The sequence below is a fragment of the Phalacrocorax aristotelis genome, chromosome 3 (genome assembly GCF_949628215.1).
Source record: "Phalacrocorax aristotelis chromosome 3, bGulAri2.1, whole genome shotgun sequence".
NCBI classification, from domain to species: domain Eukaryota; kingdom Metazoa; phylum Chordata; class Aves; order Suliformes; family Phalacrocoracidae; genus Phalacrocorax; species Phalacrocorax aristotelis.
In genome coordinates, this window is record NC_134278.1 from 62,381,221 (window position 1) to 62,523,699 (window position 142,479).

General features: G+C 41.8%; 6 protein-coding genes, 1 long non-coding RNA gene, 4 other non-coding genes and 1 pseudogene across 17 annotated transcripts; 5 read left to right on the plus strand and 7 right to left on the minus strand.

Moving 5' to 3' along the window:
* Nucleotides 1-249: 249 nt before the first annotated feature.
* LOC142055611 (trace amine-associated receptor 2-like) lies at nt 250-830 on the minus strand. Its single transcript, XM_075089732.1, is given in 2 exon segments — nt 250-698; nt 701-830. Coding segments are annotated over 2 exon segments (579 nt in total).
* A 10,494-nt stretch (nt 831-11,324) lies between these two features.
* On the minus strand, nt 11,325-13,927 carry TAAR1 (trace amine associated receptor 1). Its single transcript, XM_075089864.1, has one exon. The coding sequence runs from the start codon at nt 13,895-13,897 to the stop codon at nt 12,827-12,829; it is 1,071 nt and encodes a 356-aa protein (XP_074945965.1). The 5' UTR covers nt 13,898-13,927; the 3' UTR covers nt 11,325-12,826.
* Nucleotides 13,928-29,035: 15,108 nt separating this feature from the next.
* On the minus strand, nt 29,036-35,105 carry LOC142054734 (pantetheine hydrolase VNN2-like). Its single transcript, XM_075087657.1, has 7 exons — nt 34,854-35,105; nt 34,613-34,743; nt 33,342-33,534; nt 32,447-32,738; nt 31,172-31,545; nt 30,834-31,004; nt 29,036-29,542 (listed from the first exon to the last, which is right to left on the minus strand). The coding sequence occupies exons 1-7, from the start codon at nt 35,064-35,066 to the stop codon at nt 29,423-29,425; spliced, it is 1,494 nt and encodes a 497-aa protein (XP_074943758.1). The 5' UTR covers nt 35,067-35,105; the 3' UTR covers nt 29,036-29,422.
* A 2,999-nt stretch (nt 35,106-38,104) lies between these two features.
* LOC142054733 (pantetheinase-like) lies at nt 38,105-47,997 on the minus strand. Of its 2 annotated transcripts, XM_075087655.1 has the most exons (9): nt 47,832-47,978; nt 47,665-47,694; nt 45,639-45,880; nt 45,398-45,528; nt 44,127-44,319; nt 42,392-42,683; nt 40,816-41,189; nt 38,875-39,045; nt 38,105-38,616 (listed from the first exon to the last, which is right to left on the minus strand). In XM_075087655.1, the coding sequence occupies exons 3-9, from the start codon at nt 45,849-45,851 to the stop codon at nt 38,488-38,490; spliced, it is 1,503 nt and encodes a 500-aa protein (XP_074943756.1). In that variant the 5' UTR covers nt 45,852-45,880; nt 47,665-47,694; nt 47,832-47,978; the 3' UTR covers nt 38,105-38,487. The 2 variants fall into 2 exon arrangements, with proteins under 2 accessions (XP_074943756.1, XP_074943757.1); XM_075087656.1 differs by lacking the exon at nt 47,665-47,694 and having other exon boundaries at nt 47,832-47,997.
* A 1,075-nt stretch (nt 47,998-49,072) lies between these two features.
* Nucleotides 49,073-57,942, minus strand: LOC142055767 (pantetheinase-like; annotated as a pseudogene).
* Nucleotides 57,943-59,311: 1,369 nt separating this feature from the next.
* On the minus strand, nt 59,312-77,456 carry SLC18B1 (solute carrier family 18 member B1). 4 transcript variants are annotated; one of them, XM_075087659.1, is made up of 14 exons: nt 77,273-77,456; nt 76,496-76,635; nt 75,294-75,389; nt 73,494-73,567; nt 72,466-72,613; nt 69,356-69,512; nt 67,732-67,868; nt 65,932-66,033; nt 64,874-64,965; nt 63,937-64,032; nt 63,063-63,137; nt 61,531-61,624; nt 61,359-61,405; nt 59,312-59,851 (listed from the first exon to the last, which is right to left on the minus strand). In XM_075087659.1, the coding sequence occupies exons 1-14, from the start codon at nt 77,445-77,447 to the stop codon at nt 59,779-59,781; spliced, it is 1,506 nt and encodes a 501-aa protein (XP_074943760.1). In that variant the 5' UTR covers nt 77,448-77,456; the 3' UTR covers nt 59,312-59,778. The 4 variants fall into 4 exon arrangements, with proteins under 4 accessions (XP_074943760.1, XP_074943759.1, XP_074943761.1 ...); XM_075087658.1 differs by having other exon boundaries at nt 77,209-77,438; XM_075087660.1 differs by lacking the exon at nt 77,273-77,456 and adding an exon at nt 76,925-77,083.
* A 2,160-nt stretch (nt 77,457-79,616) lies between these two features.
* Nucleotides 79,617-80,643, minus strand: LOC142054737 (uncharacterized). The gene is made up of 3 exons (XR_012659655.1): nt 80,564-80,643; nt 79,903-79,956; nt 79,617-79,700 (listed from the first exon to the last, which is right to left on the minus strand). It is a non-coding gene; the product is annotated as an uncharacterized LOC142054737 (long non-coding RNA).
* A 1,820-nt stretch (nt 80,644-82,463) lies between these two features.
* Nucleotides 82,464-86,615, plus strand: RPS12 (ribosomal protein S12). Of its 3 annotated transcripts, none has more exons than XM_075087662.1 (6): nt 82,464-82,658; nt 82,797-82,848; nt 83,252-83,368; nt 85,072-85,174; nt 85,678-85,779; nt 86,529-86,615. In XM_075087662.1, exons 2-6 carry the CDS (start codon nt 82,835-82,837, stop codon nt 86,589-86,591), a joined length of 399 nt encoding a protein of 132 aa, XP_074943763.1. In that variant the 5' UTR covers nt 82,464-82,658; nt 82,797-82,834; the 3' UTR covers nt 86,592-86,615. The 3 variants fall into 3 exon arrangements, with proteins under 3 accessions (XP_074943763.1, XP_074943764.1, XP_074943766.1); XM_075087663.1 differs by having other exon boundaries at nt 82,625-82,658; nt 82,800-82,848; XM_075087665.1 differs by lacking the exon at nt 82,797-82,848 and having other exon boundaries at nt 82,634-82,658.
* On the plus strand, nt 84,103-84,177 carry LOC142055856 (small nucleolar RNA SNORD101). The gene has a single exon (XR_012660101.1). It is a non-coding gene; the product is annotated as a small nucleolar RNA SNORD101 (small nucleolar RNA).
* Nucleotides 85,525-85,610, plus strand: LOC142055868 (small nucleolar RNA SNORD100). Its single transcript, XR_012660112.1, has one exon. It is a non-coding gene; the product is annotated as a small nucleolar RNA SNORD100 (small nucleolar RNA).
* On the plus strand, nt 86,060-86,194 carry LOC142055867 (small nucleolar RNA SNORA33). Its single transcript, XR_012660111.1, has one exon. It is a non-coding gene; the product is annotated as a small nucleolar RNA SNORA33 (small nucleolar RNA).
* Nucleotides 86,616-86,955: 340 nt separating the features above from the next.
* LOC142055869 (small nucleolar RNA SNORD100) lies at nt 86,956-87,040 on the plus strand. Its single transcript, XR_012660113.1, has one exon. It is a non-coding gene; the product is annotated as a small nucleolar RNA SNORD100 (small nucleolar RNA).
* Nucleotides 87,041-142,479: the final 55,439 nt, after the last annotated feature.

The window sequence follows — 142,479 nt, forward strand, 5'->3', positions numbered from 1 at the left end:
TTGTTTGGGAATAACAGCAGACTCTATACACCTGCTATTGCCCCCATCACGGAAGGGTCACCATATTAGCCTGGGATGTATTCATTTTAGGAGATTAGGAGATTATTGATGGTGAACCTCAAGAAAGATTAGCTTAATGCATACAAGATTAGGTGAAATAATGTGTTTATGGACTGTATGTAAATATTTCTGAAATTAAAAAAGAAATCGTTAAGAGATTATAGAAAGACTTAAACATATGAAACACTATCAAGGCATTAAGAGTGAACACAAGTATAAATAAATATCATATAAAATGAGTTTGATTTTATTGAAGAAACAATAGCCCTCAATCCCAGAAGCATAAGCTTCCGAGAACACCACACCAAAAAAAGTAGCTGGCATTGACCAGCACACAGCTACGATGGCTGTGGCAGTCATGGTGCTGGCATAGTGCAGAGGGTGGCAGATGGCATAAAACCAACCCACAGCCATGGAACAAAGACGGAAAATGGAAACTAAGCAGAGCATCAGGTTGAAACTGCGACGAACTCTGCAGATTGTCATCCCAAGATACCAGCAGTTCTCCACAGAGCTCATCGTGCTGCTGGGCGTAATGGCAAAGCGCAGAAGGAAATCCGTGGATGGGATGAGGAAACTGGTTGGAGAATGAAGCTGCTTGAAATATGACATGGAAATGATTATGGCCAGGTTTCCCTGAGAATGAAGGCTTCTGTTATGAATAGATACATTACCCCTCCTACTTCTGGTGACCTAATGCTCTCAGGACAGGATATATTTCCAAACTCAGAGCAATCGGTCAAATCCCTCAAGATATCTGGAGAAAGCATAATCAATGCTTTATTCAGTTTTTCTATTGGAGATGCAGTTCCACAGGCAGATTTAATTTTCACAATTTTTCAAAAGATTCCAAATTTTAACATGACAATACCAGATAAAGTAAGTCAGAAACATTAATTAAATTACTGGGTGAAATGCAGTAATTCAAAGCTAAACTTTCTCTTGTCTTAACAAGGGACCAAATGCAACCCATTATTTTTCTGAAATGGTACATGAAATCTGATAACTTGAAGCTATTATAAAATTCATTGCAAATAATATTTAAAACAAAGAAGTTGAAAATAAACTTAATTACCGCTTAAATTAACTAAATTACATGATACCATCAATTTTGTTCATTCTATTGTACCTGGAGCATTTTGTAAAATATGGTTCTTGTGTTTTATATACACCATAATATTAGTAATTTTAAAGTTGTGGAAGAAAAAGATGCATAAAGAAAGAAATCCCTTAAGTTCCTTTTGGTCTGAAAATAATGTATAGGATTTATTTATCTCTTCAACCTTAGAGTGTTGATCTTTTTTCTATAGCAGAAATGTTATACAAGCTCACATACCTCAGTTTCTTCGTGATTTCTGTTAATGGCTATTCACATAAACTCTCATCTTAAAAGTCACAAATCAGCTGCCAAAATCCCCTTTTCCGTATTATTTATGATGCTAAACTCACCTGCTGTGGATTATGAAGTACTAGCAATGATCACATCTGATGGCAATCAGTTGTAAAATTGGTATGATAAGAAACATTCTTTTCTTTCCCTACCAATACATTTTTTTTCTATTATTATAATTCCACTAATTGCAAGGAAGTAGGGATAGATTGAGTATTGCCTCCTGTAATAGACTGTGGTCCAGCTGCTGTAGTTATAAATTAATACACCTGTGAATATTTCCAAGGGTCAGAAAATTCCATTCATTTATCTGGGGCGGACCAGACCCATTTCTGCCATCTCTTTTCCTGGTAGATTGTTTGGGGCTAAAAGAGTACTTAGAAATAGAAACAGAAGGAGATACTCTTCTTCACAGCAATTTAACCCACTTAAAAGGAACTTGGGAAGCAGCTTGGTCTGCTGACTTTTTCCAATAGGTATCACCCTGAAATGAAGAAAATACAGAAACAGAGCATCAAAAGATTAAAAATAATGCTTGGAAGCCAGTTTTATAGGCTAACCCTATCTGCATCTGTTTTAGTAATGCCACCAACAGATTCTTTAAGTAGACATTTTCCTGTTTTGTTATTGTCCTGCATAAGTGTGATGTCTGTAAAACGCAGACCCCCTTTGTAACTTGGCTCAGATTAACAAAACATGGGAATTTATTTTTCTTTTATGGCATTACATTTAAGTCCCAGAAGACTTTGAGTTAAAAATATATATATAATTTAGGGGTTCACATCAACAGGAGATAAACAAATGAAGTGTTTGTATTCCCAAGACTATTATTTTTGTTTGCTCTATTAATTCATTTGCCCTCATGTATAGGTGAGCTATTTTGGTGACTTAAGGTAGATAAAAGTCATATGAAAAAGAGTCTTTGACAGGAGAGGCTAAAGGTAAAGGTGAAGAAAAGGTGTTCTGTTTTTTATCTATTTTAGTGGCCAATGCATTCTATCTTTCACATTTTAAAATAATTAACATTTCTAATGAAATTTAGAAATGAAATATTTAATAGCCTTGAAGAAGATTAACATCTTGTAATTAAATGGGCTGAAACAGCACTTTCTGTCATGCTGGTTGTATATGCAGCTTTCATGTAATATACAGAAAATCTTCCCCATACATTACAGTCAATGATAAAAAGAAGTGTTAATTTAGGTCAATCTATCATTGTTATCAGAAAAACTATTATTTATAAAATAATAAAAAATAGGAAAGGTAGTATTTATTTTCTTACAGGAAAAGACAGAATTAATTCACGATTAATGTGAAAAAATGGAGTTCTCTGAGGTCAGAGACTTAACACGGACCCTTATATAGGTACGTTGAAGACGCATTACAAGTCCAAATGACTGCTGTTCAGCAGAGACTGGATTTTTATTGAATGTGATATAGAGTATGTCATAAGAACAGGGCAGAAAATAAACATGGGATTTAAAATTAATTAAGGGAAAAGTAAGAACATTCAAATAAGCCTACCTTTATGACAGCTGCTTTAAAGACAAACAAGGAAATTTTCTGTTGGAAATAAAATGCAAATCTCTGGGATTGTCTCCAGCAGAATCATTTAGAGACTCCAAAACCAGTAAAATTTTGTTATTGTGTATAGCAGAAATATATTATCTTTGAGATGTCAGTATTTTTGAGACAGGCATATCTATTAACTTTATTTTTAAGTAATCAAGTGAGAGATATGCAAGCTTAACACAGATGATCCTTTATTAAAAAGAAGTTACTAGAACAGAAATCTGTGCAGACACAATTATATTAGATTTAAAAAATAAATAAGTCTCTGGATAGAGGCTACACTTCAGAAAGCATCACCTTCAGAAAGCAGTGTCCCGTGCCTCACCATTGGTCCTCCTTCAGCATGGGGCAGAAGACAATGATGGGGGAACAGTTTGACACATCTTCTCTCAGAAATGAAATGTGTAAAACCTGCTAACAAATATAAAATTGAAACTTTTGTAAAATGAACTCTTTAACTGGGTTAAAGCAAGACCACAGAAACAACCTTAGAAGAGGCAGGTGGCAGTCCAGTGAAGTTCCCATTGACTGGAAAAGCGGAAATATATAACCCCCATTTTTAAAAAGAAAAAAAAAGAGGTCCTGGGGAACTACAGGCCAGCCAGTCTCACCTCTGCGCCCAGGAAGATCGTGGAGCAGATCCTCCTGGAAACTATACTAAGGCACATGGAAAATAAGGAGGTGATTGGTGACAGCCAACGTGGCTTCACTAAGGGCAAATCATGTCTGACAAATTTGGTGGCCTTCTACGATGGGGATACAGAACGGGTGGATAAGTGAAGAGCAACTGACGTCATTTATCGGGACTTGCGCAAAGCATTTGACACTGTCCCATATGACATCCTGTCCTGGTTTCAGCTGGGATACAGTTAAATTTCTTCGTAGTAGCTAGTATGCGACTATGTTTTGGATTTTTGCTGGAAACAGCGGTGATAATGTGGCAATATTTTAGTTGTTGCTAAGTAGCACTTACACTGGTCAAGGACTTTTTCAGCTCCCCATGCTCTGCAGGGTGCACAAAAAGCTGGGAGGGGGCACAGCCAGGACAGCTGACACAAACTGACCAATGGGGTATTCCATACCATATGACGTCATGCTCAGTCTATAAAGCTGGGGAAGAAGAAGGAAGGGGGGGACATTGGGAGTGATGGCATTTGTCTTCCCAAGTAACTGCTACATGTGATGGAGCCCAGCTTTCCTGGAGACGGCTGAACACCTGCCTGCCCATGGGCAGTAGTGAATGAATTCCTTGTTTTGCTTTGCTTCCATGCACAGTTTTTGCTTTACCTATTAAACTGCCTTTATCTCAACCCATGAGTTGCCTCTACTTTTACTCTTCCAATTCTCTCCCCCATCCCACCAGGGGGGAGTGAACGAGCGGCTGCGTGGTGCTCGGTTGCTGACTGGGGCTAAACCACAACACATCCTTGTCTCTAAATTGGAGAGACTGGGATCTGACAGATGGACCACTCTCTGGATGAGGAATTGGCTGAATGGTCACACTCAAAGGGCTGCAGTCAATGTCTCAATGTCCAAGTGGAGACCAGTGATGAGCAGTGTTCCTCAGGGGTTGGTATTGGGACTGGGGTGATTTAACATCTTTGTCAGCAACGTGGACAGTGGGATTGAGTGCACCCTCAGTAAGTTTGCCATCAGCACCAAGCTGTGTGATGCAGTTGACAGGCTGGAGGGAAGGGATGCCTTGACAGGCTTGAGAGGTGGGCCCATGCAAACCTCATGAAGTTCAACAAGGCCAAGTGCAAGGTCCTGCACTTGGGTCAGCACAATCCCAAGCACAATACAGGCTGGGCAGAGAATGGATTGAGAGCAACCCTGAGGAGAAGGGCTTGTGGGTATTGGCTGATGAGAAGCGTAACGTGACCCAGCAATGTGTGCTCTCAGCCCAGAAAGCCAACTATATCCTGGGCTGCATCAAGGGAAGCATGACCAGCAGGTTGAGGGAGGTGATTCTCCCTGTCTGCTTCGCTCTTGTGAGACCCCAGTTGCATTAGGGTGTTCAGCTCTGGGGCCCCCAACGTAAGAATGGCATAGACCTGTTGGATTGAGTCCAGAGGAGGGCCATGAAGATGGTCAGAGGGCTGGAGCACCTGTCCTATGAAGACAAGCTGAGAGAGTTGGGGTTGTTTAGCCTGGAGAAGAGAAGGCTGCGGGGACACCTTACAGCATCCTTCCAGTACCTGAAGGGGGCCTGCAAGAAAGCTGGAGAGGGACTTTTTACAAGAGCATGAACTGATAGGACAAGGGGTAATGGCTTTAAACTGAAAGAGGGTAGATTTAGATTAATTTGAGGAATACAGGGATATAAGGAAGAAATTCTTCACTCTGAGGGTGGTGATGCACGGGAACAGCTTGCCCAGAGAAGTTGCGGATGCCCCATCCCTGAAAGTGTTCACAGCCAGGTTGGATGGGGCTTTGAGCAACCTGGTCTAGTGGAAGGTGTCCCTGCCCATGGCAGAGGTGTTGGAACTAGATAATCTTTAAAGGTCCCTTCCAACCCCAACCATTCTATGATTCTGTGATAAATTGCCTCTGAGAATTAATCATATGAGGCACTGCTGTACTACAAAGGCAATGTGGAGAGAAAATTGTTGCATTTTCTCTCCATAATGATTTTCACTGGTAAAATAGTTTAGTTTTATTACAGTCTATGAGTCTCCTTCCTGTTGTACCTCATCATTTCCATGTTGTTCTTAACTATTGATTGGAGAGAACTATTTTGTTACCTATTATTAACCACTCTTATTCCTCTGGGCTGGTTTCAGACGAGGAACCTGCTTGGCCTTTACAGACTCAGATACCATCATGGCATTTGACAGATATGGAGTGATGCTCACTTTTGTGGGTTCATCTTTGCTGGACTGTGGAGCAAATGATCATGTGACAGTACAACTCTCTCTCTCCCCACACACTTGAAAGACACCAGAACTGCTGTAAACATAATTTCAGAATGGTATCTCACCTGCTAATGCATCTCTCCTAGCCCAGTGTACCTAGACTGATACTGATTTTAGTAAATTTCTTAAATCCTGCCTATAATCTGGAATGGATTTGTGATGGGGCCTTGCATGTACCACTTAAATGACATGACTGCAGCTGTGCATTCCCCTTTCTCCTTCCAACTCCCAGGCCAGGTCAAGATCTAGGCAGTGTCTGTTTATTCTTTGTAAAAGAAATACATTAGCCACCCTCCAAAGCAGGGTCTTCAATATGCTAGGCACTGTTGGAATATATAATTAGAGCATACCTGCCAAAGAACTTGCCTATTAAAAATACAGCACTGAGCAAAGTCAGCAACTGTATTAATGGAGTTAGCTACACTAAAAGGAAGGTATGTTAAAGAAACCAACTTTCTACTGTGAGAATGGAAGCAAGTTTGTTTAATTATTAGTCATCGTTAAAAAAACAAGATATCAGCCATGACTAGAGGGAGAACAATATGGGGCCAACACTTGCATCATTTAAGGCAGCTTGTGCTCACAGACGTACATTAAACAACGGAGCATAAATACTCAAAACTATCTTAGTCTTCACATTTCCGAAGACATGTTCTTTCAAAGGAAATAGTCCAGTTGTTCAAAATTCACTGGATGAAAGACAGGAAAGCAACTAACATCCAGAGGAGGGCCACAAAAATTATCAGAGGGGTGGAATATGGAACACATCTCCTATGAAGAAAAGGCTGAAAGAGTTGGGGTTGTTCAACATGGAGAAGTGAAGGCTCAGGGGAGACATTATTGCAGTACTTAGAGGGGGCTTATAAGATGGGGACAGACTTTTTAGTAGGGCCTGTTGCAATAGGACAAGGGGTAATGGTTTTAAACTAAAAGAGGGTAGATTTCAACTGGATATAATGAAGAAATTTTTTTTACAGTGAAGGTGGTGAAACACTGGCACAGGTTGCCCAGAGAGGTGGTAGATACCCCATCCCTGGAAACATTCAAGGTCAGGCTGGACGGGGCTCTGAGCAACCTGATCTAGTTGAAAATGTCCCTGCTCACTACAGGGGGGCTGGACTAGATGACCTTTAAAGGCCCCTTCCAACCCAAACCATTCTATGATTCTATGATTCAGTAAAGCAGAAATCACAGCAATAAAGACCTAAAGACAAGCTCAAATTTTCTCAAAGAATTGTTTTCTCCTGTATGTAACTGAGAAAGTCCAAAGGATATAAGATGCACTCTGTTTTCAGTGGTGTCTCTTTTAGTCCGTATGCTATGAGTACTCGGTGTTTAAGGAAACTGACTTTTCCTATAGCTATGAGAAATAAGAAGTCCAGACATCTAGGAGTGGGTTGTGGAGTTCCCACTGCCTAAGTTAGCTCTGGATCTGATCTCTTAAGAAATGAATTTGTTTTACAAAGGCTACAGCGTAGTCATTACAAAGAAACATTTTCAATTACCCGTGCAGTTTGTTGTATTTAAAGTGGCAGCATGAAGGTGAAAAGATCTTATTAAAAAAACCTACAAAGAAGGAAATATTATAGGAACTAAATTTCATAGAATGGAATGGTTGAGGTTGGAAGGACCCTGACCCATCATCCAGATCATTAATGAAGATGTTAAACAGGATTGCTCCTGGTATTGACCACTGGCCTCCAACTAGACTTTGTGCCAATGATCACCACCCTCTGGGCCTGGCCATTCAGCCTGTTTTCAATCCATTTCACTGTTTGCTCTTCCAGCCCATACTTCATTACCTTCTCTATGAAGATCTTATGGGAGGCAGTGTCAAAAGCCCTGCTGAAGTCTAAGTAGACAATAGCCACTGCTCTCCCCTTGTCTACCAGGCCAGCCATTTCATCATAGAAGTTTATCAAATTCAGGCTATGTCTAATGACTAGTCAAAAAGTGCTTATAGATAGGCATAGTCTTTTTCTGAATTAGGTTTTTAGATGCAGTAGTGTAGAAGCAGTGTTGTAGATAGCTAAGATGATCAAAAAAACTACAGAAGTAAAAGTCTTTTGTAGAACACTAAGTATCTTATGTCTGACTGGATCTAGTATTTTCTTCCTTGTTGAACAGGTATTAATGCATTGTAGAGGACAGAGTGCACAGTGTGCACAACCTGTGTGAGTTAATGTTTTAAGGAAAGCAATACACTGCAATATTTACACAATTTGAGAGCTCAGTTTTTCTGTTTGAACACTGCACTAATGTATGATTTATCTAGCTGTTTAAAATACTCCATTTCGGAGTAAGGCTTTCCTTGTGAACCTTCTGGAAAGGTCCCGTCTGGACAGTCAGTGCTCCTCCTCTTCCCCTGTCCTGCTGCAGCTGGTGACTGAGGGGCAGAGCCTCAGGGTCTGCCACAGGTGGGACCACAGTGCAGGTGGCAGCCCACAGGCTGTAGCAGTGTTGCAACCACCAAAACACAAGCTACAGGCACTAACACAGAGGTGAGAGGCAGCAGTCCCTGACTCTGAGAATTACTGTCCATTTTGTACAAATCATGAGAGGAAGGTAACGCTGCAAACTGTGCTCACTGGTGGCAAAATGAACAGGCACAGGTTTACTGCTAAAACAGATCCTTTCATCATGCTGGAGTAATTGCTTTGCATAAGTTTTTAGGGAAGTTAAAACATATGAAATCACGCACTGGAGATTCATTTGTTTTGAAAAAGGTAGCTGTCTGGGAAGTATTTAATAAGGTCACTAATTAAATGTGTTGATAAAGAATTTAACAATACCATTTGCACTTCATTTACATGACAACACTTTGAGCTTGCAGTCGGGTACATTCTGCTTCACCGGACCTAACTCACAATCTGTTTGAACAATAGCATGAGGCATTTTTCTTGTGCTCCTAATTTATCAAAATCTTGCATCCAAATAGAGACCCTGTGGCCTCATTAACACATCTTATTTTTACATTCCCTTCACAGTGAGAAATAGCTTTGTGCTGCTTGTGATTCGAGCTGACAAGAGAAAATAACCTGGGACTTCATTAAAGTTGCTTTACCAGAGAAGGCACTCCATAAAGAGAAGGCAAGGAAAGTGCCACCTTTAGGTAACAGGACACCAGAGTAAACAGTTATTTCTGAAACTTTCTGAGCTGGGCTGTGCACAAAACTTACTTAGACTTTTAGGTTGTTAAGAACAAGGAGAAATGTCATCTAGGTGTGGATGAAAGTCACCAGCAGTCTGTCTGTGGAAGCCCCTTGTTACTTCTGCAGAGAATAAATACTGGTGGAATCATGCTAGACTAGCTTGCAAAAGAGTTGGTGGTCTATACACTGAAAATTGCTTCTTTTACTATTTCCATTTACACTAAATAGACTGTGGTGATCTTATACAGCCATGATGTCATGATGTCGTCTCTATTGGCTTTGGCTGGGACAGAGATAATTTTCTTCATAGTAGCTTGTGCAGTGCTCTGTTTCCAGTGTAGTGCTGATTTGTGGTGAAAATGGTGTTGATAACGTGCCCCTGTCTTAGCTACTGCCAAGCGGTGCTTACACAGCCCCAGAGCTTCTCTGTTTCTCACAACCCCACCAGCGAGCAGGGGGCAATTGCACAAGAATTTGAAAGGGGACATGGCTGGGACAGGTGACCCCAAGTGACTAAAGGGATATCCCACACCGTATGACTTCATGCTCAGCAATAAAACCTTGGGATAAGATGGAAGAAGGGGAACATTCATAGTTATGGTGTTCATCTTTCCAAGTAACCACTAGGTGTGATGGAGCCCTGCTCTCCTGAAAGTGGCAGAAGATCTGCCTGCCAATGGGAAGTAGGGAATGAATTCCTTATTTTGCTTTGCTCGCACGTGTGGCTTTTGCTTTACTTATTAAACTGTCTCTATGAGATAGAGTTTTCTCACTTTCACCCTTCTGATTATCTCCCCCATCCCCTGGGGAGAAGTGAGCAAGGGGCTATGTGGGATTGAGCTGCCTACTGGGGTTAAACTGTGACACCCTCCAAACTTCTGCACAGCATGCGTGGGATGGCTGAGACTCCCTTAGCCCAACGTCTCCCCTATCTTCCCTCCCTGGCAGGTCATCTCCTCAGGATGACCTACTGGCTACTGACAATGTTTGACCTACTTCCCTCCTTACGTGCCGTCAGGGAATTGTGTGTGTTCCTCTGGGACTCCATAATCCACCATTCCACCACACTCTCCCAGCTGCAGCTATTCAGGCAAACCTTCAGTAGTAGCTCCATGGATCACTGCCCAGATCCAAAATCTCATTTCAGGTCTCTTGCTAGTCAGACAAGTTAGAGGAGACAACTAACTGCTAGTTCCAGAAAACTAGCCTTTGACACAAGCATTTTTGGAGTCCCACAATCATCCAACTTTTCTATAGTGTGGGATTCACTTAGGCTGAGTAATCCTCATCTCAGCTACCTAAAAATATATATCTAAAATCTTCAGAAAATCTATACTAGTGACTGGCAGATCCCTCTTGGTAGTATGAGAAAGAGCACCTGCAGGGACGATTCATCTTAACTAAAAATGAACAAGCTGGTGAGGTAAAACACTCTGTGAAGATGGCTGCTTTTCTACAGTGACTATAAAGCAAGCTACCAATGACTAAAGCAGATGCAGTACCTAACTTTCAGACGTCTAAATTTAGGTTAGGTGGTTATCAGCCTTCAGGAGTGTGGGTCAGGTTTTTATGATTTTAAGTAGATTAGCTTTGCACTAGGGTCTAGGCGCAGCTTGCAGAGGTGTGTGCTCTATTTGAACTAGAGGCCATCTTGTAAGCAAGCTGGGATCATACTTATTCACAGACTACTCCTGCAATCAGAAAAAAATGCCAGAAAGATGCCAGAACACATTATGAAGAGAGACTGACCAGTTATGAACTCTGGTAGAGCTGATGTTCCCTGGAAAAACAGTGATATTTCCCGATTTTCAGGGAGAGAGATAGTGGATGAGGGGCAAAAAACCATCTCCACTGACTTCCTGAAGGGACTATATTAATACGTGCTGAGCTTACTAAATAGACTTTAAAACCCTCAGATGGGCAACATTCCTCGTAGGGAAGGATCACCACCCTTCATTCTATAACACCGCCAGAAGGAGGTATCACCTGGAAGCACTTCTGAAGCTGCTATTTCAAGAGTGATCAAGATGTCCAAGTGATCATGCAGTTCATTTCAGAAAGTAGCACTGAGCATGAGAAAATGACCTACATCAGGCCAGCCTCGCTGGCGATGAAGGAAGAAGAGAATTAACAATTCATTTATCAGAAAGAGATTTTTTTTATCTTTACTTACTTTATTGCTGTGAGATAAAGTATTGAAGTAGTCATATACTAGTTGCTAACAAGGATTAGTGCACATGTGGTGTATATTGCATTTTTCCTTTTTATGTCATTTTGGAGAGTGCAAACTTACAAGATGGCAATGAAACAGTAAAAGAGACAATCTCAGATCCTGATTTTGCTCTGTTGAAATAGAGCATTGTTCAACTTTTATGCTTTACAGCGTAGAGTGTTTCAGTGCTCTACAGGGCACAGAAAAGAAAGACAAGATACACATACGATGTGTGCTTATCCCAGCAACGTGAATGGAGGACATAATTTACTGCTGAGCATAGCTCTTACTTCAGTACAGTCATCAGTTTCTCTCCATAGTCTCTTATCAGGTACTAATCCTTTTCTGTCCATTCCCAGGACTAGTCCATAGTCCAACCAGATGTCGCAGGATCAGGCCAGAGGTATTATTTCCATCTGTATGGTAATACCTCAATTCTAGAAAAGCCAGGTCATAGATTTAAAAAATGACAGCCTATGGGTCTTCTTCAGCTGGTGACCATGTGCTAGTTTTTGACTTACTTGCCTGTCCTTCATGTCCCAATCTGGGTGTCATGAGAAGCCGCACACAGATGTAACCTTGACAGCCTGCTCACCCAGGCACAGTCACCCCAAGCCATTCCTATAGCCCTTCTTCTGCCACTCCTCCTGGTGCTTCCACATTCACCCTGCCCCATGCATTCTCTATTCAGGCCAACCATAGCTTTTCTATAACAATTCTCTGTATACTTTCCTCACCAGCTGTCACAGCATTGCATCAGACGAAATAACAATATGTCCAAGCTGAAAAAAGTTTCATAAGTTGCAAATGGGTGAATACTTTACATTCGTTGGAGAAGCATCACTTTCTGGCATCGTCAGGTTCGATGTAACTTTTCACTATTGCTTTTCATTCCATACATTGTATTTGTCCTTATCTTTGATCTTGTTAAACATGCTTTTGATCTCATTAAGCAGCAAAGCCATTAAGTGACAAACTCATAAGTGACAGGCACAGACACTAGTTGAAATGGAAGCAGAGCAGCATGACTTTCCTCTGTCCCATCTTCCCTCTGTGGAGTGTCCTGTTATGGCTGTATATGGGCTTGTTTGGCCTCTGTACACATACTGAAGGGGACGCACAAAACTTAAAAGCTTTGGGTTATTACTGAAAGATGTCTCTTTCTAGAGGACAATAAGGAAACACAAATATTGTAATATAAACACACCTTGTTCAAGAAATTAATCTGTTGTATTGGAATAATTTCTTAATGATTATGATCAGGGATATAAACTGCTGTAATTTTTTAAAAACTGAAGTCTTGCTCCCCTGTGCATTGCATATAAATAGCTATAACTAAAAAACCACATACAAAGCCCAGTCTGGAATGAAAGAGGACATGAAGCACAATGGTTGCTTATCTGTTCAAACCAGATTTGGTAAACAAGTAAACAAATAGGTCTTTCCTTCATTTTCAGCTCTCACATCCAGGAGTTCAGCCTCCAGACAAAAATTCAAAGCCATGAATACAACAATTTAAAACATGTTACTCTAAAAACAAATGAGTCCTGGAAGAGTCCTGCTGAAAAACTTTTCCAAACAGAATCAACTTTAATGCCCTGCGAAACCACATGTAAAAAAATGCATAAATAATTGGATTAAATGTAGAATTTAAATAACCAAACCAGACCAAAGCATCCAGGAGAACAGGAGGTATCACATAATTCATAAATGGATTGGTTGCTGTAAAGAAGAAGAATGGACACCAGCAAATGAGGAACACTCCTATTATTATGCCTAATGTCTTGGCAGCTTTGCTTTCTCTGCAGAATGAAATGTGGTGCTTCATTTCAAATTGCATCTTTTTTTGGCTAATTGCATCAATGGATCTTGCCTGCCTCTTGGCTATAGAGTATATTTTCCTATAGATGTACAGCATAACAAATCCAGGGATGTAAAAAGACACTACAGAAGCCACAACACCCGAAGTTTCACTAAAAATGACAAAGCATCCTCCAGTACAATGTATGTGATTATAAATCTCTTCTGCCCCTCGCAAGTTTAGTTCTAGAAAGATCATTCCAAAAGCAAAAGCAGCGGGGACCATCCAACTTACAAATATCATGACAAGGATAACAAAAGTATTTATCTTCGATTTGTATCTTAGAGGGTCACACACAGCATAGTAACGGTCGATGGATATGAAGGAAAGATGGAAGATGGACGCCGTGCTCAGCATAATGTCTGTGCTCGTGTGGATCTTGCAGAAGAGCTCCCCAAAATACCAGCAGCGCTCAACAGAGCGCACCATGCTGCAAGGCATGATGAGGAATCCCAGCAAAAAGTCTACTGTAGCCATAGAAAGTATCAGGAAATTGGTAGGTGTATGGAGTTGCTTAAAATGTGATATTGAGATGATAACTGTCAAATTTCCAACCACTGTGGCCAAAATAATGCAAACCATGAAGATATACATGGAAACACGGATACTGTTTGACCAGCTGCTCCTTATGCAAGAGCCATTTACGGATTCACAGCCCAGTTGCATCCTTACTGAGGTCTCAAATCCACATAGGTAGGTAGCACAGGTACTGTTTTTCCTAATGCTGAGATACATTTGCAACTGTTTTTTTCTTTTCCTTACAGGGAGAGCTGCAGGGAGGGAAAAAAAAAGACAATTGTAAACACCTTCATTTATTTGGATGTGTCGGAAATTCACGTCATATTTATGAAGGATGAAACTATTTTGTAATTATACTTTTAACAGAATGACACTTTATCATTACACTTCTCTTGAAATGGGAATCTCATCTGATGAAATAAACTGTATAATGGGGTGTCCTCACACCAGAATAACGGTGGCTCCCAGAGGCCTGCACTGGGCAATGTCTTGTATAGTGGGCAGATCAGAAGTCCTTTTTGTTATTTTCTGTTTAAACAGCCCTAGTCTTCATCAAACTTGGCTGGAGTCCTTTATCTCTCACTGTGCTCTTGAAAATCAGTAATTTGAGATTCTGAAGGTCCCTCAACTTATTTTGTGATACGTAAGCCTAAGATCTACAAGTCTAAGAGAAGGCTAAAGCTGAGGAACCCACGCTCAGCTTCTCCTCTGGCCCCGTCCTGATAGCGATAACTGAACCCCCTGTGCAGCCTGGGAAATCCAAGGAGTTTCCACGACCCCTCAGTTTTTAAGCAGATGACAGTGCCTGACCAGATCAAGTCTTACTGCATAACTCTTGTAGGCTCTTAATGTAAATAGAGATGTAAGAAAAAGATCTAAGAGGAGAAAAAAAGCTTTTCTGACCTTTTGCCTCCAGACTATGGTGGAAGAGCCTGACTAATCTGAAGCATTGGCTGCTGTAGAAGCAAGTATCATCCCTGTCGGGCTCTAGTTTATTTCAGTGCTAGTAGTTTAACATTGTTTTGTATATTTATTATGTTAATACTTGTCTTAGCCGAGGCACAAACATGGAAAGAAACACTTTCTGAATATTGGTTTAGTCCGCCACTGAGGACGCAAATATTGGCTGTCCTCTCATGTATGCAGTAATGCGTCCCTTTTGCGAGTCTCTTTACAAAAGCATCTCATGAAAGTACTTAAGCACTTAGCAAGCAATATTCATTGTCGAAAGATCTGGTTTTCCTTTAATTAAGAGAAAAAGAGTATTACTGTGAAAAATATAGAACATTAGCATATGCTGTTCAGTAGCATTATTGTTATGGTTAACGTGGTTGTTTAAGTCAGAAAAATACTGACGTGGCACTTCAGCCAGTACTAATTTAACCCATTTGCTTCAGGACATTGCTGCCTCTGGTTATTCTCGATGGAACACAACAGAATAATTGATTTTTTTCCCATATTGAAACAAATGTTATTACAAGCACACCATGCCATTAGAAGCTAAATGGAAGTTGAATATAGATGATAAACTATAGCTTGCAAAACCGCGACAGCTACAGGGTTATAACTAACAGCTCGTGTTTACAGGGGGATTTTCAAGTAGTGCTGTGCTGGCATGCGAGTGCAAGGGAGAAGGTGCACCCAGAGGCACTCTCAGGAGTACAAGGCACATTCTGAGTATATTTATTTACTGTTTGGGGTGCCTCTTGCTTCCCCCTTTTTCTGCCTACTAATGTTTAACACCGTCTCTACTCTTTTCCATCTCAATTTGACTATCACTTCATTTATTTCACTTTTGGTCGGTCTCTGCCCATCATGTTTCTTTTCCTGCTTGTCATTCCTTCTTTAGGTGTATTTACACCCAGATGGAGGTAGGACAGAGGGATCATTTTTAACTCAAATCTTCAATTTACACAGCAGAAAGAATTAAACAGCAATTTAACTCTATATCCTAGAAATAATTATAAAAGTTTTAAGCTCATTCATGTTATGTGTCACTGATTTCAGCCTTCATTTATTCTATATGCAAATAAATCAAACCAATGTGGTAAAACAGGCTATGAAGCCAATCAAAAAGAATTAAGGTGCTATGTCTCGTTTTCTGTTTAAAAGATGAACAACTTCCCTATTGTTCTCTGACAGAGAAACTGTTTAGCCTAAAGAAATATGATCTCCCCTGGAATCTGTTTTTCTTAAAAAAAAAAAAAATCTTATTTCCAGGAGATTTTGTTTTTTCATTAAACAGAAAGAAAAAACTCCAACCAAAATATTGAGCAAACTGAGATCAACTGTGTGGCTTTACATGAAATGGAAACAAAATAAGTCAAAACTTATATGGCAAACTACAAATGAGCTAAACACTGAAGAAGTTTTCAACAAGAAAGTAGAATATTTTCATAATTAATTACAAAGTTTTAAATTCAATGAAATGGAAATATGAAGAAGCATCCTTTTAAAAACCTATCCTCCTACCTTTCGCTCCTCATGCTGGGTAGAAGTCTGCTCTGGACACTAATTTGTTTTCTGCTCATTGAGTGGTACCCCTTCTCTTTGAAGACCATCTCAAAAGACAGCTGAGCCTCTTTACCATCATAACAGTTCTGGGTAATTTTGAGAGGAAAGGCACATAATCCACAGCTGGAGCAACCTCCAGAAGCCCCCGGCACATTGCTGGAGGATGTTTGGTGCAATGAATAGTGTTCTTGGCCCCGTGTCTCAGGAGCAGCTGTTAATGCGAATAGTAGCTCAAACTGTTTATTTTGTCACCTACTTAAGAACAAAATCATGGCTATAATGGTCATATTTGTTTAATGGGCTTTATTATAGGTAAAATGAACTCATTTGAAGTACCTTTGCTTGTTTGATTAAACGCTGCAATCACATTGGGAGCTGCCCAAGATTATCTAGGTGCAGAACAAAAACCGCCACGTAGTCTCCCTTCTGTAAGCTTCTAAAATATAGCAAAATACGTAAGTATAGGTAGGTTACAGCAGCATGTAAGATTTCCTTGAAAAGATATATTGTGTACAGAGTGACATGATGTGTGTTTACCAGCCTAGTTTTGATTACTCTACTGAACAAACAGGTTTAATCTAACAGCCTAATCAATTAACAGCTATTTGCAAGATACAGCTACTAAAAAGCTGTTTAAAGTAAACACCTATTATTGGTTGTACTGGAGTCACAGATGAAGAGCATCAATTTTTTTGCTCCACAAAGGACCATGCAGCCTTTTAAAAGTAATACAGCTGAACATAAAAGACCATCAGCTAAAGCCCAGTTAAAGATGGGTGCCTCAGGGACATGTGCAAGAAGGCAGATTAAGATACTACTTCTTACAAACTATGCTGCATGACCTGAGTTAGCTTCTTCATTAGATTATGTGCACAAAAATCAAAATCAATGCAAACAACTCAGTTCTTTCATTTTTCTTGAGGCTGCACTCGTAGAGGGACTGGGATGTTGTAATACAAGGTTCTCTTTGCTGTAAGAGAGTTTGCCAAGTAGAAAAAGTGCAGAAACAACCATCAAGCTGAGTGAGAAACCACTTGAGAGAGTCAAGAGGGTATGTTGAGAAGAGGAGTCAGGTCCAATTGCTCAGAGTTGGGAAAATGTCAAAAAGACGTTAGGCATGCATATACTGTTTCTGAGAGAGGCCTTCACCCTTTTGAGATTCACAGCTTTGGGCCTTTGATAAAGCCAGGCACTTCTCTTTGAGGAGTGAATGTTTAGGCCTTGGTAATTACCGTCTTGGCATACACATTTTATAGGAAAGTAAAACTTTGGGGATCAAATCCATGTTGCCTTGCTCTATACAAAACTCATAAAGAGGTCTGGCAGCCTTCGTTATGGGCAAGCCCCTGTTACGGGGACATAGTCAAAGGACATTTGCCCGTGTACACACACTGCCCTCCTGCCGTCCCCCTCCTTCAGTGGCCAAATCTCAGGGCAATGATCTGGAAGGGCAGCTCTGCTTGAAGTGTTTATTTCAGTAACAGGTGTGTGGCAGCAACCAGCTGAACCTCTGGGGGACCCCCTGGAGAGCCAGGGCTACCAAAATCATGGCAGAGAGGCTGGGGAACTTTCTCCTGCTGTGAACATTTCTGCTCTGCCGCAGGTGGGCAGGCAGCAGCCAGCTACGAATTCTGGGTTTTTGCTCTGCCTCCCTTCATGACCAGGTTTTGAGTCCAGTCAGGGAGTGTTTCCCTCCAGTTTCTGACTTGCAATAAATTGCAAGAACAGCTTGTCATTCTTCCTCTCACATGTGAGACTTCCCCAGGAGGCAAAGTGCTTCTTTTTAAGCCTTCTGAGGACTTTGGAAGGGTTAGGAGTCCTCAGGGACATGAAATAAAATGAAGAGGAAGGATCAAAATCCAATGATGCAAAACAATATGTTGTAGGCTTATTATATTTATCAGATGGCTTTATGACAGTTGTATCTTGTCTGCCTGCACTGTGCCTACACTCTGCACTTACCACTGGAATATGCTGGTGGAGGGGAAGTTCAAATACCACATCTGAGAGCAGCCAATTTGAGCGCAGGTCTCTGGGGCAGGCCATGTTTGCTCTCTAGCTGACTACCAGCAACACCTATATACTTTAAAATAATTAAATGTATTTTTAAAAGAAAAAATGCAGAGAAAGGGACCTGGTGAAGCTAAAGGTGAATTTTGTCCCTGATACCATCATGACTGAGCTTTCACCTTGACTTCATCTCTAAAGAAGAAAAGATTCATCTGTGGGGCTGGACAGCCTTCCTGCCCCTACCAAAATCCACTCCGGACCAAGGGCTGCAAAGTACCTTTGCAAAGGATAGAGGAGAGACTACGTGGGGGCTGGTTGGTGAGTGCAACTGACCATGGCAGGGACAACACCAGTGTGGGGTCCAGCAGGTGCCTTCAGCAGCCCCACGGCAGCAGGAGACTGCCGGTGGCCAGGGCCACTGGATGGCACAGCAGGATGTCTGTACAGAGTATTTTTGGAGATGCCCTTCACTCTTCTACCAAACAGCAATGCACAGGCATAGCACTTAGCCTTCATCATCTCTGAATGCACCAGCCTGTACTGTAGGACCCATCCACATTGGAAAGGAGTGAACCACAGACCTAGAGGAAGCTGTGAGCATGGGAAGGGTGGTATTTAATGGTATGTTTACTGAAATGAATGCAAAGTGGCAGTTTATAAGACATCAAGGTAACTAATAATAAATAAGCAGACCAAACTCTAAACTGATTTAGAGCAGCAAGGAACACTTCGGTAACAAGTTTTCATGCTGTTGGTGCAGGTGCTTCAAACAGGCATTTTCTTGTGGCTTAATGCTGATGTGGATCATGAAAGTATTCTCAAGCTTGTTATTTATAATATCAATGAGAAATACGTCAAGCTCTATTTTTGGGAGACCTCGGAGCATTTGTAGAAAGTCAACAGTCAAGTCAGTCAACAGTCAAGTGTTCAACAGTCTTTTGAGTCTGTAATATAGTAAAGCAGTTATACATCAATATTCAAAGTATAAGTTTGTCTACAGAATTGTTGATGTGGCTTTATTTTCTGCAAAATTTATATTTCTGCAATAATTAGTTTTCAGATTTTTTGAAAACCAAGAAAAAGAGATGTTGTCACACTGCCTAGCACACCTTAGGTCATCCACGCTTAACGTTTGTTTCTTTTTAAAACATAAAATAATTAAAATGGAAAACAAGGCAGAAGAGATTGGAAATAGCACTTTTGCCAGACAACAAACCCATTTGGACAATATGTTAAAAAATTATTCTGTCCTTCCTAGACAAGGCTGCGAAAGGGACACTGGAAATGAGAAGGAACAGAATGGGGCTCAGGAATGAGAACTGTTACCACAAAAAAATCCCCCAAAAGGCAGGACAGCATTGATTTCTACTGTGATTCTTATAGCTTGCATTTCTATGGGTACAGTTTGGTCATTTGGCAGAAAATATCATTTTACAGTATCCATTAGACAGAGAAAAGTTTCTCATTTTCATATGGTTCATTTTAAAAACTGGCTATCTGTGAGAGGAACCATGGATTTAGAGCTACTGGAGGCTCTAAGGTGGCCCCATGGTTGGAGAGGAATCTTGAAAGTATACAACTCCAGTCACCATTTAGGCAGCCCTCAGGAAAAAAAGCACAGCATTACAAAAAGTTATCTTCTTAAGTTTCCATTCATATGCGTGAAATCGGGGGGGAAATGCACAAATTCCCAATGAACTATTAGTTCAAAATAAATATTTCATTATACGGGTTAAATGAGAAGTTGTGCCAACTACTGCAAACCTGGTGCAATTCCACTGAAGACAATCTGAAATTAGCCCAGATCCATATCAGAGGAATTTAAAGAAGAACGGGTGAGATTGTTAACCTCTAGATCTTTTCCCATGGTTTATATTCTTACGTTTCAGTGGAAGCCATCACTTTTCCTTGCCAAGTGAAAATAGCTGTTTATACAGAGCAATTCGATGTTTGTGCTCTTTCTCAAAGTGTAGTGCTTAGGATCAGGACTATAAATCCAAACCCCAGGATAAGTACAAATCTCTGAAACACACAGAGGACTAAGACATTCCAGGAAAATAATATTTTTACAGCAAAGCAAAACATACCCATCCAAAGCCAAGAAACACTGGGGCGCGTGGGGGAGGTCCTACATATTTGATAGCCCTGCTAAGAAATGCCATAATGCGGTCCATTGCCGCCACTCAGTAGCAAAAGCTGTTCCCACAGACAGCAACACCAGGGCTCCCCGGCAGGCAGGAGCAGCCCCTTGCTTCTCTCTCTGGTGGGGCAAGCAAATCCCCCGAACTGTAGTGCGGGTGTGGAGGCACCTACTCAGCCAGGCAGGTCCCCCATGCGTCTCTAGTGCTCCCATGCACCCACCAATCCCACAGGAGTGAATTTAGGACTGTAGCTGGTTTGTAGATACCCGGTGGCCTCTGAACACCACCTCCAATATGAAGGCAAACACAGAGGAGGGAGGCAGTGAGCAGTAAGCAGGTACGATCCCAGCTTTGTCATTCTGAATCCTCATGGCCCTGGAATAACTTCACAGAAAGTAAAGAGCCTTACTCTGAATTCACAGCTCTGCCTGGAAAGAGTTTTGCACCCTAGCTATGCTTCTCTTTCAGCTGTTGAAAATTAATGGTTTTTAAATCAACCTCTCAGCCACCAACAAAACCCCATTGCTGTTGGTGCTATTGCTATTCACTACAGAAAGAACGCAACTATCTGTGCAGAATAACAACAATTATCTTCAGCACTAACCATAGAAGTTTCATCTTTGAAATAAAATAATATCCCACACTGAAATATTAGCAGCTCACCGTATTTCAGACTGCGTGACACGGAGACAGTACCTGCTCAGAAGCTTGCTTTATCACGAACCGGTGCAGCCTGTGGATACAGCGCGATAGTGACTCATCCCACATGAATCCCACAGCTGAGCAGCTGCACGCGTGGTCTGACTCTGATTTACAGCTTGCTGGAAAAATGTCATCAAGAGGATGACGTAAATATTAAATATTCAGAAAAGATAATCAGATAATAAATCTATTCTGACAGAAGCCACTAGCATATGCAAAGATGACTGCATTTGAATTAAGTTAAAGCCAGGCTCCTGGAAAGAAGCATACAAAATAAAAACAAACATTTATTATGGCCAAAGCACGGATGGAGCTAACAGCCCTGAACAGTTTTTAAGATAGCCTGATGTTTCTTGTCTTGCTTTCAATTTTGTGTAACATTGCCAAAATTTAGCAATTTCAGTTTTCTTTGAAAATTTGATTTGTCTATCCAGACCGGATATTTTGAAAAAAATCCAACTGCAATACTTCAACAGTATCTGAGAACAAGACTGATTCTCCTAATGAAAAAAATCTGCTTGTCTTTGATTTACTATGTTCTGGTGTTTATATGCTTTGTAGCAGGGACTTAAGAGGTGTTGATTGCCTATTTATATATCTTTTACCATACCAGAGGAACTATACCTAAATGTGGCCAAATTACAAATCAGCAGTGGCCAAACTGCAACTTGTTGCTTTTTAAAGCACAGCTCATTGTCCAGCATCTGCATCTTCAAACAGTAGGAGTTTTAGTATTGCTGTGGAGCCCCAGGAAGAGCATCCATCCAGAAAGAAATAACTCCAGGAGGAAGATGAACTGAACCACTTTGGGTCAGGTTGCATGCTTCAGCTGGTGGGCTGCACTGGTGGAGAGCCATGCCTTCCAGCTCCTGCTTCCCTGAGCTTTCTCCAAGCCCTGAGCTGTACCTTTGGGGCTCAGGTTGCAACTTCTCCCTTGGGACTGGGGTGGGCCTGGGAGATAGGAAAGCATGGTCCTGGCAAGGTGGCACAGGGGGCGTGAAGCTGAACAAGAGGGACAACTCTTGGTGAAATAAAGGTCTTGAAATATCAGATCCTGGTCTGGAAGTGTGGCTACTCTACTGGAAGACACTAAAACCTTAAATTGCCAATAAAGGCCTATACATCAGTAAGCAACCTCCTGGAGCCTCCATTCTCATGGACTGCTCTCCGTTGCATATCACAAATGCTGGATTTGACTACAGTAGACACATGCTGTTTTCCTAGAAATATTGAATGAGTTTGATTGTTCTTAATTGTCCCTTTGCAAGACCACAGATGCCAGTGCTGCTGCACTGTGGGCCCTTTTAAGGTGGGGGGGCATCTGCCAGTGCCATCCTTTGCTTCCAGAGTTTGTTGCTGCTGCAGCAATTGGGATTGCCGTGCATGAGCATTGCTGGTATTGTGGCACTGCAGGAACAGCAACTCAACTAGTGCAGAAACTACCAGTATCAGAGGCTGTGCCCTTTCATGTCTACCCTCCACTGCCCAGTCTCAGGAAGACATGCCTGGGCAGCCTGATTTTTCAGCAGCAGATCTTCATTTATCTTCTCAGTATCTGCTGTATGTCATTTAAATATGCATTTTGCGTCACTGAAGGGGAGGTAAGGGAGTACTGAAGTCAGTCTGAATTTGACTTTTTATTTATTATCAGGTTGCTGCTTGCTAGCCACCTCCTGCACAATACTTGTGTTAGCTGCCTAAATTAGTGTGTACCGTAAATATCAGTTTCTTTGGACTTCTCCTCATCTACATTAGAGGATAGAAATTACTCCTAGCTTCATGAAAGTGCTATGATTGCAAATGTTGGTGAGACATCAAGATATTATTTAATGATGAACCTTGGCAAATCAAGGAGGGGTATGGGTCGCATCCTTAGTGATAGAAGAGCAATGATCTGTAAGAAAAGACTTAGTAGAAAACAACTGGTGGTGTAAGACTCCCTTGGCAAAACACAAGACTGGTTACAAGTGTAGCATGCCCCTCAAACACAAGAGGTTTCATGCCTGTTTTTTGTTTAGTCTAATGCTGAACTTGGAAGAATCCCTGCAAACTGAGGAGAATTTTAACATGAATAAACAATCTAAAATGCCTAGTGTAGCATTAAAGATAGGATCAGAAAGACCTCAGAAAAAGGAATGTTTAAGCCTGTTGCTAGGTAATGATGACTGATCAAACTTAACCTTTTTTTTATATAGTTCTGGCCCTTATATGTACACACATCTGATACTCTTCAGGTATAGCTAAATTACATCTATTACGAAAGGCACCGCACATGTATCTTTACCCACACCTGCCAAAGCTTTCTGTCTTTCTGTCTAGCTACCAGGAAGTACACCACTGTCCCTAAACGGCCACATTTTTACAGTTTGCTCTTCCCTTTTATATCCCAGTGTTAGACATATTTGATTTCTACTTAGGCAAGCATAATTATTCTTTTGAACAATAAGTTTCCATGAATGAATTATAACAATTTGGTTAGGTCAACTACTGCAGCCTACTCAGTGTAAGAACACCTCTGAGAAAATTGGAGAAGACAACTACTAACCAAGTAGGGGATGGGAAAAAAACAAAGGTTCGTACATTTTTGATTAATTTTTGTACAGTTTGTTAGCTGGGTGAAAAACCAAGATACTAGGGATTTTACAAGGCCAGTGCACCTAACATCTGCTGAAGTAGGAGCTATATGGATATATAAATGCTATATAGAAAACTTGGAAAGGTCTCTCACAAGTATGGGGGAGTGTATCCTAAAGAGCTGTAAGTAACTTAGCAACGACTTAGGCCTAAAGTTCACTGTACTGAATTTGCTCAACGTAATGGAGTTGATGCTAAAGCATTAAACCTGCTTATCATTATTATATTTTGCCTCAGATTTTCGTAAGTGTTGCAGAATGAGATTTAGATTTTTCCAAAACCATTCATATATTTGACATGAATGACTAAGGAAGTTTTGCCTGAAAAAAACAATTTATTTTCCTTAAAGACCCCCCCAAAACTATAATTGAATAGTCCTCTTTCAATGCATAAGACTACATCTCAAATGGCTGGAAAACACAGCAAGGTGAGTTGCAGAACAGAAAAATACCATCCTATGAAAACTGATCTTAATGTTTCCATGTATTTGACTTTGACAAATTCAAATATGTCTCATACTCCTTACACTCATTTAGAAGTAAATGTTCAAAAATTTCTGTTACAAGAGTCATCACTTGATCTTGAAGACTACCTTTAAGGTACTTTTCTAAAAAAGTTTTTTATGTTTTATGTTATTATGTCTCGCAGTATGTGAGCTGGGCAACCAAGTGTATGTAAATACATATCCTCTTTTTCTGCAAAGGGCTTTCCTAAAGTTTTACTGTTTTTCCGACATTAAAAGATATTACTGCTTCCTACACACCTTGCTGCTCTTGCTTCCTACACACTTTGCTGCTTTTGCATCCTGACACCATCACAGCTACCAGTCTATGAGTTCATCAAAGTTAACTTTAACATTAGAAGCAGCAAATGAAGATCGATAGGCAAAGTTAAAATCATGTAGTTACAATGCATTTCTTATAGTATACATATCTGTAGTGGAAATTCACTGCTGCCATGAGAATATCTGAACAGACAATGGAGTACTTCACTTCTTTATAGTAATGAATAGCTACAAGAAACATTATAATACTTTCACAGAGGGAGGCTACAAGTGCTTCTGCTAACTCTTAATTCTTTTCTAAACTGAAGGAGTAATTAACATATTTTTGTCAATATGCTAAGTTTCTGTTTTGCCAAGACTGATCATTTCTAGCTGTGTCTGATCCACTGAGAGACAACACTGGGTAATGCTGTAATGCTCAGCCATGGCTTCAGAAGGAGGTGCTGTTTGTCTACGGTTTTGAGACATTAATTTTTAAAGGGTGTACTGGAATTATTTCTCTGTTGGCCTCCTTGGTATCTCATAGTCCATCACAAGCCACTGAGAAGTGTTCTGGTATTAGCTGTGATAAGCCTTTTAATAATTGCTGCTGTCCTTATTGACCTGTGCAAGTTATTATTCTTTTTCAGTTTTCCTGCCCTGATGGTGGACGATAACCATCTGGTTATTGTCTGGATGAGATGGGGTTATAAACTGGTTCTTGGTTAATTAGAAATGTAGGAATTCTTCAGTTCAAACTCAGGTCATGGTCATTCTCATTATATCTGCACTGGTTCTGTACCTAGGAACGGTGTCCCATACTGCCAGTAATTCACCTATGATAACACAAGTTGTCCATGGACATTTAGTATTGTATTACTGGATCTAACAGTTGCACAATCTCTGACTGACTGTACCTCTCTGTTTCATGTTATTTAATGGATAACTTAAGGTCACGATAACTAAAATATGCATACAAGGACATGGCTGTAGTGTCTTGCTCGCTTTGGGAAAAAAAACAGATTTATTAAAATACCTTTTGCTGAAAGTCTGCTTGCTTTAAATCAATATGTGCAGTAAAGTACATTAGATTTTACTCAGAGAGAAAGTTTCCCTAAAGTTGCTACCAGTCTTACTTAAGTCAGCCATAAGGTTTGGATCACACCTGTTTTAATGCAGTATTTCTCTACCTTAATCTGAAGCCTTGCATCAATAAAATATATTAAGGAGTTGTTTTTCTCTCCAGGTAATGAGAGGCACTGTGGACAGGTGGGTCTTGTTTGCTTTGGCCAGCATCAAGGTATAAGGAAGAAATATTGACATGTGAAGAGCAGGCTTTTCCAGCTCAGGAAAGGATGGGGCTCATTAGGATACCATCTGGAGAAGCTTTTGTGGTGGAGTCATCGATGTGCATTACATATAAATTAATTTTATTCTTCTCCTCTGGCATATCTGTCCCAGAGTCAGTAAACACTCCTGTTCTTTCAGAAACTCAAATTCTGTCGCATACGGAAAATGTAGGAGAGACCTTCCCCTCACCCCCCCCACCCCCCAAAGATGAGCTAACATCCTCTCTTTTCTAACTCCTACCTAGCAGGTAGGAAGGTAAGTGCATAGCTGGTTAACTTTCCGTGAATTCAACAGGAACTATTCTAGGTGAATGTGATTTGTTGCATCAGTCATTCATTATCTCTCTGCTTCTTTATTCTGAATGTTTCTGTAATTTGCATAGTTTGAAATTGGCCTTTATTGCAAAAACTCACATTTCCTAAAACTGAACTTCATCTAGTCACTGTGACCACCAGGTTTCTTAGCTGAAGATCTGGCTAGTTTTTGCACTCTTTCCAGGGAACCCTTATCCAAAAGCAGGGTTCACGGTTCTTGCGCATTAAAATGATGGAGCTATTCTGAGACTCCTGCAATGGTCCATGTAACTTCATCCTCTCCTTGGCTAAATTCTTGTTTTATCATCAGAAATGAGGAAGCAATTAATAAGCTCAGTGGTCCATTGTATGGCACCCTCATTGGCCTCTCAGGGAGAGGAAAGCTATGCAGCAGATCTTGAAAACTACATGTCAACCATTCTTCAAATTTGGTTTTGGAGTTATTTTCAAAGCATCTTGGACTTCTGCATCCCTAATGAATCAGGTTTAAGAGTCCTTTCCTGATATCCTATAAGCTACTTAATTAGCAATATCAGTTGTATCCTACCCATTTCCAGCTCTGACAGCCTAAGACAGTCAGCTCTGCATGTGTCTGGGAAGTACTCCATACTTCAGAAATGCCAGCAAGCAATTTGTGAGAGATTTTTATGTTCGGTTATCACAGCCTGAATAGTGACAAGGGAGCGGAATATGGCATAAAATCTGCCCTTGAATAAAAGAAAAATATTTCTTTAAAATTTAGTTATCTCCCCAGAGGCCCAGTTTCATTAACACCAATGGACTCTCGCTGACTCCACTGCTACAGATATTTTGGGGAATTTTAACCTGAGAAAGATAAACCTAGTAATAATAAACTGAATGTTTACAGCTCTGTTCAATCCCAAATTTATGCCTCTTCAGTTTCAAAAGATTTCTATAAATTCCATGTCCATTTGAAGTACATGAAATACTCAGGATTTAGAGTACCAGCAATCTGCAAAGTATTTGTTTGTTTCAAGAGTACCACTGATGCATGTGAGGTATTTCTCTCTAAAATGTCTTCCGGTTCTTCTTTTTTGGGGATTAGCATGTAAAGCTATTGAAGCCAACCAGTGGAAAAAGATTTTAATCAAGTGATTTGACTGAGACAACAAAAGCAAAAGTCAAATTGTATTCAAATGTCACTCCAGTAGCAGTTCCTCTTTTTTTTTTTTTTTTTTTCACATAAGCAATTCTAGGCCAAGTAATAAAAGCATATTTTGCCTGAAGGGCAGCCCAGGGGGAGATGGAGGTGAGCAGCAGGGAGTGTGAGAAGGGCAGCGCTGCCTGCACATCCGTTGCTGTGAGGTCAGAGGGCTGCAGGAGGCACCAGCCTTCCCACCAGCAGGGCTCCCTCTTTCTTCCAGCCCTACCCCGCTGGAGCTAAGGCCTGAGCTGTCTCAAGGAGCAACCAAGACTAGAAGAGAAAGGTATCAGAGGTACCTCCTCTGGGGTAGAAAGGGAAAAAGCAGGGTTCGGTGGGGAGAACGTTGAATTATGTTTTCAATTTTAAAAATATTTTAGGATCATTTTCAGTACTGGAGTTTACAAGTCAGGGTAGCTCTTGCCTTTCTCAGAGCATTTCCTTGAGCTCTCCTAGGGCAGACAGCTGAGTGAGCAACACTGAGGGTGGATGGGGAAGCACCACCATGGGGACCACCCACAGGACAAAGCTCCGAGCTGCTCTGCTGCAGAGACACTTTCCACTCTATGTGCCTGACTGTGCTGACCCCAGTGCAAACCAATGGCCCTGCGTGGTCAACAGGATGACGCCTCAGACCTTCATAACCAGCATGCTCAGAGTCTTGTTTGCCCTTCCCAAACTGTTGCCCATTATGGACAAGACAAGGGGCTCCTGGAATCTACCAGACTGGCTTGGGGAGTGGGGCCAGCTCCCACTCTTCAGTGAGGCTGTCCGCATCCTGAAATTCTGGACCCCATACACGCTACACACCCAACAGTCACGCGGGATTAGTACTGCCACATGTCAGTCATAATCTCTCTTGACCAAAACCTCCTCTGTTTGATGAAAGACTAGTCTGGGTTACAACCACACATCAGGTGAGAAAAGGGTGAGGTGCTGGTCAAGGCGCCAGCAAGCACAACCTTGAGGCCCTGCCTGCCTTGAATAACTGCTCCCAAGCAGTACAGCCCCTCCCCTGAGTACAAGCTGGGCTGTTTTATTTCCAGGATGAAACAAGACCTGGAAGGAGCCTCCAAAGTTGTGTACTGAGAAGCAGCAGAACATGGGAAAACAGAAATCATGCGATGTCGACTTATGTGAAGGGCAGTACACAAAAAACTATGGGATAAGCATTGAGGCAGGGACCACTCCAAGGTGTATGTGATGCGAATGAGGCCTGTTTGGTGCAGAACATGATAGACAGAAATCAGGCCCAGGACTGCCAAGTTTTATGTATCATTGCTAGAAGACTCCAATAATGCCCATTTCTCACACTACATGGCAAAATGTGTTTCAGGTACTAAAACATTGCCTATTTCCTATGTTTTCAGAGTTTTGAAGAAATTTGCCAAAACCCAGGAGAAGGTGTTGGCATACTATGTTTATATGGTAAGTCTGATCTGAAATGCATTGGACCCAGCACATGTCTGCCACGCACAACACGGTGCGGGCTCAGAGGGGTTGCAGAACTGAACATACTTTATGGAGCTCAGCCAGACTCAGTGCCTGTGTGGGTTGTGGGGGACTACTTTCTCGCTCTAAGGCTACACCTAAAACCATTTCAAATCTGGTTTGCTCTTCATTGTACGGTCCCTTGGTCAGAACAGGGCCAAGGCCCACTGAGTGTTAGGGAGACCCTGTTGATTGGTGTGTAAAGCTGAGAAACATAGACACTTAGTGCTTATACAGCCTAAAAATGGGAAGGGTAAAAAAGGACGAAAAGGCTTCCTTGTCGAAGGTTTGTTCTGCAGCAAATTGACAAACTTCATGTTTCACACATTTCGGTATCAGTCTTTTTTCTAGCGTTATCCTGGCAATCTACATGATATTTCTGGGAAAACAATCATTTCTAATGGAAGATTACAAGTGACAGAGCATTCATATTAAAAAATAGTTGCACTGGCTCAAGCACTATTAAAAAGCTATACCACTGAGATAGGTACACAACAGAGTGGTCACATTGCTTTCTTCTAAATAAACTCAAGTGCTGCAGCTGCTGAGCAAGACTGTGGAACAGGAATGACAGAGGATAACACCATGGCTCATGAGGAGGTGGATCACTGTAGGGAATTCCCCTCCTGTCTATGGTGACTGTTTAACAGCTGAGTTATGTTATGGGGAGGTTCGCAGAGGATGCGGCAGGTCCTTTTCATAAAGCCTTCCAAAAAGCGTTGCTGTTACAAGCGGTTTTGATGTGCCATGCTTACTTTTCAAACGTCCATCACGTAGCACCTAGTTGAAAAGAGAAAGAATTATACTAATAGTTCACTAATAGAGTAACAATACCGCACGGTACAGAAAGGATAGTCCTTAGAGGTTGAGTATTTTCATGCAGCACTTTTAAAAGACAATTGTGAGAGTGAAACAAACCAGAATTTGCTCTGGTTCTGCCCCGGCCTTCCCACACTTCCTTGGGCCTGAAGGTCTTTAAAACTTCCTCGAGCTCCATCTTTGGAAGAAAAGATTGTTTTCTCTGCCTCATAAGAAGGTGAGTGATTTGTCAGGTTCTTATTAGTTACTCATACATGGTGATGAAGGTTACATACATATCTAGAACAGTAATTTATCGTTTTGATTTGTAGTCCCCAAAACAGTGAAACAATTTCCAGATGGAAGTAGAGAATTTCAGGCTACTTGTCATATGTTGCTTTTCTTAGTTACTTTTTACAGATCAATTTGAAATCACTGTTGTTCATAGACGGTGAACAGCTGTAACTTTTTAAGAGCCTCTGCGACAAAAAATAAGCATGCATTTGTTAAGAAAATGTAAAATATTTTTTAAATTAGACCCTGATCATATTTTAGCATACCAATAAATCTTTTGACGTGTATATTTTTAAAGAAGTCCCATTCAAAAAAAATATGCGGGATGAGCAATGCTTTTCCATTTTCTAACTTGTAAAAGTATCACCCTTGTTTCCCCTAAAACACTTCAAGTCTTTTTCACTGTCTTCATTGTCTCATGTAAGCTATTAAATACCTCTTCCAAATCAACTAAGATTTCATCTAGCCTCTTACATAAAGGTAGTCTCCGGTTTATGAATGACAAGATTAATTTTGGCAAAAAATATATTATGAAGTTTCAAATAAATAAAAAAAAACCCTACAAACCCCACAAAAATCCCTTTTACCATTTTTAACTGCATAGCCTCTCTGCCTTTATGCATAATACTAATTAATATTTTTTCTTGCTTGGACAATTTCTCAGACTATTTGATTTCTTTGTCTCCTAAAATGCCCATCAGCAGAAACCTGTACAAATCAGCTCCTTGAAAGCTGCCATTTATAGATTTGGGACCTGAAGTGGGAAGGCAGATTTGCTAAAGAAAACACTGAAGAGCCTTTGCATTTATAAGTTCTCATCACTAAGGATTAATTCAATGACTCCATTTAAATGTCCTCTTGAGTTGCAGTCTGCAGAACCAAAGAAAGCTGTTCTTAGACGAGACTTTGCTGCTGTACCAGTTTCCAGCACCACAGCCTGGAAAACCTTGCGTGACATAGCTCCAGGGTGTCCCATTACCTCAAACTCCCCGGGGGCCAGCTGCACCCCACTGTACAAGACTTCTGGAAAGACGTAGTTGGTGCCAAAGGTGCCGCTGAGAGAGAACATCTCAAACTTGGTCTGTGCAGTCTCCACTGGCTGCCCGCACGTGTTCGGGTCTGTGCTCTTGCACTTGAGCAGTGTGCATATCTGCGGGGAGGACAGTACAGAAAGGCAAAATACTGCTAAGCTTTCAACAATCAAGAGCTGGATTTGACTGTAAGAAAAGTTCTCACAATGGAGGAACAGACAAGTTTTTTGGGAAGGCTGGGATGTAGGCATGTACAACCCACACTCACCCCTACAAAACCAATTACCTGCCAATGGTATTTTATGAGAGAACCGTGAAGCCCATCAAATGCACCCAGGACATAAACTTCATCTTTGCTCTTGCTTGCCATCCGATAGATCAAATGACAACAGAGGTCTCCTTGGCAAACTGTGTAATTTCCAGCTTGAGACCTGAGTTCACTGAAAGTGAATATATCCCGCCGGACAGCTCCAGAAAAAGTGTCTTTTCCTCCTGCAAATTTCTTGATGCTTGTGGCAAAGGAGCTCCAGTTGACAGCGGGGGGGTAGGTGGGAGAAAGACGGGGGTGTGCACTCAGCTCTGCTAACAGGAGACATCCCTCCTCAGTCTCACTGTTGTAATGGTAGACGGCAGGTCCCTCCGGCGTGAACAGCCCGCTGCCTGCCAAGGACACCCACCAGCTTTCCGTCAGCCAGCACACCAGAGCACAGCTCAGCAGGGGGGCCAGCCGCCCCCCGTGCCACACTGGCAGGCTTTTTTAGTAATGCTGATGCTATTTTCAGTCAATAGGTTATGGAGAATTGGGAAGAATTTTAGAACACAGAACCTCTAAAATACATATCACAATGTAAAAACGTGACCTAAACTTCACAGGTTAAACTTGACCTTCACAGGTTTTGTGCTTTGCTGGATCTTGAATCTGAGCCTTAAATGGCAATTTGACATATGATCATCCCTCTTTTTTAAGAACTTATGTTAAATTAAGTATAAATCAAAGCTCTAAGAGAGGCATATTTGCCAAAGAATGAAACAACGGGGGTAATTTCGCAGAAGGAAACCCAGGACTGTGGCCTAAATGCAGTTCAGTCTACTTAGGGCAGCAAAAATGTTCATTTGTGGCTTTGTCTTTGGCTTCAGGGGAAGACACAGATGCAGCTACAGCAATGTTTTCTCAGTTTACAGAAAAAAAAAATGGCAGTAAATATCTGTTCAGATCAAACCAAAACATAAATATCTCTAACTCTTCAGCAGCCACAAAAACCTGAAAATGTTTTATTCAATATACAACAGGAAAGGTTATTAGGTTATTAAGTTCTATTTAAAACATTTTTTCTCCATTGAACTGTTGACTGAATTTTAAACAAAAAAAATGTTGCTTCTAAATGAGAGAACATTCAACATTTTCTTGCCTGAAGCTGTTTACTACATTCAATACAAGATCAAGAATATTTTTAGTCTGATCGAAACACTTTTCCAGAGAATTCACTATTTGTAAAACTTTTTACCTGCTTCCGATTCCAGTACTCTGAAGGCAGTTTCTCTTTTCCCAAGTACAACTTACCTGTCATTGACAAGCTGATGTTGTGAGTATTTGCTGAAAGCAAATTGACACCCATGCCCATGGCCCAGGCAGAGTGAAACTCAACCGCAGTCAGAAACGGCAGGACGTTCATCCAAGCCGTCGGGAAGAGCACAGTGTCCACCTGCAACTCGCTCACCAAGACCACGGCAGGCTCCCGGAAAAGGATGTCGAAGCATGTGAAAATGCCAAACTTCCCAAAGGGGGTCTCAAAGGTGATGGCTTCTGGCTCTTTAGGGTAATTAAACTGACTTTCGCTTCTAAATAGGTGGTACTACAGGTGAAGAAAACAGCATATTAGAAGATAAATTAATGCAAGATTATGAACAGCTACTTTTCTATCTGAGATAGGTATTAAGGCAAAGCTGGGGTTTGAGATACATGAGCTGGCCACCACAGCAGGTTTGCATGCACCCAGCTGACCCTCTCCCCTTGCAGCAGGGTGGCTTCACCCCAGCTGCCTCCTGGAAGCAATGTCCAGTCAATTTTAACTGCTAAACTCTGCCAAGACGTCACCTGAAAAAGAGCTATATGGCTTGGCTAAACCTGTGTTGAGGACCAGATAACATTCACTGAGCATGGAAAACTCTGTCACTGCTTCTTTCCCATTTATCATCAATGTAGCCCTTATATGCTTGGATCTGGCATGCGCTCTGCAGCTGATGTGCAACTGGGAATAATGCCTCATAGATCAAGCACTTCCCTGCTTTTCCTTCTGGCCATAAGGTCTTTGCATTAGATCATCCTGCATTGGTTGTTGCTCTATAATTATATAAAATTATTTTAGAAGAATTGTATAAACTGCCTGAAATTGGTGCAGAGAGATGAAAAGTATACTGATAATCAATTACAGGGTGATGCTGAAGTGCCTTTTTACCTTGTGGTAACGAGCCACCAGTTTCCCCTCCGGGTCAAAGACAACATCGGTGTTGTACTGATAGCAACCATCGCTGGGACAGCCGGGATCACTGGAGTTACATGGCTTCTTGTCCCCAATGTTTGCAACCACATAGATGGAGTTATTCCTGGCCATGCAGCTGAGTCGTTCCTGCACTGGTGCTGGAGCAAATCTAATGCATTTTTGGTGAAAGAAAAAAAAACCAAAAAAGATTGTACAAGTTTAAGTTCAGATGTGGAAGAAATGCACTCAGAATTACTATTCCACTAACTGCATATCCCCAGGTGCAGAAAAAGGGGTAGATCAAATCATAGTTTCTGTTCATTTTCTTCTCTGTTCGTAACATCATTTTAAATTGCCGGTCTCTTTTAGCTTTCAAAAATGGTATCCCTGTGTTCTTCTTTCCTGTACTTTTAACAATGTTCTTTTCTGTGTGGATATAATTCTCAGTTAACACACACACAAAGATATGGGCAGCTTCAGAAAACAGAGAGGCTAAATCAATATGCAAACTTAAAATAACTTAAAAATTAATTTTCAGGCAGACATAAATCTTGATTTAAAAGACCATTCTAGCCTTTTTTAAGACTCTTCACTCTGTTTAAGGCAGCTTCCCGTAAGCTTTCAGTAAAAAGTAGTCACGGCATTAACAGAGCTGGGGACTCTTGAAATCTTGCTTCATAAAGCCCCAGAACAGAAGAATACAAAAGCTTAGCTTAGACACAGACCTGGTCCCTTTGGTGTCCCCTGCTGACACACATTTAGAGCAGCCCTCTATAATACAGCAGACCATGCAAGTGGTTGGATTCCTAAAAGGCACTTCCTTCAGATCTACAGAAATATTTTGTGCAATTTGATTTAGAAGTCACCCAGCCACATAAGCTGAGGATTGAATTACCTTGTCTAATCTATGCATCTGACATGATAATAAACTAGCTTATACTTACAGAAGATTTTCACAATTTATCTGAAATAATAGTTTACATGTTTTAAAAATAATTATTTTTCCTAAAATTTCCTCATTTTCTCCTTTTGCACTTTTAAAAAGTGAAACTCTCTCAGTGCCTTTCACCTTGCATATTCCCATTACCAGTTAAGTAAGAGTTCTTTCTGATGCATCTCATTTCTACAGTACCCGGGATTTTTAATAGATTAAAAAAATGAGCAGTCCTTAGGCATTTACTGGGAGCAGCTCACGACTCCATGAGACACTAGTTTGAAACCACACAAACCACTGCAAAAGAAATCACCTGGTGGGGTCGGTGCAGGGAATCCAGTTCACTGCTGGATCAGGGATATCCTCCAGGTAGGGGTAGATGGTTTCTCTTGTGAAACGCCAGCCGTAAATGCCATCTTCAGGGGTCACAATGATGTGGGCACCCTGACACAACAGGCTGCGTTAGGAATTCACCCACCAACAGATAACCAGGAGGGTCAGCAGGAGCAGAAAACACTAATTAACTAACGAACCCCCCCCAATACACCTAGTACCTGCTGGGCGGCTTCCTTGATGGCCCTTTCCAGGACATCCATGTTTTGGTTCATCAGGGCCAAAGCATCGTCGGGAGAAACGGGCTCGTCAGTGTCATCTGGCAGGATGACCGCATGCTCATAGACGGCTGCAATGAAGGTGTCAGAGGCGAGGGCCTGGAGGACTGTGAGTGCAAACACCGCAGTGTGCAGGACAGGCCGGGAAGGGAGCATGGCTGGTGCCTCACAGCTCTGGATCGGGCACGGGGAATATAAGCCAGATAGAAAGAGGAGGAGTAAAGGTTAATAAGTTCACCTAGGAAATAAGCTTCTATTGAGTAATCTGGGATGGTACAGTACAGTTCTGCCAACAGTCAAAGACAACAAGACATTTATTTATAGTAAGAAGTCAAAGAAACTTTTCTAGTAACTGGGTCTTGTTTCCAGTTCGTAACGTGAACCAAAGGCTAAGAGAGCATATCGGAAGCCATGCCGAACTACAAGAGTCTCCATGGAAAGAGCAGTTACACACTCCTTTTGTGCATCCCTCTCCAGGCTTCCAAATGCATCCTGCGGCGAGCCCAGACTTCCGTGGTTAGGGCACTCTACTCCATATAACCTCTCTGTGTGCGACTGCCATCAGTTAACAATTCAGCCAGAGCTGAAGGCAGACCACCTGTGTGAAGTACAGCCCTCATGCTTCAGAGTGTAGCTGATTTATCTATCCTTATGAGATACATGATCCTGCATGCATCTTGCCTTTGGCCAATGGCTTATTATAGTTGTAGCAGGTGCCCTGAGAGTGTCCTCACTCCCGGGTCATACTGCAATATAAACTAACCCTTGAACTGTGCTAATCTCTCTGCCTAGAGCTAACATACTTGCTTGTTTTGTGAGAAAGAATTGAACAGCACAGAATTTTTTTTTTAGTATTTTTGTTATGAAAGGCATATTTTGCATTATAAGCAATCTGCAATTGCTCATACAAAGCAGGCATTTTCTCACGGAAACAAATTTTTGCATAGGATTTTGGAAATAGAATATTACTACTATAGTTTAAGGTGGTACATAAAAGAACCTTTGTTAGAACCTGTGGTATGTCCGTGAGGGTAAAGGACCGTAATCTGACTGATCATTGACCGTTCAGCAATACACCAAGGAAAATATTTTTCATTCTGGCAATACTTCCTCTTCACTATGTAGTTTCACCCAGAAGTTTTATTTTGTCCATCAGCATCAAGGTCTCCTCAGGAGAAACTGTCACTTCAGTGCCTTGTGACAAGACCACCTCACACTCCTAGACAGCTGCGACGTAGCTGTCCAGGGCACAGGCCTCCAGAGCAGACAGCACCAAAAGCACGGCAGAGGCACAAGCTTGAGGAAGCCCCATGTCTGGAGTCGGGAAGTCGCCCAAGAGGGCGGCAGGGCCAAGCAAAGCCAGTGGGCTTTAAAAGGGGAAGTCTTGCACAAAACCTGGGAATTCCCCAGAGTGGCAGAAAGCTGACACCAGGAGATGCAATCACCCTGCCGGGAAAGTCTCACAGCATCAAAGGCAAGAGAGCTGCCAGCATTGAGCAATTCTGCCTTACACCGACAGAGAAGTCACCGCTGTGCGGCAGCTGAAGAAACAACGTCGCTTGCCAGATGTGTGTGTGATGCGGGTGTGGCATTGCCGTAGTAACGCAGCTCACGGCAAGCCTGGGTCACAGCAGGAAAACAAGCCAGAGTTTGGGAAATCTCAGCAAAGACCAGCACGGACACATTCCTGGCCAAACTCGAGGGCACGGAGCGCAGGCAGGGCTGCAGGAGGCAGGGCTGCAGGAGGCAGGCGGCCAGTCCCAAGCTCAGCGCTGCTGCACGGACACTGCCGGTACCGCCCCAGCTCAACACAGCACCCGCTCACAGTAGCAGGGCCTTTGGGGACTGCTCCACATATCAGGGGGCTGCCAGACAGGTTGTTTGTGTGATCAAACACATCAGCACATCACTCAGTAACTGAGCTGTGAAGACCTTTGGTCACCAAAGGTCTCTGTTGGAGGAGTATCATGAAAGGGAGCCACAATTTCTATATTTTGCTTATTGCAACCTGATTTCTTATGTCTACAGATCACTCCGCCAGAAATCTTGAAGCTAAAGCCACACATGTGCAAAAATCTCTTGTATCTGGTTGCCCAAGTTTCTTACCTTCTTTGGTTCTGATTCTGCTGCCAGGTAACATCAGTGTTCAGTGTCAGGTTACACACAGCCTTGTCTTTGTACAGACCGAGTCGGTACGTGGATGCATGGGTAGACTTTCCGTATGCTTGACTCACTTCACACAATAACACATTTCACAACAATAAATGTTATGCAATCTTTGCAGCAAAAAGTATTTAGTGCCATGACAGCTTATGCCAACTTCTCACCAGCCCCTTAACAGAAGTACATGGGACTGAGGACCTTGAGAGCACCATGCTGAGACCAGGAATGGTGCCAGTGTGGGGAAAAGGAAAGAGGAATTAGACTAATAGGGGTCTCTGACCACTCTTAAAGACACAGCCAGAGAACATGCACATCTTTATACACTGATACACTGAAGGAAGGTCACTAGGGGTCCAGCAGCAGCAACAAACCACAGGTTGCTGCGGGAGAAGAGGAAGAAAAGATGTGAACAGTGCCTTCTCACAGCAGTAGCTGGTCTTAAGTAGAAATCTAACCCCCCTAATCCTCAAGTAAATGGATTTGCAGGGCAGCAGCACCCAGCATTATCATGAAGGAGCAAAGGACAAAGCTTATTTCACGTATGTTGGTGTTATATGGCCAGAAAGATATAGAGGATATGGGAGAGCAGAGCTGCTATATGATACCAGGTCACTCAGTGACCTCTTTTCCTGGGTGCACAGTTCCAGCACTGAAGGGCATCCAGTGCAGCCAGCAAGTGCTGACAAGCTGTTGTTCAGAACTGGCAAGCAGAATATTCTGAGGTTTCAATTCCAAGTTTTGGTTCAACAGAGATTTCAAAGAAATGATGATTCATGTTGAGTTCTGACCAGGAAGTGGTGGCAGGTTTTGTTTCAGGAACGGCTCTTTGATTGAAGTTCTTGCTCAGCATCCATGATGCACTATTCTGTGCTGCCATGTGCCACATGGCATAAAGGCAACAAAGCCAAAGCAATACAAATAGGAAAAAATAAAAAAGTGAAGGAAAAGAGCAGACTCGCATAGGCCAGCATAAGTAGTTGTTTATCAGAGACAAAGCATTATTGAGCTTTTTTGCATAGAGCTGCCACGAATCACATCTTTCACTGTTTTATTTACTGGTCTACTAATAATCTGCAATTATAAAATATGCAATGCTATTTTAATAAGAATGTATCATCTGGCCCACAATACAGATTTTGTGAAGGCTAGAAAAATGAAAATCCAGGAAACAGAGAAGAAACACAGCTGCTGTTTTGCACTAATAAAAGATTAGTAATCTTATGATACAGAAAGAGATACTTCTCAATAACTTGTAGCAATAAAATAATATTTCTGCATTATTACTAAGTAAAGCACATTGACAAGAAGTTTATGCAATTGGAGATAAGATATATAATCGGGATTGTTGTAGTAGAGGATGCTGTGTCTCATTTGGACACGAGATTAATAGCAGACAGCTTCAGTTATGGTAACATCATGGGAAGGCTGGTGATTGTGAGTCTTGTTTCAGGTGATCCTTTTCATACCACCGTCCAAAAAGCGTCACAGTGACGACTGGTTTTGTTGGTCTTATCTTACTTATCAAGCGCCCATCTTTTAATACCTGATTGAAAAAGGGAAGAGAAGGACATAATTAGAGGAGTACCCATATGAACACGCTAAGAGCTCAGAAAGATGTGACAAAACAGGAAGAAGGTACGTCAGACCATATCTCTTACTGCAACTAGTGACTTCATTAAAAGGTATTTAATAATCTGATTGTTCACTATGAGCAAGGTCACTTTGGCTGTTTTGAGACAGTTTATGCTGTTACTACCCTGCAGAGAACCTTGCGTGACATAGCTCCAGGGTGTCCCATTACCTCAAACTCCCTGGGGGCCAGCTGCACCCCACTGTACAAGACTTCTGGAAAGACATAGTTGGTGCCAAAGGTGCCGCTGAGAGAGAACATCTCAAACTTGGTCTGTGCAGTCTCCACTGGCTGCCCGCATGTGTTCGGGTCTGTGCTCTTGCACTTGAGCAGTGTGCATATCTGCGGGGAGGAGAAGACAACAACGTATTTAGCAAGACGGAAACACTCTGGTAAGGAAGCCTTCTGTCATCAAAGCTAGTGTGTTTCAGAGCAAGTGACCATCACAGGATCTCTTTCATAACCTTTAAGCAACTCCTTCTTAGTTACAGCTTATTTTTTCAACCCTTATTTTTTTGATCTGACTGGGGGTATTCCAGAGCTGTACTGCCTTAGTAGTTAGAAATAACCTTAGTTTCTGAGGTAAGTGCTGACAGAGCACCTTATTTTATCCCTGAAGGTCAATTCGGTCACTTCTATAAAGCTTCCAATTTCCAGTTCTCTCATTTCAAGAATCCCTTCTCACATGTCTTAGTAAGATGAGTTTGTGAATGGAAATTTTAGGCAAATGAAACAAATGCCTCCTCATGGGTGCCTTGTGCAACTGTACACACAGATCCTGTTACTGGTATTTGTACATGTTGCTGATGACAATTCATTAGATGGTTTGGTAGTCCATGGGAAATCTGAATTTGATGTTCTAGGTCCAACACCTGGTGAATATATGTCAAGGTAATGAGGTCAGCATCCTTTGTTAAAGTTTTGTGTTAGCAGTTGTAGTACACAGAGGAAAGTAGGAGTGGCAATGTTTTCTTCTTAAAGTTAATTCTCCAGGTTACAGGTGGTAAATATTTATGGACACCATGAAGAAATATGAAATAGGGCTATCGCTCCCATGAAGGTTCAAAGGATTTTGGCTGGTTTTGCTGACAGGCGATGGAGGAGTTTGTCTATTTGTGTCAGATACTGGGGGATAGAATAAGATTATTCATCAGAAATATTATTCATCAGCAAATATGATTTCCTGTTGAAATGCAAATAAGCAGAAATAAAGAATCTAATTCTCTCAGTATATTCTGAGGAAATAAAAAAAATACTGAGGGGAAAAAGGATGAGTAGAAACTCCCGTCTTCTCTAGAAAATTCTGTACTGGTAGATACCATCTGGAAGCTTCCACAATCACTGAAATAAATTTTCTAAATGAGGTCACCAAGAACTGAATTTATTCAAGCTACCTTCATAAATATATTAGATGAGCTGTTTCCTGGCTAAGACGTCCCCCCGTATCCTGGAGTCTGTACCAGCTGATATGCAAAGGCCGTGTTGACAGACAGAAGTAAGGAACTAAAAAAACAATAACCTGCTGGCACAATAACTTAATTATGAAGGCAAAGAAGGTTTCTTATAAGGCTTTAAGCAAATTCAACCAGGGTGTAACTCACTCTCTTTCCAAACATTTGATTAAAAGAGAGGAAGAGTGGACATTCCCACTAAAAGTCATACACCATTTCAGTAAATTTCATTGCTACGATTTGAGTAATGGCAAAAAATTAACATCTCTCTGACTCTAAATTACCAGAGCATCTCATAAAGATAGATATGATCAAGTGATTTTTTAACAGAAACTGTCTGATGAAGGTTAGAGAGGAGATTCAGGACAGCTACTACAGATAGCCAGAAAAGAGGACCTAAATTTAGACAATATTGCATGGCTAACAAAATAGTGAGCGCACTCTGGGAACTTGAAAGAGGTTCAGAGACCTCTCCACTGCATTTGTTGGATTTAAAGGTAAGCAGGCTTGGACATTTTATCAACTACTTCCCATTGCTGACAAATAGGACAGCAGGACTCCGGCATACAAGAAAGTTGTCTTTCCCCCCTCCCAGAGCTGAAGGTTTCTCCCTGTAAAGAAGCTTCCTAAAATAAGTACTCCCCCTCCAAAGAATCATTACCTGCAGATAGTATTGTCCTTCAACGACATGAAGCCCATCAAAAGCACCTAGCACATAAACTTCATTTTCTCGTTTCCCTGCCATCTTGTAGCTCAAGTGACAGCAGAGGTCCTTCTGGCAAACAGTGAGATTCCCTTCAGGCTTAGTGAGCTCAGTGAAAGTGAACCAGTCATGGAAGATGAGTCCTTGAAAATCATGGTTATTTGGTGAGAATCTTTCGACACTCGAAGCATATGAGCTCCAGCTGACATCAGGCAGGAAGGCAGGAGAAAGGCGAGGGTGTGAATCTAGTTCAGCAATGAGGAGGTGACCATCTTCAGTTTTCATATTGTAGTAGTACGCTCTGGCTCCGTCTGGTGCATAAATACCACTCCCTGAGGATAGCGCAATAGTCAGACAAAAAATAATTTAAAAAAAGTATTGTCCTTTAATTGTCCCTACTGCTAGCTTATCCACTATTTTATAAATATTACACAAATTTTAGTCTCAGCAAAAGTGACCATTAGCAACTCACTACACAGAGATCATGCTTTGGCAATGAATAGCATTTCTTTCCCTGGGTGAGGTCTGCTCAGTGTAGACAAAGACAGAGGATGTTATGTTATGGTTGTATTTATGGCCTCCCCAGTTCTCTTTTCTGCTGTACGCAACAGAGTTGCTTGAGAACTCCTTTATTCTCGGCTAATTGATGTAAAAAGACCATCTACCAACTGAGACCATCCAAAACAACGCAGGCAAGTATCACAGGCCTGTCCTGGTGAATGCAGAAGGAGATAGCAGCTGTCTGCCCTGTTTACACTGACTGAGGATTCCTCCCTATGTCGGGAATTCAGACCTGTCCAGCGCCAAGTGACAGACAGAAATCAAAGAAGATCTGTCATACCCATTACTGCTGAAAAGCCACATAAAATGGACAACAAGCAGTAGCCTGTCAGGCATTTCAAATGAGAAGCCCCAAGCCAATACTATAGTTTCACGGCTCGGTGAAGACACTGGCCTAGCTGAAATATACTAACCCATAAGCTAAGGTCTAGAAAATCAGTGTTAAAAGAAAATGCGGACTTCTCAGCAGTGTTACTGCAATAGGTCTGAAAAGTTGTTTTTAACATTTTTCCAAACTGTGTTAAATACAGCTACAGATAATAAATAAATACAGATAATAAATACAGATAATAAATACAGCTTTCATTTGGCCAGAATAAATGGAGCCATGCATTGGGTTTACAGGTATATTTATCTCTGGGTATTCAATTGCAGACTTACAGGTGGAGAGGAAAAGAACCTAAGTTTCAGAAGTTTCTACTCAGATAGAAGGGGCAGTAACTTACTACTTCTTTAGAGGCATTAAAAGAAAGAAAGGAAAATCCTAAGAAGCCAGGGAGAAGAAAACACCGCAAGTTTTGCTGTGCTTTGTATGGCACCAGTAGGGACAATGGTTGTCAGGTTCAAAATTTGGTGACTAAACTTTTCACCTTCCAAATAAATGTATTATATTCCTCTGCAAAATCACCTTGCAGAACAGGGAATAAAGATTCATGGCTATAAAGATTTTTCAGGCAGAGTGAGCATTAATTACCTGTCATAGATATACTGGTACAGTGTGTATTGGCAGCTAGGAAGTTGACACCCATGCCCATGGCCCAGGCAGAGTGAAACTCAACCGCAGTCAGAAACGGCAGGACGTTCATCCAAGCCGTTGGGAAGAGCACAGTGTCCACCTGCAACTCGCTCACCAAGACCACGGCAGGCTCCCGGAAAAGGATGTCGAAGCATGTGAAAATGCCAAACTTCCCAAAGGGGGTCTCAAAGGTGATGGCTTCTGGCTCTTTAGGGTAATTAAACTGAGTTTCAACCATAAAGAGATTATACTGTAGGGGAAGGTAAAAAGAGAAACTGGTTAAAAGCACTTATTGCAATATCCTGGAGTCATTCCCTAAAACAGTTCAGAATGACTAGAGAAATTTTTTGACCTGTGTTTGAAGCTTTCACATGGACTAAAATTGTAGGATCACCATAGTGCCCAAAAGGTGGATATGGAGAGACACATGTTGCCCTAGCACCTAGCTAGGAAACCAACCGGCTATCTGCAGGTCTGTTGGTGTTGGCCACCTGCAACTCCCGTAAAAATAATCTCTCTGCTCTCCCCACCTAGTTTATAATTCCAGTGACCTGAAAGACACACAGAAGAGAATTAATAATGGAAAAGGAGCACGGAGAACCTGATGCCAAGAGATAGGATTAGTGACCTTGGTGTGGAGGAAGTGCAAGTCAATATAGGGAGAATGTAGAGCGCAGAAGAAAACAAGGGTGGTGGTGATGGGGGAACGGCAGATGAGCTCAGCCAATACGAAAATCCGAGTTTGTGACATTCTCAGCTTTCCAACATCTTCCTTCTTCCTTTGCATTCACATTTACTAAGAGAGTTCTTTAATCTCCAGGTGGCCTGGACAATAAGCCTGTGCCACCAAGACAGAAAAGATGTTCAAGTTTCCTGAACTTGTAACTCAGTGCCTGGGCTGTGCCAGGCTGGCACACGGGGGACCAGACTTGCAGTATCAGTGTCCCTGTCACCCAGTTTGCTCACAAAGAAATATGTTGGCATAGTCTCCGAAGAACCAGGTGAAATACTGGGCTCAAAGCGCATTAAATAAAAACTGACTTCAGTCTAGCACATTGGCATGATATCCGGCACACAACTCTCAGACAACCTTGATGAACCTTGCAGGTAGGCACACAAAACTGAAAGAATACACTTTCATTGGGTGCAAATGGTTCAATGTCCTCATCTCTTTTTACAGCCAACTTAGGTCCACGGTTTTGTCCAGATAGTTCCTGTTATGCAAAAACCATGGTGAAACATCATCAGAAAAAAAAAAAACCAAACAACAGAACAATAGGAAAGGGCCTGACTTTCTTAAATCATACTTCTCATCTAAGACGCGATGCAGATGAACATCTTAAAATCCTGGAACATGAAGATGCAATCTGGTGAACACCTGCACTGAAAACTAAAGCTGCTTAAGCAGCAGAATTTCCAGTAATATGGAGTTAACAAACTGAAGAAGTTAACCAAAACCCCATGCCACTGAATCGGTCCTGCGCAATCATTTTTCATTCTAGTCTGTTTTGAAAAACATGACAGCAAATGCAAATTTATAGTCAACACTGCACAGCAAGAGAGAGGTTCTTTTAAATCATAAATAGGAGCAAAAATCTGCCAGGGACAATGACTGGCATTAAATTCTCTTGCCAAACAGAGACATTTTGGAAGTAGTGGAGAAATAGCTCCTGACATTCCAAGGCCACTTTACCTTGTGGTAACGAGCCACCAGTTTCCCCTCCGGGTCAAAGACAACATCGGTGTTGTACTGATAGCGACCATCGCTGGGACAGCCGGGATCACTGGAGTTACATGGCTTCTTGTCCCCGATGTTTGCAACCACATAGATGGAGTTATTCCTGGCCATGCAGCTGAGTCGTTCCTGCACTGGTGCTGGAGCAAATCTAATGCATTTTTGGTGAAAGAAAAAAAACCCAAAAAAGATTGTACAAGTTTAAGTTCAGATGTGGAAGAAATGCACTCAGAATTACTATTCCACTAACTGCATATCCCCAGGTGCAGAAAAAGGGGTAGATCAAATCATAGTTTCTGTTCATTTTCTTCTCTGTTCGTAACATCATTTTAAATTGCCGGTCTCTTTTAGCTTTCAAAAATGGTATCCCTGTGTTCTTCTTTCCTGTACTTTTAACAATGTTCTTTTCTGTGTGGATATAATTCTCAGTTAACACACACACAAAGATATGGGCAGCTTCAGAAAACAGAGAGGCTAAATCAATATGCAAACTTAAAATAACTTAAAAATTAATTTTCAGGCAGACATAAATCTTGATTTAAAAGACCATTCTAGCCTTTTTTAAGACTCTTCACTCTGTTTAAGGCAGCTTCCCGTAAGCTTTCAGTAAAAAGTAGTCACGGCATTAACAGAGCTGGGGACTCTTGAAATCTTGCTTCATAAAGCCCCAGAACAGAAGAATACAAAAGCTTAGCTTAGACACAGACCTGGTCCCTTTGGTGTCCCCTGCTGACACACATTTAGAGCAGCCCTCTATAATACAGCAGACCATGCAAGTGGCTGGATTCCTAAAAGGCACTTCCTTCAGATCTACAGAAATATTTTGTGCAATTTGATTTAGAAGTCACCCAGCCACATAAGCTGAGGATTGAATTACCTTGTCTAATCTATGCATCTGACATGATAATAAACTAGCTTATACTTACAGAAGATTTTCACAATTTATCTGAAATAATAGTTTACATGTTTTAAAAATAATTATTTTTCCTAAAATTTCCTCATTTTCTCCTTTTGCACTTTTAAAAAGTGAAACTCTCTCAGTGCCTTTCACCTTGCATATTCCCATTACCAGTTAAGTAAGAGTTCTTTCTGATGCATCTCATTTCTACAGTACCCGGGATTTTTAATAGATTAAAAAAATGAGCAGTCCTTAGGCATTTACTGGGAGCAGCTCACGACTCCATGAGACACTAGTTTGAAACCACACAAACCACTGCAAAAGAAATCACCTGGTGGGGTCGGTGCAGGGAATCCAGTTCACTGCTGGATCAGGGATATCCTCCAGGTAGGGGTAGATGGTTTCTCTTGTGAAACGCCAGCCGTAAATGCCATCTTCAGGGGTCACAATGATGTGGGCACCCTGACACAACAGGCTGCGTTAGGAATTCACCCACCAACAGATAACCAGGAGGGTCAGCAGGAGCAGAAAACACTAATTAACTAACGAACCCCCCCCAATACACCTAGTACCTGCTGGGCGGCTTCCTTGATGGCCCTTTCCAGGACATCCATGTTTTGGTTCATCAGGGCCAAAGCATCGTCGGGAGAAACGGGCTCGTCAGTGTCATCTGGCAGGATGACCGCATGCTCATAGACGGCTGCAATGAAGGTGTCAGAGGCGAGGGCCTGGAGGACTGTGAGTGCAAACACCGCAGTGTGCAGGACAGGCCGGGAAGGGAGCATGGCTGGTGCCTCACAGCTCCTAGAATACTCTGAGTCACGGAAAAATGGTGCAAAAGGTGCATATATAGAAAAGAAAACAGGGACAAAGTTTAACTTTAAAGGAGGGACGAAGCGCTGGTTTGTTAAAGGTTAACTTTGGAATCAAGCACTGCTGGTGATGTATGGGAAAGTATGACAATATACAGTAAGGATGTTGCAATTCCACAAGACTAAAAAGCTGGGCAATGTGAAGAGTAATTGTGCTAATAGAAAAATAATTGTTAAACACGTGGCTGGGAAGAATGGTCCAGGTTTTGTTGTTACACTTTTTTATGTCATTGATTGCAGCAGACTTTTGCTATCTATGTTGGCTCAACTCTGATACCCACATGAAAGGTGGATGAGTCCCTCTTGAGCTAGTCTTATGTGAAGCCTGAGTGGCAAAATTGAGGGTTTTAAAAACTGTTGGCTTTATTCTAGCGTCTTCGTAGTTGCTGTTTCCTGTAATATGTGCCACAGCGCCAAGCCTGACTATATTCAACAAGCATTTGGACAAATCCCTCAGACACACAGTGTGAGTTTTGGGGTTGTCCTTTGCAGGGACAGGAGTTGGACTTGATGATCCTTGCAAGTTGCTTCTGACTCAGGACATTCTATGATTCTATGATTATGTACAGCTTGCTTATGTACAGAGTTTCTTTAGACCAAAGTCATTACAGAGCACCTCACTATACTTAGATGTAATATCCTTAGTGTGCCAGTGACAGAACTGCCCCTTGCATTTAAACCAGTGGCTCTCCCAGTCACTTATGCTTAGCTGTACATCACTTTCTATCAGCCTTCCACCAGAAAATTTGCATCCGGAGGGAATGTTTTCCTCTGAAATCAGGCAGGTGAGCCACCAACCAGGCCACTAATCTGGTACCTCATTGCCTGGCTGCCACTTGCCTGAAGCAGAAGGGCAGACAGTTCACGAGGCACAGTAGCACACCTGCTCCTCTGTCTTTCCTGTCTCCAGGAACATGCTGTTTATTGAGAGGCCTTAATTTTTAATCTTTTACTTCAATTCAGTCCAAATGCATTTTTTGCTATGGTATTTTCTATTTTTTGACCTTCTAGCAATTGCAGTATTCTCATTTGGAAAAGGTTTCCTAAACAGTGTGAAGCAGAACAGGCTGCCTGCCTTCAGCTACAGCAGACTGTCATGGTAGAGATGTCTCAGAAAAGACAGAAATGTAGGTGAATACAAGTACCAGAGAGTTCCCTGCAAGAGTAGTGCTGACCGAGGGTTTCAGCCAGTAGGAACATTGGCTTGCATCTGGTAATGTTCACCTCTAAGTACTTCTCTACATACATTACTAGATACAGCACACTCATTCAGGAGCCTTAAATATGAGCCATTGAAAGGCTGCAAGATAGATTTCAGTGTTAATTGAAGTAATATAGCTTGGAAGACTTTTTTCCTCCCATTTTTCTTACCAAATGCAATAGGCATTGAGTCACATTAACCACAATGAGCTCTAAGTCTGAAGGAGGAAGCAGTAAATGTTCCCTTGTTTAGCAACAGCTAGGACACCAAGTCAGCATAGAAAGGTGACTACCCTGGCAGAGCAGAGCAGAAAAATTTACAAGTGCAGGGGCTGAGGGCTGCCCTGCAAAGTTCAAGTCGCACTGCCTGGACGGGGGGGTTTCTGTAGTACAGTGAGATGGAGGCATCCCTGTCTGCCTCTGTAGCAGCAGGCACCACCACCTACTGCCTGCAGAGCTGGGTGCTCACCCAGGAGCAAGGAACTAACTGTGGTTAAAAAAACAAACACACTAAATAAAAACTTACCGAAACTACAGCGGTCCAGGCTATATGTGGCTGTGGGAAACGAAAGAAGAAATTTATCCTAGAGCTCCCTCTACTTTTCACAACTCCATCTTCCCAGTTCACACTCCTCACCCCTCTACTGCACTCTCCTCTGTCTCTGCACAGCGGTTATCTGAGGACTGACTTACTTTTGTGAAACAGGGTGCGATTTGATTATAAAGCAGCTCAGCTGTAGAGGTAGTCCATCTTCAGATTGTGGTCCTGCTCCTTTTCTTGTACTAAGAGAGACTGCGTGGAAGACTACTCCTTACTCAATGGGTTAATCTTGCTATGGTGCAATCACTGCAAAGCAGTGGGCAGAGGTGAGGAAATGAGAAGCCAATCATTTTTAGCAAGAGCACACAGTCATGTTGCGTAGCTGTAACAGGACGCCATGTCTTAGGTTGCAGATGAAGTGTAGAGATACAGCACTTTTTCTCCACAAACGAGTGTTTTCCAGTATTTCTGTTATTTGAGTTGTAGAGGGTTACAATTTAATACATTTAGAGACTAAAAATCTTGTTTTTACAATATTCACTTTGTTCAAAAACAATGTATTTTACATCCTGCAAGTCTGTTTTTCATTATATTGGTCAGATTAAATGTGAACAGTGTTTTTACTTCAAAACAAACCTGTGGAACAAAAAACAGAATTACCAGTACATAGACATCTTAGTAATGCCACCCAAAGTAATCCAGTCCACTTGCTTAGAAGGTACTGTCTGCAGATCCTGCACCCGCACACATTCCGATGCATTCAATCTATTTATTCAAGCTGTTCGTCAGCCTTTCCCAACACCTGCCTGCACAGTCTTGACCCTCCCTCACAGCAGCATGAGTAACTATTTCACAGGAAGACAGATACGCACCTGCAAAATTGCTCATTTTGAGAATTTTTGATATGGTCCCACCTGACTGCTTGAAAAAGGTGACACAGTTATCGATAGTTTCGTGGAAAATAATTTTTTCATACCCTAAAACTGTGGCCAGAAAGATTCAGGTAGACTCATCCAACTCTAAGTTAGGGCATGGCATAATAACATATTACACTGTGTACTCAGTTGAAGTTATTGAAGCAATGGTGTTTGCAGTCTTGTTTTCAAAGTAATTGGTAACTTAAACCTTCAACCATTGGCCTTCAAAGGTTCTGTTAATCTCCAGTTTAGAAAAGAGATGGGGCAGAACAGTGTTGTGGGAATGACTTCTAAAACCCCACCAAAAATTTCAAAGAATTAAAGATGAGTTGTTAATGGGCCACAACCCACTGCTGTATGCCTGAACCCTAACCACTGAGGTCAGAGGAATTTATTTTCTATTGTCTATAGTGAGATCAAGGACAAGCCTACGACAATCAAAAGCTATCATACAAAAATACATAAAGAACTGCCCGGCAGAGTAATTTATTTTTGCTGCAAAATCAAGTCAACAAATAAATGCATAATGACTATGCTGTTAGATAAGGCAAATTGAGAAATAGAATGCCGTTAAAATTATGGGTCTTAACATTAATTAACATTAAATAACATTATGATTAACTATGATTGATTAGCATTACAGAAAAAAAGCAGACGAGAGCTTAAAGGGCCTGCAGTGAAGTCATGGTGAAGCTTGCTCTGTGTGTGGAGGGTCCTTTTCATACAACCTCCCAAAGAATGGTAGTGGGAGTACTCAAAACTGGCTTCAACGTACTAGTCTGACTTATCAGACGTCCTTCATTTAGCACCTAGCTACGGAAAAGTAAAATAAACATCAGCAAAGCAATAGAATTGTATGACAGACACAAAATGATGTCTTCATTAATGTCGACCTAGTTGAGAGGCGTCTTGAAAAAAGAGAAAGCAAAGCATGTCTGCCTGTTAATCACTTGGACATACCACAAAGTCTGAGAAAAACTACAGTTCCTCTGTCTTAAGCAAGATGCTTTTCTAGGATATTTGGGGAAGAAGGGAGTCGGGGAAATGGACCTGCTGTATGAATGCAGCCAGGGAAATCAGGCAGAAATAAAGCTGCCTTGAACTCAAGCCAGTTACTGAAATAGAGGACACTGATAACTCCCAAGTTGCTCCTGTGTCTTGTGGTGGCTTTTTGACCATTTCTGTTAAAAGTCTGACAACTCACAATGGTGTCCCATTACCTCAAACTCCCCGGGGACCAGCTGCACCCCACTGTACAAGACTTCTGGAAAGACGTAGTTGGTGCCAAAGGTGCCGCTGAGAGAGAACATCTCAAACTTGGTCTGTGCAGTCTCCACTGGCTGCCCGCGCATGTTCGGGTCTGTGCTCTTGCACTTGAGCAGTGTGCATATCTGCGGGGAGGACGGTACAGAAAGGCAAAATACCGCTAAGCTTTCAACAATCAAGACTGTAAGATTGATTGTAAGGAAAGCTGTCATGATGAAGAAATTATCCAATATATCTACTCATTTATTTAGGCAAGAAGACCATGAATGCTCTTGGCACTTGAAACTTTGTAAAAAGACAATTCTTTGCCAGCACCACAGCAAAGCACTGTTGCTGTGTGTACACACGTGTGTTTATAAGTTAAGTGTGCATTCATGCATAACACATATGCATGTAGTCACAGGTATGGAATAGTTTATGACCTAGGTAAGTTACTTCAGCTCTGGCCGAGATTCCTAAAAAACTGAAGCCATACTTATTTGGCCACTCTAGTGGGAACACTCTAAAGATATAGCATATTTAAAAAAGCCTAACAGTGAAATTTAAAAGAACCAATACGCTGACAAGCCATGTGAATACAAAGGCTATATCCATATTGTTTCTTGATTTTGTGAGATGACTGCATGTTAGAGAATCATATCAGCATGATGGTGCAATCCACTGAGCAGAAAAGAGCTCTCTGTTGTGACAAGAGCATCCCTATGAAGATAGGGAGAACTCTGTTATCTTCTCTCCCTTTTGTACATGGAAACCTTCTTGAAGTGTTACAGCATGGGGTCATCTCAGGGTCTTCACTTTCATCATTTATAACATAGACAGAAGAGCAGGATCAACGCCCCTAATGAAGTCAAAATGCATCATGAAGAAAACAAATGTTTTCAGAGGGGCCTAAAGAATGCCTCCTCTTAAAAACCCTCAGTCAAAAATGAGACAAATGCAAATGGGCTGCAAGGAGAGTATTGCAGACTTCCCACCATCCAAATAAGAACAGGAAGCCTTTTCCTGCAAATATATCTCTCCTTCAAAAAAGTGTAGCCCATCAAAGGCACCCAGAACATAAATGTCATCTTTCTGCTTCTCTATCATCTTGTAACTCGGTAACAGAGGTCCTGCTGGCAAATGGCACAGGTTCCCTTGGGTTCACTGAGCTCCATGAAGAAGAAGAGATCATGGAAAACAACCCCACTGAAATAGTGATCATTTGATGGAAACTGTTCAGTACTGCTGGCATACAATTTCCAGTTAACAGCAGCAGGATAGTCAGGAGACAGACATGGGCGTGAATGCAGTTCTGTCACCAAAAAACAAAAAGTGAGCATTTTCCATTTCTGTATTATAATAATATGCTTTCAGACCATCTAGGGCATAAATACCACTCCCTGCAAACACATAACACCAGAAAGCTTAGCTTTTAATCTGAAAGCAAGTGTATGGTACAAGTAAGCAGTCATCACTAATTAAACATGTGCCAAATTTTATTCTAATGTTTACCAGATTGTTTTGAAACTAAATTAAGCCTTCACAGACTACAACCCTAACCTAATGCTTTTTGCAATCAATGGAAAAAAGGCCAAACTCTGATCTTTCAGGTATCATAAGTGACAAGATTAGTGTGCTAATTATATGCCATTACAGATTATTTAAGTGGCTGAAGCTATACATTCCTCATTGAGTTTAGCTGCATCAGAAATCAGTATTTTTGATTAAAATGAATGGTAACACTATCAAGTAAAAAAAAATTCTATAAGGAAAATATATTACCAAAAGTCACATCTTTATGCAAACTCTACACAAATACATACATCTTTAAAGCCCAGAGTAAAACCTACTCTGGCTGTTGTATGACATAGGGTCATCAATGACTGAGAACTAAAGGAATGGCCCATATCTGCTTTTATTTGGAAGGCAAAGTCGAAGCCTACATTTTAGCAACACCAATAAGTTTTCTCTCACTTCTGCGAGCACAGGCCCACAAAACTTGTGCTTGACTTCTAGCATCTGCTCAGGAAAAATACACAATGAAAACAGAGTCTGCAAAGAAAACCTGACACAAGGTATCCAGCCCAGAAGTAACGTTTGCAGGACTCTCAAGAACATTTCGTAGAGTTAGGTTTCCACCTAGTGGAGAAAAAATACTTTGGGCCTGCAGATGACCAAAACATCGATAAATACCAGGGTCAGAAGATGAAGACTCACATGCATAAACTCTCAGGACTGACCATTTAGCAAATAACTAAAGGTGTTCCAGTCAACTTAAGCATTTCTGAGTTCTTACGTATCACATTTTGGTTTTTTTTTATCTGTACATATTCTCTTCTCCTAATCCTGTTGACACGCACATGCATGCCTAAAGCTGACATGAATTTCTGCTCAGGTCAACTGCACTACATAGATAAAATGTTGCCCACGGGAACAAGATCAACCACAGCAATATCACATTACCTGTCATAACTAAAGTGGATTTGCACGTATTTGCTGCAAGAAAGTTGACACCCATTCCCACAGCCCATGCTGAGTGAAACTGGACTGCCAACAACAGCGAAAGAGTGTTACCCCAAGCAGTTGGGAACAGAATGGTGTCAACCTGAAGTCTTCTTGCCAAGACCACAGCTGGTCATGATAGAGTATGTCTGCACAAATGAAAACGCCAAAGTAGCCAAAGGATGTATTGAAAATAACAAATTCTGGATCCTTGGGGAAATCAAACTGTTTCTCTGTCATGAAAAGGTTGCACTGTTCATAGAAATGAAAGGAGGGAGGAAAAAAATATTAGAAAATAAATCAAAGTACTTAAATCACACTAGTATTGACTATAATGCTTATTCACTTAAATAAAAGTAATGGAGAATGTTTTGTGAACATGCTATATATTAATTTCAAAAAGGAGAATTCCTACCACTGCAAGAGGGGATTTGTATTTAATTAGCAAGAGTTTAGGACATTAATGTTTTAATATCTGATGTGTCACTTCTTATTGAGAAGCAGTAAAAATAGAGGGATTACTGAGTTTTAATTAATTTCTTTTAATTACTTGCTATTAAATTGAGACTAGCAGGAATGAAGGTATCTTAGGAGAGTGGCTTTCACCTGTCCTCTGACACCTGCTCTGTAATGGCTCTATGTACGAATACATTTAAGCCTGGGAAGCAGCTTCTGTTTCACATCTTTAATCACCTGAGGATCATGCACTTCCTGAACTTTGTAAAATCCTGTTACCTTGTGATAACAAACCACCAGTTTCCCTTGAGTCAAAGGCAATGTTGGTATTGTACTAATAGTGACCATTACTCGGGCACCTTAGATCACTGGAATTACAGGGCTTCTTTTCTCCCATATTTGCAACCACATAGATGGAGTTATTCCTCATCAGACAGCTTGGTCTTCCCAGCACTGGTGAGGGTTCAAACCTAAACAGCAGGGAAGGAAGAAAGGAAACAGAACATCAAAACCAGTCAATCCATAAAAATGCCAACACTAAGACTACACATCACAAGAATGAAAGGTTTAAATTAGTCATATGAAACTGTCATTTTCTGTTATTCAACAGAAGGCAGTAGTTCTGTGCTGCAAAGCTTAGCATGCCGAAACTCAGCTTCACCTCACGTTAAATAAGTGAGCAACACAGGGGTTTTCTCACCCTGAAAATGAATCTTTGGACCTTCGAGCCTCTCTTCTGCTGCTGGTGTGTGGTACCGCGTTGGTGTTACACCGACACATGGGCTAATCTCAGCTTTCTGCTTCAGCTCTTGATTCAGCTGCTGTGCTGAGGTAGCTCACAATTTGTTTCTTCTATGGTGCATTTAATTTTCTTTCACCAAATATTGCAGCTTCAAAAATGGTGCAATTTATTAAGGAAAATAACAGCATAAAAAGGCTATGTCATGATTCAAAAATTTGAAATTGCACAGTATATTCTTTCAGTAGTAGCTGTTATTTTATTCACAAATATTCCTAATATTCCTGCATCATAAACCTTTTCTACAACACATATGGAATACATTACTGAAATGTAGATTCTGTAAGGTTTTGTTTTTCTTTTAAATAAATCTCAGCATTTATGAGTATACTAACTGAAATCAAAAGAATTACAGTCAGACAAAAACAACAGAGGAAATGATGAAGGAAGTTAAGTTGTCTGAAGCTATTTATGGAAACTACATGATGTCTAACTTGCTTCCATTTCACAGATTCACAGATTTGTAGGTGTTGGAAGGGACCTCTGGAGATCATCTCATCCAACCCCCCTGCTTGGGCAGGTACACCTACACCTAGATCAGGGTGCACAGGACCTGTTCAATATCTTCACTGATGATCTAGATGAGGGGGCTGAGTGCACCCTCAGTAAGTTTGCAGATAACACCAAGCTGGGTGGGACCGTCGATCTGCTGGAGGGCAGGAAGGCCCTACAGAGGGACCTGGACAGGCTGGATCGTTGGGCCAGAGCCAACGGTATGAGTTTCAACAAGGCCAAGTGCCGAGTCCTGCACTTGGCTCAAAACAACCCCATGCAACGCTACAGGCTTGGGAGGAGTGGCTGGAGAGCTGCCTGGAGGAAAAGGACCTGGGGGCGTTGGTTGGCAGCTGGCTGAACAGGAGCCGGCAGTGTGCTCAGGTGGCCAAGGCAGCCAATGGCATCCTGGCTTGTATCAGGAATAGTGTGGCCAGCAGGAGCAGGGCAGTGATCGTGCCCCTGTACTCAGCACTGGTGAGGCCATACCTTGAGTACTGTATTCAGTTTTGGGCCCCTCACTACAAGAAGGACATGGAGGTGCTGGAGCGTGTCCAGAGAAGGGCAACAATGTTGGTGAAGGGTCTGGAGAACAAGTTTTTGAGGAGTGGCTGAGGGAGCTGGGGTTATTTAGTCTGGAGGAGGCTGAGGGAAGACCTTGTTGCTCTCTACAACTACCTGAAAGGAGGTTGTAGCGAGGCAGGGGTGGGTCTCTTCTCCCTAGTAACAAGCGATAGGACGAGAGGAAATGGCCTCAAGCTGCGCCAGGGGAAGTTTAGGTTGGCTATTAGGAAAAACTCCTTCACCGAAAGGGTTGTCAGGCATTGGAACAGGCTGCCCAGGGAGGTGGTGGAGTCTCCATCCCTGGAGGTATTTAAAAGAAGGGTAGATGTGGTGCTTGAGGATATGATTTAGTGGTGGACTTGGCAGTGATAGGTTAGCGGTTGGACTTGATGATCTTAAGGGTCTTTTCCAACCTTAATGACTCTATGATTCTATGATTCTATGACTCCAGGGAAGGAGACTCCACGACCTCTCTGGGCAGCCTGTGACACTGCTCTGTCACCGTCACAGTAAACAAGTTTTTTCTCATATTGAGGTGGAACTTCCTGTGTTCCAACTTGTGCCCATTGCCCTTGTCCTGTCGTTGGGCACCACTGAAAACATTCCGGTCCCATCCTCTTGATACCTGCCCTTCAGATACTTATAAGTATTGATAAGATCCTACCTCAGCCTTCTCCAGGCTGAACAAACCCAGGTCTCTCAGCCTTTCCTCATAAGGGAGGTGTTCCAGTCCCACGATCATCTTGGTAGCTCTCCGCTGGATGTGTTCAAGCAGTTCCCTCTCCTTCTTAAACTGGGAGGCCCAAAACTGGACAGAGTACTCCAAATGTGGTCTCACTAGGGTGGAGTAGAGGGGGAGGATAACCTCCCTTGACCTGCTGGCCACACTCATTTTAATGCAGCCCAGGATACCGTTGGCCTTCCTGGCCACAAGGGCACAGTGATGGCTCATGGTCACCTTGCTGTCCACCAGCACTCCCAGGTCCTTCTCAACAGAGCAGCTTTCCAGCAGGTCAACCCCCAGCCTGTACCGGTGCACGGGGTTGTTCCTCCTGAGGTGCAGGACTTTACACTTCCTTTGTTGAATTTCATGAGGTTCCCCTGGGCCCAGCTCTCCAGCCTGTCCAGGTCTCCTTGGATGGCAGCACAGCCTTTTGGTGTATCAGCCACTCCTCCCAGCTTGGTATCATCAGTGAAATTCCTGAGGGTAAACTCTGTCCCCCCGTCCAGGTCACTGACGAATATGTTGAACAGGACTGGACCCAGCACAGACCCCTGGGGAACACCACTAGTTACGGGCCTCCAACCAGACTCTGCACCATTGATCACGACTCTCTGAGTTCTCTTGTTGAGCCAGTTCTCTATCCAGCTCACTGTCCTCGCATCCAATCCACACTTCTTAAGCTTGTCTGTGAGGATCTTATGGGAGACAGTGTTGAACGCCTTGCTAAAGTCAAGATAAACAGCATCCACTGCTCTCCCTTCATCGACCCAGCCAGTCACACCATCAAAGAAGGGTATCAGGTTGGTCAAACATGATCTTCCCTTGGTGAATCCATGTTGACTACTTCTGACAACCTTCTTTTCCTCTATATGCCTGGAGATGACCTCCAGAATGAACTGTTCCATCACCTTGCCAGGGATGGAGGTGATGCTGACTGGCCTGTAGTTTCCTGGGTCCTCCTTCTTCCCTTTTTGAAGACTCGAGTGACATTTGCTTTCCTCCAGTCCTCGGGCACCTCTCCTGTCCTCCATGACCTTTCAAAGATGATGAAGAGTGGCTTGGGAAAAACATCTGCCAGCCTCTTCAGCACTCGTGGGTGAATCCCATCGCTGCCCATGGATTTGCGAGGATCCAGTTTGCCTAGGTGATCTCTGACCCAGTCTTCCCCAACCAAGGGCAAGTCTACCTTTCTCCAGATTTTTTCCCTCACCTCTGAGGGCTGGGATGCCTGAGGGCCAGCCTTAGAAGTGAAGACTGAGCCAAAGAAGGCATTCAGTAACTCTGCCGTCTCTGCATCCTGCATCACCAGGGCCCCTACCTTATTCATCAGCAGGCCCACTGTATCCCCAGTCTTCCTTTTACTGCTGATGTATTTGAAGAAGCCCTTCTTGTTATCCTTGACATCCCTCGCCAGATTTATTTCCAACTGGGCCTTGGCTTTCCTCGTCGCATCTCTGCATACCCTGACAACATTCCTATATTCCTCCCAAGTGGCCAGTCCCTTTTTCCACATACTGTGAACCTCCCTCTTCCATCTGAGCATCTCTAGAAGCTCTTTGGTCATCCATGCAGAAGACATTTAAGACTTTCAACAACCACTCCTAAAGGTAGCCATGTTTCCCATCAAACTGTTCCCCCATGCACAGCAGGGACAATACCTTCCAGAATCAGTACATGCAATCTAGTCCACCCATGGGTCCGGGATATCCTCAAGATAAGGGTATATTGTTTCCCTTGTGAAGACCCAGCCGTAAATGCCCTCTTCAGGAGTCACAATGATATAGGCACCCTGGTACCAACATACAAATCCAAAGAACACCATGAAGAAAACGAAGAAATAGTCAGTGTTTACCACTATGAACGTCTCTAACTCTGTCATAATACTTGCCTGGCTGCTTCTTTGATGGCATTTTCAAAACTGCCATATTTTTGTCCATCAGCATCAAGGTCTCCTCAGGAGAAACTGTCACTTCAGTGTCTTGTGACAAGACCACCTCACACTCCTAGACAGCTGCGACGTAGCTGTCCAGGGCACAGGCCTCCAGAGCAGACAGCACCAAAAGCACGGCAGAGGCACAAGCTTGAGGAAGCCCCATGCCTGGAGTCGGGAAGTCGCCCAAGAGGGCGGCAGGGCCAAGCAAAGCCAGTGGGCTTTAAAAGGGGAAGTCTTGCACAAAACCTGGGAATTCCCCAGAGTGGCAGAAAGCTGACACCAGGAGATGCAATCACCCTGCCGGGAAAGTCTCACAGCATCAAAGGCAAGAGAGCTGCCAGCATTGAGCAATTCTGCCTTACACCGACAGAGAAGTCACCGCTGTGCGGCAGCTGAAGAAACAACGTCGCTTGCCAGATGTGTGTGTGATGCGGGTGTGGCATTGCCATAGTAACGCAGCTCACGGCAAGCCTGGGTCACAGCAGGAAAACAAGCCAGAGTTTGGGAAATCTCAGCAAAGACCAGCACGGACACATTCCTGGCCAAACTCGAGGGCACGGAGCGCAGGCAGGGCTGCAGGAGGCAGGCGGCCAGTCCCAAGCTCAGCGCTGCTGCATGGGCACTACTGGTACCCCCCCAGCTCAGGGCTGCTCCGATCTAGCCAAGCATAGTTTGTCTATACTTTGCACAGTCCTTACTTATCACAGCTTCACAGATTGCAGCAGATGGCTATTTAAACCTGCCACCACATGAGACAGACACAGCACTAGCCAGGGGGTTGCCGAGTTTTGCAGAGGAGATCCCGCTGCTCTGCTTTAACCATGGCAGGAGAACATGTTTGTGAGTTGATTTGAACAAACCTGGCAACCAGGATTCCTCTTCAGGTTTCTTTTACCTCCATTTTGTATGTGAAAGAATGAAGAGGGGAGAAGATGTGTTGCCAGAAAGCTAGAGCAGTTAGTTAAGCCTGTCTAGTTTCCACTGGAGGTCTGGTGAAGTTCATGCATTGCAGGACAGCTCATTAATTGCAATGACACTTGTGCTCTTTCTGGTAATCCCAGCCACTTCAAGTCCTAACAGCGTAAGTCAGTTAAGTGAAGAAGTCATTCCACAAAGAGATAATTAAGTCTCATGCCTACACGTCTGCATCTTGTGCCTACCTCTAGTCCTCTCAGCTCCTTCCCACCTGCCTCACCATCAGCACCGGCAGGGTCAGGACTTCATAATAGGTCAAGGTGTACATTCCAGTTTCACTAAAGTCTAACACATGATACAAAAGGAAAGGGAGCTATTGCCTAGGAGGATGTTCCTAGGGAAGCCTGCCCTTTGGTATCCCAATGCTTCACAGTTCAGCTGGCTACCAGAGCCATTCTTCTTTCTAGTGCCCCAAAAAGGGCTCTGGCAGAGAAAGAAGTATTTCTCATGTAAACTCCAGTAGCTACTCACAAGAGAAAGTGAGGGGAAATTGCTAGGATTAGACCATTTTTTTTCTTATTCATGGAAAGATGGGTACCACAGAAAACCCCTTCTAGGACCCAGTTCTGGGCTCAAGGACAAGTTGAAAGACTTTTGCCACAACCAAGAGTCAGTTTCCCAGGCATGCCATTGTCTTAGTTCCCCTTGAGTTTCTTCACCAAGCATCTGGAGAAGGTGAGGAGATTTTGGCTTTTCCCCCCATTATTAGAAGACAGTAGCCCTAGACTTTTGATAGATTTACTATTGCAGAGGCAATTAGTAAAAACATTCCAGCTGGCGTTTATTAGTAAAACAGATCTCACACACATCTTCATACATAACACATACACACAGAGATGTATGTATGTATATACACACACACGATGCCAAGTCTCCTCCAGGACTGAAGATCAGTTAGTTTTTTTCTAAGTCTTCTCTTCATTACCTTTGCCTCAGATTTTCAGGCACTTTCAAGATAATACAAGTACTGGTAGACACAAAGTCTTTTAGACTCTTGTTGTCTAAGAAAAATCACAAAACTTAGGAAAAAAGTTGTTTATTGAAAACAATATTGTGCTTAATGCTTTGTCATTTCAAATTCTGTTTCAACATTATGTTATCAGTTAAAGTATTACAAGATAATGAACTTTCTTTAAAAAAAAATACAGAAAATCATGGTAGCAAAATAGTAGCTTTACCCAAGAATAATGCACAGCAGGTTCAAGTATAGAAAGCAGACATCTGAAAACACACCTCTTCACATATAGTGGTGCACTGTATATGGAACACAAACGGGCTGACATCTGAGGGTTACTCATCACTTCAGCCAATAATGAGGTCTTCCAAAACAAAGGCAGTCAGTGTTTCAAAACAGTAATGCAGCTACAACTAAACCACAATTGGTTGTTCACTACAGGATCATGTATCCCAGCTCCAGGATAATGAAACACTGTTAAGACCACTGTTGTGGGTTAAACCACAACAGTAAACAAAGAATTGAAAGTATATCTGGCTATGTTTCACTGCCCATCAGATGAGTTCTTTCTTCATTATTACCCGGAGGATTTTGCAGGCTAGAACTGGAACTGTTTGCACAAGGAAAATAACAGGAGGGAAGAAACAGATTAGTAGTCTCTAGATACTTCTACTCATTACCAACATAATAGCAAAAAAGCCACACATTACGTGGAAAGAGCTACATGGATCACTGGATTTGGTTCCTTGCTATTGCATAGACTCATGTACTATTGCTTTTGCACCTATCGTTTCACAGAATCATAGAATGGTTTGGGTTGGAAGGGACCTTTAAAGGTCATCTAGTCCAACCCACCTGCAGTGAGCAGGGACATCTTCAGCTAGATCAGGTTGCTCAGAGCCCCGTCCAACATCACCTTGAATGTTTCCAGGGATGGGGCATCTACCACCTCTCCAGGCAACCTGCACCAGTGTTTCACCACCTTCATTGTAAAAAAATTTCATTATATCCAGTCTAAATTTATCATACTTTAGTTTAAAACCATTACCCCTTGTCTTATTCACTACAGGCCCTATTAAAAAGTCCATCCCCATCTTTCCTATAGCGCCCCTTTAAGCACTGGAAGGCTGCAATAAGGTCTCCCTGGAGCCTTCTCTTCTCTGGGCTGAACAACCCCAACTCTTTCAGTTTTTCTTCACAGGAGAGGTGTTCCAGCCCTTGGATCATTTTTGTGGCCTCCTCTGCACCTGCTCCAACGGGTCCATGTCTCTCCTGTGCTGAGGGCTCCAGAGCTGGATGCAGCACTCCAGGTGGGGTCTCACCAGAGCAGAGCAGAGGGGCAGAATCACATCCCTCGACCTGCTGGCCACACTGCTTTTGATGCAGCCCAGGATACAGTTGGCCTTCTGGGCTGTGAGCGCACATTGCTGGCTCATGTCCAGCTTTTTAACCACCAGTACCCCCAAGTCCTTCTCTGCAGGGCTGATCTCAATCCCTTGACCCCCCAGCATGTATTGATACCAGGAGTTGCCCTGACCCAGGTGCAGGTCCTTGCACTTGCCCCTGTTGAACCTCATAAGGTTCACATGGGCCCACTTCTCAAGCTTGTCTAGGTCCCTCTGGATGGCATCCCATCCTTTAGGCATGTAAACTGCACCACTCAGCTTGGTGTCACCTGCAACTTTGCTGAGGGTACACTCAATCCTGTTGTCTATGTCGTTGGTCAAGATATTAAACAGTGCTGGTCCCAATACGGGCCCCTGAGGGACACCACTTGTCACTGATCTTCATCTGAACATTGAGCCATTGACTGCTACTCTCTGGATGTGGCCATCTAGCCAATTCCAGCTCACAGACACCCTCCTGGAGTAACCATCAGTAAGATTTGCTCATTAATGCCACAATCCTGTTGCTTGTATAGAATAGGCATTGCCTGGTTTAGGTGTCTGTTTAGGTCAGTAGGGATTTAGGAAAAGCACACAAAGTATTTAAGCAATGTTTTTACTGCTCATCCTGTCATTCATTATTAGGTTGGTAGTGAAAAAATTGAAGCACAGCTTTCAAAGGTTTGCGTTACATGACTGCAAGTAAAATAAAGAATAAATATCTCAGCATACCTTCTCCTTGTTGCCTCAGTGATATAGAATATTCCAATTGCAATACCCTTTGAGGAAACAGTCAGTTACTATTATATTATATAATAATATATATAATAACAACAACAACCACCTTATGCAACAGCTTATAATTGCAATAGATATAAAAAGCAAAAAATGTGTAATTACTTACACTTAACAGTGCCCATCCTCCTTGGATGGCGGAGGCCCATTCAAACCCCAGCTTTTCATATAGAAATCCTCCCAGAGTGGGACCTGCAAACGCCCTGCAACAAATCATGACGACATATTGGCATCCCAAAGAAAAAAAGATAAAGTTCTCTGAGAATATGATATGTCATGTTTTGTGGCCTCCCTCCACTGATTCTCTCCTTTGTCAAAGACACTGTCTACCACAGACTTCAATTTCCCATAACCCACAATAAGTATTAATTCTTTGTTTGACATGGCCCAAATAAACCTGTCTAGTTACCTCCTCAGCTGGAAACAGGACCCACATCAGAAAGCTGAATGCATTCTTTTTTGTATCTCGAATGGCTGAGAGGCCCCATTAAACGCCATGTTCTAACAGGACATCTACACCCCTCAATTCTATCATAGAAGAAATTTAAACTCTCATCCCTCAAAATGCAAATCTTCCAAATTTCAAGACAAAGGACTGATGAATATAGGCAGGTGGGGAGGCATATTGGGACAGACATGGTCACTGCAAGGTTGAGCTGTATGTAACTGCCCTGCACCTTCATGCCTAAGAATGCCATGAAAGGTTATGCAAGTGCTGTCACTTTATGAAAGGTCTTACATGATACAGTCTTTTGCTACAGAAAGGGACAAAACTGTGTAAAACTAGACAGCCTTCCTGGAAGCAAGTCACATACTAAAATCAGGTTTGATAACAGCATAAAAGTGGGGTTTGGTAATTTTATACTAACTGTATCTGTACTGAATCCTACACCAAATAAACAGGACAGCTAGAACTTCAGCTACCTTCGAAAAAATGGTGCAAATCTGTACCACTGAAGCCCACCTGCAGCCACAGAGGACCACAAGGATAGATTAAAAAAATCCTGGAAGTGGCTGTCAATAGGGGGAGACTATCACTTCCCACTGAGTGACAACTCAGCCAGTACCACCTGCCACTCATTTCGGTGACAACCAGTGGGTAATAAACTCAGACACACTCTGCTAAGCTATGCAAAACAGACCTTAAATAACGGCTGTGGCTGAAAGAAGAAAAGATTCTACCCTAAGCTATCCCAGACAAAAGGAGGAAATGTGGAAAGTGAAAAAGGGAGAACATAATTCGTCAGGAGCAGATCCTTTCTAGCTTACTCCATATGGGTAGACTTAGCTCTGTAAAAAATTAGGGTCCACCTCTCTCTGTATTGAGCATTACATATTTCTGTGACAACAAAAATGATGACATGGAAGTGCAAGGTAACATCCACTTAATCACTGCAGCCTTTTGATACGCAGGGCAATACACTTCAAGGAAGACAAGTTCAGACACCATTCCCTCTGTTGGGTAACAAGCTTTGTTTTAGACTGTCCACCAGGCACCTGTTTAGCAAGAACCTTTTGAATCAAGGTCAACACAACGACTGCAGTGCAAGGCTTCTGGTTGTAATGCTACAGGCTTTCGTATGGCAACAGTGTAGACCAACTGAACGCTCATAGCTTACAAAAAGGTGACCGTATACCTACCCAAGGGACCACATGGCATTGAAAAGCCCAGACACCAATCCCAGCAGACTCAGACCTTCCTCAAATCCATTCTCACTGCAGAAAGACAGACCAGTTAGAGCAATATGTTATTGTGTCTCAGTCTATAGCCTTCCCCATAAAGTTTTTTTTTTCCTCTTTTAATTTACACACAACATGAATAGTTAACAAGCAAAAGCGTACAGTGGAATCATGTCTGTTTACCCAGTACTTTCTTCTTTGCTGCCCCTCTGGAGGATTGCAGTGCTACTTCTTATCTCTGACATCTTCCAAGTGAGATTCCTAACTCCACACCATCACTCATTCCCCGTGTTTCATAGGGCAAGTGTAAAACACTGACAGGTGGTTTTTAAGAAGGAAAGACCTTGTTCCAAGAGGAACATATTAATAAAAGTAAATCAAGATCCTTCTAGTCACTGCTGCCAAGACACATCACAGACCTTGTACTGTGCACAAGTATGATTCCTGCAGGTGTAACTGTTAATGACAATGCAGGCTGAAAATCCAGTGAAAACTGCTTGCTATTCATCATCCTCAGAAGCTGAAATAAATCCTGTCTATATGGAACTACACACAGGTTGCCCCATACTATGAGACCCCAAGTCTGATGGCCTTCAGTGTGTTCATATTACTGATATACATATTTAAAAAATAATATTTGGAGTGTAATGACTGGGATGCTCAGTCAGAACAAACTAAGACGAGCAGTGGAAACATTTAAGGATTACTTGCTGCCTTTGTCTCAAAAAGTGGGGAAAAAGCCACAGCAAAACCCCCCTTCACATTCACTCCTGAACATTAGTTGTAGTTTCTTACTATCACTAACATGAAAGATGTATTGGACTGAGTTACTTACTATGCACAGTGCAGTATCTCTGGGAACACTGGGATAGCACTCATGCCAAGGGAAAAGCCAATCAAAACCAGCACTAGCAGAAACATCCATAGCTGACTGAAAGAGAGGCATTTCAAAGAAGTGAGCTGCTGAAGACTCTTCAAATAAGGACACCATTTGCTTTTTTATCAGCTCTCCATGACTCACCAGAAAACTGGGTTTCTTGAAGCCAAGAAGAACTCGACTTCAAATGAACACTGAGACTTGAAAATACAGCTCTATACTTAGAAAAAGAGTTTGTAAGAGAATTTAAAAATCATGTGCTCAAGTTAAATACTTCCTTGTCAAATGCAGTTCATTTTAAGAGGAGCACATAGAAAAGAGGTGGACAGATGAGCTTAACTTAGCAATACATATATCCAAGCTCCAGACTTGTTTTGTTGCACAAGTGAAGGATTTTTCAGGTACAATTTATAGCCTGATATATTATACCCCAATAGACTTAACTAAGGAAAAGAATATTGAAGATTTTACTGATTTCCTTTCCTCACCAGCTCAGTTTCAAATCTATTTAATCTTTTTTTAAAAAAAGTAGGAGTCTGGGAAGAAGGAGTTGACTAATTCTGTGCGTTACAGAATCACAGAATATCTATGATTGGGAGGGATCCATAAGGATCATGATAAGGATCAACTCCCTGCTCCTTGCAGGACTACCTAAAACTAAACCATAAGACTAAGAACATCAACCAGACACTCCTTGAACTCTGACAGGCTTGGTGCTGTGATCGCTTCCCTGGGGAGCCTGTTTCAGAGTCTCGAGTTAAAAAAATACCCTACTTCTTGGTCAGAGGTGCTAACTATAGACCTATAGACTTCTGGACGCACATGACTATGGTCATGATACCTATCACAAAAACATCACATAAGGGGACAGGTTCAAGAAGAGGCAGTTTTGTACCTTTCAATGTGCAGTACAGGAGCAGGTCCTAACATAAAAAAGCAGAGTGCTGTCATTAAGCCTCCAGATACCAGCAGCCACTTCCTGAGGTACTGTGAAAGAAAAGGAAGAGGTGTGTTATTAAAGATGTGAATTTGTAACGTGACTATTTTGTCTTTCCTAATAATCCTCTTCTAAATCTTCACCTCCTAAGAAGCACGGCTCCTGCTGAGACCATCATTACACACAAACTGGGAATTCACAATTTCTCTGCCAGTTCTGAACACCGTAGAGAACTACTGAATTCATGTTTCCTTGCCACCAATGCAGGCACTGGCAGCAGCTGCTTATACAGAGTAACAGCACTTCTCTGTTAGTGAAGTATTTTAGGTCTTACTTTTCCTTATTATAAGAAACATCCTATAGCATTGCATGTAATTTTCATGTACAAAGTCCATTATTACTTTGTGTTGGGGAAAAAACAGTGCCAGAAAACTGGCACAGTCCTTTGTGCACAGTATTCAAAGTCTAGGTTTCCTTGGTCAATTAGCAGTGGCTGTCAACCAGGCAGTTTTAGGTCTATCACTGCCAAAGTCTCTTTCTATGGTACAGTTAAGAGCTAGAGAACTGTAGTCAGTCAGTGTGCTGATCTAATTTGGATATTACAATCTTTAAGAGATAAAGTCAATACAGTTAACTAGAACATCTTTACTACTCTTCTCAAAAGCTGATAAATTACATGTAGACAAAAGCATGGAATAACTGGGACATGTTTTCGCACTCTCCATTCCATATGGGCTGGAAATAGTTTGTGCTTAGTCCACTGGAAAAGGTCAACATATTTCAACTACAGCATACTTGTCCAACATCCTTCACTATTCTGGTCATTCTTGTATTACCTGGACCTTGCAAGAGAAGCTTTCAAGTTGGCAGTGTTCAGTGCACGTGCAAGGTCCTGAAAGACAGATCCCTTTAGAGGACCAGGCCTACGTCCATTGCTTCAATATGGGAAGTCCTCCAGTTTAACTACATGCAGAGAGTGTTTTACTAACCCTGCACAAACAGCAGGTAGTACTCACTGGCAGTTTGTCACTTAGGAGTCCGAGGAGGGGAGAAGACAGGGAGTATGAGAGTGCCAAACCGAGGAATACCAAGCCAACATAACCAGCTGGGAGTTTGAACTATGGGAAGACAAAAAAAAAAAGAAAACAAACCATATGTGCTACATTCATTAAAGGACAATCCAAGAATTATATTTTAGGTTGACATGCATGATTTTAAGTATTTTACTGATACCATAGAGAGGTTTTTCAAGTATTTGAAGTCATCAGTAGAGTTCCAGTTTCCTTCCACTTCCAAGCATGGAATGAAAATACCTGACACAACTGTACTCGGATAAAGCCTGAATAATCTCAGGAGGAAACACTATGCTATGTCCCTACACCAGCACACTGGATTCTAACATCAATATCTGCCACATTTGAAACAAACGCTTCAGACACTTACATTTAGATGGATTTAGTCTTTACCTCTCCAATCTTCAGTTTTACTTCCACTTAGAAAAGCATAAATACTACAGTCATCCACTGCTGATCAGTGCATCTTAAAAAATAAGTAGTGCTATAAAACATACCTCTGGCTTTTCAACCAGAGGAGGATTTTTATGAGAATGAGCAAGAGAGTTTTTGCAAACACCCTGAGGTCTATGTCTTCCTAATGCAGTCACATTTCTTTACTGAAATAAAAAAAATGTAGTGAACCAGAAGCATACTCAGAAAGCTCTCAAATAAGCGCTTTCACTACCAGTTAGACGGTATTCCAAGATGTTTCATGTGGCATGGAAGACATAAATATTCAGTATTTCCTTGCCATATGCAAGCACATAATAATTCTAATTCAGTGGTTAAAACACCTGCCAAGAAGGCTACAGCGCTTTCACAGCAAGTATCTGATAGCACAGAGCAGAGCGAAAGCAGAAGAGTCACACCAGTGTGCAATATTCTACAGTGGAATAATTACAGATCCCTCCTGGGTGGTGGAAGACATACATTCACATCTCCACTGATGGAAGAGGTTAGCACCAAGTCTCCTCCACCCTGGATGAGTGCTCTAAGTACTGGACGAGACAGACGAAAAGTAGGTGCACAATAACCTGTGAAATGCTATTCCCTGGAAAAACAATTAATAAACAAACCACTCAAAAAGCATTGCTTAACTTCACACAGGAACAAACTGTTTACTTCTAATTAATTACCTTAGACACCATGGGGAAAATAAATAAATAAAATTAAGTAAGAAGCAAATACATAAATATTAAAATAAATTAAAAGTAAATTAATAAAGCAGCATCTGTGTTTTTAATGAGTGACTGAAGAAGTCAGCTGGCAGGCTACATACATACAATCAGTTTAATTTGGCATTGCTGTAAGAGAAGGCAGGCCTGTGACATCATGTCCCCAAAAAACAAATGTCCACATCAAGAGACGTAACACTGTCAGTGACTGTTGCAGTTTTACAGAATTTGCATTCAGAAAGGAGGAGAAAGTACCTTGTTTACAAAACCAGCTGCTATGCCCTGTTCAGAGAAGGTACTCTGCAGCTGAAAACCAATTAAGTGAAAAAAACCCACATTTTTGAAGGCCTTACATTTCCTCATTCTCAAAGTTACCAAGGTCCAGCAGCAAAAGATGGTGTCAATAGAAACTGTGATTTGTCAGTACTGTGGAAATCAGGTTATTTGGAAATCATATTATTAAGAGTTAATTAAAGCAGTGTCGGTGGATGAGGCTTAATTTTGTTTAGGATATTTAAACCACATTTCAAACCAGTTATTTACTACGTAGCAAGTCAAGGCTTCCCTACATATTAACAGGACTTACCTTCTTTAGGATAAATAGAGACATTGTAGGATCCAAAAACCCCAAGCATGCACTTAAAGAAAATATAGTAAGACAGAGTAGTAAGACTTTTGGCAGAAGAACGAGCTTCCAAAAGGAGTCCTTGCTAGGGATCGAATCTGTTTCAAGAGAAAAGGGGGAAAATCACATTATTTTCAGCAGTGTAAGTTCAAGATTGTTATTCTTGCTTTAGAAAAGAAATCAGTATTTCCCTTTTTGCAGTCCTATTACTCTTGCTATCTAACAACTGAAAGTCAATACTAGACTATTATGTATTATACTGTTTTATATTTAAATAAACCAAATTTGATGGGTGAAAATAAGAAAAGTACACAATTTAGCTTCCAACTCTGCAAGTCCCCAACTTGAAAAAAACAAAAGCATGTACTATTCCCAATTATGTGAAAATATGGTTACTTCTCTGCTAGCCCTATACAATGAAAATCTCATGGATACATCTCAACTTAAAACAACCTGCACACATGCATGAATCATTAATTTCCAATCAGAGAAACAAGCTTCAAAAGTCAAATAAAGTGATAGCTATTTATCAGTTGAGATCTGTCCAAATTTTTAAGCAACTAGTCATTTGGGTCTCCTACATTTTCCATTTGTACTCCAGACAGGAAGACTCTTTGAGGTGTCATGGTTAGATGTCACTTCTACGTCAGGCTCCCTTCCTGATGCTGTTGGTGCTTTAATAGTTGAACGTCTCAAAGTATACAAAGAGCTAAAAGCTCATCCACTAGCATCCACCAGCTCAGAGCTAACATCTATTTAACAGAGTTTCAAATTGGCTAGTAATATCATGACTCCAAACAATCTCAGAGCTCAGGGAGGTGGGGGGCGGAGCCAACCACTTAAGTTTCTTCTAAAAGCCAATATATATGAAGTTATTCTCCAAGGTTTTCATATTTAAGAGTAAATTTTAAAAATATTTTTCAAGTTACTAGTTTTTATTCTAGAAAAGACTAACAGAACTGTAACCCTACAATTACGATCTTGTGTGAAGACTTATCTTTAAGTTAACTTTCTGTCCAAGCAGGACCATCTAAATTTTAATCAAATTTATATGACCCCCAACACTTCAGTTAAACACCTCCTTTATTAACTTGAACATTCTTCCATGTTAATCAAATCCTGGATCATTCAGCACAAATAAACCCTTTTTGTTCTCCCTATAATTCTGGGGTTTTCCCCTCTGGTAACTGCTCAAACATGTCATGTTCTCTTGCTTTAGGCAAAACCTATCTGCAGCTATCCCTAGCTGCAATGACAAGCTGACGTAAAGAAGACACAACTGATCCTTTACAAGCCCTGAAGCTAAAGAGACAAAAGAAAACAGAAGTTTGCCTCAGTTCACTTCCACACAGAGTTCTCAGTGTCTGCAGAGATCGGCACAAGATGTTGGATTCATTCCAGACCATCTGCACACATTAATTTTAGTTTGCATTAAAACATGGGCCTGATCAAGATCACAAGTTAATTCAGCTGGAACTTTGTTCTCTGAGTTGTATCAGGCTCCAGAAACTGATATTTTTCTAAAACACAGTTATATACCTGAGAAATTAAGGTCAGTAAAGGAGACAGGAAGAAGGATGCTTACCACATTTTGGTAGTATGCACATATTCACAGGCACCAAGACCAACACTACGCATCCCAGTGTAATGAAAGGGACCTCATAACCAAATGATTGATACAAAAAGCCACCTAAAGGTGGGCCCAGCACCAGTCCAAGTCCTGTAAAAATTTCAAGGCTGCCCTAAAGGATGAAAAAGAAAGCAAGCAAAAAAAAAATAAGTCAGAACGCTGAGAAACTCTAGTGTAACAATAAAAGCAATCCATTTTTCTGAGGAGCAGCACAACATAGGCTAGCGAAAAAGGTACTGCATCACCAAGGAGGATAACAGCTAGTAGCAACCTTCACAAACTGGGATAGCAAAAGGAAATTTACAGTCATCTGTGTGACAGCCATCACCTCTTTTGCTTCACTACGTGGAACCACCTGTACTGCAGCATTAGCCACTCTGCTGTCACCTCACACATCTCAGTCCTGACACAAGACAAATGCTCTACTGATGGAAAGCACTTGTAGGACAACTCAGGCTGAAGTGACCATCTCTCCCACCTGCAGTTACACTCCAGCCTGAAGGGGAGGACCCAAACAAGCCTACTGGGATGGCTCATTATCTCCTGGGAGGAGGTACACATGCAAGTTACAGCTTTCTCTCCGTAACTAGCCGTTTGCATTCACTGACTAGGGGTAGGAAATAACAGTGAAATTGCAATGGGGATAACTCAGATTATTTTGGCTACAATTTCATACAAGATGCCAGATTATAAGATACTGATTTTCAAAAGGACAATAATACAGTTACACTTAAATCTTGTGTTATAACATCATAGCCAACACTGCCACCATGTGCCCGAATACTTGACTAATCAATGCTTAGACCACCCCCTTTTAACAAGTAACAGCTGGTAGTAATAATTGCTTACAGTTAAACTTTTGCTGACTTCTGGGACCCAGAGAGACAGTGTAGAGATTCATCCTTATCTTTGATTTTACTGATACAAGTCAGAGTGCTCAAATGGCCTGAGAGCAGGCACAGACAGCAATAGCTAGGTTCTTTACCCTAGGTCAGCCGAGGGTAAAGCCTTTTCCCAGCCTTTTCCCTTCCTAGGGGAGGAAATAACTAACAACAGCATATGACTAGCAAGCCCTCAAAATTAGTTCTAGACCGATTTGACACATTTTGGTAAACTTCAGCGCATGGAATGCCCGTGAGTTAACGTAACTGCATTCAAATAATGCTTTTATTTACGTTGCTCACCAACCATAAAAAATATTTATGATTGGTGAGAATTCAGTTCAAATCAAGCTGCACATCATTTAGTCCCTCTAAGTGAATGACTTATTGGTGGAGTGGGAGCTGAGGCTTTACAGATCAGGGGAGGATAAGGTAAATCTGATACTTTAAGAACAGTGATATTGCTTGTGTTCTGATGTTCAAACCTCCTCCAACAGAGGGATCATGTTGACAGATGCTGAACTTCCCACTTCAACAAGGCTGACGTGCCTACATTTAATAACTTCGCCACATGTTCTCTAGGGTATCCGATGGCTAAAAGGTGGGCTGAAAACTGTTGCCAAAACAGTAAGGAGAGGAAAAGTGCTTTTCAGTATCTAGCACTATCAAGAGAGGCAATGGAAAGCAAGCTAAAAAAAAAAAATCCATCATCCATTCCTTCAGGCTTTATGACTTTACTATTGGATGCACCTATGCACCTTGCTTCAACTAACCAGCTCTGCCTCTCCCACCACCATGAGCAGAGCTCACAGTAACAAAAACTCTCCATCATGTCCTTTCAAGGACAGCAAGTCTACATATATGACTTTGAAAAGCTTTTATTCTCATGCAGAACAAGATATTAGAGTATGTAATATGGCAAGACAGACCAATATTTAAAAGTATTCTGTCTTCTGCCAGCACCCTTTTAAGATTTTAAACAAAGGTAGCCACCAAGCCACAGCTGTGTAGCGCTACTGATTGTGGTCTGTTTTCAGCTATGCATAACAATTATTATGCTGTCACCACAGAATTCCATTTATTTTTAAGTCTTATAATAAGACAAGTAACTAAGTCCCTTTAAATCAAGGTTACTTTACTTACCTATTTAAATTACATTTTAAAATTTGCCATCAGGAAACCTTAACCTTACTGACTGAATACATCCAAAACATGATTACAATGTATAACCTGCTTTCCAAAGAAATTGCCAGCTCCTCACTGTTGATGCAATTTAGTAGTTTTTTCTTAGTTAGGAAGTCATATTTTTATAGACATATATCTACAGACATAACTACACAGCTTAACAACAATATTAATAAAAGCATCAACTTTTCCTATTTTATTAGATGTTCTGAAGGACGTTCTTAACATTTGTTCACTCATTAAAATTTAACCCATTTATTTCTGCCAGTCTGTATTTGGACTGAAACCAGAATTTATCGAAAAAGGGAAAGAAAAAGCAGCATTTTATCAAATACAAAACTTGTTTTTTCCTAACACCATAAAAACCAACTAAATAATGGTAATCTCTCTGGTTGAAATTAATCCACTGATGACCAGAAATAGTGCCCTCCAGATTTCAAGTTCTAGCTCTCCTCTTCTCGTACATCACTTTCATCAATAGGTTAGAAAAATGAAATTAGAATTGTTTCCAGTTTTGCACCTTTCAGACATTTAAATATCAACACTATTTGAATGAATTAATCAAATTTCTTGAATCAATCCACATGGATTCTTACTACCCATGTAGAAGTAGTCACTAAAAGCTGTATTATAGTATTTTAATAGTCTGATTTCAATTGAAGAAATAACTACTGCCATCAATGCTCAGCTGCCTTCAAAGCGTAAGCAACTAATACATACTGCTTAATTTCTATCTATTTGGACTTATGCTAAGGTCTAAACTTTTTCTAGGATTGCGATTCTAGATTACAAACAAATATTATGTGACAATTTCATATATGCTGGCATGAGACAGCATTTTTTTTTCCTCCTGGTTTTAGGCCGCCTACTGGGGCAATTTATCATACTGCAGGTACTCAGCTGTAGCACTGGTTTTTTTGGTTTTATTTTTGTGGAGCTTTTTGTGGGGTGTTCTGTTTTTGGAGTGGGGTGGGGTTTTTTTTCCTCTTTTGCACTTACCAGGACAGTAGCTATATTATTGGGAAATGCCTTTGCAAGGATTGAAAATGATGCTGTCATTGCTGCTGCAAAACCTACTGCATCCATTGCTCTTACTAAAAAGCACAAACCGATGAACACTGGTCCACTTGGTACCTTGTCCAGCATTCTGGGGGGGGAAAGAAAAAGAGAACCACCAAAAAAAACCCACCAAAAAAACCCACACACACCAAAAACACCCCCAACCCCGCAGGAGAAAAAAAAAAAAAAAAAAAAAGAGAACAAACCAGTAAATGGAGATCTCTCAGGGTGCAGTAAGTCACCTACTAAAGGCCCTGGAGTATCATTTCTTACTCATTGACGGACACAGTTACAAGACACTCAATGCTTTCTATTGCCACACCTTTTAAAATCACATTGGTGAAGTCACTCAAACTCTACCGAACTATTTCTGGCAGCTTTCTCCTTTTTCCCTTTCTTTGGTGGTGAAAAGAGCACAAAAAACCTGAACTGTGAAAAAGTCCAATGCCATTTTCTGTTGTATTTCACTGCTGTTCCAAGCAACTGCATATGGAGTCTGATGCAATGAGTTACAACTACCTATTAAGAGCTTCCCTCATTGTTAATAAAACTTTTATTTTGCTAAAATGAGTGGCTTAGCCTCTCTGCCTGCCAGGCAAAGCTTCTCATTTGCACTCTCTATTTTTAAGAGAAGAGTAATTAAAACATTATGCATAAATACTTCCATTATTGCTGCACTTTGACAGACTTCTTGCTGTTCATCAACTATGATAGTTACTTAAATATGTAGAACCTTCCTCCTCTGCCTTCAAAGTACTAAACAGGCTTTGAAACCTACTGAAAGGGAGAAGTGTTCATTCTGCTTTACAAGGGACAGATAAAAAGCAAAGATGCAAAAAGTTAGGTGACCTAACCAACACCTGAAAGAGGCCCAAGAGTTTCCAGTTTTGTTTTGTGTCCATCTTTTCATATGGAGGAAAATGATAATAAGACAAATGCAACAAAACCAAGCAACCAAAGTTACTCACCCAAACAAAATGGTCACACATCCTGAAACAAACATCCCTGCCACGAACATGAATTTTGCTCCAATATGTGTAAGCTGTAAATTAAATACCATTTTTACATGTTATTGTCTCAAGACTAGATCAAAAAAATCTTTCTAAGTAACTTACTGTTAAGAAACTGAAACATTACGGGCACTTTACAGTGTATGTAACTAAGAGATCTGGAGACGCTGCTCCTGCTGGTGTGCCCTCATGCAATAGAGAACCTAAAAATATTCTGAACGGTTAAGTGACTTAACCCAGTTTTCAGAATGGTTAAGACAATGGTGCAGTTAACTATTTCACAGCTCCGCGCTGCAGCTTCTGCAGAGCAGCAGTTTACAGCAGTACTCCTCATTTTAAACAAACAGAAAGTAATACCCCTCCAGCACTGTCAGTGATGCAAACTCAGCAATACCTGTCACATATACAGCCCAGGAGAGTCAACAGAAGCTAATTTTAAAGCAAATTTACCACAGGCTTTAATAACCCAAAGCTTTGGCATCGGAAGCATGGTAGCTTCAGGCTTTCCCATTCATTACCAGGGAAAAGACCCCACCTTAATTTATTTCAGACTCCATCACCAAGGTGAAGGACAAGAGCCATACCGTAAAACTAACTCAATCAGGTAACAAAGTACATCTGAGCTTCTTATTCCACACTGAAACTTCTCCTAAGGACAGCAGGCATTTCAGACTCTCTTCTTGTTCAGGCCCGGACAAGGTCCCTGTGTTTCAGCCATTATTACTAAAGCCCATATTTTTACGAGTTTCACTGAAACCTTCAGGATTTCTGATTGCTGGACCATCCACTTCTATTGGAGCTCACTTCACCTGTTTGCAGTGAGGATGTCATGCTTACTCTCTCTCTCCCCTGCAAAGTAGTTGGTGAGGCTTGTGCCATAGTTGAACGCCGTCACAGGCACCACGATTGGACTTACAATGGCACTTGTATGAAACCTTGATAAGCCACCTCACCACCAGAGAAAATCACGCACCATGGGGTCAGCAAAGAGACTGCCCAGCCAAAGAAAGAGAAGACTGTGAAACTGCTGCAGGCCCTACTTAGAGTATGACCCTGAGCAGCCCTAGCCAAAAACACATCAACAGTGGTGCTCCAGCATATAAACAAATGAACTGCTTTATAATTTATTCATAATTTCTCCAGCATGAAAAAAATCCTGAATCTGTGGGAAAACTGAAGTTGCAAGAACTGGAGACATTTATCTCATATTGCTGTACGATGAAGCAGAAGGGGAAACAGAGTTAAGCGCAGAGACTCATAACAGGAGGAAATGTTAAGAAAAAGACGACATACCAGAAAAGAGGAAGGGGTGCAGCTCACTAAGGAAAGAAAAAAAAAAAAACAACCCAAACAAACCCAAACCACCAAACCCTCAAACCTTAAGAACATTGCCAAAGGTGAACAGAATATATAAGTAAGTGCAATAAATAAAATAGGGGGTAGGGGGAAAGGAGGTAATAGAAAGTAGAATAGATCAGCAGATTACTCTGAAGCAAACAGAACAGTTAACCAAAGAAACAAAACAGCTACATGCCTGCCGTCCTACGCTACCCTCAATATCTGCAGAAGAGTAATTTTTAAATTCTACTGGCAAGACTTAGATCAGATGCAGACTGACTGGCCAGGCCCTGGTTACTGCAGATACAAGACAGCAGGAGTGCTACTGAAGAGACATCGCTTTTCTCAGCCTTAGAGAACTGTCTTCATGTACCAACCTGTGTCATCACAAAAATAAGTTATAGCTTCACTTATACTTACGTAATTTCCCAAGATTAAAGAACTCAAGAAATTGACCAAAGCAAACCATCCAAAAATCAGGCCAACAACGGTGTTACTGGCACCTTTTTTTTCTGCCTGCAAAGAAGATCGCAGCTGTAAAGATGGAGGCAAATTCTTGAGGTGAATAACGTTCATGCCTTGTACATTTAATTTTTTTTTTAAATTCTGTTAGTGCAGTTACAAAACAATTTCCTTTCTCAAAGGCAGTAGGGGCTCATAAGGTAACAACACAGTGATTTAAAGACTTGTCGCACTTCTACTCAAGCTCTGTGTAATCAAGGGAAAAGCAACAGTCATTCCTCAATGAGTAGAAACACTGCTATTTGCTGAACCACTGAACAGGTGACCAGCCTTTATACAGGTAGCTTCAGCTGGAGCGCATTGGAGGTAGCTACAAAGCTTTGATCCCTCGTATGATGAGAGGGCAGTGAACAAAGATATGTTATCTTCACCGTGTCATGCCTCCCAATAACAAGCATCAGGCAAATATTCTACTTATGCAACTGGAAAAATACATTTCCTTGGGTACAAGCAGTACATTCATAACAAAGACAATCTTAATGGGTTTTTTTTGTTAATACTTGGCAACAACTTGGTCATGAGAGAAATTAAATTCTGCTGCAAAGGCACCATGACTTTTCTTTTTTTCATCTTGTATTTAAACATTATATTCACTCAATGTAAACAGACATCATTTTTTCCCACTCTGGTTGCTATATCAGGAGGTTTAACACAGCGAATGATGGCCCAACATGAGTTAACAGAGAGGTAGCTATAAATAAAAAGTCATTGAGTGGCTAAGGCACTGAAATGCAACTCAGGACACGGGCAGAGTTTTAATCCCAGCTCTACTACCAAACTGCTATACAACACTAGGCAAAAAACTATTTAACTTCTCCAAGCATCCATTTCAACTTCTATCTCGTATAATTAGTTTCCCACCTTCTCTGCAGCCACAGGGAAGATGAAATTAGTCCATGGGCAGGATCCAGGTCACCATTATATACACGCCAATCTATTTGAGCCAGCATCAGGCTGTCACTAGGAATTCCCACAGCTGAAATACCTAACTCGGAGCTCAGAGACAGCCATAAAGGTCCCACGGTGTTCGAAATCCATTTAAAAGTTTAGGGTTTTTTTTTTTCATGTTTAAAGAGCAGTGGGCTAAATTAATTGTTTACCTCCGAAGGGAAAAAAGGTCCCAGGATCGAATAGCATATCATTGAACTGAAGTTTATAGAAGCTGTCGCGGCCATCGTAAATAGCTGCTCCCTCGTCAGCCTTCTTGATTCCTCACCGACGGCCTCTGGCATGCTGTCTTCTTCAAATACAAAACAAGGAAAAAAAAAAAGTTTTATAAACTGATAGAGGGGAAACACAGTTTGAAAACTAAAACCTTCACAAGACTTCCACCCTCCCGGCTCCGGGGAGTTACATCACACCGCGCTACTTTTTTGCCTCATGGAGGAGCGCAGACCCCGCCGTGAGGCAGCGCCTTCCCCGCGCGGTGCCGGCCCGCCGCCGCCCCGAAAGCCCACCCCGAAAGCCCGGGGGCTGCTGCTGCCGCGGCGGCCCCGCCGCGCCCCCGGCCCCGCCGCGCCTCCCCCGACCTGGGGGCTGCTCGCCCCCCGCCGCCCGGCTGCCCATCGGGAAGGCAAGGCGCGGAGCGGAGCTGTGCGGTGCCGTGCCGCCCCGCCTGGCACCGGCCGCGGCCTCTCGGCGCGGCGGGGCCAAAGTCAGCCCCGCCGCGCCGGCCGCCACCACTGAGCATGCCCGGCCTGAGGGGCGGCCCGCCGCGACCCACGCCCCGCCGGAGCGCGGCCGAGGGGTGCCCCGGGGACGGCCGCGGGGTGTCGGGCGCAACGTGGGTTGCTAGCCTGGGCGGGGAGAGCACCGAGGGCGGCAGCAGGCGCTGGGCTTCGGACGGTCTGGCAACCGCCCGCCGGCTCCCCGGGTACCTGCGTGTCCGGCTCGGGGGAAGCGCTTCTGTATTGGACCTGGTAAAGCACGAAGTGCAGCCTGTGCTCTCGGTGCAGCGGCTTCCACAGGCGAAGGAAACCGAGGAGGCAGCGGGCAAAGCTGCCGCGAGAGGAAGCGGGCATTTATACCTGCCTGGATACGTCTGTATCTCATCTATATCTCACCTGGACGTTAGAAGGGTGTCTCCGACAAGCAGAACAATACAAATGATAGAAAAGCCTCACAATGGAAGTGTAAATCCCAAGTGTATCAAAACAGGACCTCAAATTGTTTGTGACTGTGATGTTACTGTGACTGCTAGGGGCTGGGGGGGGCTGGGGTCGGGGACCCAAGAGGTACATCCCACTTCGTGCAGCTAAGGGAAGTTTGGATGGTAAAGAAGGGATGGGCTGTTGGGGAACACTCGGCCTTGCTACAGCTGACTAACCTGACTGCTTTCCTGAAAACTTAACGCCTTTGGCCAGGCTTCGCTTTCCAAGATTCCTCGGGGGTGGCTGGCAGTTACTGTAGGGCTGACAGACTGACTGACTGACTGACTGCTGGTTTGCCTTGTAAGCACAAGCATTCATCTGTTTTAAAAAGAGCTGTAACATCTCTGCCTTCCATACCAAAGGGAGATTCAGGATGGCTTCTTAGGACTCAGACTTACTTAGACTGAGTAAGATCAACGATCATCTACACAGCCCGTAGCAAGTTGCAGGAACCATGAACGGTAACAGAAGAGCTGCATGACAAAGTTGTCACAAGAATCAATAGCTATAAACCAGCCAGGAGTAAATTCAGGCCAGAGATGAGGAAGAGGTGATATAATCAATCCATTTGGCACAAGTTCCTGGGGGGGGTGGGGGAATAAGTGAGGAAGATGAGGCATGAGCAGGGGACCTCCTCAAAATTTAATAAAAGACAGACCACCTGTTGCTTGAAGAGAAAAAACAGTAATTACTTCTTAAAAGCAGTATTTTAACAAGGCCATCCGCATTCCATCTAGTCACCAGTTATAACATTAAGATGCATAATAAGGCATTTCAGAGCAAATGTTGCCATGTACCTAACTTTAGAATTGCCCACTCCCTGTGACTGGAAAAAACAGAATTAGCTTCTTATCACAAGATTAGGAAGTTTTAAAACTGTTTAAGAAGCCACAAAGAACAACAGACATGCATTCCCTTGGCAAAGCCTATTTTGGCAATATATCGTGTGTGGCATATATTATGCCTGTGAAGTTAAAAAATCCTGAAGAACTACTTTGATCTTTTCCTGTCTGCCTCCAGAAAAACACAGAAATGTAAATCCTTTTCATAGATACTGCCCCTTGAACAGCCTTACCCCCCCAGAAAAAAGAGGAAAAGCACTTGCAAGTCATCCTGAGTTTGGCAAAAGGTCATATATGTAAAGCGTGACACACAAATAGAGCAAGTAAGAGAAAATTGTAGACAGACGTTAAAATCGTGGTGAGAGAATAAAGCTTTCATTTTGTGGCTAGAGAATGACAGTCAATTATGTTCAGGAGGTGAAACAGGTTTCACTCCAACCCTTTGCAGCCTGGACTCTCGCTCAGCAGAACCCAACTACTTTCAAAACCCAGTCCTCCTCTCAGTGATAATTACATGTGAGTAATGAGTAATCCAATAAAGCCTATGGAGTCAGATTTCCACAAAGTCAACGCGTGCAGTAGAAGGCTGCGGTGTGGGAAGAGGCAGCGATGCACTGTGATCAGCAGGAGCTATGGCTCCAATAATGAAACGGGGCTATGAACTCCCTATGCCTCCACACAGTTTACTTATGCACTGCTCATTACTGCCAGAAGAAACTGGTTGAGGGAACATGTTTGTTAATTCTTCATGTATCCTTTTAAGCTATAAATAACTGTTAGCCTTTGAACCGGGACTTGCTACCCACCTGTCATGGTTTTTCAAATCTAACAAAAATCATTTTTTGAAAAGCATACAAGTCTTTCTTGTTTATGTCATGTCTTCAGCAGCGCTTAAAAAATTTATCTTTCCTTTCAGATCCCAAATCATGTGTAGAATTCAAGCCTTGGAGCACCAGCCCTCTATAAATACTACAAATAGAGTCTACAACCATTGCATATGTCCACAAGATAAAAACACGTTAAGAAAAATTGCTTTAAGAGCAGCTTCCTTCATCGACATCGAGGACATTCTGAAATGCTAAGGGCATTTGGTAATGCATATGCCTTATTATTGCTCTATATATTTGTAGAGATCTTAGAAATACATTTGCATTACAAGCCGGAAATCGGTTAGCCAGTGCTTATTTGCATCATATTGCTATTTCTTTTGCCAGAAGTCATAGAAGCTGCACAGAAATAATTTGGAAAGTGTTTAAAATGGCTCTAATGTAACCATGTGATAGCCGCATCCTTTTGAAAGTCCAGTGCAGAATCTGTGGAAGACAATGAAAAACAGCAAATCATTTAGTTCGGTTATTATGACACCAAGTTCTTCTTTTCAATTCAGTGTTGAAATGCCATAGCTTGTCGTCTTTCTGAGACCCCAGAATGGTCTCACCAGGTGCTTGAAAGTCAACGCAGACACCTCCTGCGCTCCTGAGTAGGAGCATGTGGTTGGCTGTTATGAACCGTTACCTGGAGGTGCTTGGAAATACACGACTCTGCTCTCTGGGATGGGGAGCACGACTTCTGTGGATATAGGGCAAGAAAATCAGTAAAAATAGCCTGGACCCCCAACTTTATGATGCAGAACATTTTTTTCGACAGTGTTACCAGGAAATGCATAAGATAATTGTTTAGGAAGAGTAAGGTGAGATGTGCACTGGTGTTATTTGCAAGGAGGCTTCCAACCAGATGTTCCACAAGGCTGAGAAATCTTGTCTTTTTTGGAAGGAAAATGACAGCATTCTATCTTGTCACATTGGAATTTAATCATAACACAAGCCTGTGCTTTGTATTTCTAGAAAGACATGTCAGAGGGAGATAAGTTTTGCAAGGATTGTTGAGAATTGAAATTCAGAACTGATCTTTTAGAGTTTAGCAGTGTCGTGGACCTCTCTAGAGCCCAGGCAGACTCTTGCACTGCAACTGGCAGCTCCTCGTTTTCTAGTGCTCTACTTGTTACCCCGCTCACCCACCCCTGAGTGCATGTGAAGTATTCTCTTAGTCTCTTAGAACTGCAATCCTTGGCTTTAACGTGTTGTGCCCCATGGCTGTATACCAGGATTTGAACCACAGGGTGCTAAGTGGACATCATAACTCTAAGAGAAAATACAGAGGTTAAGAAACTACTTACTCCTTGTAGGAATCTGGACAGAAAGGTGGAGCAGGTGGAGCAGTGCCAACAGTGTGCAGAGCGCTCCCATGATCGCTGATCTCACATTTACACACTCTGCAGTGGAGTGGACTTTCAGACGGGATCACACACTTCTGTTAATTATCACACACAAATATGTACACCTACTCTGCTATACCAATATTTCAACAAAGAGTTCAGTGCCAATGCAAACCTCCCCTCTACACGTACATAACTTTTATCTTGGCGCAGCTTTGTTTTCGTGCAACTGTGCTAGGAAGCTATTTTTGCATATCCTACTTCTAGAATATTATAATTTGACTGTGATTATCACTTCTGCTCTAAAACAAATCTTTCAGATGTACATACTTCCATCTCCTGGACAGAATATATATTGCGCTTATCTGACAATACTGACATGTCTTACGGCTGGCTACGGACTTCTTGTTATCCTTTGATGACCTTGGGGGAGAGAATGGTTTATTGTGCCACTCAGTACAAAAACTCCTCCATAGATTCAATGTCTCTGGGGCTTTTTAAGGGGCACAGGAAGATTAAATGACAGATGGATATAGGGAAGAATGTTCTCCCTGGGGAGAGGGAAAGGAGATGGGCATTATAATTTGTGTGTGTTTGCGTGCTTTCTGGGGTCTGAACAGCACGAAGGAAATTATAGGTTCCCACTTCTTGTGGAGGAAGGACGGAAGTCATGGCCAAACGTCCCATAGGAGCTGCTAAATGAGAATACCTGTCTTGGGGTTGCAGTGGTTGCAACCCACTGAGGTATTGAAACTGGGGTTGCAGTTCAGAGTTTCAGGCAATACATGGCAGTATTTGGAGGTGGCCATATGCACCTTGGAGGCTGTCAGCGTGAGTAATGGGCAGTGTTGTTCCTACTGGGTTTGCCCTTGGTAGGTCAGAGTGCAGGGGGAGGAGTGCCCCCACACTACACTTCTGTCTCCGTGACTGTTCTTCAGAGGACTCCGGTTAGCTTCTGCCCCCTCTACATCTCTGTAATATAAAGGGTATGTACCTGGCTGACCTGGAGTTAGCATTAGCAGGGGGAGAGACAGCTGGAGACTGGAGTGCTGCAGCCACAACCCCCCAGAGCCAGGCCTTTCCCCCGTGCAGGCTCAGAAAGCTTGTGCGGCCTGAGCTGGAGGCCTGCGGGGCAGCGCTGAGCTAGTGACCTGTTTCCACTTTCCCTCTCTGCCCTCATGAGCGCCGGTGGGTCCCTGTGCGGACGGTATCTCCTCACTGCCTGGATTTAGCCTACAGCCTGCCATCTGACGATACCAGGGAGATCAAAGAAGGACATATTGTAGAAAAGGTGACGCATGTGTTTTGATTGCATTATCCACAAACCATGGCTGGCAATGTTTATTGCTTTTTTGTGTTATGTTTTGTCACTACGTATTTTTTACAAAGACGCCAACATGTAGACCGGTCAACGGTTCAAACTGAGGCGGATAGGATGGACAAAGTCCCACCTCAGGCTGGCAGCACCTGAGCAAGCAGCCTGTGCGAACCGTGGTGGCCGCGCTGAGCCGAACCGCTTGCGCTGCCCTCGCACACGCCGCACGTAACCCCTGCGAGCGCCCGGCGGGAACACGCAGCTGCGCTTCTCAGGTCTCTCGAGTTACAGCTCAGCCCCGTCACCACCGCCGAAAGGCAGCAGAGACTGAAGTACGGTGTGTTCCCCACCTTCCTCCGGGCTCACAGGTGCCGAGGAAGGGTGCCACGTGAGGCCAGCCCGCTTCGGCGGCAACAGGTGCACCTACTGCCCTAGGGAAGGTGAGGGCGCCCCTTGCCCCGGACGGCGCCTCGCCGGCTTGCTGCAGCTGGCTTTCCCCTCAGGAGGCCGCGCTCCCCGCCGGCCGAGCCGGGCCTGCTCTGGCTCCGAGGGCGGGCAGGACGGAGGGAGGTCCCGTGCCCCGCTGCCGCCGCCATGTCGGGCCCTGTGCGGGTGAGACGTGGGATCAGGCAGCGCCACGGACAGCCTCGGCGCCCGCGCGAGCCGGGGTCCTCGCGCACTTAAGAGGGTGAGGCGGAAGCCCCGCCTTCTTTTTGGCTGGCGGCTGGCGGCGGCGCCGGGGTGAGTAGCTGTGATGGCGCCGGGGCCTGCCGGGCCGAATCCGCGCCGCCGGCGGGGCATCGCGGCGGGAGCGGGCCGGGCGGGGGCCGTGGGCCGGCCGGCGCCACTCACCGGGGCGGCCTGTGTCTGTATTTGCAGCAGGAAGCCGGGCGGGGACAGCACCCACCGAGAGCGCCATGGCCGAGGAAGGGTGAGCGGGGCCGCGGGGGCGGCGGGGGGGGGGGGGCGCCGCGGCTGTCTTTGCCGCGCCGTTTCGTGCCGCTCCGCGTCGGGCCTTTGCGGCTTAGCTTAGCTCGGCTCGGCCCGGGCAGGCCCTGGCGCGGAGCCGTCGCCGGCTTCCTGCGGGCGGAGGCGGGTGCGTGGCCGGGCCGGGCGGGCGGCGGGTGCGGGGCTGCCTCGGCGCCGCAGGGGAGCGTGGGGAGGTGTCAGCTCTCCTAGTTTCTCTCAGTTTCTCCTTCGGCTTAGTTCTCCCGCTCGCCTTTTTTTCTGTATTTTTTTATAATGATTGGATGCTTGCAGGTGAACGGGAAGCTTTTGCTTAAAGCAGAAAGATGTTGGCATGCTCAGACCAATAACACGTGTCTTCTCTTTAGCATTACTGCTGGAGGTGTAATGGATGTTAACACCGCCCTGCAAGAAGTGCTGAAGACCGCACTTATCCATGATGGCCTAGCTCGTGGTATTCGTGAAGCGGCCAAAGCCTTGGACAAGTAAGTGCTGTTCCCATTTTGTCTATGGTGAATAGCAAAACCGGTGAGGTATGTTGTGTTGTGAGGTACATTGAATCCACTCGGTGCTCACTTTGTCCAGATGTTTAGCTGAAAGCTTTTGCAAGAACATGTTTTTCTGCCACAGAGTTTTGTCTTTTGCTACCTCTGTTTTGGGGTCTTTAATTGTGATATTAAAACACAGATGCTAAACTCAGTAACTCAAGAATAACAGCATCTAGTGTATTAGGTTCTGTCTTTTTGTGACCCCAGCGCCATCGAGTTTTCACATGGATTGGTTTTGTGAAGAAAATGGAATGGTGCTTGCAGTATGTAGCTACGGAAATCTGGGGCTCAAGAGCCTTGTGTTTTAAGAAATGATAAACCCTTCTCAAAACTTCCTAAGAATTTTGATTGGGAGGGTTAGTATGTATGTCAGACTTAGTTTAGAAGAGTTGGTTAGTTTTTATGACGAAGACATCGAATTTATAGCTTGGCTTTACTTTTTTGCTAGCTTCATTCTTATGTGTTGCAGCTATAAATAAATAATCGCTTTGGTGCAATATCAAAACAATATTAAACTTGTAGTACGTGTGCCAACCATGGTAATTAGTTAGGGTTTCTTGGTAGGGTGAAGTACTATATGTATGTGTGTATATATGCATATATACCCACCTGTGCATGTCTACATATAGGCACATACTTTTAAGAATAGTGCTTAAGTGTAATGCTACAGTGTTTGGGTGATGACTTAACAATTTGTCGGATACCCCTTCACTCCTCTAATGAGTGAAAACATCAGTCTGACAAACCTGTACATGAAAGACAAGGTAGCACACTGTGGAAGATGTACAACTTAGGTGACTGGCAGGTAGTTTGTAAGAGTACTTCTGAGTTCAGCTACAACTTCGTATGCTGTGTGTTAAGAGGCTGATGTATGTACAAGGTTTATATGCATTTGTGTGTGATGGTTCTTGCTTGGAAATGTATCTGAAACATTCTGCTGGAACTTGTGATGACGAAGGCCGTAGAGAAAACTGACTTTGTTTGCAGTGGTCAAATCACCTTAGGTTAAGCATAGAAGACCTACACAGCTCTCTCTGTTGTCAGGTATCCCTTTGGTATTCTTAACATTGTACCAGAGTATACAAAGAGCCTAATTAAAGTTGGGGCCCTGTCATAACAGCTTCTTTGAACGTAAGTAGAAAAGATTGTTCTGAAGAGCTTACAACAACCTGAGATGGAAACTCAAGCTTTTAATAATTATAATTCTAATGTTAAATTATTGTAATCCGAGGTAAACGAGAAGAAGCAACTTGTAATTTGGTTGCTTTCTAACAGTGACACCAGTTCTTTATGGGACCCGGTGTTTATCCAGTCTTTACAATTTTTTCCAAAGGCTGAGAATTTATTTAGTGGGATTTTCAGAAGCTGCTGAAACTGGGGTAGAATCTGATAAGAAAGCTAACAATGTATGAATAGTAGTCTGTTATATATATATGAAAAACATAAAAAGTAGTAGATTATATTAAAAGTCTATTTAGTATTCTAAAAAGCATATGGTGTCTCAAAACCAAAAATTAAACTTAGGAAGTGTTTGTCTAGAAATGCATGTGCTGAATTTTGATCTTTGTGGTTTTGATTATTAAAGACAGCTTAAGCAGCATCTGAAGTTACATTTGTCAGTTTTCTTTTTTTTTTTTTAGACGCCAAGCCCATCTTTGTGTTCTGGCTTCAAATTGTGACGAACCCACGTACGTGAAGTTAGTTGAAGCACTTTGTGCAGAACATCAGATCAACTTAATAAAGGTGAGTGTCGGAAGTTGAGACACAAGTTTGGAACAGTTACCCTGCTTGCAGTGTAAGCTGCTTGTTTCAGCATACAGAGAGCTGAACCTTTGAAACACTCTGCTGTAATTCTGTGTATGGCTTATCTAGGCAAAATTTCTGTTAGTAGAGATTGTGCTACTGCTATGATTGTCATGTAAGCAGTACAAAAACTGGATGTAAATGGCAAAGGGCGTGTATCAGATATTTTACAGTGGTGAGATGAATTTTTGTGTCCTGTATAATAAGAAATAGAATTATTGCAGCGAGTGGCCAAAGAGCATGGGAGAAGTCTTAATGTGACATTTTTCTTCAAATCAAAATACTTACGAGCTGTACAATGATGATACTTTGGCTCCCTCTACTGATACTTGTGAGGAAAGTGCCATCTGTTACCCAATACTTCTGAGAGTACAGCGGCTTGTTTATTGAACCTAGTTATGTTAGAAATGACTAGTTCTAACGTGATGCAATGTTTTACACAGGTTGATGACAACAAGAAACTGGGTGAATGGGTAGGTCTCTGCAAGATTGACAGAGAAGGAAAACCTCGCAAAGTAGTGGGCTGCAGCTGTGTGGTTGTCAAAGTAAGATGATGCTAATTCTGGCTTATTTCTTGACTTCTGAAAATAAGCAGTAAAGATAAGGATGCTTTAAATGGAACTCTTAAATTATTTTTTTAAAACAATTGCGTCCCATTGTTGGTAGTGAAAGTAAACTGCTTCCCTGTTCTATATTCCCTTCCGTGTTTATGTAAAACAGCCATTAATTTTGTGAGTTAGTGGTTGTGTCCTTAAAGTATCTAGGCTCACTTGCCAGTAAACATTAAAGGAAAGGCTTTTTAACTAGAAGAGATGAAGTAAAAAAATGCCAGTTAAATGTGTCTGCTCAACTTGAAAATGTTTTGCAGAGCATATTTTAAAATAAAGCTGGTAAAGTAAAGCCACAGTACGAGCCTTGAAGACTTTGTTGTCTTTGAGGTCCCAAGAGATGGCTACATCTGCACAAAAAAGACTAATGCCTTCTGCATGTGTTTTCGTACTTTTGTTACTGTGTCACATACTTTACTTGGCTTGCTTAGAGCAGAAATGAGGAATTTGCTTGAATCCATACCAATGGGTGTTACACTTGAATGAAACAGAAGAGTCCTGTATTAGAATACTCGTTTATTAGAGAATGAAGGGAAAGCAGCTGGCGTATTGTTTGAGGTTCTCATTTGTATGGAATTTTGGGAGTGCCTTGAGAAAACATGTCAATCTCAGCTGCCTGTTTTTAAAACAGGTTATGAAATCCTGAACGGGTCTGTATGTTATTAACGGGTTATCTTGTGTTACAGGACTATGGCAAGGAATCTCAGGCCAAAGATGTCATCGAAGAGTACTTCAAGTGCAAGAAATGAATGGAAAATAAATTTTGAACCTGACTAGTGTGTGTGTGATTAATGGGTGGGTATTTGTGGAATAGTTCTTTGTGTTGCAAAGAATAACAACAGAAGATGAAAGGACTTTGCAGGCCTTGGTGTAGTTCGTTAGTATGTTAGCTCTGCCAGCTTGTTAAAAAGGTAATGGTAATCCCTGCCACCCCTATTCTAGGGTGCTTCTGTTTTCTGTTCCTACCCCAGAGGTTACCAACTTATGGAACTGTGCATGGCTCCTCAGTTGCAAAAATGCTGACAGTTGATTACTACCTTTGCTTGGCCATGCTTCTGCCTGAGCTCTGGAGGGCTTCTGAGTAACCTGTTAGGGAAAGTCCAAAGTACTGCTTGCATCTGTGATGAAAACTTGGCTCCCTCTGCTGAAACAAATGAGGAGAATGGCCTTAACCGTTACCCAAATCTTCTGAGATGCTGCAGGGACTTCTTTAAATGCGGTCTTAATTTATTCAGGGAACTTAATTGACACAGGGTGTGTTTTGTTGGGTTCCCTCCCCCCCCCCCCCCCCCAGTTTAAAGCAAATTATGGGTAGAATTAGCTTCTTATAAGCAGCATTGTCAGGTACTTCCAGATTTGATTCTGTAGGAGTTCTTAGTAGTCAAAGTGGCCAAGCAGCTGAGATCTTACTGCTCAAACAAGGCAGTATTGAACTCTGACTTGCCCAGCATCTTGGTTTCCTAATTGGATGATGTACAGAACTTGTTTATTTGTCAGGTTTTTTTTGCTTTTTGACAATACGGTGAGATTGGGACTGGAAATCAAGGTTACTTTTTCTCCTGCAAGTTGTTTTGTCTTATATTTTCTGTGCAGCAACTCTCAGTGGAGTCATAAGGAATTGCTCCATTATGCTGATCAGGAGGATGTGAATGTGACTATGTGGAGCTGGGTACCTGTAGACTGCAACAGGAGTGCCTACCTCCATTTACCTCTCGGGCTCTTGAGTTTGAATTTTTTTTATACTTTGTAACCCTTTTTTTTGACATCCCCAGTCATTCAAGTAGTGTAGAGGCAGGCATCTTCTCCAGATGCTGGGCTCAGGTGCACTTTCTTACAGCTCTCATTAAAGCTCTTGAAGTGTTTTGTGTTATTTTCCGTGTCACAGCTTTCTACTAGCTATGCCTGGGTGACTGATGTTTTTGAGAGGTTCCTGTGGTAGCCTTTTCAGGTGTACTTAGTAATGGAGTCACCTGTTCCAAGTCTGGTTAAAACCAAGAAATGTATCCTTGTGCTGAACTTAAATGTGTTCAGTCTGGTCTGTGAATTTCTCAGTCAATGAGTTGAACAACAGCTTTTAACATTGTTGAGTTTGGCTAGTAATGTTGAGTACCTGACTCCTGCATACAGAAGCACACAAAAGCACGCTTCATCTTTTGTCCTGTCTTAAGCTGCATCTTCCAAGAGTTTTGGATAAAATAAACTTACACTGTTTATCTTTGTAATGTTTGCAGCTGCATTCTATAGAAGAATTGTCTGAAAATGGTGGTAGTCTTGGCAGTCTTAATAGGATCTATGGTTCGTTTTTCTTTGTTTGGCTGTTTTATCAGAGTTAAATTCACAAAGGGAATTGGGATCCAAAACTGGAGCTCAGTACCTGGATTCGGTGGCCTGTGTGTTGCTGGGGTTGAAAGTTCTTTCTTAATTGAACATGATTCTGTACAGGAGCGTTTACCTGCTAGGAGTAGTAAAGTCATCGTAATTCCTTAAATCTCTGGGTGCAGAGTAACAAATGAGCAATTCAGTAAGCTCCTTCAGGGTAGTGGGTGAAGACTTTTAAAAGATGAAATCCATAGCCTTACATTCTCAAATTTGAGGAAGTTTTTGCTAAGCCTGTGCAAGCAAACTGAGCTTTTCCAGGTGTTGAGCTCTGGCTAAACTACAGCTTTTCATTTTGTTTTTTAACACAAAGTGACCCAGGAGAATGGAGAAGAGCATTGTCCCTAGTTCAGATACTTCACTGACTACAAAGGGAGTTTAGGCAAGTAAATTATGTGTAATGGTTTTCTGGATGCATATGATTGTGAAGTTAATCTTAAAGTTTTAGGGCTGTTTGATAAAATTTTGGTTGCTTTAGAACGGGCAAACAATAGATCTTAGAATTTTTTTTTTTAACTGGATTTGCCCTTCTAAGTGAAACTGAAGTTACCTTGAGGTCAACTCAACATGGAAAATTTCTGCTGATACAACCTAATGTCCCATAAATCTAATGGCATCTTGTGAGGTGAAGCGCCAATACAACATACTGAAGTTTCAGAGGGGACTATTCTCTACTTTGCTATTGGAGGGAGAAAAGGGAGAGGAAATGGGTAAAAGAAGAAATGTTTGTGTCCAGGTGAATTATAATTGAGAATCTTGAAAGGAAAAGAAACTGACTGAAAAGAATGAGTAAGCATGAAGTTGATAAGCTGTTGCTTAATAAAATTCTGAAGAAGTTGTCTGGCTGTTACTACTTTACCTCTATAGAGGATGTGGAAAAGTGTTCACCTCGTGCTGTGCATTTAATATCTGAAGTTGTTCCCCTTTGCACTTAATATTTATGGAGAAAGCTGATTCAAAGTAACATGCTGCATTGTGGTATCATTGCTGGATTTCCTGTCCAACACTAGAAAAGTAAGATATGCCGAGAAAGAAAGATGTTCTGTGAATGTTCACAACCCACAAGAAGGCTGAAGTAAGATGACATTAATTTGGTTAGGCCAGAAAAGTAGAACAGCACCACTTTCAGATTCACACTAAAGGTGGGCAAGATGTCTGTTTCATGGATTTCGAGTTAGGATGCAGCTTTTTACTTCAGACGGGAGCAGTGAAATTCCTTGTAACAACTTGCGGTTTCGTTTTGGCGATTTTTTTAAAGCCATATATGGGGAAGATGCACGCTGTCTCTGTAGTTGGATAAGACTGAAGAGTTGTTAACAGCTTGTGAGTTTATAAGTTTAGTGGAGTTAATAGTCTTCATTGTAAATAAGTCCGTAGGGAGTTCTACATGTTTTAAACCTGCAAGCAATTGGAGAAAAGTCCAGCACACCCTATTCAACTTTACAGAATAGCGTACTTCATCTCACACAGTTTATTTTCAGCATGAGAAAAATAACATCTTCAGTATCAAAATGGTTTCTGTACTTTTATACCATGGGATACTGGAATTGCTACTTCAGGAGTAGCTGGGTTATGCATTTCCTCTTGATCGACATATCAAGTATGGTCAGTTACCTCTTAGGAAAAGGGGTTCAAGTAAGGAAAGCTGTAGTCCATGGGCAATTTTTAGCCTTTTTTTTTTTTTTTTTTTTGCACCAATAGAATGACACCTCAGTGTAACTTCAGGACTGTGATTTTTTTTTTTTAAATAAGTCACTTGATCATTTTACATGGCAATGAATATTAATACTAGGGGATGACAGCTCTCTTCATGCCAAGCCCTTTTCATTGGAGCAGAACCAACACTTCCTAAATATTTTTGCCAAAAGGAATTGGGTTGAGATCTTTCTTAAATTCATTCAAAATGCTTAGGTATCAAGTTAGGGTTTTTTCTGTAGTGCTTTGTTTCCTGGAGGTGACCTTAGGACCTATGCAGTGTTAGTGCTGGAGAACTGATTAAGACTCAGTTTACTTTCTGCTTATTGCACTTTTTACTTTATACTTAAGATTATCCCTAGTGCTTGATTTATTTTCAAAAACTTCCTCAGGACTAAATTCCACCCAAACTTTCTGGTTCACCTTCACCTTTTACAAAAGTTGTGGGGTTTTTTATTTGTTTTTAATTTAAATTGGGCAAGGAAGACAAGTGATTGCTAGTCCTTCATGCTGGAAGACTTAGCATGTGCTTCTTTGAGACCTCTGCTTTGTAGACTGAAGAGACAGTATTTCTTCACACTTCCTTGAGATGGTGTTTTTGTTTTGCCATAGAAGATGTTCTGATCTTGGTAAGCCCTGCAGGATTTCAGATAAGGTTTCAGAGTAGTCGTCTTTGGATGACTTCTTAAATTACAGCCATCTGTTGTCATCATGATAAAGGTATCTGTTACCTGTCCCCTTAAAGAATGTGGTTAGACAGTGTTAAACATGAGACTGGGAATTAAAGACTTGGGAGGTAGGGTTCTAGGACTGAGCCTGACTTTTCCTCTGTTGCTGGTCATATTTAATGTCCCTTGCGGGTTTTCCTTGTTGTGAAACGGAGATAATGCAGAATGGTTTGCTCAATGATGCATGTTTTGTGGCATTTGGTTGGCAGAAGAGGCCACAGGAAATTTTTTTCCAGACTAAAATATCTGTTTTTAGTGGTTTTGCATGGATTGATAATCCTGTCCAGGCCTAAATACCTACGTTTCCATGTGAAGTGGAAAGCTAGCAAAGCACTTTGTAAAAATGTTGGTAAGTCACTGTGAAGTTGCCAAGTACAGACTTCTAGATACTATTGGAAGATCATCCTACGTGAGATTCAAAGTATCTTGAGAACAGTTACAGTCATTTTGTTTGGGAGTTGTGGCCCTGACTGTGGCTCCCGTAGTGGGGTTGGTCATACCTGCCCTCCATGCTTTCCCATGACAGTGCCTGTTTTACTGTTTCAATCCCTTGGAGTCTGGGATAATGGTGGTGCTACTCCATGCTAAGCCTGGTTAAGGAAGTATGTGTGCTTGTAATTTGTAGTGGGAGCCTGCATGCTCACTTGAAGGTAACTTCTTATCAGGACAGCTCATTCATATCAGCATCTCCCATTTGTAATATGCTGATATGTTTTGCAGTAGCACAGATGTCAGGGGAGCGGGCTTGTCAGCAGCAAATTGCCATGATGTGCAAGCGCTTCCATGGGCTCCAGCCATTCCTTTGGAGAGCATTGTTAGTTCTGTCTGCTTTGCCAAGAGAAAAGTATGTCTTTTAGTCTTAATGCATAAAGTATTTTATGGAGGGTGAGCACTAATCCCAGATGAAGAAAAAATGTATTTAGTATTAAAACACAGAATATCCTTAACGATTTCTGTTACAAATAAGAATAAACCTCAGTATTTTCTGACTAATCTTCCTGATTTAGAATTGCATCCACCTGTTTGCTTTTGTTCCTTGTGTGTTCTACAGAACCTGGATATCCCAGCAGTCAGCCAAAGCTCCTCTGATGTCCATGTTACTGAGGCTGGTGGAAACATGGTCCCTCAAACATGGTCCCTTTCCGGGAGACCTCACAAAGGTCTCATCCAGTGTTGTAAAGGAACTCCGAACATAAATCCATTTGTCAGCCTTGCCTTCTCCTTTAGAGAAGACGTGTTTGGGATTTGAAGCTTCAGTAGGCTTTTTAACTTTGTGTTAGCCATTGAACTGGTTACTGGATGTTCAATGAGCACAGTTGTGGCTTAATTTTATGTAGCCACATAAAAAAGAAATGGCAAATTATTTTCTCAACAGTCTTAAACTGTTAATTTTAGACAGTTAAATACAGGGGATTTTTCTTTTTTTTCAGCCATTGGTCAGCAAGCAAATGTTTATTTTGAGAGTCTTTTTAACAAATTGAGCAGATGAAGTGGCTAGGATGCTGTTGGATATAATAATCCTACACACAATCAAATTTCCTCATGCATTGGCATTATTTTTGAATGATGGTTCACCTACAAAATACCCTAAATCTACATCAACTGCTTCATGTAGCTGACCTGTTGTAAATGATGGTATAATGTTTTATGGAAGTAAAACACTATACAAATATCTGAACTTTATGCCATTGGTAACTGTGCTTCCTTCATTCAATTCCAAAAGTGTCTGGGTCACATAATACTATATGAATGAGTAAAAACTAATTTGAAAATCACTGACTTACAGGAGCTTTCCTCCTCTTCCAATTCAAAAGCAATTGGGGTGACTTTATAGTACTTAAGCAGAAGTATTTAAAATATTTTCACTGAGACCTGTGCGAGCAATATGGTATTATATAAAATGGGGATACTTTCTATGAGCAAAGTAACAATTTCAAAAAATCTACAAACTGATGTTTTTTTTGTACAGGGTTGGTTGGTTTAAAAAATAAAAACTTCTAATGATCACTTGGTATTTCATATTGCTGAAAGATTATGAAGCAGAGTTATATGAAAATATATATCCACAAGGGGAAGCATGTTTGTACAAATCAACCTGGCTGTTGTTTTGCTTATCTCATTGGAGGTTTGTTACCTCTCAGTAGTCCTATAGCTCAGTAAATCCAGAAATCTGTTCATCTTTGCTATAGCCTGACTGAAGTTAGTGTCTGTAAGGTAAGTGTTACTGTTAGAAGCACAACGGTAGAGTTTGTATGTCAATACTCTACAAAAATATCAATGCATAAGAGGTCAGATATTCTTTTCTAAAAGCAATGAAATAGTAGGCATTTAGGCCAGTGCCTGGCATGCCAAGTGCCTGGCCCGTAAAATTTTACAATCAAGTTATGAAACTGAAAAAATATATTTTAGGCTGACATGCAGAAAAATGTTTATTAAAGCAAATTTCCTGTTTTCATACTCAAAAATTGTAATTCCAGTATGCTTCATTTTTTTCCTTTTTTTTTTTCCAAATGGTGCTAAGACATTTTCCACAGTGAAAGAGTTCAATTCCCTGTTAAAAATAAGCTTTGTATTTTGAGGACAGAAAAAAGCCATGCCCCCTAAGTAACCTTTTATATTGATTGTATTGTTAGCAGCCAGTGTGTTGGATAACATAATACAGATGCTTAGGGACAGGTTTAAGAAGGCAAACGGGGGGGGGGGGGGGGGGGGGGAGAAAAAACCTGAAATATTTCTAGTTTTCAGAGTATGTGTTTAAGGGAATGGAGGTTATGTTTTGTAGAACCCCTCCACAAAAAAAATGAAACACCCTCAAATATCCATATATATAGAAGTGTTTGTATGTCAATACAAGCTATGGTATACATTCTCTTTTTCATCTATTTATTTGAATGGACAATATTCAAGTATCACCCTTTGGCTTTGCTTTTTTCAGGGTAGCAAAATACAATGTTTGTCAGCACATGTACGAGAAATGCCTTTATGTGCATGGAATTTAGCAAGCTTCTGTACTTTTAAAGACACTTAAATTCAGTTCCCGTTTCTGTAGAGACTGACTTTCACCCTTCTGTTCCTTACATGGATATGTTTTATATTCAAATCAAAATCTCAGCCGGTTCTGACTCTTCCCTCATGGCTATCTAACCATCTGTTTTAAACTCAGCATGACAGCTTTTAACATTTCCTCTTAAGACTAGCATGTCTTGATCCTTTTCTGATCATTGTGAACAGCATCATTGTTCTGTCCGGCCCTCAAGCCTATTTATGTGTCCTCTTCAAATGAAAGTTGATTGGAACATATGTGACTCTTCTACTTGCAATTGTGTGAAAACACCCCCTAAAAATGCTGTTTGGACATGAGCTATGAGTGATTTTGCATATATTCAGAAAAGAAGAAAAACTTTTAGCCAAACTGGCCTGCAGCCAAGAAACAGGGATAGGATTGAAATGCCCGTTGTACGTCTGTCTCCATTATCTTATGATAAATTCCATCATGATATTATTGACTGAGCTAGTCCTTCCCATAAGATCCTAACTACATTGTTTTATTACCTATTTTCCATGGCATGGAATTATTCCTAGAAGAGGGTCCACATCAAATATATTTTTTTTAACTTAAAGCAACATAGCTGTTTCTGAGACTTCTGTTGTGTATACATCGTTTGACAGGGGGTAGTTTACTTTTTTCCTTTAATGCCAGCTAACAACTTAAAATCTTTTCCATGGGAAGTTCAAGTGTTTCCATTCATGGACTTGAGATGTAACAGGGAAGCGGGGGGAGAGGAGGAGCACTTCCAGATGATGGATGAAAGGGGAGGATTAGCTGCGTAGGAAAGAAAAAATGATGGGTAGTTAGGCACACTGGTCAACATAATTAAAAGTAGGTGGGAGCAGAGCAGGAACTGCAAGAGGCCGAGTCAATGAGAGACAGGAGAATCTGATATTGAGCCTCAAGAGACCCCTGCCTCACTACTGGTGTCTTGCCAAGAATTATCCATGAAAGAAGCAGCAAAGTATGTTTCTCATTGTCCTCTAGCAGTGGTCCATAGGGAGGATGACTGTCAAGGGACAGAAGTACTCGGTGGAGGAGTGAAGATGCATGCACATGTACACATGTGTATGCCATCTCAAAGGCAGATTACAAAGCTCCAGGTAATATTAGAGGGAAAACGGCTGCATGTGCAACCCTGTTCAAGTCTCTTGGCATGTATATATTAAGTACACAGTCATATGCTTTTGTTTCTACAGTTGTCTTACATAATTTGAAGACAAAGCAGACACTGACAATCAGCTAGAGCTCTACTGTGAAGAAGGCTGCTGTGTATAAAAAAAAAAGGAAAAAAAGACTGAGGTTTTGTCATTAAAAATGGTGACGTAGATTCTACCTTTGCCACTGAGTTCCTATGTGGCTGTCACCAAGGCACTTAGTAATGTTCACAAAGGGTGACTGATGGTGATATTTCATTTTCTGGATGCACCATCTTGCCTGTGCCTTGTTCTGTAGGAATGCTGAACATTCAGAGCTATTGAAATTTTGGTTTAAGCATAGAAAGCTACCAGGCATGCTTTCTTCCTGAAAAATATAGTTTACAAGAATCTCAGATGGGCTAGTCTACATGGATGGGTGCCTGTAGGCTGCATATTATTGTTATCCTGAAAAGCTGGTTCGTTTGCCCGGTGTGCAAAACACCAAACTAGACACAGAGAGGAGGTATTTTATTAATTTCATTTTTGTGCAAAGATGGGTGCTAGGTGGTAACTCCACACAGCTAGCACACTGCACTGAGAAACTACAAGGCATTTATACAGTTAAATGTATCAATAACAGCTAATATTTACACCCCTTAGATAATGGTTAGTTTCTTTCTCATTTTGACTTAAAGTTACAACACCCTTTAAATTTACCATGTGTGCTCGGAGAGTAAGGGGCTTATTTGAGTGGGGGTTTTTCTGGCCTATGGGTGTGATTTTTAGTATCATGAGCATAGTTCTCCTAAATGACACTTAGTTTTAGTTCTTATCAACATGCCAATTAGTTGTTCCCCTTGACTATATACTTTATCACCCAGTTCTCAGCATATTCTGAGGCAGGATGTTCCCTTCCATCAGTCTCTCAGCATTCTTCATGGATATAGTCATAGGGAATCATTTGTTTTATCTCTCCACTTTCTTTGCTGGCCGCCAAATTCTGTTTTGCCAAGCTCAAGTGGTGCGCTGTTATTGTCTGGAAGAAAATTATCTTCTCTTTGGGATATCATTATGATTTCCCAAAGTGTAGCATGGGGAAATGATCCCCTTCGGGTGGAGAGCGAAGACCGCTTCTGCCTCTCAAGCGCTTCCCCAGGCGGCATTTGGGGATTTGGCTGGTGCCACCGGTTGCAGGCTGCATGCAGCGCACCCCCTACCGACAGCAAAACCGAGGGGCGGCCAGGCCCTGGCAGGCGGGCAGCTGCCAGACCCTGGCCGGCGCAGCCGGCTCTCGGCATGCGCTGGGCCTGGCTGGGCCTGGCTGGGCCGCGGAGCGCCGTGCGCCGGCCCGCCGGTCCCCGGCAGCGCTTCCCCAGCCCGGCGGGAGGTGGCACCCGTGCTACAGCCGACGGGCCGCGGCCAAAAGCAGGGAGCAGGCCTGCAAGTGCCGGGCTCCCCGGGACCCGGGTTGCAGGAGCAGGTGCGGCGGTGATCCCGGCAAGCTGGCGACATAGGAAACAAATGTGAAATGAAACTCTTTAATGCCTTTGAATGTTGTCGATTTCTATGCGTATTTTCCAGTATTGTAGGCTTGTAAAATCCAAGTCAGTCAGATGTTTAGACTTTTACAGCGTGTAGAAATGTGTTTGCATAAACCAAAGGACTTTGTTGTACAGCTGTGACTCCTTTAATCTGTTCTTCTTAGAGTTGTACCGCACAGGGCAAGCAGTCTTGTCTGCTTTCTTTCACAGAGATATTTCATGAACAAGGTATGAATGTAGAGAGGGTTGCGGGAGATGTTTAAGTAGTCAGCCGTTTGGAAGTTCGCTTTGTATGTTGTAAGTAACACAGTCTATGAGACTAGAGAACGCCAGTGTCAAATCAAGCACTTAAAGGACAATATAGACTTAAGATAAGAGCCAAGATAGGTGAAGACTTTTTTTTTCCCTGCTGCCTCAAGTGTCTGATGTTTTACAGTGTTCAAAGCATTTCAGTGTGCTTATATTGTATTCACACATATGCAATGTATTTGAAACATTCCTACCAAGGAGATTGTGGTAAAAACTGTAATGTGCAGCTTGCTGGGTTTCATTGTAAAGTAATATAATCTCCACATGTGCGAAGGCCAGTGCAATATTTTATTTTTTGCTTACCCCAGGGAATGTGATATTAAATTTATCAGCTGAAGTATTTGAATGAGAACTCATAAATATTTTTTGAGGTGCATCAGTGGTGTACATGGGGAGGGAGAAGACGTGCAGCACTGGGTGAAGAGGAAGTAGTTCATACTTTTCATCCTCCTCTGACATGTAACAGCTATGCCTTGCCCCTCAGATGGGATACTGGTAAATTTTCTCAGTGACTGAAAACAAGTTTTAAATTAGGAAGAATTTGTTAGTCACTGATTTTTATTGATAATTATTAACTCTATAGAACCTGGACTTCAGATGTTGCTCACATTGGATACAAAGCTCCAGGTGCCTTGGGGAGAGGTGACGGGTTCCCCAAAAGAGAGGTATCATTCTGAAGACATTTCAAATGCACAGGAGGGACTTTTGGCCTGTCCATTTTACCTGATGCACTGTGGTTGTAGGCACCCTAGGTAGGCTAGGTATTGCCAAAGGTAGGAGGAGTCTGTGCACTATGTTAATGTCGTTATAAATCTTCCAGGGCTTAAGCAAGTATCTCTGCATGGCATTGTTCTGTGCTGTTGTGTGATCTAGTCTCTTGTCTGGAGTTAATTTGGGTGTCTCCAAAACAACTCTGTGGTGCTTTAGAATAATCCAGGCCATGCTGAGTTAGCAGTTCTTTGTCATCGTTGGCTCAGAGTTCAGCTGCAGCCAAAATTGCCCGTATCAGGAATGGTACTAAGAACATGACTAAAGATGACATTTTGCCACTGTAGAAAATCTTCATGCCTCTACATCTTGAGTACTGCATACGATTGGTCTCCACATCTCGAAGATAGCATAGGTTTTTGTTTTAAGAAAAGGAAAAAAGATATGGGAAAGCACATCTAAAATTATTAAGGGGAACCAGTAGCAGGCTTGTGGTCTCACTTCAGTTTGGAGAGAAGGCTGAGTGAGGATGAAGCTGATTTACAAAATCAAGAAGGCAGTGCAGAAGATGAGTGCTGAACCTGTTTACTAAATCCTTTAACAGTAGATCAGGGAACATGCATTGAAACTGATAGGACATAATTTAAAACAGGTTTTTAAAAGTGTCTTTTTTCAAAGCATGCGATAAACTTCTACAACTTGCAAGAAAGTGTGGAGTCAGAACACATCAAGAGGTTCGAAATGGATTAGATGAATTAATGGATAAAAGGTGCAAACCAGATACTATTGGGAATAGGAAGCAACGTTCTCTCTGACATCTGAAGTCTAACAGCCAGATGCAGGAGAACGATTATTGGACCTTGGATAGTGGCTTGTTTCATATACTCTCCCGTAGCAACTTCTGCAACAGCCAGCAGGGGAGACAGAAGACTGGGCGATGGGCATGGGTGTCAACCTGTGGGGCATTTCTGATAGGAAAAGATGTGATGGATAGCTTCCACAAGTGCTAAAAGAGTGCAAATTGATGCCTAAAACCTCCAGTTTCATGGTTACAACCATAAAAAGGCACAAAAGGAATCATTAGCACTTACAGAGAAGGCAGGCAAAGAGGAGGTAGTTACTTTAATCCTGTGGAACTCAAGGAGATAGACTTTTTCAGGAATCTGCTTGATTAGCAGCTGGCTCAAAACTGAAGGCTAGCAGAGACTTAAGGTGGCTCAGGGTGGTAGATTATAGAAGGGAAGGAAGCAGTAAGACTTTTTACTATCATTTAAGTTGAGGAGTTTAGGACTGTAAACATACCTAATTCAGTTATCTTTCCAGATACTCTTAGGTAATCTTACTTAAAAGTTCTTGGGGTTTTTTTTCCCTCTGAGATTGCTCTGGTTTTGCAGTGGACATACCTTCTGTGCCTTTGTCATCTTGGGAATGACATTGCTGTGATGCACGTCGCTTGGAACTACTTATTGAGCCAGCTCAGAAACTGAAGTGAGTCCAGGGCTGAATTTGGCACACCCCAGCTGTTGCCCTGCAAGTACATTGCTTTCTGCACCAGGACAGGTTATTTCCAAAAGGAGTTGAATGTTGGGGTTTTTTTCCCACTCCATAGAGTCTTTAATGACCCAGGCCTGCCCATACTAGACACCAGCTCTTCCCTCTCCATGATATTTCATCCAGCAGAAAAGGTGAGCTGGCACTTTTTTGGTATAATAGTGAGGGAGCTCTTGGAACTTCAGAAGGCATTTCTCCCTTTGATCTAAAATAGCCCATGTGCACCGGCTTCTCTGTCACACCACAAAGTTCACCAGTTCTCTTAAGTTTTTCTGAGAGGAACAGAGCCATGAAGGTGGTGAAAGGGTGAGTGGGGCAAGGATTTATTTGTTTTTTTCTTTCTCTTAGCTGTGTTGGCCTGAGATCTGAGGAGTGAAGCTAAATTTGTAATTTGTAAGGACTGTATTTTAAAATATTTGCCAGTTGCTCCAGATAATAAAACAGGGATTTTTGTCCAGAGGAGAAGAAATGAAAATAAATAAACATGGATCCTTTTCACCTAATTTACAATCTGCAAATATGGTTCCTCCTCAACCTGCACAATTAACTCTCTTCAGTCAAGAGTGACCATCTTGATTACATCTAACAATAAAAAGCTATGAAACCTTTTTGTCATAAGAAAAAAGAAATCCAACATTATCAGATGACTGCAGTGTAGATTGTTTTGCCATCTTTTACCAGCATTTTAACCAAATTACAATACCTCACCCTTAACACCACTGTCAGATTTAGTATAGCCAGTTTAATGGAAAATACCCTTACTCATACCAACTTTAAACCCAGTAGAGCTGGAAAGCTTTTTTTGTATGGGCATGATACTACTTGTTCCAACAGGTGCTGATTATGACATAGCTTTGGTTTTTGACCATGTGGATATATCGAGGTATTAAAAAGATTTGTTTAAAATGTTGCATTTGACTAATATTTTTGAAGCCCAATTTTCTTCTTTTAGAAATGCTTTGTGGCTTAAATGCTTATAGAAGATAGTTGATTCCTGAAGGAAAAGGTGCAGCAGTTCTGTGTTAAGCTCTCTGTTCAAACTTATTATTCCAGCCTCAGAAATGTGTTTTCACTAACCTAAGAGTGTGATAAGCTGAAGGAGGGGGTGCACAGCTTGGGCATTTGGCAGTGCTTCCACTGGAGCTGCTGTGCTGGGGTAGTGGTGGAGGTTCATGAACTGAGGTGTTCTTTCGAGTCTATCATGTCTCAGCTACTTTACAATCTCTGGAGGGTCTAGGGAGGAGTTTCTATGAGCTGTGCATTGGTGTTCACCAGATAGTACATGTGCTGCAGATGTTTTAGGCTGATCACCTGAAGTCTGTGATAACTACAACACGTGCTATATTTCGGATGATCTCAGTAGTACGTCTGGTATCTTATTTCTGAGGCATTTTTGCTGCATGAAGCAATAAATTCAATTCTGTCATCATTAGGCAGGTGTTTATATGTACTGCAAGACTTTAATCTCTCTCCAGGGAACAAAATACTTTAGGGGCCCATTCTACAACTTGGCTTTTGCTTTGCATCTCTGGCATGTTCCTGTTTCTCTCTATGCCAGGAAAGCAAGCATGGTTTTATGGTTAGGACATGGGTCTTGGATCATTTCCCAGCTTTGCTAGTGATTGCTGTGAAACCTAGAGCAAATCTGTCCCTCAGCTCACCAACTACAAAGGGTGAGGGTAGTGTGGCTTTTTATTTCTGATGTGTTTCATCTACTTGGCTTGGAAACCCTTTAGGACATAAGACTACTTTGTGTTAGATGTATGTATCATGGATCCCAGTCTTTGTACACAAAGTCACAGTCTGCTGGCAACAATGGAACAGAAGTTTAATCTACAGAATATTTGATAAAGAGTCCCCCAAGATACAAATTACTTGCCATCGTCCTGTGCTTTAATAGTCTTATGGTGTGCCAACGAGAGATTCATGGTTGTAACATGACTACAGAAGGGCTGGAAGGAGGATCCAAGGAACTACAGACCTGTCACTATGACCTCGGTGCTGGGGAAGGTTATTGAGCAGATCATCTTCAGTGCCATCACACAGCATGTACAGGACAACCAAGTGATCGGGCTCAGTCAGCAAGGGTTTATGAAAGGTAGGTCCTGCTTGACTAACCTGATCTCCTTCTATGACAAGGGGACCCACTTAGCAGATGAGGGGAAGCCTGTGGATGTTGTCTACCTAGACTTTAGTAAAGCCTTTGATACTGTTTCCCACTGCATTCTCCTGGAGAAACTGGATGCTCATGGCTTGGATGGGCATAGTCTTCACTGGGTAAACAACTGTCTGGATGGCTGAGCCGAAAGAGTTGTGGTGAATGGAGGTAAATCCAGTTGGAAGCCAGTCACAAGTGGTGTTCCCAGGGCTCAGTATTGGGGCCAGTTCTGTTTAGTATCTTTATCAATGATCTAGATGAGGAGACTGAGTGCACCCTCCATAAGTTTGCAGATGACACCAAGCTGGGTGGGAGTGATGGTCTGCTTGAGGGTAGGAAGGCTCTGCAGAGGGATCTGGACGGGCTGGAGTGATGGGGCTGAGGCCAACTGTATGAGGTTTAGCAAGGTCAAGTGCCAGGTCCTGCACTTGGGTCACAACAACCCCATGCAATGCTGCAGGCTTGGGGAAGAGTGGCTGGAGAGCTGCCTGGTAGACAAGGACCTGGGGGTGTTGGTCAACAGCAGCTGAACGTGAGCCAGTAGTGGGCCCAGGTGGCCAAGAAGGCCAAGAGCATCCTGGCTTGTACCAGGAATAGTGTGGCCAGCAGGAGCAGGGAAGTGATCATCCCCTTGTACTTGGCACTGGTGAGGCCGCACCTCGAATGCTGTGTTCAGATTTGGTCCCCTCAGTACAAGAACGAAACTGAGGTGCTGGATCGTGTCCAAAGAAGGGCAAAAAAGGTGGTGAAGGGTCTAGAGCACAAGTCTTATGAGGAGTGTCTGAGGGTGCTGGGGTTGTTTAGTCTGGAGAAGAGGAGGCTGAGGGGAGACCTTATCGCGCTCTACAACTACCTGAAAGGAGGTTGCAGTGAGGTGGCTGTTGGTCTCTTCTCCCAAGTAATAAGTGATAGAACAAGAGGAAATGGCCTCAGGTTGCACCAGGGGAAGTTTGGATCGGATATTAGGAAAAATGTCTTTACTGAAAGGGTTGTCAAGCATTGGAACAGGCTGCCCGGGGAAGTGGTGGAGTCACCATCCCTGGAGGTATTTAAAAAGATGTGGAGATGTCATACTTAGGGACATGGTTTAGTGGTAGACTTGGCAGTGCTAGGTTAACAGTTGGACTTGATGATCTTAAAGGTCTTTTCTGAACGAAACCATTCTATGATTCTGTTCTAGGATTCTACTGTAATGTTTGGGTTTGGGAGAGTGTCAGTGTGTACCAACTTTATTTTCCTGAAACAGTTTTATGTAGTTGGTGAGCTGATTTATAACTGGATCATTAATTAATTTTTTTCAGACCTACCCAAGTCTTATCCATGCAATGTCTCCCTGGTTCGTGGAGTCCTGGTGGTCCCTTACGTTGAGGGACTGGCAGTTTCTGGTTGCAGCAGCTCCCAGGTCTGAAGGCAGTTTGCAGCATCTGAGTGGCCTGGAAAACCTGGAGTCTGCTCACTGATAGTTGTTGAGCAGTCGTTGAAGTCGTTCAAGTTGTTGAACCTTGGTGAAAATTACTTGGGTAGCTGTGAGAAAATTCATAAAACAAAGAACAAGGTGGAAGGAAATGCCTTGAAGATGCTTTGAGTAAAAATCGTAGAACCCATGAGCTCCTATCATCAGAAAATGACCTCACAGGAGGGCATTTTAAAAGCTTGGGATCCTGGGAGAAAACTCACAAAAAAATTTAATATTTTCTCGCAAGATAATTTTGGTATGCTATGTAGACTTGAAACAGCCCAGCCATAAAGGCAATGTTAAAACAATTACCTGAAGGAATAGCGGTCAACTGAAAAAAAAAAACAACCCACATTCCAAGTAAACTTCCCATACTTAGAAGACAGTATGGAAGGATAACATTAAGCTAAGCAGAAAGACTATGAGAAGCCCAAACAAATCCTTACAGCTTTAAATATGAGCTAATATGTTGTATGCATAAAACCAAGTCAGCAGCTACCATTTGCATCAAGCAGTTAATGTTTTCCCTTAATCATAGCTATATTTAAAAAAAATTATTCAATTTGATTAAGATAATATTATTTATTTTACTCTTGAAAACATTTACAAATTCATTGTAAAATGTACTCTAGTCTAATACTTCGGAAATCTGTGGTGATACAAAAGAGAAATTTGTACATTGTTATTCTGCAAATTTTAGTTTGCTTATTTAAGGAAAAATACACCATAATCTGAATTTCCTGAGGAGGCTAGGAAAATAAAATTGTTTCCTTTCCTGACTCCCCCACTGCATGTGTTCGCACACATGTTTTCCTCCCTGAAGGAGGTAACACACTTGCAGATAGTCACGTTAACATTTATTTCTTAACTTTAATAATGATGTCAGAGTTTCACACTTATTTGTATTTAAAATCTGAAGTGCTTAAGAATTTTTAACGTGCAATAGTCTAATTAGGTATATTTTTATTTTAGCAAATGAATGTCCATTTTATTACCTATATCCTGTCTTAGGAAGTTTCTGTAGTGGCAGTTCATACTGATTTCTATTCTGAACTGATCCAGCCCTTTCAGTCTCTCTATGTAGGTAGTGTTCCTACTGTCCTGCTGAAGGTGGACCAGTGCAGCCTTGAATGATGGAGTCCTGGGGCAAGAAGGAGAGGAGGCAGGAGAGATCCTGATCTGTAGATCAGTGGATACAATCCTGAACTGGGAGTGGGGAGCAAGAAGTTTGGTCCTTGATGTCCAAGTAATTTCTTGGGACTTTGTTTTGCAGCTTTTTTTCTTCAATGACTCTCTAAAGTAAAATGCAGAAGCAGTCCCAGGGGCAAAATGCCAGGATTGCTATTGACTTCCTTCCGGTAAGTGCCCTCATCTCTCCCTTGGTGTCTCTGTTTATGGCTTCAAGGCTGGTTTATCAAACCTATGTATCTACAAGGTACTGTTATCACCCCTGACTCTCCTTATTGCCAATGCAAAACAAAAATGGGAGTCACTTAATCTCATCTTAAAGTAGGTGTTTAAAATGGTGAGTGAATTGATGGACCTACTCTTCAGGAACTGCAAGGGAAGCCTCTCACGACCCACCCAGACATCTGCATACCTCTGGTGCGTGGGCCCTTGTGGTGCTGTGAACAAAGCTACCTCAAGCCAGGCCTGGGTCAAAGTTCCCCATTTAAGTAGCCCTGCCTTAATATGTTACAGAAAAAAGCATGAGTTGAACGACCTTTAGCTTTCTTTTTCCATGTTTTTTCTGCCACACTCTGAGTAGCAGCCACAAATATTTGCCAGTTCTCCAAATTTGATAAGAATGAGGAGAATCTCCCTCCTTAAAAAATAAAAAATACAGGAATCCTCACAGAGAAAGAAGTGTGTTTTGCTCTGTTAGTGAGCTGTATGTGGGGGAAGTCATTGGAAGGAGATCAAAGGTGGGGTCAGTGCTTAAAAATAGTGTGTACGCAGTACCAAAGGGCTGCTTTACCCTGACCACAACCACCTAAAAACTGTTCAAAGTTGCAGTTTTTCTCTCAGCATGCAAGCTGGCTATACCCCAAAGCTCAAACTGCAATCCATGAGACTGCAAATGCACGTGGCCAATCAGGTATGCTGAAAGTCAGCTAGACAAATCCCAGTAAATGTGACTATGCTGTAACTGCCCCTACTTTAAAGGAAGAACTAGCAAGTAGATGTACACAGTTGGCACCCTTCATCCTCACTGGCTTCAGTGGGAGGTGATAAGGGAACTCTTAAATCAGGTTTGGAGATTGTTTAATCCTAGAAATAAAATTATTTGGAATGAAAACACCTAATACAACAGAAGATCCTTGCCACCTCTTCCACAACATATTTATTCAGGATGGTATGTTTTAAAAAGTAATCACTAGGGTGTTTCCTCCCCTCTGAAAAACCCTGAAGGACACTCAGTTTCTTCCCTCTTTGTAATATGGAATCAGAACTCTGTGCCCGCCTTTTGTACAAATCAGCTGCTAGGACTTGGAGTTGTATCTAACTGTAGCAATATATAATATGGGCAAAGCTACAAATGTGTCTAAGCCTAGGAAAGATGCACAATTTTGCTTTCACTGAATATAGGAAACAAAGTGACCCTACAAAATGCAGAACAGATAAGGTCTAAACCCTTTTCATTCCAGATTGGTTCTGAGATCAGTATGGTACTGTGAAGATGCAGCTCTGATCAAATAGTGAGCCACACGAAGAGAAGAAAGAGGAAAGAGCTGAAGGGGTTTAGCTGTATGTCTGAACCTCTTTCAGGTGACAGCACCTTCTAGTTGTGCTCAGCAATGCCAACTGCAGATTGCCCAACAATTCTGGTGGAATTGTGCCACAGATCTGCCCTACTGTCTGAATTACCCAGTCTTAATTTTGTGCTTCCTGGTTAGTTTCTTCTGAATTATTTAATTTGTCATCCTATGGTAAACAAATTATTAGTAGCTGTATTACAGTAGTGATGCTGTCAATAAAGCTTGGACCACTCCTGTATCAGCTGTGGCAGAGATGCTCAGGCACCTTCGTCCTAGGATAGAACTAAAGCTTCAAAAACAAATGCCAAAAATCTTCTCTATGGCCTTTTTTCTTGTCTGCCTGTAGTACCAAAACTATGTCATGTCTCTAGCTTTTGGCAGAGCAGAGGGTGGGTTCTGTACCCCTCCTTATGTCATCACAAACAAGGTAACTAAGAGTAGCCTTATGCATAGGAACAGTCCCCAGGTGCAACCCGGTGAAATTAACTGCAGGGCTGTGTCTCCCCTTAGAGCCGGAAATAATTCAGCTGACAGTATTATAAAACATTACATAGCTATTAAGTGGTTTTCCAGTAATTTTTCAGTACTCAGCAGAAAACATTATCATAACCAATATACACTAATTTTCTCCTGTTTATGTGTGTATATAGGGTAACTTCCATTAAAGCACCATTATATTTACAAAAGGGGTTCTGTAAAAATGAACTGGTGGTCTTCCAAATTTATTATTTCAATGGCTCCAGATCGAATTTTCCTACTTTAAAAAATATTTTGAAAAAATGGATAGTGTTGTGGATCCCACCTGGAATAAAGTTGTGTTCTTTCTGTGCTGCATTTATAATGAGGATGATTTAATTACTTAGCTGACAATGTTATTAACAATGTGCAAGAGAGAATAGAGTCTGCCCCCACAAGCCTTTCTCCCTTTCTGTCTCTCCCTCCCAGGAGTCACTGTAATTGTAGGGTGTTAACAGAGGCAAAATCTGTGTTGGTTAGTCGAGTGAGAGGTGTAACTGGATGACAAGGACAGCATTTGGTGGGAAGGTGCCATACCAACGGTTTTCTGATCATTGTGATATTTTAAGGCTAAAGAGAATTTAGTGCACATGTTGAGTGAAAGGATTTAGGCATCTCAAATCACTTGGAAGCTAGTTTCATTGGTGGTTGTCTTCTGTTTCCTTCCACCTTGGCTCCAGAGAACTTCTGTAAGAGCAACCTGCAGCCCTAAATCCTACCCCAAATTTTTGTTTGTTACTGTTGGACATTGCCCAGGATCCATGAGAAGGCTGCTTCACCGCATGTCATGGCTGTATTGCTTCAGTCCCCTCCACTCCCCCGTCAATGCTGGAATTGTTTGCTGGCCATTGTGCAGCTTCCCCAGAAGTAATAGGTCTGTCTGCATTCAAACATTTTGCATATATAGCTTTGTCAGCTAAGAGCATGGGAAGAGAAGAAAAGAAACATACCACTAATTAAATTGTCAGTTCTGGTAAATGTTCTTATACCAGCAAAAGGCTCTATTGAGAGGTATAAGTTATGTCATTTGGGTAGCTGGTGTAAACACTGCTAAGAAAAATGTCTTGCCAGTCTACACCACATCTCCACTTGGAGACTTTGTTGTAAAAGCTATGTCTGCAAAGATCTTGTACTACAGAGAAGGGCCTAGCCACAGGGTGGAAGAACCATTATGCTGATATTTAGTTTCAGTTTTTCTAGTGTAGAGTGGAATCTGAAACTGCATGAAGTTGGGATAAATGGGCAAATGTACCCCAATATCTCCTAACACTTTAAAGAGTAGCTTGGATTTCAGAGCAGATGCTTTTCAGATGTTGCCTCTGGAAACTTCTCATCACCTGCAGAGCCTCCAGACAATGATCCAGAGCACATAGGCTTCAGCAGAAGAGCTTCTACCAACTCTTTGGGCAGTCTTGCTTTCTAGTTTCTTCCCGTAATTTTGCTGACTGGAGATGGTCTGAGTATCTCCGCTCTCTCCCAGTGTACAAGAGTGCTGTAGCTCAGTAAAGGCACCCGTGGGAAGAGGAAGGGTAGCTGCATTCTGTCCCGTGTACCCTGTGCCTGTGGGCTCCCATGACCCATCCTGCTGATTTTCCTGCTGATGCCGCTAAATGTTTACTTGATGCAAAAAGTGAAATCTGGATTCAGATGCAGTGGTTGGTACAGGTAACCTTTTTACAGAGCTCACTGGGCAGATGCAAAGAGCAGGACATCAGACTTAGTGCCGCCAGTCTTCTGTCAGGCAGCCATGGCCATTTCTGGTGGTTTGTGTAAGTAGAAAAATTCAGATCAGAAATACTTCCCTTCTGTCCAGCCTAGAGCTGGACTTTGCTGAAGTCATTAGTGCAGTTATTTCACTGTGAACTAAATGGCAATTAGCAGAGTGAGGCCACACTAGAAATAGGATGCATGACTGAAATTTTTAAAACCGTGGTGATCCAGACAAACCAGTAGTAAAGTGCAGAAGAATGAAAGCTCCTGTTCACACAGGTTTCATAGCTTTACTTGCTGATAAGAGAGAAATGTGCCTTTACACAAGCTTCATTTTGAGGGAAATGCACACATGGGTTATTAATTATAATTGAATTAAAGGAAAATGTTATTATATATTTTAAACAATCCCTAGCAGTGCCACTGCTATCACTGTTAGTGTCTGGAAATTAAAGTAAAAAAAAGTAAATCCAGAGTTTTCACTGTTTATCTGCTTTTGTGTGTATCTGCTTAACTCGGTTTAGACTATGAAATTACTAGACTTGTCTGGTTCACTTTCCTTTATGGGTAGTGCAGTGTTCTGGTTTTCATATCCTATAAAAGTAGCGATGCCACAAAATTACAAGGGAAATGCTTCAGTCCCTCAGTATAGATATAATTAAATCCAACTAAAGATTTTTCATTGCCTGAGCTGAGAAACCTTAAATAAAATAAACAAGCCTCTCAGGTAATAACATAAAGATGATTTTAACACCATATTGTCAGGCCATTGATGAGAATTTTCACTTATATATTTAAACATTTTCTTTAATAAAATGTACAGTCATTATCATATGGTATAATGCCTATTACTAGCTCTACCTAACAGGACTGTAATCCTGTTGAGCTGCTCTAATGGCATGAACCACAAAAACAAAACCTGAGTGGTTTATCAATGTCAACAAACTCCCAGATGGAATTACAGTCTTACATGCACCGTTTAGTTGTGTGTTATTCATTATAACATATGACAAAAATTATTCTTCTATTAAAAACGCACAGATGAGAATATGTGTTGTTGAAGGGGATTTGTTTAAAGAGCAGAAGGCATCTGTTGCTGCAAAGCAGAGTAATTTTCAATACAGTACCTTTTCAGGCATATTTGCAGGATGATGGGGACTTGGATTCAAGCTCTGAAAGAAATACGGTGCTTCAGGCTCAGTAGAATATTTCTGATTTTGTCTCTTCAGCTACAATTTTCTTGTGTTGTCTGCCTTTGGGGAAATCTGGCCACCTCTGGAGAAAGCATGAGCTGGAACACAGCACTGAGAATCTTTGGGAAATAAACCATGAGGCGCTGGCCAGCGAAGTCCTTTGGGACACACTGGGACTTCGTAGCAGAGTGGGAGCACTTCTAGGATGTCTTAAGGATCATTATTTGGTAGAATTTCAAAACAAGTCAAACAGCAGGTTCCGAAGTTCAATGTGCTGTCTGTGCAGTCACATGCATCATCTTTTTAGAAAAGCCCCAGTGTAAAGAAAATCCTTTTCCCAGCTTAAAATGAAATAGCGAGTGGAAAACGGTGCAGTGAGAGAAACATGGAGCTAAATTCTACCATGTGAAAGTGTTTACTGTGTTGGAACTAGCTTGGGAACCCCCGAAGTATTTCAAAGAATCTTCAGTGCTTCGAATGCCACAAGGTTCACCCATCTATAATTGAAATAGACGGACTATCCACTATTTGCAGGTGTAATCGTGGTGGAGAGGTAAAAGCAGAAGAGGCTGAACCTGGGGAAGCAGTTTGCCATCCCTCAGGACCCCCAGAAGAGATGTTAGCTCTGTAGACGACCGACCCCCAAGAGAGACGTCGGGTCTAGGGATGACCGGAAGAGTTCAGCAGTTCACTCCAGGGAAACAGTAAGATAGGCTCTACAGTGAGAGCAGTGTGCTGTTGTGGGTTTAATTCCCCAGTGTGATATCACAAATAGGATGATAGCGTTGTAGGATGGTGCTTTCTGTGGCTCTCAGAGTTATTTAATTCCCCCATCCTAGAGAACTGAAAGGCTTATGCCTGCACAGAACTGGCTTCTCCAAGTGCGCTTTATGCATGAACAACAATGGTGGAAAGAAACGGGATATGGGTGCAGACTAAAGAAGGAAAACACTGCTTTAAATTCCATGCTGCAGTGAGGAGATGCTCGGTGCAGATTTCTGCGGTATGTGCTGCAGGTGTCAGTGGGGAAGTCATCTCTGGGGACATGAATCCTGTTCCCACAGCCCCTGTGATACATGCAACTCTCCAGCTGGCCACTAATCAGTGTCCACAAACGTGAGCAGCTGCCATCATCAGCAAGGGCAGTTTCTTTGAACTGTTGACACAGCATCAGTCTTGTCATTTGCTTTTCTTCTCAGTTGGACACACATGGAGCTGTCTTTCAAACATACTGAACCTGGCTTAGTGGACAAAAAGCAGGGCATGCCTTGGGTTGAACGATGGGTGACAGTAGCTGGGCAATATCAACTGTACATGGAGGACAAGCTCCAGTTGCTTCTAAATGGGCAGTGTGGAACTTAGGTTCATTTGCCAGACAGCAAGACTAGGGCAAAGAGTAGGAAATTAACTTGAGCTGGGTAGAAATATTTTAATCAGGTTAATCTTGGGTTTTCTTTGTTTTAGTAAGGCAGATTTCATCTCAGTGTCTCCTCAGACCTAGTCCCATAGATTCTTTTGTAAGTTTTCCTCATATACTAATCCAAATTTAAAGCTTTGTTTTCAGAAAAAAAAAAAATTAGGCCAGAATGAGAAAGTTTTCCTCTAAGGTTTATATTTTGTGTTTTTTCATTGTAATTTGTATTCTGTAATTCCATGACATGTCAGCAGAAACATGTTTCAGGATAGCAGAAATACTGCCATAACACATAATAGTTGCAACATTTCACATTCTGTTTTTAAAATTGAAAGAGCCTGCTTTGAACTGCTGAAGTATCAAATCTGCTTTTCCATAGCAAAATGTATCCTCTTCACCTTCTAATGAAATCACTTGTTACCTTTCCATAACAGGCACACTTCGAGCTAATGGGAACAAGTGTAAAAATATAAAACCACAAATGAAATTTAAAATGAAATCTCCATTTGCAGAACAACATTACCTGTTTTCCAAGACAAATACTGGAAAAAAAGACTTGTTATAATTCAGAATTCAATTGGGGAAAAAAAGAAAACTTTAATACCTTTCTGCAAATATGACTTTGCTATCCTCAACAATTTTTACAAGGGACTAAAAGCAAGAATAAAACCAGGCATGACAAACCCCCCTGTCCTACTCCCTGATCCCTTCTCAGATCTCTTGGTGCTGCTCCTGTCTGCCTGCAGTTGGGTGGTGGGTAATTCTTGAGCGAGCTAGAAGTAGCAGGTGAGAGGGTTAAATAAGCTGCTTAAACAATTTCCATCCTGCCGCTGCCCTGTTTTAAAGTCCCTGAATTACTCACCAGCAGAACTGTTTATTTCATTATTAAAATGAGGCTGCAGGGCTCTCCCTTCTCCCACCCACGCACGATGTTCACGGAAGGAGAACTACTCCCACATGATTACAAGGTCTGCTATTAAGTGTGAACTTCATATTTAATTGTAATTGCTAGCAAAATATAATTTAACAGCAAAGTATGCTGAATTTGTAACAAAGTACCCCTTTTATTTGAGCAGGAATATGGATGCTGCCCAAATGTATCCGCATGGTTCCAATTAAGTGGAGGAATGTTTAATGTAAAACTCAACTTGATGAAAATAACTGAAGTTTCTGACAAACCAATAAATTGGAGTCTAGAAAGCTCTATGTATACAGTACAGTCAGGGAGGGGAAACACCCGCTGGGTCATCAATTTTGGTGCAGTCTTCCTGTTCGTTTATGCTAAAATAATACTATGTAGGTAATTCAATTTCTCCCCAGCTGTAAACATAGGGAGGAATGCTGGATGCAGATCTGGCTGAGGATGGAGGGGGGCCTGGGCTTACTCCTTAGCCCCTGTGCAATTTCCAGGCTGAAATTTTGCGAAACTTTAAACCCAGGGTTGCTTTTTTTCTTCTTCTTTTTCTTCCTCTTCTTCTTTTTCATCTTTTTCTTCCTCTTATTCATCTTCTCCTTCTTCTTCTTTTTCTTCCTCTTCTTCCTCTTCTCCTTATTCTTCTTTTTCATCCTCCTCTTCTTCCTCTTCTTATTCTTCTTTTTCATCCTCCTCTTCTTCCTCTTCTTCTTCTTCTTCTTATTATTTTCCTTCTTTCTTCTTCGTTGTTGTCTTTATTCTTCTTCTTCTTCTTCTTCTTCTCCTTCGTCTTCTTTGTCGTCTTCTTCTTCTCTTTGGGGGTAGCACATCAACAGTTGTCAAAAGGTCCCACAAAATACCCACTCAGAAGATCTGAGTGTTTGTTAATGGAGATCTGAATGTATGGTTCCCTGTAGGAGCTACCAAGGATGCCAGGCATGCGGCAGGGAGACTTCCAGCCGGTGAGGTCTGCTCTTCTCAGCCCCCATTGTTACTGGCAGGTCCCTCCTCGAGGTTTTGTTTAAGCTCAAGGCAATGCTGGAACCAAATTCTGATCTTGGATACAGTTAGATAAAACTGGATATGCTCCACCAGCTGAGTTCAGAGCATGCATGGCCCTCTACCTAGTATGGGTTTTCTTTTTTTTTTTTTTTTTTTCCAGTAGAATCACTGGATTATAAACCTAAAGCTGTGGTGGTGAATGAGCCACATCATATATTAAGGAGTAGATCTGTGGTGGACTGATTGTTTTAGCAATCCTGACGTCATATATAAAACATGCAGTTCTTCCTGGGAGTCCTGCCTTCAGGAAGAAGAGAGGTTCAGGGCTATAAAAGCAGCACGAATCCCTGGAGAACTGGAGCCAAGGGGTGCTAGTTGTGTCCTTCCAATGAGGGCTGCTGTGTGTGGTAAATAAAATAATCATCAGCTCTTTAGCAATCACAAACCAATCTTCCTCGAGAAGCAGGGAAGATAGGCTAGGTGGGGTGAGTTCAAAAAGATGGCAGTAGATTATGAAATTTTTACCTTTCAATGCTGCTGTTACCAAGCTGTACCCTACTCTTCTCCACAGCCAGGTCTGGGCAGCACAGGCTCTGGCTTTCAGAGGTCTACATGCAGGTTACATGCCCAAAAGGGAGGCACCAGTAACTCCTGGGTACCCCAGCTGAACCCGTCGCACCCAAACAGTGCAAGAGGAGAGTGTGCTGGGAAATCACCTGTGCCAGCATGAGTCTCCTTATCCTCCTCTGAACCACCCATCCATCATCTACCTAATCCTCTTTTTTTCACTGCAAAATTCATCTTATACACTCATTTTCCTGCACTCTTGCTCTGTCTTGCCTACTGAAACAGTGAAGTCCTCAGTAGTGTTTTCCATAACTACCAGGATAGTCCCTAGTCTAAGGTAGGCCATAACATGCTCCCCTGATATGCATAAAAAATTATCTCACTTAACATAAATTGCACTGTAATTCTGCTCAGAGTTTGTGTGCAGGCTTTTCCCCTGAAAAAAAAAGCTGCCATCTTTTCTTAACCAGGTGTATTGCTAAGGGCTCTTATGCAAGGGCTCTTTTGTTCCTCCAGCCCCCCTCCCCTTTCCTCCCCACCTTAGCAAACAGCTGGGTAAGACAAAAGAAAATCTGGCTAATTAATTTACCCTTTCCTCTCTGCCTACGGAGAGATCTGTTTACACTTTAAATGGGGAAGGCCAATATAAGAGCAGACTTTAAAATAAGACTTTGTAAGTACCTGTGTTTGCTAGAAATATTTAGCTTCTTAGTCCTGTGACCAAAGGAAATCGTTCACTTGAGCAGAACATGATGGGCTTTTATTTCCCTTTATGGGAAATACAATCTGTGTGATCCTGAGAGCATCGTTTGTTAGCTGACATTTGAGGGTCAGTTCAAAGTTATTGTTAGCTGTCTCCTGCTCTTCCCTTCCATTTTCTGGCTAGTGTCTTGATGACTGTCTGCTCCAGTCAGCATTTAAGTGTCCTTTTTAAGGGTAAAAAAGTTATTTTTGCCAATTTTTCTTGTAACTTTACAAAATCAAAATGCTCTCTCTCAGGTCATTTTGAAATATGGTGACAGAAATATGGACTAAGTAATCAGCAGCGACTCAGAGGATCTAATATGTATTTAAAACTATCAGGATATATTGTTCGATTTTCCCAGAAGCTTGATAATGAATAACCATAAACCTGGCATGCTTATATTAATCTCTGTAGGATATTACAGTTTGCATTCAAGACCTGAAGTATTTTTTCAGTGACAGCAGCAACTGGTTTGTTCCTTTTCCTTTTCTTCTATGCTAGACAGGTCAGTGCATGAGACGTGCTATTTTCTTATTGCACAGAGACAACAGCTAGAAGATAATGCAGAGAGAGAATAGACCACATTTATTTTTCTGCTGTTCAAATACTATCAACAAGTTCTGTTTACATAAGATATTACTACACTTCGGAAGACACTTTTGTTGATGTGCCAGAACTTCAAAGTGGTACTTAAGGAATACTTTGACATTTTTGTGTGTTACCTTTATCTCAAGAGTATAAACTTAGTCATGAAATTAGACAAAAAATAGCTTGATAACCAGGAGCAAGTTAAAACTTCAGCATGTAGGATTAGGCACATCAGTAAAGCTACTGGAGGGGAATGGTTATGCTTGGGACTTGTATTTAACTTCCTGTGGGTGTCCTCCATCATGGGTACCTGGTCCAGCAGAGCCTGCTGGCTGCAGGAGCCACCCATTGGCAATGGAAAGCTGCAAGGGCAGAAGTTACTCCAAGATCATGCGGTTCTTTCCCTGCAACGGTCCCTAAGTTAGCAACTTGGGAACTTTTTGTCCTGGCAAAGCCAACAGTGGCATCAGCTTCTTTTCCACCCAGTAAGGTAACACTGTGCTGGGAATAAGTCTCTGTGAAACAAGCATTTACTTGCTTTAGAGAAGCTTCATGGCAGTTGCAGCTGTCTCGCTTCTCTGGCTGCCAGCCTAGCTAGTACCTTGTTAACGCAGCCATGTGGCTCATTGTGCAGCTAAGTGTGTATTTTAATGTCCTCTTTACTTCCTGGTATTGAAGATTAAACACCTCTTTTGTGCTTTTCTAAAGGCTTTACCTAACTCTTTCATGCTCCTGCACATACAAAAGCAAATCCCACTCTGTGTGGCCACTCCCCAGGCCAGCTCTGGTCCTGAAGGCATGTGCGGTATTCGTGGCCCTGGCGGCTGCAGCCGTGCTGAGGGCTGATGTTAGCTGAAGTGAATCTAGTGCTTAAAATGTCAGTAGGTTTTGTGCTCTTAAAAGTGATGGACTAATACTCTTTGGCTTGCAGCTGGGATAATGTAAGTTTCCCCACGCAGTGTTGCCAAGCTTGCTCAGTCTTGGCCTACATTCCTTCTGCCATAGAGGCTTTAAACCAGACTAGGCAAAGTACTGAAGAATATCCTGTAAGGAATAATCTTGCACAGGGATGATGGTGAACAAAACGATCTAATAAAGCTTCCTCATCTTTAGTTTTTATCATTCCCTTTTCTCTGAAGCAGGTACCTGCCAGCCACATAGGGAATTTTGTGACGTGCAGACCAGGAGGACAATACCAGACTGTGGTCTTGGTTTGTCAGTGGTGAAAAGCCAGGGCAGCTCTAGGATAGACTCACAGGGTTTAGTTTAATGTTGTCATTTATTTGGCCTTCAGTGTACCAATGTTCTGCTGGGCACTTCCATCAACATGACAAGCAGCTAGTGTTTTGTTCCCACCCGGATTTCCAAATGTCTGGAATATTGATGCCGGAGAAACCGTATATTTCTAGAGCTTATTTTTATGGAATGTATTATGAAAAGGGGTCCTTAGGAAATAGCAAGTCACCAGAATGCTTATTAAAATGACCCTAAGGTCAGATTCTGCCACTGTTAATCACAAGAGTTGTACCTTACTCTGTGAGCTTTCCCACTGGATTCAGTGGGATTACTTAAGGAATTCAGGTACTACCTGATGGGACCAAAGTGGCAGAGAGGCTAGCCCTTAATAAGCGTAGCAACTGTAATACAACGTGCCTTCACTTTTCCCTTCTATTTTAGCTAAGCAAAAGTACTTCATAGGCAAGTTGTTTTCCTCTGAGGATTCCTTCTTCACAAGATAAATTTTATGTAGCAATTGTTAAAATATTCTGTCATTTTAATCAATATTTTAATATATTTATTGTTGTAATGGGAAGCCGTCTTTACTGAGAATGTGCTTCTAGATTAGAAGCTCCCTTGGCTTTTGACTGAAAAAAATTCTGCAATAGGAAAAAGAAACTAATTTTATTCTGAACTCTCCTTGAAATGCTGCAGGTTTCACAAAGATATTTTCCAGAGTTTGTTTGTATTTCTTTTTTATTTTATTTTAAACCACTTCTGCCAAGTAGCCTGATTTAGAAGCACTGGTCAATACTTCATTCTCCTTGTGAAATTATAAATAGTGGACAATGACTTGATTCAGTACTCCAACAGCTGCCTGAAACAGAGTAGGGTTGCTCTACAAATATGAATATAAATGGGAAACTCACCTGTGAAGAATTATTTGTACTTCCTCAAAATAAAGTGATGAGAACTCATTTACACACTGTTATGCACTGGGAGAAAGGAGTGCAAGAATTAATTTTTTCTTCTCCTAGTTGGAGAAGAAAACAAATTTGGCTTAGATTTCACTCTACTAAATAGGTTCTTTTCAACCAGAAACACAAACCACTTCTTTGGGTGTTTGTGAGAACATTCTTAGCTTTGAGTGTTAGTTCAGGTTCTTGAACTTGAACCCAAGGGCTTGAGCACTGCAAGAAGGTATTTTTTTAATAAAAGCTTTCATTTTTCAAAGTAATAAAGGGTTGGGTTTGGGTTTTTTTTTTTAAAGCCAGCAAATTAAAAAATACTCAAATACAATGTAATTCTGTGATATACAGGTTCCAGTGCAGAAGTCTAGCCCTTTCAGAGGATTTCAGAGGGCTGCAAAGGATTTAGGCTCTCTGCTAGTCCTGTGCTCACAGACAAGCTTAACCCTGTCTGATCTAATGGTGAAATTTTTCTCGTCAAATATTAGAACTAGATTTTTTGAAAAGAGCTTAATAATTATTTGACTGTAATTAAGTGTGTACTATGCAAATTTAATCCAGAAGAGTCAAATGTCAATATTCAAGTCAGAAGATATGTGGTTTAATACTGTTTTCCTGTGTCCTGCTGATGTGACTTATTGAGATCTTTCTTTTTAAATTCTTTGTGATGGAAACAGTCATGGTTATAGAAAATAAAAATTTGAATTTAAAGTAAATTTAAATTTGAATGATGTCACATGAACAGACAGGATTGTTTTGCTTCTTTCCTTGAGCCGAACTGTGCCTTAAAATGTGTTTGTAAATATCAGTGATTCTTGCAAGTTTCATGGATATAAGAGTGAAAAATCTGGTGGAGTGTTTAACTAACCAAGAATAATTATTTCTTATTTGCTATTTTTCTAAGGTAAAATGTTTTCCTCAAATAAAGCAGAGCCAAAGAAATTTCTTGTTATTTTTGAACATAGATTAGTCAATGTGAACCATTAACAGGCAACTTTTATGCTGAAAATTCTTCTGGACTATTTGGACAATATTTCTGAAGAATTAGTACATTTAAGGAAGAGTGAGATTCGTATCATGTTATATCTAAATGGAAAAAGGAGATAGCTGTTTACATTCATCAACTCCAGAGGAGGAAAATTCTGCATCATCTATTCATTTTTTGACAGTGCAAGATTGTTCATTATTGCTATCTATAAATGGTTTTGTCCAATACAGTACTTACCAGCCTAAAAGCTGAAGGCAATGTTACTTCCCTAGAAAATTCTTTTGTACACTAATATCTCAGCCTCCTGAGAACTATTCTTCCCCAGTTTTAGCTCTAGTGTTCCTCTTTCTTATCCACTGGTATACTGTTTTGTATCTTTCTGTAAAATTTCTTTCTGTTGGTGATATGACAAATCTTTTAAATATTTGTAATTTACATTTGCCTCTAAAAAAGCCAGTATCCAAGTTATAATAATTTTGCTCTTTATATTTCTCCCCTGCATGTGGTGGTAGCAGTACTACACCTACAGACTTCATTTTGCAGTCTTATGACAGCTTCCGGAGAGCGTGGTCAGGGTCATGGTCCCATGGCACTAAGTGTGATGCCAACGTAAACCAAGGCGCTGTAGCTGCTGCAGAGAGTTTACAGACTGAGCGTAAAATGGGGAGACAGACGCCAATGTGGGGAATACCAGAAGAGCAGGGGAAATGCTGGTCAGCCTTCAGTGCTTAAAAACGTAGGGCTTAAGGAAGGCCCCTCCTTGGCCAAACCTTGAGCAGTGGTTTACTGAGGTGCCTGAGGGTATGCTTTTCTTCAGTCAGGCCATCTGTGATGGGTTTCTGAAGAAGGGCCTTAAGGAAGATTGCTTTAAACCAACAGCAGAAAACTTTTCTTGGTGTATGGGGTTAAGCCTAGAGACATTTCCCAGGATGGAGAAATCCCTTGGCTTCCGTGTGTGTCTTTTTGTCCTTAGGCAGACAGACCTAAGTTTCTCATTTCATAGTTTGCGCTGGCTGGAAGCAAGAGGAGTTTATTATATTAAAATTTATTTATATTATACTTGTGACTATTATATTTCTTAATATTTTAAAATGTCATAAACATTTGAAGTGCTGAGGGCTGAATCATTGCAAATCACAATAAATACCAGTGTTCAGAAGGTAAATCAAAGGGGTCTGTCCCCTCAGCCAAAAATGCACTGGATTGGAGGAGCCTTCTTCAGGTGGAGTGGAGGAAACCTGTGAGCCCCCCAAGGCTGGGTGCCCAGGCATCCCGCTTGAGGTACAAATGGATTTGTGGGCTCTAGAAGTGCTGTAAAATGACTGGCTGGTAGGTATTTAAAAGAACTGTCAGGACAATACCTGGATTGTGACCTTTATGGGAAAGGCAACCTTTTTTTGTCCAAACTGATGTAGCACCTAGCAGGGGACTGCCTGGCCCCAGTGTCCTCCGTCTCCCCATGAGGTCCCTGTCCACAGCAAGAAGCAGGAGATGGGGGCTCCCCACCTCGTCTCACCATCCTGGTGGGGCTTGATCGCCTTTGGAGAGAGCTCAGGACTCCCTCCTCCTACTCCCTATCTGCTTTGTACCTCCTGCTTTGGTGGCTTCAAACTCTTCTTTGCCTTTCTCATTTACTCTGTTATACCCCACCCCCATAATCACCACTTTTGCTAGAAAATCAGGCTGAGGGCTCGTGCTGTTGCTCTAACGAGGGCCACGCAGGGTCAGCCACACTGATCCCTCAGATCCCACAAGCATCAGTTCCTTCCAGGACTGCAACTCTCTTGTTGCTGTGACATGCACCCGTTGTTTCTAGATGTACCCATTCGCATGTGGCCACTTAAAATGTCTCCTTTAAGAAAAGGGGTGCAATCTGTCTAGAGACAAAATGTTTCTCTGTAAGAGAAATTCTGAGTTACAGCTGCACTGGAAAGTATTCCATCTTTCTGGGTCTTTAAAATACAGAAGAGAATGATCAGTTTTGCTTTTTCAGCACTTTTATTGCATGTTCTAACCCCTGCCATCTCATTCTATACTATGTTTGCTTTTGCTCTTATTGTGATTGTTTTTATTGCCAGCCTGATCAGGTGAACATTTTTTACTTTCTCTATCAATTTTCCACACTTTGTAGTGTGTGTGGCTTGCTGTATCTTTGTCTTGGAGTTGTTATTGATGACTTGTGTGTTTTTCTTCCTCTTTGCCATTGACTCAGAATGCATTGGTAGACAAAGTTGTCATCCTCGGTTGTGCATTAGTGTTCCTGGGCCTTTTTCTCTTAATGTAATAAATTATTTTTTAAGAAGCACTTCCAGGTTTTACCATCTATTCTGCTCCCCCCAGTTTTGCTTATAGCTTTACTTACTTTTGAAAAATAGTTTTTCTGATGGACCAACTCTACCGTTTGTGAAATGTAATCTGATTCTGTGACTTCTCATTTTCAGTCCAGTGACTGATTTGTGTTTATTCATGAGAATACAACTCAAAATGGAGGTTTTCACTATTGCTGAAATTTTAGCCTGTAGAAAATCTTTAAAATAACCCTACTTTGTCACTGAAAACCCTTTTTTACACGGGAAAGGAAGAAAACTTTCACACTTGGGAAGGTTTGGCATTTCAGATAGAGAGTAATTTTCCTTTAACCTTACTTACTTAGGTAGCACTGGCTCCGGGCAGGTGTAATGTTAATTTCTCCTCACCAACTGTGAGAGTGGTGCTTCTGAGGAGGAGTTCAACCCCCTAATTCATTGACATCCAACTGGCTTCTGTGGGGGCTTGGGCAAGTCCGTATTTCAAGGAGTATGTGTGAAATCTGATGTGCACATCATCCATCTACCACTGAAATCTGTTGTTCTGCTTGTGTTTCTTCTACATGTTCTTCTAGAAGATTGAAGACAAGGGTGAAGTTGTGCTCAAGTGGAATCCCAACCGTAAAGATCCTGCCTTTGGCTTTTTCTCACCTAATGTTTGATATCATATTAATGATATGATTTTTTTCAGGATATGATCAGTTGTACAGTGTTAGAAAATACCACACTATGGTGATTATAACTGTAATAAACTAGAAGCAGAAAAGATTATGAGCCTGTTTTTCTGTCTGGTAACTGGCTACTTAAGATCAAATTCAAGAAAGCATGTCTATAGCAAAGCAAGCTTACTGCCTGCTTAACGTCAGTCACAGGTCTGTACCACATTAAGGCACATTTCAAACAGAGAGAAACTTAAGCATATGTGTAGGTGTTTTTTCAAAATGGAGACTTCAGGCATAAATGTGAGAAGGGGGTTTTGCAAGATCAGGACAAGGTCTATGTGCTGGTGTAGAATTGTACCCATGGATACGCCTTTGGTGAAAGGCATTTCCCCTGTTGTCCTAGGATTTTAGGTATGCAGTCCCATAGATCCCACTCAGGCGGCACTGTTGTGAGAAACTCCGCTAGCAACAAGGGAAGCGAAAGGGAAGAAAAATAAAGCAAAAGTTTTTCTTACCAGTCAGCCGGGATACGTTTGGCAGAAAGTAACACAGTTGTTCAGATAACTGGGCAGTCAAGCTAGAGATGCAGTCTGTTATACCTTATTTTCCAATGAATGTTTCCACTTTTTTTCAGTTGAGTTGCCATTAAGAAGATTTTGATTAGTTATTAATCAAACTTATTTACAAAATTATGTGTCTGCAGTTAATTTATGAGTAGTTCTTGGCACACTTCAAACAGCTGTAATGGCTGTACAGTGTATATGGTGTATTTCTGTTTCCTGACTGGATGAGGGGAAGGAGATTTCCACTGCAAATATTTTTTGTAGGAGTTCAAAATTTGCTTTTCCCAAGTATTTAAAAATATTTTTAATACTGTTTCCATGAGCATTCCTGTTTTTGTGAACACAAAGTCAACATGGTTGAAATGAAGAGTTTAAAATTTTAAAGGAAAAATAAAGTATTTTTTTTTTAGTGCAATCATCCAGCTTGACCTGAAAGTCACTTTAATCCTAGTTCTAGGGTTTCATAGGGAAGTACACAGCCACAGGCACGTTCACACATCACTTGTGTTCATGGAAGCATTAATTGCGTTTCCAAAGTCCTGTCTCAGCACATGCTACACGCAGCAGGAAGGTTTCTTTAAAAGTCCCTTTGACTGCTGGATCCCAAACCCTTGTAGCAGATGGCTTCACACAGGAGAAGGAGGAAAGGAGTACCTCAACTTCAGATGGAGAACCAGTTATGGGAATGGCACTGTAGTGTAAAAGGCATTTCATTGGACAAAGGGAAACAAAGTAGTATCAGGGACGACTACAGAATTGCAGTTTTCCGAGTTGTGGGAAGGAGAGTCATGTAGTTCAAAAGCATTTTTACTCTGAATTCCTGAAAGAGAAGACAATTCTCCTGTACCATAAGTAGTAACGCTACCAGCAAGACATAGCCCCTGAGCATTTCTGAGTGATACAAAACCAGAATCAACAACTTCCCCTTTGGCACAGAAGTCTCACAGAAATACGTAGGAAAACGCTACCCTACAGCTCTTTCATTAAAGGCGGATTTTTTAAAATGCCTTTGATGCAGATGTCCCTACCCAGCTAAATCTAGACTGCCCCTGCGGCAGGGTGGGGTGGATGTGCTGTACGGAGACTGGATTAGGTCTCCTCTCTGTCACGCTCCTGTCAGTCATCGTGTGTCCTGACACTGAGGGAAACTGCAGCAGGGGAGCCCCAGCGTTTCACTGAACTAAACCAGCTTCTCCTCTTGCCGCTCGCTAGCAGTGGTCAAGACTGCCTTTCTCTCTGACTGGTTTATTTGGGTCTTGGCATCTATCCGACTCTGTAAGCAATGCACAAGACCAAAAGGATCTAATGCTCAGACTCAGCCTGGCTAGGTTTCTAGGGATTTTACAATTGAATTTTTTCTTTTACTTATGCAACATTTCCAAGAAATACTTTACAATATATATATTTTTTTTGCATAGCTGTCTGTCAATTTTCATGGCAAAAAGGTATTTGGAAACTGGAGAATAATAATAGTAGAGTTGTTTTTAAAGGAATCACCCTACACCATTCTAGGCCAAAGCCTTTTATTAAAGTTTTATGAAAATCCTCCCTGTTTTTAACATTCCAGTTGAGTCTATTAGCTTTGCAGGTTTTGATGATCTAGCAGGTATAAGCACTTCTCACATTAAATGCAGTGTTGACAAAGGAAATTCACTAGCAAAGGTTTCATTAACTAGGGATTATACTGAAACCTTTTCCCAGAATTGCCAATAAATGGAGCCCTAATCCAAAATTTGGCTTTAAAGTCAAGTGCAACTAATATAATTTTGTGTTTGGTTTAAAATTACCTGTGGTTATTTTCTCATTTTTGCAATCTACAGCATTATGTCATCTGGACTCTCAAACAGCATTGTTTCTATGATGAAAAAGCAAACTTAAATCCTGTGTATGAAAGAAACTTCAGTTTAACTTATGCTTCCAATGAGTCCTGTGGAAAAACAGCTCACTCCTGCAAAGACAGAGAATTAACTAGTTCCCTCAAACGATGCTGTAGGTAGTGGACACGCACTGCTCAGCCAGAGCTTGGTCCTGGGGTGACACATCTGCGGTGTGTCAGCACTGCTCGGACCTGAGGACGTGCCCTCCCCATGTTGCTTAGAGTTTACAGGAAGATGCCCAGATGGGCCTGAGCCATGAGGGCGCCTGTGGTGCCCGGGGGTTTGCAATTCCCCCACTGCCCAGGCACTCTGGCCAGGGGAAATCCGGTGCCACCGCAGGCAATGGGAGTTTTGCCATTGAAGTAAGCTGTTTGTCAGTCTTGCCAAACTTGGTATGAAATAATGTAATACCCTCCTCTAGGTCTGTCTCCCAGCATTGAACTTATCTGACAAGATCACCTGGTTTGCTGTCTCCAGGGACATGAAGAGGCTACAGCAGCTGCTAGCTTCCTCAACTTAGAAAGTCTGCAAATTTAGACTCTTTAGGTGGGTGCAGGAGTTTTATGCAGTCTTTCTAAGCTAGTTTGTGCACTACAGTGGCCTTTTTCACTCTGTTTCTAGGGAAAAAAATTTGCAGTGACAGATTAGGGGATTGCAGTTAGGGAGGCATTCGGGGCCCTGCTGCTATGCTGCGGTCCCTGATGCCCGAGGAGGACATCCCTGGCCTGGAAAGGAGATGAGAGCCTGATCCAAATCTCCTAAACTCAGTGGGAACCTCTCCAAGGATCTAATAGGTTTAGGGTGTATAACAGAGTTTGTTAAGATGAAGTTTTTGAAACTACCTGAGGGAGCTGAACATAGCTTTCTATTAAAATTAATAGGAATTGGATATTTAAATTCCTTAGACCTCTTTGAAAGCCTTACCTCTAAGTAACATATAAAGATCTAATGTAACTTCCACTGCACCTAATTTACAGTTTATAGTTAAGATGATGTAAACTCTGGGGTTTGTTTCAAAATGCAGTTCATTTATTTACAGCTCCCAAAGCTAAGCCACTGTTTAGTGTTCTATGTGAAGAAAGCAAACGTAGTAGCAGGCACCATGATCACAATTGGTGTTTAGACTTACATTTCATCTGAGTCAAGAAGACTGCAATATCTCATGCGGAGAACAGAGATGGAATGATAAATCTGAAGTCTCTTTGGTTATCTTTTTAAAAAGGAGTTTGAACTCATATCACCCCCGGCTTCCTTAATGCTTTTACATAAACAATGAAGTACCTCAGGAAAATCACAAATGGCTCTTCTGTCAACAGGTAGCTTCATTTTCTCTCCCAGATTAGGGTGGTCTGAAGCTATCAGCAGCTGATCTGACAGAGTAAATCTGAAACAAATTGCTGTTACTATAATCCTTCCTTGGCATGAGGTGCTGCAGAGGAGAGAAACCGAGTATTGTTGCATAACTAAATTGGTTTGGTTGATGGTTCATTAGCATGTATTGAAGAGTGTTAGGCTCCCTGCAATTCCTACCTACCTACCTACCTACCTACCTACCTACCTATCTATCTATCTATCTATCTATCTATCTATCTGTCTGTCTGTCTGTCTACCTACCTACCTACCTACCTACCTACCTTCCTATCTAAATTTGCTTGGGATATATTTGTTCCCCCCAGAATAATGTAAGAGAAGCCATCTCCCAGCACCTCCTCAAGTTAAGATTGATCCACAGGTGTAAAATGAAGTTCTGAATTTCATAATCTGAAGATTTTGTTTTGAGGTTTAATAAATGTGATTTTTTAAAAAAATTTTTCCTGAGACTACTATTTTGGTTGAGATTAAAATACTACTGGAAAAAGCTGTTAGTCATGACAGAATCTTAGTAGCACAGTAAAGGTGATGCCCAGATGCTTGAAGTCCTGGAAAGGCTGTAATGGGGGTGAGTGTCAGAGTATTGCTAGCTTCCTTGGCACTGGTGGAGCCACTCAGTTTGGTAAACAAGAAGCAGCTCTATATCACTTCCAGACACTTTACTGGGGAGTTGGTTCAGATGCTGTAGTTGTGTTTATTGCCATTTCGGCAACTAGATGCTGAAGAGATATTGGCTCCATCCCAGGATGTCTCCAAACTCTGTTGGTTTTCATTTTGCTGAACAGGTCTTAAGGAAAGTGGATGCTTCAGGGAAGAGCTTAATTTCTCTCAGCTTGAAGAAAACATCACTTTGTTCTGAATTTAAGCTGCAGAGGGAAGTGCCACCAAGGAGGGCTCAGCACCCCAGGCCAGCACCGTGCTCTGGCTGGGGGCAGAAGAGGGAGTGGTGGGAGAGGAGAGGTGAAGGATTTCTGCTCTCCTCACAGGAATACACTGCACAGGGTGGCACCACTGAGGATGCTCGTCTCCTCACCTCAGTGCCTGCCCTCTCCTCTTTCCCCTTCAGTTATCATGTGCACGCTCATATACATGGCTGACAGCTAGGTGAATTGGTTTGGGATTTTTTTTCCTTCTGTTGGAGGGAAAACACCCCCAAAGGAAGAGAGGGTGTCCCTCTTACATCTTAGTGTAATATCAAAGGAGCTGTGTGAATTAAAATTATTTTTTTCCTAGCAAAACAAAAGAGCTGAAAGATTTTAAAGCCTAATTGCATCAAAGGAAGGAAATTAAAATATCCTTACAGGAATTCAGGTTGCTGAAAAATTCAGGTCCAGCCCAGACACAAATATGTTTTATATTAAAACTTAAACAATTAGCCAGTATACTATTTCCTGAAGTTTCATCCATCATGCTACTGGTTTCTGCAGGGAGGGAAACATAACCTTCCCTTGCTCTGTCTCAGGGAAAGTAAATAATATTGTGAAAAAGATTGTCATATCACAAGTGCCTAATTACGGAGGCTTGGGGAGCTGGCAAGTTTGCAGACTTCATTAAACATGCAGCAATGCCCCGAGGAAGAACAGTGTTGAGGAATATCTGCAAATTATATAGGTGCAGGCTGACGTGCAACCTTGTACCACTGGACTGTAGAACGGTTTCTCCAGAGGGGCAGAGAAAATAGCCAATAGCTGCACAGACTGAAGCACAAGGCTGTCAGGAGTGTGGTTGAAGCAGCTGCAACGTGGTGGCCAGTTTGCTCTGCCGCTTGCCGAAGACTGTGGAAAAGCAGAAGTGTTTGGCAGCAGCCCTAAACATTTTGAAGATAGCCAGAGGCCTGATCGCTCCAGGAAACTGGAGCGTTGGAGCGTGGCGAGGGCAGCCTCACCATGCAGTGACTGGTGATGGGGCTCCACCAGGACAGAGCACGGTAAAACATGGTCTTTCTGAAGAACCTTCCCATCTCACAGGCTTGGTCTGCTCTGCTGTGTGGAGAGCACATGTCTGTCTCTGGTCCTGGCTGAGAGTGTGATCTCTTGCCTGCCACTGGCAGATAATGACAGCAAAGAGGAGGAGAGTCCCCTCCATCCTGGCCCTCCATTGGCATAGGACTGCATGTAAAGCTGGATTTCCCTCCACCTTGACAAATTCTCCAAATGCTGCTTCCCAACAGCACTGTGATGGCGGTCTCTTAATTCCTTACATAGAAGCTGTTGCAAATTCAATGCAATTAGGGAACCTAATGGTGGTGATAGACAGAAGACCTGAGTGTCAGTCAGACCAAGTCACTATAGGTGTCCCCTTTCACAAGAGTTTGTCCCAACCACTGATCTTAATGCTAGGGCTTTGCTGGTCTCTTCTGCAACAGCCATTTGGTTACTTAGTCATTGAAAAGTCTAACAGCTTCAGGAGGATGGACAGGAAGGACCATAACCCTGGATACTGTAAAGCCTGGGAGAAACAGAGCTGGAACAACTTTCCCACACTGCAGGTAAGTGAGGTTTTTATTCAGAAGTGACAAGAGGTGAGGGAGCAGCTGCACCAGGTTCTCTGTGCTGTGCAGGGTCCAATCTGAGATGTGCTCTGAGACCATCTAGTTGGCCAGATCCTGCAGGGTGCTTTTGGCAGTGGTCCTGATATCACTGACACAAGAGTTCTAGGCATGTCCAGAGCAAGTAATCTAGATACCTAAGAAATCTTACTGGGAGGGAGGCATAACCACTTCAAGCCTTTAATAATAAAGCAACTTAGCTTTAATTCGCTAGCGTGGGAAGAAATCCTCTTTTCCCTTCTTCTCACTAAAAATGTAAAGACTTTTTAAAATCTTAAAACATGATTTCTAAAAATGCATTTATTTTCTGCTGAAAAGTTGAATTGCCTTTAGGGGAAGAAACCTGAGCGTTATCACTTACTTAAAAATTAAGTTTTCTATTAAGGAAAGAAAGAAAGAAAAATATCCTAGCTACATATTTGACACATTTATGTGACTAAAAAGCGGAAGTCATGGGGAAAATTAATATTAAGGGTTTGTGTAAACATCTCGTTAAAAATAGAGTGAAAAATAGACAGATAATCCTCCCAAATTGCTTTTCATGCCCTAAGCTATAACTTCTATAACTTTATAACAACTGTGTTTACTACTAATGAACCACCAAAATGTCAGGGCTGTATAAAAGAACTGCAACAAGTTGTGACTTTACAGGATAAGCCCAGAAAAATCTTCAATCAATCAAGTCCACATCAGGATTAGGCATATAGGGTGGTTTAATTAGGCATTAGCAAGGCCCTTAATGGAACTACTGTGAAGGACACTTGCTGAGGATCTAGCTGGATATCTCTTTTAAACATATTTCTTCCCAGCCTCTGGGTGATGGAGTTGACGTTCAGTGCCTGCTCTCTGATCAGCCTGTGTTTGCAATTGTTTACAAGCTAAATGGGGTGGGGGTGGGGGTGGGGGTGGACGACAATAAATCACATACTATCGAGCTATTCCCTTTTCCAATAATGGCTTCTCATTAGTTCCTTCCTGACCCATGATCAAGGAAGGATAAAGGCCTGAGGACAAAACACTTCATTCTTTTGCATTTTTTTTAAACTAGTGACTTGGAAAAGTCTATTATTGTTATGAAAGGTATATCCATACCTGTATCCGTATCAGTTAATATACCTGTTACATTTCACTGTAACTTGCTAAATGTGCCATTTCCCACTGATTACATGAGTTTTATACCAAGGTAACTGTTTTGGCAATCTTAGCTTGGGTAACATAAAACCACTTGACAAGGTCTTCATGATGTTCCTGCTCTAAAAGATTTTTTTTTCCAGGCAACTCCTCTGCCTTCCTCCTTTATACCACAGGAGTGGTGAACCAGAACATCCTCCGTGGTCACCTTCATACTCTGCCAGTCCTGCCTGCTTTTCATGAATTTTCTTTCCAAAGTGTTTCTTCTACAGGACTAAGGCTTCTACATTTAGCTGTCTGTCCATGCATGGACTAGGTGTTTGAATCCAAATCTGGTCGATGGAGAACTCATCAATACAGTCTGTGGAGTCTAAAGAGAGATTTCGTTGACCAGTCACTGAATTCTGTACATGCACAGGTGCCTGATACCACTTAAGATGCTCCAGGATATCCTGCCTGACATCCTAGCTGCCAGTCTAGGAAATCATGGGTCTCCTGTGGGGCATGCATCACCTCTACCTGCCCTATGGGTGTGTTTCAGATACCCTAGAGCATCTCAATAGCATGGGACACCTAAATGCAATCAACCATGCCCTAAGTATCTAGTCTGGATTGAGGTGAATTGCCATTCAGACACTGTTGATGGAACTGAGTAGATCTCCATGAGCTACAATGCCAGTTTCAACACCTATGTACACATATCTGAAGTTATGTGTCTTAATGTAAAGTTGAATCTCACCCTGTAAATGACAGGTTGATTGAAGATAGCAATAGTGATAAGTGCTGGATCAGACAACTTGAGCAGTTTAGCTACCACTCACATAAGGATTTAAAAAGAGAGTGTAGATGCAGCCAAGCTGTCCAGCCAGGGACTGGTTGTGTTGAAGACTGAAGCTGCCCAGATTTTGATTCAGAGCTGGATGTCATTTTGGCTATCCTAAGAGAATTCAGAAGTTTGGCTATTAGTTAGACAAACTATTGCTTTATATTAATTTTATTTCATTAAAGTACTAGAAAGAACTACATTTTCAGCTGAAAAACATGACCTGAAACTGGGCTATTCCAGTTAACACCTATTTCACAGAAATGCCACCCACCAAGAGTTTTTCTGAACAAGATCAAGAATCAATTTATCAGTGTTCACATTAACTATAATGCCAGGCCCTTAGCAACTTCACTCTCTTTCAGTGATTACCTAACTTTGATCGCATACTGAATGCCCTGAAAAACTCAGATGTGACTCAACCATCTGGCATTATATTATACGTTTTAAAAGGTGTATTTAAGACCTTATGTGGCTGGAATAACACTTCTGGGAAGCTAGTGCTCTGATCTGTGTTCCAAATCTATCACATTATTTTCTTATGAGGCCAGAGCTACCATCACTAATTAGGCCTTTTATTTTGTTTTACTAGATTATCTGGTTTTTAAGTTTAAGATCTCCTTGGCCAACCAACAGAACTTGGGTGAAGTTATCCAAGTAAATCCATGCCAATTCTCAGGCAAGACTAGTGGAGTTGATTTAAGATTCCAAAATTTTAAAAGCAAAGTTTTCCTTCTTTCCCAAGATTCATGAACATCAGTTTGAAATGTTGCAAACCAGACCTCATCATAGCTGTGTTTCACCACTTCGCCAGTTTTTTGTCTTACTGTGAAAGTGAACGGTTGCATTATGAATGCTTGATTATATGCCATTTCCAGACTTTGTCATTGTGTTATGATGATGTGTTATGATAGGGAGCACCAGGAGAACCTGATGTTCAGTTTCCTCCTTTTGTATATGAGTCAAAAGGTAAATATTAATCCAAATCAATGCCTTTGCATTCTCACCTCCTTCACATTTTAGAGAAATATATACTTGGTGTACTCTGTGAAATAGGCAAGTGAAGATACAAATGTAAATATGATAAGAATGAGTTAGGAAAGCCCATAGAGTGGAGGAAGATGGCAGGGTGAAAAGAAGTTGCTGCACCTAATGGGTTAGAAAATGTGGGGTTTTTTTCTATTCTGGATGTTGTTAACAACAGTAGGTGAAGTTCAGCAGGTTTGGAGTTGCATTTTAGTCAGTGTGTTCAGACTTCTCTGCAGTGTCCTTAAAGAAATGAAGAGATTCTTTAAGTACAGGTTGCTTGTAAAATTACTTCATTACAATCTGCTTTGGACTGAATTGGTGCTTACCCCAGCCTCCCTCCTAGATTTAGAATTTCTCCACCAGAATTTCATTTCAGAATTTTACCCCAGAGGGTACAAGAGTTTCTTTGAAGAGCTATCTTGAATAATAGAAAATAGGCATTAGCAATTTGCATGTCACAGCTTCATATTTGCTGATATTTTGACCATTGGAGGTCCCTGCTGAGGGTAACTTCCATCCTTCCAGGGGAGGGAGTGGGATGTGACTATATATCCCCCATACACCTGGTGGGGGAGAGGCAGCAACACCTGAGCTTGCCTGCCTGTTGTTCTGTCCTGGATCCTTTTCTCTCTGAGGCTTTTCTGGAGGCAACAGAGAAAGTACAGATCTGGCTTTGCTCTCTGAGTGTCCTGGTTTTGCGACCCCTTTTTTGCCGGCCTTTATTTTGGCCTGAGGTTCCCCACTGGTGTTGAGCACTGATTGTACCCTAAGGGTGATTTTAAATTACAATTTCTACAATATTTTAAAATCCTAGGCATGGATTAGTATCGCCGAGATTTTTGTTTTGTGATTCTGAACAAAGGCAGCAATATCTGCTTCACTTTGTACGGTGCTTCCTGCTGTTCAAGTGCATGAGCTGTGCCCAAGGCCACCTACCAAATAGCCAGGGTAAGGCTGAGATGAGACCCCATCCTGCACAGATTCAAACACTGATGTTGCTTGCACAGAAGCTAAGCTTTCTATGTGGTCTATGGAAAAGTGCTTCTGTGCATGCTTGGGAGCTTAATCACAGCCACCATGAACTCTATGTTCCAAAATAAGCTACATCTACTGAGTATGGGTATCACCAGTCCTGGAGGGCTGCTGGAGCTGGTTGAATCATTCCCTTGGATTATGGAGGGGTTAAAGCTTTTTGGTCCTGATTTGCACTCTATATAGGAAACAGTATGAATCTTACTCTCCACCGTTTCCTCAGACTCTACTTTGTGAGTTTACAGACTGTGTGCATGGCAGAGAAATACAAGTAGCTTCTCTGAAAGGTTTTTTCCATTCAAAGTGTAGCTGAACAGTATCACCAACTATAACTCAACCAAGCACATCACCAAGACAAAGGTATAGTTCAAATTCATTTTCTGCAGTGGTTTGTCCTTCAAATTGTGGACGACTTTTGAGCTATTATTTGAAATCTCCCATTTGTTACTACTGAAGCAAACAGGAGAAGAGGCAGGTCTGTGAATAGCACTAGATCTGTGCTGAGATAAAAATATTACTCTGGCAATATACAAGCTGCATTTTTTCCCTCATCAGATGTATGATATTGGTTTTGTTTTGCTTTAAACAGTGTGGTTTATTATGCTACAGTTTTATAGAGAGCAAATTCGCTTTTCTGTACAAAATAGGGTACCTCCTAGTAAATAATGCATTTGACATTTCAGCTTAGCATTAGAGCATTAGAAGAATTATCTCTTAGATAAAAACCTGTCTTTGATCAAACTTGTGAATATCCTTTAAAAAGAAAAAGAAAGTTGCTTTTCAGAGTTATGTTTGCTTCAGCATCCAAATGTACCCTAGGGAAAGATCATTCTTCTTCCAAAAAAAAAAAAAAAAAAGAAAGAAAGAAAGCAGACCTCTGCCAAATACCTCTCTATTATGCTAAATGCCTCCAAAAGAAAGAAAGAGAGAGGTCAGGATGGTGCTCTTGCCAGTAAGAAAGCTGAAAAAACCAAACAAACCCACAATTATGGCACAGATTTCAGCAACAAAGATCCCTTGTATGAAGTATGGGCAAGAATTCTTTTCCGTATAAACCTGTCCAGGTCTGAAGTAGCTCTATGGATTTCAGTAGTTTCCACAGACCTGTACCAGTTCTTTGTCCCATGGCAGTTATGGGTATTGGACAAGTTATTGGTAGATGTCAATGTAAAAGGTTAGAAAAGGCAAATGGCTAAATGTGCTCCCATTAAAATGGAACTGGTGACTGCAAGAAAATTTGTGCTGCGAGGAAGATCTGCATGCATGTCTCAATTGAAGGCCTGGCCTTTAACCTATTAAAGAATTTTTCATTTCTTGGCTCTTGCTTTTAAGGTCTTTGGACCCCAACAGACTTTGCCTGAAAAGCTTTTAGAAGCAGCATGTCAGAAAGGCCCTGTTTCTTGCAGGTACTCTGAGCTCCTTTCCAGGCAATGGAGGGTGAGCTACCTGGGAGCTGAGGGTACAAGGGGCTGAGCTGACCCTGCTTCTCCAATGAGAGCATGTCCTGCAGAAATTGCTAGCATCAAGGAGTGATTGTGACATAAGGTACCACTCCAAACTCCCACTGAAGCTGATGGACTCTTTGGATGCAACTCTCAAGGAAAATTCATTTGGAACTATATAGAAGGAGTTATGTTTCTGTGTCATAGGTAATTTATGTTATCTTTAACATTTGTGCAATATGTTTTTAATTTTATAAACTAAAAATCTGACAAACATTTTAAACAAGCCTTTAAAACTTCCCTAGTTTTTGTTTTGTTTCCAGGTTCTGTCAGAAATCAATAAATAATCAGGTAGTTTAAAAATTAAACAAAACCCATACCCATATCTTAAGTACTACAAAAAACAGAATTAAAACCGCGTAGCGAATTGTAAACATAAAGCCGTGTTGAATGCAAAGTAAAAATCCCTATAAAAATACCTATGTCACAGAAGACTGCAGTGTTTTAAACAAGGATCTTTTCCTGACAATTTTTGCAATGGTAATTTTCTTAAGGGTTTGTTAGGGTTCATTTGATTCTCTTTCTTTAATTAGCCAAAACATCTACCAAAGATACGCATGCAACAGCTTTCAGTCGGGAAATTTAAATCACCATATATTGCTGCTTACAGTCTCTGTTATTTTAATATACAGTTAAGAAAACATAGCAAGTCTTTGTTTCTAGAGAATATTATATTCCAGTTGCAATGCAGCAGGCATAGCCTCCCCTATTTTGGGAGTAAAATGGCCATGAATATATTTGTTCTCCAAAGCGAAGCCTACCAAATATTGTCAGCCTCACCTCTGTCCCAGGACGATCATGGAACAGATCCTCCTAGAAGCTATGCTAAGGCACATGGTGGACAGGGAGGTGATTCGAGGCAGCCAGCATGGGTTCACCAAGAGCAAGTCCTGCCTGACCAACCTAGTGACCTTCTGTGATGGAGTGACTACATCAGTGGACAAGGGAAGAGCTACAGATGTCATCTATCTGGACTTCTGTAAGGCCTTTCACACGGTCTCCCACAGCATCCTTCTCTCTAAACTGGGGACGTACGGATTTGATGGGTGGTCTGTTTGATGGATGAGGAATTGGTTGGATGGTCACATCCAGAGGGTAGTGGTCAATGGCTCGGTGTCCAGATAGAGACCGGTGACAAGTGGTATCCCTCAGGGGTCAATACTGGGACTAGTACTATTTAGTATTGTCATCAATGACACAGACAGTTGGATTGAGTGCACCCTCAGCAAGTTTGCATATGACACCAAGCTGAGAGATGCAGTTGACATGCCAGAAAGATGGGATGTCATCCAAAGAGACCTGGACAAGCTGGAGAGGTGAGCCTTTGAGAACCTCATGAGGTTCAACAAGGCCAAGTGCAGGGTCCTGCACCTGGGTTGGGGCAACCCCCGATATCAATACATGCTGGGGGGTCAAGGGATTGAGATCAGCCCTGCAGAGAAGGACTTGGGGGTACTGGTGGTTAAAAAGCTGGACATGAGCCAGCAATGTGCGCTCACAGCCCAGAAAGCCAACTGTATCCTGGGCTGCATCAAAAGCAGTGTGGCCAGCAGGTCGAGGGATGTGATTCTGCCCCTCTGCTCTGCTCTGGTGAGACCCCACCTGGAGTGCTGCATCCAGCTCTGGAGCCCTCAGCACAGGAAGGACATGGACCTGTTGGAGCGGGTGCAGAGGAGGCCACAAAAATGATCCAAGGGCTGGAACACCTCTCCTATGAAGAAAAACTGAAAGAGTTGGGGTTGTTCAGCCCAGAGAAGAGAAGGCTCCGGGGAGACCTTATTGCAGCCTTCCAGTACTTAAAGGGGCGCTATAGGAAAGATGGGATGGACCTTTTAATAGGGCCTGTAGCGAATAGGACAAGGGGTAATGGTTTTAAACTAAAGTATGATAAATTTAGACTGGATATAATGAAATTTTTTTACAATGAAGGTGGTGAAACACTGGTGCAGGTTGCCTGGAGAGGTGGTAGATGCCCCATCCCTGGAAACATTCAAGGTGATGTTGGACGGGGCTCTGAGCAACCTGATCTAGCTGAAGATGTCCCTGCTCACTGCAGGTGGGTTGGACTAGATGACCTTTAAAGGTCCCTTCCAACCCAAACCATTCTATGAGTCTATGCTAAAAATGATTTCTTTATCCTCTTAAGTGTGTGTGCCTGTACATATGGGTTCCTATTGACCGTTTTGGGAGGAACATCCTCAGCTGCTTTAGGTTGTCATAATTCCCTGAGACATTTTTGTCAAAAGAAATAAAATTATTTTATTGAAAGTGCTTAATCAAAGCAAAATATTTCCATTTATTTATGTAAGGTGTCAGCAAAGGGGGCACACCAGCCAGCTTACCTCTCTGCCTCTCCTCTAACAACTTTCAGATTTATTAAGCAGCTAGGATGAAGGAAGCAGGAGTTATGTGAGGACTGAGCTAGTGGCACTGATTACCAGGTTTGACAGACTGAATACAAGAATTTCTTTACCTTTTTGTGTTGTGTTGTGTTGTGTTGTCCCAACACCTGACACTATTGGAAATGGTAGATGTTTTTCCACTGGCTTCTACCATAGAGGAAACAAGTCTACTTACAAGAGAAACTCATGGAAGACATTTGAAGCACTGTGGTCAGGCTCTTTATCGTGACTTGTGTTACAGTCTCAACTTCATACATCTCCATTTCTAACGCAGCTTTCAACAATAAAAGAGAGAAAACATCTAATGTAGTTTGGGAATGCCGGTAAACGTGGAAATCTTGGGAATGGCATCCACTGACTGCAGGAAGTTTGAAAAGCAGAACAAGGAGAGATCACACCTCAGTAAAACATCACTGAGGGAAGACACTCAGAAGGAAGACAAGCTCGGCAAGCCTGAACTAGAAAGTATCAGGAAGCTAATTACCTGTATTCATAAGCTTCTAAATGGAAATTTTGGAGGCCTGCTTTCCTGTTCTTAGTTTTATTTGGGTTTTCTTGCCATGCAAAGAACACACTAAAAATTCCAGAAAGAGGCAAAGACAGCATGGTGGAAAGAGTTTTATGGAAGGTGACTGTCATATATTATTACATGCAGTGATCCTGGTCTTCTATCCTTTCCTTTTCCCCCCCTTTTCTTGTTCAGATGAGGATATGTAATGGAGAAGAGGAGCTATTGCCTGACCAGCACAGAAATGCTTAGATCTGAGTTTTGTGAATAAAAAACCTCAACAGCTCAAATACAGTTACACAGCACTAAGGCAGAGATTTAGCCCCTGCATAATCTGACATCATGCACCATTTCATGCTCATGGCAGAGCAATCTAAGAGCCTTGCTTCAGTGAAGAAAGAAACAACTGAACTCATAGCTGCCTTTGCAGCTAAAAATAGGGGGATGCCAGTGTGCTGCCACATGACATTTTTTGGCAGGGAGCTGGAACATTTTCATTTTGCAAGGCAAGCTGGTGGCACTGGATTTGCACTGCTCATGACCGCTTTCAGGGACTACCCTCTTTCTCTCTCCACAGACCCCCTCCCTGCACCAGCCTTTGCCAAAGGCTATGGATTTCTTCCCCTGAGAGTCTTTGAACAGAGGTTTCTTCAAGTGCCATGACTGACCCTTCCCATCAGGATAAACTGGCAGAAATTTTCCTCAGAGGGTGGCTTCCAAAGGATGAAGCCTTTCCAAGAACAGTTAACAGTAAACACACCAAATTCTTGCCCACAGCATCAGGGCAAGAGTCCTGTTTCAGCAAATACTGTGTTGGGAAGGTTGATTTCAGCATGTCACATGCGACTGCACAACGTAACACAGTGCAATGACGTGAGACAACTAAATGACAAAATGCTGGCTCTCAATCAGACATGTAAAGCACCTATTTTCAGCTCTACCATCTGCTATCAGTTTGCAGAGTCTTTCCCAGCTGGAAACACAAGGCAGATTGGCACAAACGGAGCGTTCCTCTGCTGGTCACAGACTGCAAGATAGAAAAATTTTCTCCTCTTGTGACCAGCCCATCTCTGACTTATTTATTTTTATTTGCATAATGAAGTAGGCTCTTTTGTGCAAGCTAAATCATGCTAAGGAGAAAACACAGTCCTCTAGGAGAAATGTTCTTTACCATCCTACCGGCAAAATCATTTCTACCTTCAAAAGAAGCACACAGAAACTAACAACTGAAAAAAAACCTGAACCTTTTCTGTTGAAAGTTTTTCAATGGTGTTCCTTTTTCAGTTGTTTGGTACTCTACAAGATCATTAACTCTACTGTCAGCTACTTATAAACAGGGAGAAGTTAGAGTAAGAATTTTTTTTAGTTGGCAAATAACTTTTTGTGAAAAAATAGAGAGATTCGGGTATTTAATATGGAAAACAACAAAGCGAAACAAAACAAATCCAATAACCTCTAAGCTTTTCTGTGGAGGCCTCCCCATTTTCTGCTTGTGGGGGCTTGATCACTCCTTTAGAATAAATGGATTACTCCTTTAGAGCCCTGATTTGAAGGGAGGGAGCTGATCTGAAATTCTTTCCTTTATAATAAAGATCAAAACTGCTAGGACATTTGCTGCTTTCTTCCCTGAATAAATAAGATGTTTCTGAGTTGAAACCCTGGCTCTGTTGACTTCACTGGGGCCATGATTTCACCCCAGGAATTATTCTAAAAGCATTACTCATTTAATAAGCATACCACACTAATTCTCTACTGTTTCCGTATGAGCACCTCCCAATGCCAATGTAAACCCACTGCACAAAGCGACATTACAGCAATATTTATGGTTGAGATCTTAACACAAAAGTCAGGAAACTCAGAGTTATGGTTCCCTCAGCCAACCATAACCAGGGGTAGGTTTAGTGTTTTGCATTACTGCGTCTATACTCCACAATGTATCTCCAAATACCAATGACTTGAGTTATAACTGCTGTGGGAACTATAGCTTTGGATTCTGGTGTATTTCTGCATTTAAATTCTCAAGCCAGGTCATGAACAACTGTGAAAATTATGATTGCAGCAGAGGTTAGTATCTCCAGCCTGCTGTTCTTGGTTACTGCCAAGGGTGACATGGGAGAACAGTGAGCTCTCCCTGTGGTGTGGGTGATGGGGAACCTGAAGGTCTCTTTTACCTTGGCAACCAAAATACTTCGGCTGCATTCATAAAATATATAACAATTAACTCTTCTACAAGCTTTGTAATCATTCAGCAGATACTCTGGAAGAGAGCAGGGAGTTAATAGGATTTGACAGAGATTACTTAACGTGTTTCTAATTCTAATATCCAATTAACTTGGTCAGAGACAGGGAATAATAAACTGCTTTTCTGTGCATTTTATACTGTGTTAGGAAAATGCTGTATCTTCACTTCAGGAAAAATAGGACTGTTTTTACCAAGTGTCCTCAGGAACAAACTGCGTGAGATGTGGAAAAGAGAAAGTTTTTACAGTGGGCAGAGCTAACCAGAATGACTCACAGTGGTGTGAGATACTCTGCCCTCTGCAACGATACTTCTCTAGCTCGAATCTGGGGCTATGCTAGGGCAATTTTACATGTAACCTACTGGGTAGTTAGTATGCAGTTTATTTAAATAATTCTTTTAGACAGGAGTATTCTGCAGTAGGGACTAAAAAAGGATTTAATAGGTTGACAGTAACTGGAATTTGATGTAGAGGTTTACAGTAAATTTAAGCTAGTTTTTGTAATGTTTCTCAGGGAGCATGAAATCGAACTCTCACTTTACAAAGCTAGCTGACTCAGGAGCGGGTAATGGCTTGAATGCCAAAGATGAGCAGCAGAGGCTAGAAGCTCTCTCCCCTCAGGCTGTGCCAGTGATGGGCTGGAACTAACTAGTCCAGCCACAGAGAGAACCAAATAGCTGAAGGCTGCTGGTATATGTCTACCATAAACACTGGAGGAAAAGAAATTACTTAGGCATGTATTTCCTTAGGTGAGAAGTTCACAAACAGAATCAAGATGGTACAACCCCCATTAATTTAGCTGGGCTGTATTTCTTGGGGTGCTGTAGCCCTAACTACATTTGGACTGTGATCGCAATTTGTAATCATTAGTGAACATGGCCACTTTTCTAAGGCAAGTTATGATCTTGTCTGTTGGGGAAATGATCCAACCAAAGCAGAACATGATAAGTGGAAAGAGAACTGCAAGTGCCTACTAGCAGCCGCTCCAAATCATCACCTTTGTTTGCTTTCAGATGTTATCAACATCCCACCGCAAGGATGAATGAAGTGATATATCTGGCTCATAGACCAAGACATGAAGAGTGTTTTCCCCTGCTCTTAACAGATGCCAGCAGCAGCACACAGCTGAACTGGCCCCTCCAAAAGCTAATCCCTTTTGAACATGGCTGCTGATATGTTCATACCTCATGCTTATATGTCTTGGCTTTTAGTTTTACATATTGAATTGCTTGGATAAGGTCAATATGTACAGCAACAACATTCCCATTGACTACATAAGCCCAGCTGCTCCTGCCCCATATTTCCATCCGATTCCCACTCTGTCTGAAAATAGCAATGATATAATTGGATTGCACAAGAGCAAACCTGACCATTTTAAAGCCAGGTGGTAGAAATATTTTGCTTTGTGCATATATATTTCTTCAGTGTATTTTGCAGCAATTCTAACAGGTCGCTTTATCTCAGAGAAGAGTTAAAGCCAAGTTACAGGGCTTTTGCACAACCAGGTCAGAGAGCAGTATGGTATTTCAGATGAGTTTACCGTTGTTCCCCTGTACATCTCAAATGCGGCATGTGTACAGTGCTGTGTCTAAATGAGTATGCATGCGGACAAATCTTTTGTTTGCATGTATTTAATATGTTGCAGAAGGGACAGAACTAAGCAAAGCTTACCAAAAAATCTTGAAAAAGGAAAAAAAAACTCAAACTATGCTATTTTTAGCCCTGTATAAGCACATTTCAATTGTTTTAAAGTAATCTTTATTGGAAACTGCTTGAAATATGAACATACAGACATTATAGTCCTTTGCAAAAGGTTTGCCTGTGCACTGCTAAACTGTTGGTTTATGCTGAGAAACTCTGGCATTTTATACTCTTAAAAATGATGAAGAGGAGTTAGAATTGCTTACCAACCTATAAATTAGCCATGGGGTACAGTATAGTTCTTGCAAACTGCTTAATCATGTACAACTTGTTGGTATCTCATGCTTACCGGTTCACTAGGATATTAGTTTGCAAAGCCAGAAGTGTAGTAAGTATGTCTCACAGAACTTGTAAAGCAAGTTCGAATTAGGTGTAAACACACTTTTCAGTGTTACTTCTGCTGCTGAAAAGAGATGTGGTTGCCATGGCAACAGCGTATCCAGAGTATCAGGCTTTTGGGTAAAACCGAACTATCTACCCACTGCTTATTTAAATCACAGTTTGTAAGTAATTTCCTACAGATTCTTTGAGTTCTGGCTGTCTCCTGACACCAGTTGATATGAACCACTGATTTGGGAGATTTTGTTTGTTTGTTTGTTTTGCTTTTTTTTTTTTTTTTTTTAAAAAGGGACTGTTTATGTGCATACCTGTCATGAAGTAAGGTTCTGTAATGGGAACTAAAATCAGCAGTGGCATTTAGAAAGGCATGGGGCAGCTAGTACCTACTGCTTACCTTGATGTAACCAAGAGTAAAATGCAAGTGTCTGCCCCTTCATTTTCCATTATTTTCTTCTGCATGTATGGAATGTTTTGCATACCTGTGACCTCTCAATTAGCATTATTTATATCTCAGTAAACTGCCATGCTACTTTTCCAGATGTCCTAATCCTTTATGTAAATGAATTTATTAAACCCAGCCACCAGCCTCAGTGAAACCTGCCAAATCCACTGTGTCTGGACTCACACACTCCATAGACTAAGCTTTATTTGCATAAACTTGTTCTGTAAGTGTAATCTTACTTATCATCTGCAGAGTTAAAGTTTCACTAATGTAAATCCCTGACAAATCAAGCACAGATGTAACTGTTTGCCCCCAGGCTCAGCCTGTCAATTCACTGCCACCCTTGTATCTTCCCCCTACTCCCCCCTCCAACCCCTTGGCCATCCCCCCCCACCCTACAAGTATTTTTTACTACTAGTAGTCATTTAAAACTGTTTATGTAGATACATTGCAGGTACTAAACATGGCACTGAACATTAGTCATTTGGGCTTTTTCCTTTTGATCAGACTGCCTCACAAAATAGCGTTGGCATGTAATTCTGGGTGTCTGCTTGTACCACCTGGAAAAATTTGCTCTGCCAGTCCCCAAGTGTCAGACAGGTTGTTGCAGTTTGCCAGGCGATATTCCAGATAAGGAGTTGAGCTCAATAAATGGTTAATGTAAGCTGGCAAATTCCACAGAGCAGCCAAGGAAAATTCAATCAGAGGGCTGCAGGGGGGTGTAACTCCCTAAAACCGCCAGAGAGAAGTGGATGATGGGGTGAGGGGATGATTCTGGCGCTTCATGTTCCATTGTCTGTGAGAAATGAAAATTCTCTCCTAGTCATAAAAACAGTAGATTTAAAACCAAAGCAAAATCTGCCAGCTCTTGAACCTTTTATGAAAAGGAGAAAAATGTTACTTTTGAATTCAGAGGGTGTTGGCATACACTGGGTTTGTTTCTGATTACTTTAAGGTCTAAATATGTTTCCTTTGCTGGTACCCAGTTGCTATTTATTTGGCTTCAGTCTTTGATCTCCCTTATGCTGGCACATCATAAAAAACATATTCCTGTTTGAGTTCTATATTATGCAGTTAGTCTCTGCTTGGTATGTTCACCAGGCTGGTTGTACCTACAGAATAAGACTCTCTTTGTTTTTGATAGACTCCAGGTGTTTATCACTATAACTTACTAATGGATTTGACCACAGAATATGCATGCAAGAAGTAAGCTGAAAAACTAATGGCAAAATTACTGGTTTGATAATTCAATGGCCTGCTATACTGTAACCACAGGAACCACACACGTGCACGCATGCATGCACACATGCACACAGAGTGAGTTTTGTAAAAGCAGGGATCTTTTGCTTACTGAGTTTTTCTGAGATTAATTTTCTGTTCTGGAAATTAAGTTTTGCTTCAGATTTATTTTCTCTCTAAGTTTTCTTTGAAAGCTTTCCACATTTAAGCCTTGCTCATTCAACTCCATGCAATAGTGCATTTTAGGAAGGTTCTGCATCCAGCTGAGGTGCCACAGTTCCTACAACTCTGCTCCTTCTCCCTTGCAATTCCAAGAAAAAGGAGCATTCCCATCAGCCTGCCCAGCACTGGCAGCTCCAGCTAACATGTTTCAGAACTGTCTGCAGCTATCTCACCACTTTAAGTCCAGGAATAATCTGTCGTTGAGTTCTTAGGAGGATGAATTTGTAGCAAAACAGCCAAATATACCTACTTGCAAAGCCAATGGAAGACTTTCCTCTGTGGTTCTGCTAGAAATGCAGATGATTTTTGTACGCTTTTGTCTTTGGCATATGATGCTTACAGGAACAACAGCTGAACCGAAAGCTGGAGAACACTCTGTAAAGGTCAAAGCAGCAGTGGCAACACTGTCCTCCACCACCCCTGAGGTTAGTGCTGATTGTAATGCTAAATATAAATGTTGGAAGCACTCAATTAGGCTATGGTGTTGAGGCTGAGGAAGCTGTTGTTTGTACCTGCTAAGAACCTGTTTCACAAGCAGCTAGTTTTGTTGGAGAATCTTGTCCTCTGTTCAGCACTGCTCACAGAGCAAGGACTGGTGTTGGTGAACTTGTGCCCTCACTGCAGCTTCCTCACCAGCCCTTGTTATCACCCTGGATCACAAGACTGAGCCAGAAATGCTACTCAGGCACTGCTGCTTCCTGAAAACTGTGTTGGTATTTTACACTTTTGACCTCAGTATTACCATTACAACGCTCACAGATGCCATATAAATTGGATATGCTACACGAAGGTGGCGTTTTGTCACCAACAACTCCATGTTAGGGAATTCATATTTTGCAGCAGTTCTTCACCACTCAAAAGCCAGATGGTGATTTACTACCCTGATTAACACAAATAAAGACCAATTTCTAGAACTGTTTCCCCATCAGATTACATAGGATTTTGGCAATGAAAGCTGAATTGAATTTTTCCTTCAACACATTGTACACAAATCATATCCTTTCAGTGTTCAGAACCTTTTCCTTTGTATGCATCATTTGATGTTTTGAAATTTTAAAAATAAATCTCGGATTAGTGCGTTGATTAAATTTAACAAGTGTGTTCTTTAAGAAATGAAAAATTTTTCTTGAGTTCACTTGAACACAGTTTCAAAAGTGAAGCTGCACAGATTAGTTCTGTATATGGCTTCACAAGCAGGTGAAATCACGTACAGGTGAACCTTGCATGAAACTGATTTTAAGCAAGTCGTTATTGATGACCTTGTCGTAGTCAGAATTAAGGTTAGATCTGTAGCTTAGGTCGTTAATAAGTTATTTCACTGTGATATCAGAGGTAACCCAACCATTTCTCACAGAGAAATTTTCCTTTCTTCGTTCTATTGTTTGGTAATTTCCATACCCGAAAAAGTA

Excerpts from the sequence above, each read along its gene's own strand:
- LOC142054734 (XM_075087657.1), bottom strand. The coding sequence starts at position 35,066 with ATGCTCCCTTCCCGGCCTGTCCTGCACACTGCGGTGTTTGCACTCACA. Across the intron at positions 32,739-33,341 it reads TGGTGGCTCGTTACCACAAG|TACCACCTATTTAGAAGCGA; the intron begins GTAAAAAGGCAC and ends CTTCACCTGTAG. Across the intron at positions 31,546-32,446 it reads CATCAGCTTGTCAATGACAG|GCAGCGGGCTGTTCACGCCG; the intron begins GTAAGTTGTACT and ends TGTCCTTGGCAG.
- SLC18B1 (XM_075087658.1), bottom strand. The coding sequence starts at position 77,416 with ATGCCCGCTTCCTCTCGCGGCAGCTTTGCCCGCTGCCTCCTCGGTTTC. Across the intron at positions 75,390-76,495 it reads GACCTTTTTTCCCTTCGGAG|GCAGAAAAAAAAGGTGCCAG; the intron begins GTAAACAATTAA and ends TCTTCTTTGCAG. Across the intron at positions 61,406-61,530 it reads GAGGATGGGCACTGTTAAGT|GGTATTGCAATTGGAATATT; the intron begins GTAAGTAATTAC and ends GTTTCCTCAAAG.
- RPS12 (XM_075087662.1), top strand. Across the intron at positions 85,175-85,677 it reads ATCAGATCAACTTAATAAAG|GTTGATGACAACAAGAAACT; the intron begins GTGAGTGTCGGA and ends TGTTTTACACAG. Across the intron at positions 85,780-86,528 it reads GCAGCTGTGTGGTTGTCAAA|GACTATGGCAAGGAATCTCA; the intron begins GTAAGATGATGC and ends CTTGTGTTACAG.
- TAAR1 (XM_075089864.1), bottom strand. The coding sequence starts at position 13,897 with ATGTATCTCAGCATTAGGAAAAACAGTACCTGTGCTACCTACCTATGT.
- LOC142054733 (XM_075087656.1), bottom strand. The coding sequence starts at position 45,851 with ATGCTCCCTTCCCGGCCTGTCCTGCACACTGCGGTGTTTGCACTCACA. Across the intron at positions 39,046-40,815 it reads AAGGACAATACTATCTGCAG|ATATGCACACTGCTCAAGTG; the intron begins GTAATGATTCTT and ends TCCTCCCCGCAG. Across the intron at positions 38,617-38,874 it reads TGGCCCCCAGGGAGTTTGAG|GTATTAAAAGATGGGCGCTT; the intron begins GTAATGGGACAC and ends TTTTTCAATCAG.